The 144,179-nt window shown below is 37.1% G+C and overlaps 4 protein-coding genes across 5 annotated transcripts in view; 1 reads left to right on the top strand and 3 right to left on the bottom strand.

Moving 5' to 3' along the window:
* Nucleotides 1-77,216, top strand: part of LOC133090055 (seminal plasma acrosin inhibitor A1-like) — a 142,741-nt gene extending 65,525 nt beyond the window's left edge. Inside the window, exons 3-10 of one of the 2 annotated variants that reach the window (XM_061188313.1) lie at nt 61,819-61,917; nt 64,735-64,909; nt 72,503-72,754; nt 73,033-73,160; nt 73,576-73,647; nt 74,540-74,586; nt 75,915-76,030; nt 76,993-77,216. In XM_061188313.1, the coding sequence (XP_061044296.1) occupies nt 73,581-73,647; nt 74,540-74,586; nt 75,915-76,030; nt 76,993-77,038 (276 nt within the window). In that variant the 5' untranslated portion in view covers nt 61,819-61,917; nt 64,735-64,909; nt 72,503-72,754; nt 73,033-73,160; nt 73,576-73,580 and the 3' untranslated portion in view covers nt 77,039-77,216. Of the gene's footprint in view, nt 1-61,818; nt 61,918-64,734; nt 64,910-72,502; nt 72,755-73,032; nt 73,161-73,575; nt 73,648-74,539; nt 74,587-74,651; nt 74,786-75,914; nt 76,031-76,992 lie in introns of those variants that run through there. The other variant, XM_061188311.1, reaches the window with a different exon arrangement.
* Nucleotides 13,606-17,252, bottom strand: SPINK7 (serine peptidase inhibitor Kazal type 7). The gene is given in 5 exon segments (XM_061188310.1): nt 13,606-13,651; nt 15,069-15,117; nt 15,120-15,192; nt 15,984-16,009; nt 17,192-17,252. Coding segments are annotated over 5 exon segments (255 nt in total).
* On the bottom strand, nt 41,416-49,502 carry LOC133090052 (serine protease inhibitor Kazal-type 13-like). Its single transcript, XM_061188309.1, has 4 exons — nt 49,433-49,502; nt 47,300-47,337; nt 46,520-46,647; nt 41,416-41,464 (listed from the first exon to the last, which is right to left on the bottom strand). Exons 1-4 carry the CDS (start codon nt 49,500-49,502, stop codon nt 41,416-41,418), a joined length of 285 nt encoding a protein of 94 aa, XP_061044292.1.
* A 25,151-nt stretch (nt 77,217-102,367) lies between the features above and the next one.
* SPINK6 (serine peptidase inhibitor Kazal type 6) lies at nt 102,368-142,982 on the bottom strand. The gene is made up of 4 exons (XM_061188982.1): nt 142,787-142,982; nt 113,709-113,767; nt 104,292-104,407; nt 102,368-102,413 (listed from the first exon to the last, which is right to left on the bottom strand). Exons 1-4 carry the CDS (start codon nt 142,980-142,982, stop codon nt 102,368-102,370), a joined length of 417 nt encoding a protein of 138 aa, XP_061044965.1.
* Between the last annotated feature and the right edge of the window lie 1,197 nt (nt 142,983-144,179).

The following is a 144,179-nucleotide window of genomic DNA, read 5'->3' as shown; positions in this document are numbered from 1 at the left end:
TTTTGAGCATTTTTTCATGTGCTGTGTTGGCCATCTGTATGTCTTCTTTCAAGAAATGTCTATTTACGTCTTCTGCCTATTTTTTGATTGGCTTATTTGTTTTTTTGACATTGAGTTATATGAGCTGTTTGTATATTTTGGAACATTAATCCCTCATCGGTTGTGTTGTTTGCAAATGTTTTCCTCCATTCTGTAGGTTGTCCTTTCATTTTGTTGATGGTGTCCTTTGCTGTGCAAAAGCTTTTAAGTTTGATTAGGTACCATATGTTTATTTTTGCTTTTAATTCTTTTGCCTTGGGAAACTGATCTAAGAAAATATTGCTACAATTTATGTCAGAGAATGTTTTGCTTATGTTCTCTTCTAGGAGTTTTATGGTGTCATGTTTTACATTTAGGTCTTTAAACCATTTTGAGTTTATTTTTATGTGTGGTGTGAGGGAGTGTTCTAATTTCATTGCTTTACATGAGGCTGTCCAGCTTTGCCAACACCACTTGCTGAAGAGACTGTCTTTTCTCCATTGTATATTCTTGCTTTCTTTGTTGTAGATTAATTAACCATACGTGTGTGGATTTATTTCTGGACTCTCTGTTCTGTTGTCTGTTTTTGTGCCAATACCATGCTGTTTTGATTATTGTAGCTTTGTAGTATTGTCTGAAGTCTAGAAGGGTTATGCCTCCAGCTTTGTTCTTTTTCCTTAGGATTTCTTTAGCAATTCAGGGTCTTTCATGGTTCCATATAAATTTCAGGATTATGTGTTCTAGTTCTGTGAAAAATGTCATGGGTAATTCAATAGGAATCACATTAAATCTGTAGATTGCTTTGAGTAGCGTGGACATTTTAAAAATATTCTTCCAATTCAAGAACATGGGATACCTTTCCACTTCTTGAATCAACTTCAATTTCCTTTTTCAGTGTTTTATAGCTTTTAACATGTAAGTCTTTTACCTCCTTGGTTTAGTTTATTCCTAGGTGTTTTGTTTTTTTTTTTTTGGATGCAGTTTTAAACGGGATTTTTTTTTCTTTCTGATATTTTATTGTTAGGTAAAGAAATGCAACAGATTTATGTATATTAATCTTGTATCCTGCTACCTTGCTGAATTCATTTATTCTAATAGTTTTTGTGTGGAATCTTAAGGTTTCTCTATAGAGTATCATGTCATCTGGAAATAGTGACATTTTTACTTCTTCCTTTCCAATTTGAATTACCTCTAATTTCTTTCTTTTTTTTTTTTTTTGGTCTGATAGTTGTGGCTAGGACTACCAATACTGTGTTGAATAGAAGTGTTGAGAGGGGGCATCCTTGTCTTATTCCTGAATTTAGTAGCAGAAAGACTTTTAGCTTTTCACTGTTGAGTGTTATATGGACTGTGGGTTTGTGGTAAATGGCTTTTATTGTGTTGAGATATGGTCCCTCTAGACCCACTTTGGTGAGAGTTTTTATAATGAATGGATGTTGAATATTATCAAAGGTATTTTCTGCATCTATCAAGATGATCATATGGGGGGTTTTTTTGAATTTTATTTTATTTTATTTTTTTATACAGAAGGTTCTTATTAGTTATCCATTTTATACATATTGGTGTATATATGTCAATCCCAATCTCCCAATTCATCACCCCCCCACCACTTTCCCCCCTTTGCTGTGCAAAACCTTTTAAGTTTCATTAGGTCCCATTTGTTTATTTTTGTTTTTATTTCCATTACTCTAGGAGGTGGATCAAAAAAGATCTCGCTCTGATTTATGTCAAAGAGTGTTCTTCCTATGTTTTCCTCTAAGAGTTTTATAGTGTCCGGTCTTACAGTTAGGTCTCTAATCCATTTGGAGTTTATTTTTGTGTATGGTGTTAGGGAGTGTTCTAATTTCATTCTTTTACATGTAGCTGTCCAGTTCTCCCAGCACCACTTATTGAAGAGACTGTCTTTTCTCCATTGTATATCCTTGTCTCCTTTGTCATAGATTAGTTGACCATAGGTGCATTGGTTTATCTCTGGGCTTTCTATCCTGTTCCATTGATCTGTATTTCTATTTTTGTGCCAGTACCATATTGTCTTGATTACTGTAGCTTTGTAGTATACTCTGAAGTCCGGGAGCCTGATTCCTCCAGCTCTGTTTTTTTTCCCTCAAGACTGCTTTGGCTATTCGGGGTCTTTTATGTCTCCATACAAATTTTAAGATGATTTGTTCTAGTTCTGTAAAAAATGCCATTGGTAACTTGATAGGGATTGCATTGAATCTGTAGATTGCTTTGGGTAGTATAGTCATTTTCACAGTACTGATTCTTCCAATCCAAGAACATGGTATATCTCTCCATCTGTTGGTATCATCTTTAATTTCTTTCATCAGTGTCTTATAGTTTTCTGCATACAGGTCTTTTGTCTCCCTAGGTAGGTTTATTCCTAGGTATTTTATTCTTTTTGTTGCAGTGGTAAATGGGAGTGTTTCCTTAATTTCTCTTTCAGATTTTTCATCATTAGTGTATAGGAATGCAAGAGATTTCTGTGCATTAATTTTGTATCCTGCAACTTTACCAAATTCATTGATGAGCTCTAGTAGTTTTCTGGTGGCATCTTTAGGATTCTCTATGTATGGTGTCATGTCTTCTGTAAACAGTGACAGTTTTATTTCTTCTTTTCCAATTTGTATTCTTTTATTTCTTTTTCTTCTCTGATTGCCATGTCTAGGACTTCCAAAACTATGTTGAATAATAGTGGTGAGAGTGGACACCCTTGTCTTGTTCCTGATCTTAGAGGAAATGCTTTCAGTTTTTCACCATTGAGAATGATGTTTGCTGTGGGTTTGTCATATATGGCCTTTATTTTGTTGAGGTAGGTTCCCTCTCTGGCCACTTTCTGGAGAGTTTCTATCATAAATGGGTGTTGAATTTTGTCAGAAGCTTTTTCTGTATGTATTGAGATGATCATATGGTTTTTCTTCTTCAATTTGTTAATATGGTGTATCACATTGATTGATTTGTGTATATTGAAGAATCCTTGCATCCCGGGGATAAATCCCACTTGATCATGGTGTATGATCCTGTTAATGTGTTGTTGGATTCTGTTTGCTAGTATTTTGTTGAGGACTTTTGCATCTATATTCATGAGTGTTATTGGTCTGTAATTTTCTTTTTTTGTAGTATCTTTGTCTGGTTTTGGTATCAGGGTGATAGTGGCCTCATAGAATGAGTTTGGGAGTGTTCCTTCCTCTGCAATTTTTGGATGAGTTTGAGAAGGATGGGTGTTAGCTCTTCTCTAAATGTTTGATAGAATTCACCTGTGAACCAATCTGGTCCTGCACTTTTGTTTGTTGGAAGATTTTTAATTTCATTACTTGTGATTGGTCTGTTCATATTTTCTATTTCTTCCTGGTTTAGTCTTGGAAGGTTATACCGTTCTAAGAATTGGTCCATTTCTTCCAGGTTGTCCATTTTATTGGCATAGAGTTGCTTGTAGTAGTCTCTTAGGATGCTTTGTATTCCTGTGGTGTCTGTTGTAATTTCTCCTTTTTCATTTCTAATTTTAATGATTTGACTCCTCTTCCTCTTTTTCTTGATGAGTCTGGCTAATGGTTTATCAATTTTGTTTATCTTTTCAAAGAACCAGCTTTTAGTTTTACTGATCTTTGCTGTTGTTTTCTTTGTTTCTATTTCATTTATTTCTGCTCTGATATTATGATTTCTTTCCTTCTACCAACTTTGGGTTTCGTTTGTTCTTCTTTCTCTAGTTCTTTTAGGTGTAAAGGTAGATTGTTTTTTTGTGATGTTTGTTGCTTCTTGAGGTAGGATTGTATTGCTATAAACTTCCCTCTTAGAACTGCTTTTGCTGCCTCCCTTATGTTTTGGATCGTCATGTTTTCACTGTCATTTGTCTCTAGGTATTTTTTGATTTCCTCTTTGATTTTTTCAGTGATCTCTTGGTTATTTAGTAACGTATTGTTTAGCCTCCATGTGTTTGTGTTTTTTACATTTTATTTCCCTGTAATTGATTTCTGATCTCATAGCGTTGTGGTCAGAAAAGATGCTTGATATGATTTCAGTTTTCTTAAATTTACTGAGGCTTGATTTGTGACCCAAGATGTGATCAGTCCTGGAGAATGTTCTGTGCACACTTGAGAAGAAAGTGTAATCTGCTGTTTTTGGATGGAATGTCCTATAAATATCAGTTAAATCTGTCTGGTCTGTTGTGTCATTTAAAGCTTGTGTTTCCTTATTAATTTTCTGTTTGGATGATATGTCTATTGGTGTAAGTGAGGTGTTAAAGTCCCCCACTATTATTGTGTTACTGTCGATTTCCTCTTCTATAGCTGTTAGCAGTTGCCTTATGTATTGAGGTGCTCCTATGTTGGGTGCATATATATTTATAATTGTTATATCTTCTTCTTGGATTGATCCCTTGATCATTATGTAGTGTCCTTCCTTGTCTCTTGTAACATTCTTTATTTTAAAGTCTATTTTATCTGATATGAGTATTGCTACTGCAGCTTTCTTTTGATTTCCATTTGCATGGAATATCTTTTTACATCCCCTCACTTTCAATCTGTATGTGTCCCTAGGTCTGAAGTGGGGCTCTCATAGACAGCAAATATATGGGTCTTGTTTTTGTATCCATTCAGCAAACCTGTGTCTTTTGGTGGGAGCATTTAATCCATTTACATTTAAGGTAGTCACTGATATGTATGTTCCTATTACCATTTTCTTAATTGTTTTGGGTTTGTTTTTGTAGGTCCTTTTCTTGTGTTGCTCACTTAGAGAAGTTCCTTTAGCATTTGTTGTAGAGCTGGTTTGGTGGTGCTGAATTCTCTTAGCTTTTTCTTGTCTGTAAAGCTTTTGATTTCTCTGTCGAATATGGATGAGATTCTTGACGGGTAGAGTAATCTTGGTTGTAGGTTCTTCCCTTTCATCACTTTAAATATGTCATGCCACTCCCTTCTGGCTTGTAGAATTTCTGCTGAGAAATCAGCTGTTAACCTTATGGGAGTTCCCTTGTATGTTATTTGTCACTTTTCCCTTGCTGCTTTCAATAATTTTTCTTTGTCTTTAATTTTTGCCAATTTGATTACTGTGTGTCTCGGTGTGTTTCTCTTTGGGTTTATCCTGCCTTGGACTCTCTGCGCTTCCTGGACTTGGGTGGCTATTTCCTTTCCCATGTTAGGGAAGTTTTCGACTATAATGTCTTCAAATATTTTCTCGGGTCCTTTCTCTCTTCTCCTTCTGCGATCCCTATAATGTGAATGTTGTTGCGTTTAATGTTGTCCCAGAGGTCTCTTAGGCTTTCTTCATTTCTTTTCATTCTTTTTTCTTTATTCTCTTCTGCAGCAATGAATTCCACCACTCTGTCTTCCAGGTCATTTATCCGTTCTTCTGCCTCAGTTATTCTGCTACTGATGCCTTCTAGTGTATTTTTCATTTCAGTTATTGTATTGTTCATCTCTGTTTGTTCTTTAATTCTTCTAGGTCTTTGTTACACATTTCTTGCATCTTCTCGACCTTTGCCTCCATTCTTTTTCCGAGGTCCTGGATCATCTTCACTATCATTATTCTGAATTCTTTTTCTGGAAGGTTGCCTATCTCCACTTCATTTAGTTGTTTTTCTGGTGTTTTATCTTGTTCCTTCATCTGGCACGTAGCTCTCTGCCTTTTCATCTTGTCTATCTTTCTGTGAATGTGGTTTTAATTCCACAGGCTGCAGGATTGTAGTTCTTCTTGCTTCTGTTTTCTGCCCTCTCGATGATACGGTTTTTGTCTTTTCTTTTGTTAACATGGTGTATCACATAGATTGATTTGCATATGTTGAACCATCTTTGCGACCCAAGAATAAATCCAGCTTGGTCATGGTTTATGATCCTTTTTATGTATTGTTGGATTCAGTTGCTAATATTTTGCTGAGGATTTTTGCATCTATATTCGTCAAAGATGTTGGCCTGTAATTTTCTTTTTTTTGTAGTGTCTTTGTCTGGTTTTGGTACCAAGGTAATTTTGGCTTCATAGAATGAATTTGGATGTGTTTCCTCCTCTTCAGTCTTTTGGAAGAGTTTAAGAAGGATCGGTGTAAGTTCTTCTTTTTTTTAAAATTTATTTGTATTTAATTATTCTTGGCTGTGTTGGGTCTTCGTTGCCTTGCGCGGGCTTTCTCTAGTTGCGGCGAGCAGGGTCTACTCTTTGTTGCATTGCACGGGCTTCTCATTGTGGTGGCTTCTCTTGTTGCGGAACATGGGCTCTAGAGCGCGTGGGCTTCAGTAGATGTGGCACGTGGGCTCAGTAGTTGTGGTTCTTGGGCTCTAGAGTGCAGGCTCATTAGTTGTGGCGCTCGGGCTTAGTTGCTCCACGGCATGTGGGATCTTCTTGGACCAGGGCTTGAACCTGTGTCCCCTGCTTTGGCAGGCGGATTCTCAACCACTGTGCCACTGGGGAAGGCTGCAAGTTCCTCATTTTATGTTTGGTAGAATTCCCCAATAAAGCCATTCAGTCCTGGACTTTTGTTTGCAGGGAGTTTTGTTTTTTGTGTTGTTTTGTTTTGTTTTGTTTACAGATTCTATTTCACTTCTAGTGATTGGTCTGTTCAGATTATCTGTTTTTTCTTCTTGACTCAATTTTGGTAGGCTGTATGTTTGTAGAAAATTGTCTGTTTCTTCTGGGTTGTCCAATTTTTGGAATATAACTGTTCATAGTATTCTCTCATGACTTTTGTTGTAGTTCTGTGGTATCAGTTGTTATTTCCCCTCTTTCATTTTTTATTTTGTTTATTTGGGTCCCCTCTCTTTTTTTCTTGCTGAGCTTGGCTAGAGGTTTTTGTTTTGTTTATCCTCTCAAAAAAACCAGGTCTTGGTTTTATTGATCTTTTCAGTTTTTTAAAAATTTCTATTTCATTTATTTCCTCTCTAATCTGTATCGTTTCCTTCCTTCTGCTGACTTTGGGTTTTGTTTGTTCTTTTTCTAATTCTTTTAGGTGGTAGATTAGGTTGTGTGTTTGTGATAGTTCTTGTTTCTTGAGGAAGGCCTGTTATTGCTATGAACTCCCTCTTAGAACTGCTTTTGCTGCATCCCATAAGATTTTGTAAGGATGTGTTTTCATTGTTGTTTGTCTCAAGGTATTTTCTGATTTCCTCTTTGATTTCATCATTGACCCACTGTTTTTTTAGTAACATGTTGTTTAGTCTCTGTGTAATCGTTTTTGTTTTTTTTTTCTCATTTCTCTTTCTGTGGTTGATTTCTAGTTTCATACCATTGTGGTCAGAAAAGATGCTTGAAATGATTTATATCCTCTTGAATTTGTTGAGGCTTGTTTTGTGACCTAGCATGTGTTGTATCCTAGAGAATGTTCCATGTGCACTTGAAAAAAAATGTGCATTCTGGTTTTTCTTTTTTTTTTGGATGTAGTGTCCTGCAGATGCCAATTAAGTCCAACTGGTGTTATGTCATTTAGGATCTGTGTTGCCTTATTGATTTTCTATCTGTAAGACCTGTCAATTGATGTCAGTGGGGTGTTAAAGTCTCCTACTATTATTGTATTTCTGTCCATCTCTCCCTTTATGTCTTAGTTGTCTTATATATTTCGGTGCTCCTATATCGGGTGTGTATTTGTCAACAGATGTAATATTCTCTTCTGGTATTGATTCCTTTATCATTATATAATGTCCTTCTTTGTCTTTCTTTATGAACTTTCTTTTAAAGTCTATTTTGTCTGAGTATTGCTACCCCTGCTTTTTGTCATTCCCATTTGCATGAAATATCTTTTTTACATCCCCTCACTTTCAGTTTATATGTCTTTCACCCTAAAGTGAGTCTCTTGTATGAAGCGTATTGTAGTTCTTGGCTTATCTAATCTGTGACTCTATGTCTTTTGATCCAAGCATTTAGTCCTTTGACATTTAAAGTAATTATCGTTGAGTATGTGTTTATTGCCATTTTTACCTTGTTTTCCAGTCGATTTTGTAGTTCTTCTTTGTTCATGTCATCTTTTTGTTTTTCCTTTTGTGGTTTGATGGTTTTCTTTTGTATTTTGCTTAAGTTCCTTTCTTTTTACATTTTTGTTTGTTTTGTCAGTCTTTTTATGTTTTTGATTTGTGATTACCCTGGTTTTCAAGTATGTTAACCCATAACTCTATCAACTTGCTTTAGATTGATAGTCATATAGGTTGAAACACATTCTGAAAGGCCTACACTTTTTTCTTCCCTTCTTCACATTTTGTGATTTTGATGTCCTATTTTACATCTTTTTGCTGTTGATTATAGTTATAATTGCTTTTACAAAAATTTTTTTGATTGTTTCTTAGTCTGTGTACTGGTTTGTTTAAGTGATCTTCAATCCTTTTATATATTTGCCTTTCCTATTGTGTTTTTCCCTTTCCTATAGGTTTTTGCTTCTTTTCTATTTAGAGGAGACCTTAAATATTGCTATTAGGTTTAGTATTGTTGTATTCTTTTAGTTATTGCTTGTCTGAGAAATTCTTTGTCTCTCCTATTGTAAATGACAATTTTGCTGGGTAGAGTATCCTAGGTTGCAGGTTTTTCTCTTTCAGCACTTTGATATATCATGCCACTCCCTCTGGCCTACAAATTTTCTGCAAAGAAATCAGCTGATAACCTTATGGGGGTTTCCTTGTAACTTTCTGTTTTCCTTTTGCTGCCTTTAGAATAATCTCTTTAACTTTTTTTAAAATTTATTTATTATTTGTTTTTTCTTATTATTTATTTTTGGCTGTGTTGGGTTTTCGTTTCTGTGCGAGGGCTTTCTCTAGTTGCGGCAAGCGGGGGCCACTCTTCATCGCGGTGTGCAGGCCTCTCACTGTCGTGGCCTCTCTTGTTGCGGAGCCCAGGCTCCAGACGCACAGGCTCAGTAGTTGTGGCTCACGGGCCTAGTTGCTCCGCGTCATGTGGGATCTTCCCAGACCAGGGCTCGAACCCATGTCCCCTGCATTGGCAGGCAGATTCTCAACCACTGTGCCACCAGGGAAGCCCCAGCTTGGTTTTTATCTTGGCAATTGAGTTGTCTAATTTCGATTGGTTCCTCTTTATAGTTTTTAGTTCCTTGTTACACTGATCTGCATTTCTGTTGATAATCTTTCTTATTTCCTTTAGCATTTTTATTACCTCCTTTTTGAACTTGGGGTCTGGTAAACTTGAGAGGTCTGGTTCATTGTTTGTTCTTTCAGGGGATTTCTCTTGTTCTTTTAATTGGGAATAGTTCCTCTGCTTTTTCATGTTACTTAACTGTTTCCCATAAACTCATAGAGACAGAACAAGTTATCTACTGTGGCCTTGAAGGGGTGTTTTTATGTGGGAACATCCATGTGTAGACTGTGTAAGTCCAGTATTTTTGGTGCCAGGGCTGTTTTTGGTATGGATGCCAGCCACTTCTTTCCTCAGCATGTGCTGGCCATTATCCCCTTGATAAGGAGTGTGATGGTGTTGTGGTGACCAGAGCCTGCACTGGATGATGGGAGGGGCCTCCTCTTTGCTGCGTGGCTGTCACAGCCCTGTTGAGGGTGGGGTCTCCTCCCCAGATTTTAGAGTAGAAGCCCTGAGGGTTGGTTTCATTAAGGGTCCATTGCCTTTACATGTGTGCTGTGTCCCCAAGGAGGTAAGTGCTGAAGCAAATGAGGCCCATGTGGTCAAAGTGAACCTGTGGGCTGCATGTGCAGGTGTTTGTGGTTCTGCCCAGAGGCAGCCCAATTTTGCATCCCTTTCTCCATTGTTTTTGTCCCAGACCTAGTGCTAGGCTCTGCGAGCTGGGCTGTTGTGGCTCCAGGAATCGAAGTGATTTTGCTGCTGCCTGGGACCTGGTCTGCCTCTGTGGTAGGGCTCCCCCAGGATCTGTTCACCCTAGATCTGGCTCCAAGCTGTGGTGTTACGTGGGCAGAACCAGAGTGCTCCTGCCTTGAAAGGGACCTCTGGGTACTCCTTCCCAGGTGCTGGTCACTGGGATCCTGTGATGCCACCCACTACCTGGTGAGTGCACCAACAAAGTCCACAGCTGCTAGATACACCCCTGGACCCACCCCTGACGTGTGCATACATGATGTTGATTTGCCCCATCACTAATTATGCTAACTTTAATCACTCGAGTAAGTTAGTAGCTGCCAGGTTCTCCACTGTAAAGTTACTCTCTTTTCCTTTCAAAATTAATTAATACATTGTAATAATATTCCTTGAGATTATGTAAATATCATTTTTATTGCAATTTTACTCATGCTATTAAGTGAGGCCATGTTCAAATGGGGCAAACTGTATAAGTAAATGTGTATAATCTTATATGTTTAAACTACATATTCTCCTTTTCACTTTCTAGTATCAATTTCTAATGCACAGAAATGTTCCCGTTTCTCAAACCAAGGAAAAGTACCTGAGAATTTACTGGTCATGAGACTTTAACATGCCAAGCATATTGCAAAAAATGTGGTATATGTTTTTATGCCTTTGTAAATGTTGGAGAAGAAAGGACATACACATCATAATCATCCCTTTCATTTCTATCAGACTTTATAATTTACAAAGCATGTACACATGCATATCTCATCTGATTCTCACAATATACAAGTTAAACTAGGGATTATTATTCTCTTTATTTTATCAGTAAGGAAAAGGATATTGCACACACAGAGTGACCTACCCACAGCTACACACCTGGTAAATGTTCAGGTTGGGGTAAGCACACAGTCTTCTATTTAAAGGTTTGTTGTGTTCTCCTGAGTTGCTTGGTGGAGTCTTATAATGAAGACAATGATGATGAGGATGATAAAGACCTCAATGATGCAAATGTTGATGAGTACAGAGAAGCGAGTAAAACTAAATAAAATCATGTCTTCTCCAAGGCCTAAACATGGAAATGTAAAATTTTAAAAATAAATTTACTTCACATTTACATTTGTGATTAGATATCTGGCTTTCCAGATCCAGGCTTATAATCCAGAGCTCCAAGTATGTGGGCAAGACTGATCCCTTCCCCAAAGTTCCCAAAGCACACAGAGGTCCCAGGTCATTGGCTTGAGGAAGCCACAAGTGCATCGTGTCTTCACTGGTGTGGCAGAATGACTGTGGAAGGTGAGGAACCTATTTGCTTGTCCCACCTCTCAGGCAACTCTGTGAGATTGCTTATAGACACAGTGGGAAGTAAACAAGACTATTAGAAATAGACACTTCCTGTCAGCATTTTAGGCACAAACTGATAACCAGGAGACCCAAACTGAGAGAGACATACAGTAAGGCGGACTCAATTAGGTCTCAATAGAAGCAGCTTGTCACAGAGGCACAGAATTGGCTTGAAATCATTTAACTTTAAAGCAACTGGAGTCAAAGAAACAGTTCAGGTTGAAAAATGATTTTGTTATAAATGAAAATTCCTTAGCCATGTTTTATTTTTTCTGTTATCTTGTGTTTTAACTTTTTATTTTAATTCAACTTAAGCCTTTCAGTACTTGAGGAAACCAACAACAGGGACTTATTTGTACCAGTGTAAATAGTCAACAGTAAGATATTAAATGGAACAACCTACATATTTATAAACTGAAAATGAGTAACTCACTATTTTCTCATGCATAATGACTTTCAAATACAGTTCTTATGGCCAGATCACTGGGGCCACCAGCAATGATCTGGTCATCTATAAAGAGTCACGTGTGAACATACACCTAAGTACTTATTAACATGCAAAGTGAGATTATAGCTTCCAGTGACACAGTCACACACAAGCAGAGTATGGTATTCATATAAACAGGCATTTTGATTCAATCAATGAATAGAAATAAGACCCAGAGACAACAAAAACTTTGGCTGACAGTTTTAAAAGTTCAGGACTGACTTCAATTTTGGTTCTCAGATTTATTTATATGAAATGAATCGTATGCAGAATAATGTTAAAGATTTCTATTTCAACGTTTGAGTTAAAGGAGAGAATTAAGAGTTGGCTTTTGAGGAGAATGGTTAAGAATTACGCTATAGAAGTAGCTGTGAAAGGTAAAAATTGGGATTTAGATATAAGGTGAACGTTGTTTTTATTTATGTGAAATTAGAATTTATTTCTAAATGTTGAGATATAAGCTATAAATTAGGCCTCAAGCCTAGGTAAGGATTTGACTACGGAATAATATATGTGATAAAAGTTTTGGAGGTGGGTCCCAAGCTCTCTTCATTTTGAGACAAATGTCTAAAAATATAAATTTTCCCCAAGGGTGTATGTGGGCATATGTGCTCATCTGACCATCGCTGCAAAGGGATTTACAGTCAGACCTTGAGGTATGGATGTTGGAAGGCTTGAATAAATAAAAGATACTTATGGGGGCTAGAGAGAATGAGAAAAAGGTATTGAATTTAAGGAAAAGTTAGGAAAAGTTAAAAGAGCAATAAAAAATCACAGAGAAGGAATATATAGAAAGAGAAAAAAATAAGATAGAGAAAAGGAAAACTATTTGATAGGAAAAAGAGGAAATGAAAAGGAAGGAGAAAGGGTGGTCTTTTGTTTTTATTCACTACTCAGCATTCCTACTCAGCATATTCACTACTCAGCACTACTCAATATTTCTTCTCTTTTGTGCACTTAGATACTGGTTCTTCATGTCTATGACTGGATTGAGAAGGTGTGTCAGAAACATCAAAGGCTGAGAATTATTAGATTACTGAGCGCCTTATTGTGATTAACAGATTGGAGTCAAATATTGTGAGCTTAGTGTTAAGCATAGATTTGAGTTAAACACTGTGAACTGGCTAGGTTTATGGATAAATTATGCATTTAACATTAGGATTAGAGGGTTGGGAGTCTAAAATCATGGGTCAGTAGTTATTAACATGGAATAGCTGACTTTGGTGGCACAATTAGATTGATAATTAAAATAATAAAGGTGGTTCAGAGCTGTGTTAAATTTAGAGTAGCATTTACAAGTGTGCCCTACTCCCTGAGTAGAATCACACAGCATCCTTGTTAAAACAGACTGGTATGTCAAGTAAAGAAGACTCGACTAGGAATTAGAGTTTCATTAGAACAATTAGAAAATAAATTACCCAAATAGTGTCTCTATTGCAGATGAAAGTATTTTTGCCAATTTATTCTAAAAATATAGTTTTTAAACCTTAGGATTAAGTTAGATTGTTTAAGCTGTGTCAGAAAGTTCACTGGTTTATTTTGATAATTTTTGCTATAAAATTATTACTATAAAATGTATTTATGGAATAAATTTGTAGTTATGAAGGCATGTCATTCCTAAAAAAATGTATGACCATTGCTATTGGTGTTAGACATATTTTGCTCTTTATGTTCCATTTAAAATGGGTTTTTATCTTTTGATCTATTAAGGTTACTAGGTAGATGATAGTTCTACAAAATTTTTAATAAGCATAATTATTTTATTTGATACTTAGACCTCAACAATGAATTGTTAGAATTTCATTGTACTTTTTAGTTTATTTTGACATGTTTGTATTTGTCAGTCAGTGAGGTGGGAGTCTGAAGGAGAGCACAACTTTCTCCACCCAACAAAGATGACTCTGAATCTGTGTCTGCCCCCTCCCTACCAACCCCACCCCCTGGGAACCTGTGCCAACATGAGGGAAAAAGCCCAGGGATGATGAAGATGACAATGATGATATCCTTGCTCTGTATCCATGTCTATGGAGAAGTTAACATCTTCCTTCATGAAGAAACTGAACTTTTTCATTACTCTTCCTATGGGAACAACACAGTTAACAGAATTCATTAACACAAGAGGAAATTTTATACAATATTAGAGCTGAAAGGAACTATAGAGATTATAGGCAGAACCTCATCTTACAGATGAGGAAAATGAGTCCCTAAAAAGGAATGTCCTGGCCGCAGGCAGTTTCTGACAGAGGCAGAAGCAGAATGTCCCTAGACCAGTGACACTTCCATCCCACCTGCTGCCTCCACTTATCCCAGAGCCCAGACTGATCACCCAGTGTCTTAAAACAACAAAGAAGGAGGACTTCTGACAAGGGAAGCTGAGGTGGGCTGCCCCTCAGCCTTTTCTGGTCAGCAGGGCCTGTAATGAGGCTGGATCCTGCACTAGTGAGGAGAACTTCCACCACATGTCCCCTTCAGTGTCCTTGGACACAGGCTGGTTTCTAGGGTGAGGACCCAGTGTCTGTGCACATTAGAGAATCTTCCCTTTTGTGAAATAAAAGTTCCTGAGTAGGAATCAATATGTAGACATATCCTCCTGGGCTCAGGCCCTAACTCCGTATTTTAACTTGATAAGATAGTCAAAAAGATGAAAAACCACAGGATCTGAGATAAGTGGCCGAAACCCAGTGGTCTAAAAGAGAGTTAACAGTGAGCAAAGGGGACTTGGTGTTAAGATAGTAAATGCTGAGTTGCCTGTTTTGTACCAAAGAAGTGACATCTGCCTGATAGTTATTGCCTTCCAAAACCCTGTGCAGGCCAGACAAAATACTTAAAACATGTTCATGGGATTCTGGTCCAAGTACTGACAGCTTGTATTCCCCTATTTTGGATCAAAGAAAATATAATCTTTGTGGTATCCTTATCCTCCGTATCTCCCTAAGGCTGCAGATACTCAGAGCCACTAGGAAATTGAGGAGGGTAAAGACCCTCTGGCTACAGTTTATCTAAGAATCATCTGTTGGCTGTTAAATCTCTTAGAAGTCATGTAGGATAGTGGTTTTCAATTATTTTTTAGTGTGGGATTCAGAACCCTTTCTTCCAATAAGAAATTATTTGGAACTCTACTCCTTAAAATAGTCCAAAGCTGGTTGGGATTGGAGACCATGCCAAACGATCCCCTTAACCTCTTTGGTGACTCCTGACTTGCCTCTACAGAACCGCTGGGCTCTGGGGACAGCAGTTGGGAAGCTCATGGTCTTGTTAGACTCTCTCAATTGACAGACAGGAATTAGAGGTTCTGTCATGGAGGGACCAGTCCAAGCTGGCAGAGCAGGTGGCGCAACCCTAATCTGACTGTGAGGCAGCAAGTTTTCTCTCTCTCCCAGCTTCTCTGGGTGGGCAGAGTATAGCTTCTGGAGAGTTAAGCAGGCTTGTGGAAAGAGGAGAAGATTGCAGTGGAGGACGCTGCCCTAGGTGCTTTTTCTTCCCATGCAGTACTCACAAGCTCTCAATACACAAGTGGCATTCATTCCCATAGGTGATGTAGTCAGACCGCAAACAGGCAGGTATGTGATGGGGCAGGGGATGGCCACCACTGGGTGCTTCTCGTAAATGCTGCAGTCTACCTGCGACAGTCACAAGAGGCTGTCCTGCTTTTCTCCTGGTCCTCAAGCTGGGCTACCCTGGCCTCTGCTGGACAGGAAGCACAGTACCATCTTGGAAGTCCCAGCTCCAATATTCTGATGCTGCTGTGGCTGCTTCTATTGATAATAATATGACCACTCTGACAAATACTAGTACTACCAGCACCACTTCTATTATTTATATATATATATATATGTGTATGTGTGTGTGTGTGTGTGTGTGTGTATATATGTATGATATACATACATATGTGTATTTCTTTGCCAGGCATTAAACTTAAATCTTACATGAATTTTCTTTGTTTAATCTTCAGAACAACTGAATAGGGTAGGTTCTACTATTACTCCTATTTTACAGATGAGGGAAATTTGGGCTTAAAAAGAGAACTTGTCTAACATAAAAGCTGGTAAGTGGTAGGGCTGGGATTTGAATCCAGAGTCTGTGCAACTAACCAAGGTAAATGTCTCTTGCCTCTCACATGTTATCCCTTCCATGAAGACATCACCATCTTCTCCAGCTAGAAGTCCTCTCCTGCTCTTTTTTAATTCTGGAATATTTTCTTTAGGCTATGGTTATTTCTTCAGCTGCCTTCTGAAAAGCAAAGGCAATTTATCTGTGGCTGCTTTCCCTTTCACCCTCCCGCCAAGCATACTGAATTAATCTTACATATATATTTCATAAGTATTTGTTGGCTTAATAGAGTAAATAGGAAATTAAAGTAAAACTAAATAGGAAATTAAACTGAAATTAAAGTGTGGTTCAATATACTCACTGTTTTTAAAGGCAGACTGGCAGCTTCTGAAAGAGATATACAGTTGGAAATGTTAAAATTAAAGCAAAGTGGGCTTCCCTGGTGGCGCAGTGGTTAAGAATCTGCCTGCCAATGCAGGGGACACGGGTTCGAGCCCTGGTCTGGGAAGATCCCACATGCCGCGGAGCAACTAGGCCCGTGCACCACAACTACTGAGCCTGCGCGTCTGGAGCCTGTGCTCCGCAACAAGAGAGGCCGCGACAGTGAGAGGCCCGCACACCGCGATGAAGAGTGGCCCCCGCTTGCCACAACTAGAGAAAGCCCTCGCACAAAAAAACGAAGACCCAACACAGCCAAAAATAAATAAATATAAATTAATTAATAAAAATAAATAAATAAAATAAAAATAAAGCAAAGTTGTGATGTCTCATTAATTAACATAAAGTCTGTCGATTGAGACTCTGTAGTTCTCTGGTGATGAGTTTCAGCACCTACCCCGTCCTTTCACAAAATCCAGCTGTTTGCTGAGGAAGCCAAATGGCCAATAGGTTAGGTAAGCCTTGGTTCAAGTAAGAGAATCATCCGAAGTTCCTCCGTTTATTGACCATGGGATGTTGTCTGGAGTTCATCGTGTTTCTGATAATGTTTTAAATCAGATAGCAATAAAAATATTGCAGTCACCACTTCTAAGAGCCTGAAGCACCATATTTGATATTCTCCCCCTCCTAGTTTATATAAAGGAATGTAACGGAATAATCTCCAAGGCATCAGAATCTTATTTTATTTAAGTAATTTTTCACTGTTTAAAAGTTTAATTGTTGACTCCTGGGGTTTGGAGAATTGTGCTTTATTTCGATCCTCCTGTATTGATTTGGAGAGAGATCCAAGTTTCTCTGTGTCTTTGCACTGAGGAGTAGTATCTAATAGCACCAACAATTTCTAGTGTCCTAATAAAATGGGAGACTTACGAAAAAATAAGGTTTTTTTGGTTTTTTTGGTTCCATGAATGGAAATAGAAATCCTTAAAAGGAGTGCACTAGATCCAAATCCCTCAACTCCAGGTGGGACATAAGAGTCTCCTTTTCCAGGCCAGGGCTGTTTCTGTTACAAACCAGTATACTTTAAATCCACATGACCAGACATTTCTCTGAGATGTTCACATCCTATGAGGGGCTATTTCAGAGAACAAGCTTAATGGCTATACAGGGCACTATCTACCCTTAACTTACCTGAGCAGGTGCAGAGATGGGCCACTGTACAGAACAGAAGGAGATCCCCAATGATCTTCATGATGGAGATGGCTGTGATGCAGAGGCTGCTCAGGACCGTCACAACAACTGCATCAGCCATACCCTAGGAAAGGGGCATGTTTATAAGGCAATGCTTGGTTTCTCCACCTTTCCTGTGAGGTCATCCAGAGTCAGTGTTGGCTCTGAGAGGCTCTCAAAGCACAATGTCGCACCCTGGGTGGTGATACAGTCCTTGTCGCTCAATTGCTACTTCCTATCTGATCAACAAATTGATTATGCAAGGTGAGAAGTATTTTTCTGCCTGCTCTAGAGGTGGGGAATGTTGTTACTTAGAATTCTAAACCTCATATAGTAGAAGAGATTGAGTATAGGCCGCTTGGCCTAGTTACGAAATAAATGAAAATATCAAACTTTCTTTATTTCACCAAAATAGAGGATATTAAACTCAGATCAGGCAGATTACACTTAGGTTTATATTTTGGGTCCTGGGAAAATGTTGTTTTATTTTCGAGGCAATAAACCCATGAAGCAAGCTGGGATATAGTGGAAGGACTAGTGACCTTAGCACTTATGAGGCTTGGAGAAAGGCATTGACATTTTCTAGCTGTGTGATCTTGGGGAAGTCAGTTGTGCCATGAGCCCATATCAGTTAGGAAGAGCTGGTTATGTTGTGGTAACATGTAACCCCAAGACTTCTGTGACTTAAAACAGTACAAGTTTATTTTTACTCAAGCTATACATGTATGGTGGTCAGCTGATGGTGCTGTATGCCTTCAGTGGATTCCAAGTAGACAGGGTAGTCACCATTTGGAATATTGTTCATTGTCAAGGTGAAGTGAAGATGCATTCCTGAGGATTTCCATTTACAGCAATTGAATATTCCATCTCAGAAGTGGCACCAGTGTCACTCTCCTTCACTGTCATGTGGATGTGGCCTGGCCTAACCATAGAGGTTACTGGGTACAGTGTTACCTTGTCTCTTTTTTAAAAAAATTATTTATTTATTTTTGGCTGTGTTGGGTCTTCATTGCTGTGCACAGGCTTTCTCTAGTTGCATTGAGCAGGGGCTACTCTTCGTTGTGGTGCGCGGGCTTCTCATTGCGGTGGTTTCTCTTGTTGCAGAGCATGGGCTCTAGGCACGTGGGCTTCAGTAGTTGTGGCTCGCGGGCTCAGTAGTTGTGGCTCCCAGGCTCTAGAGCGCAGGCTCAGTAGTTGTGGTGCACGAGCTTAGTTGCTCCGCGGCATGTGGGATCTTCCCGGACCAGGGCTCGAACCTGTGTCCCCTGCGTTGGCAGGCAGATTCTTAACCACTGCACCACCAGTCTTGAAAACCGGAATGGGAAGAACTGGAAATACTTGGCAAACGACACAGAGACCACCCCAGAGCCTTAGTTTCATGCCATGTCAAGTGGGACCTATTGCTAGCCCCAATAAAGTTCACATAATTGGAGTCTTTTACATGAAAGTCTGTTTTAAAGTGTAGTGCATGTAATTGTTGCTGTGATTGTTATTGTTATTGACAGGCCGAGAGTCTCCGCTGTGGGTTGCTGACATTAGATTTTAAACTGTATTTTCCAAGCACAGTTGTCCAAATGTCTGTTATTTATCTTTTGATCTTGAGGACACATGTATGAAAACCTGGGGGAAGGCAGTAGACTCTGCTTCACCAGTGCTTTGCTTGGCAGGCTTATTGTAGTACATTCTGAAGCATAACACAGACAAAAGATAATAAATGACATTGCATGCCTCCCTAAAATTTAGACTCTTACGTCTGTTTGGGGCACAGTATAATCTCTTAGTTAAGAATATGTGCATTGGGACTTCCCTGATGGTTTAGGTGGTTTAGTCTTAGTGGTTAAGACTCCACACTCCCAATGTAGGGGGTATGGGTTCGATCCCCAGTCAGGGAACTAAGATCCCACACGCCACATGGTGCAGCCTGAAAAGAAAAAAATGTGCATTGAGTCCCATGGATCTTATTTGCAATCTTGTTTCTAATAAATGTTGGCTGTGTGACTTTGAGTGCATAGGTTAAGTTCTGGAGATTTTAGTTTCCTCATCTGTAACATAGAAATAATACCTCACAGAGTGGTTTTGAGTGTGAAATACAATTATATATATATATAATGTGTGTCTATAAATAGGTAAAATCTCTGGTGTGTGTGTGTGTTTGTATATCAGATGCCAAGATCATAATTAGAGCTTGATATAGGGTAATATGATATGGAATAGGCTCTTAATGATATGGAATGTGATATTCATGACAACTGATGGAGGGAGGAATTTTTATTATCCAATTTTATCAATGAGTAAGTCGAGGCTCAGAGGATTTAAGTAATCTTCCCAAGATCATGATACCAATTAATGTAGGAAACTATTAGGTTCAGTCATGGAAAAAAGGGGAAGTGAATGTTCTAATAAAGAGAGTTAATTATAAACTTTATTGTTTACTGTGAAAGTTTGAAGAGAATGAATACTGAGAAGAAGCCATTATATTTCAAGAAGAGGTGTTCTGTTGCAGTTTAAAATGCAATTTTAGCTAAAAGGATTGGGAATGGAATCAAAGGGTGATCAGGATGAAGTGGAAAGATAGGGTTATTTTTTTTTAGATGTTTGATAGTCAAAGGAGGAGAATGGAAAAAACAAAAGCTTCAGCAAGATCTAGGATGGACTGAGCATGTCTTAAAGACAAAGGGAAGAAGAAGAAATTTAAGGTAACATGATGGAGGGTGTCTAATTAGAGGAGTATAGAAAAGTAAGAAATAAGATTAAGAGCACAAGTGTAACACCATTCCCTGTGACATGGAAGACAGAGAAGAGCGGGTGAGTATAGAGAGATATTGTGAAAGGGAGAGAAAGAAAGGTGAAGGGGAACCCATTGTAAGCTTGGCTCTGACTGGTAAGTTCTGGGGTTGCCTTTTGCAGTGGAAGAATCAGGTTGGTCTGGAAGCTGGAGTAGAATGAAGAAGGCTTGGCACAGACCTGGATGGGAGCAAGTCAGATAGTCAACAAAGGATATAAAATTAGTGGCCACTAGACAAAATTAGTACTAGTTTTTAGCAGACCCAATCAATACCATGCTTAACATTCCTCCCAAAATATGTTATGACACTGAGTCACTGCGGTTTTTGCCCTGTTCCTTAGCTGAGGCAACAGGGACTTAGAGAAATGGCTAGTTTATGGTTAAAGTTAAGAGCCCATGCTTTTTACTCACTCTGGTGTATGGCCTTTAAATCGAAATCTAAGAGGTAGACCTGGAGACATATTGGAAATTGGAGTAATAGGAGTAAAACCAGCCACATCAGAGCAGTCAGGAAGGATAGCTGACGTTTTAAGAGCAAGCAGACAGGGCTGAGCACCAGGTCAGGGTGCATGGCTTTTTCATGTGTGAGAATCATCTGGAAAGAAGGAGGATCCCAGTGGGAGAGGGGATGATTGAGAATCAGGAGACAAGGCCTCATCCCCTGTCCTCCACCTTCATCTAAGGTGCAGTGCTGTGACAGTCCTTTTGCCACCTGGTGCTTTCTGCTTCCCCCACAGCTAGAGAGATTAACTAGACTGGTGCTTCAAGTTTTCAAGTTAAAAACCCCTCCTAGGAACCCTAATATGTACAAGTAATAAATAAGGCTGAGGATGGGGGCTGGCTGGGGAGAAGTTGGAACTCTACTACTTAATTCTGTTTTTCTCTCCTAATTTCTGTACCAGCTCACCCCCAACCCCAGGCTCCTTCCTTCTTGGCATCCAACACCTTCAAGGCCTTCTTGTGGCAATTTAGAATCAGTGACCTAGATTTGACTGAAGTAGCTCTAGCCTTTTGTCTGTCCTCTTCTCCCTTCCCTATGTGGCCCCTTCACGCTCCAGCTCCCTTTTTTTTTTTTTTTTCCCCACACTGCACTGCATGTGGGATCCTTGTTCCCCGACCAGGGATCGAACCCACGCCCCCTGTGTTGGAAGCGCAGAGTCCTAACCACTGGACCCCCAGGGCAGTCCACTCCAACTCTTTTTTCCCCTCCCCTCCCCTTCCTTCCCCTCTCCTCCCCCTCCCCTCCCCTCCCCTCCCCTCCCCTCCCCTCCCCCTGCACTCCCCTCCCTTCCCCTCCCCCTCCCCTGTGATCATGCCTCTGTACACTGAGTCACAGTGACCCAGAGATCTGAATATTTGCATTTTGATCTTGTGTCTGGCAGGACCTTGTTCCCTGCCTCTCATGGGAACAGGGAGTTAGCACATCTAGGGATCCTATGCTTTGGTTCTATTCAATTTTCTTTGAATCACTGAAGCTTAATAGTTTCAATCATGGGACAAGATGATGTGAATTAACAGTAAGGACTATTTCCTGTTGGTTCATGTTGCTTCTAGGTGACCTGACACTATCTGGATCTGGATTACATACACACACACCCACCTCCCAGCTCCTGTTAGTAAAATCCTGTCTACTGTGCTCAGTGCTGAAGGGAGCACCTGTAACCCTAGAGTTAGCCAACATTAGAGGATGTATTAGTCTGCAAGGGCTACCATAACAAAATACCAAAGACTGGGTGATTTAAACAACAGAATTTATTTTCTCACAGTTCTGGAGGCTAGAACTTCAAGATCAAGGAGCCAGCATGGCTGGTTTTTCCTGAGGCCTCTCTCTTTGGCTTGAAGACAGCCGCCTTTGCACTGTGTCCTCACAGGGCCTTTGCTCTGAGTGTATGAGCCCTGGTGACTCTTCCTCTTCTAATAAAGACATAAACCCTATTAGATTAGGGCCCCATCTTTATGACATCAGTCAACCTTAATTACTTCTTTGAAAGCACTTTTCCAAATACAGTTACATTAGGGGTTAGGACTTCATCACGTGGATTTTGGAAAGGACACAGATCAGTCCATAACATTCTTCCCTCTGCACTCCCACCCTCTACCAATTCATGTCCTTCTTCCATGCAGAGAACCATAGACCTTTGATCTTCAAGACACTGGTATCCCATGAAATGTTAACTAGTATTTCTTGAAAAAGGGACTCTCTGGTCAGTTAGACTTGGGAAACCCAAGACACTCTCTTTCTTTTTGGGAGATTCATAATGCACTTTATTTTATTAAAGGTTCTATTAAATTTTCTACAATACAGAAATTTTTTTTCACTTTAACTTAATTTTCACCAAACTTAATTTGCCACAGTTTACCAATTACATAACATCTAAAGAGATGTTGGTGTTTTTCTTGGACATTAACAAATAAGGAGTTACTCCAGTTTCCCATAAAGTCATGATGTTCAATATAAAGACTAGTTACCAAGGAAGATCATTGAATTTTTGGTCTGTTTGCACTGCTCAGAAGTTCTTTATCATATTGAACAGAACTGCATCTCTATCTGGTTTCCATATATTCTGGTTCTCTACAGTGGAGCCCAACAGAATGTGTCTGCTCTCTCCAAGTATGCAAAGGCAGCTCTAGAGTGCCTAGTCAAGGTCTTTTTTCTCCAGATGATATAGATCAGCTCCTTTAATATTTTTTTATAGTATATAATCCTGTATGTCCTCCCTACCCTGACATATCAATGCAAAATTACTTAATAATAGTACAACACAGGTAATAACCTCACCATTTCCCTTCTCTGTTCCAGGCAGTGTTATCCACACTGGAGATACAGAGATAAATAAGGCATGTGAGGACTTTACTTCTTGGACCTTACTTTCTTGTAGAGAAAATGATTTAAAAAATAATATGATTTTGGATTTTGACAAGCATTTAAAAGAAAATATAGCATGGTATTGGGATAGAGAATAACGTGGATGTGGGCGATAAATTAAATTGAGTAATCAGAAAAGTTTTCTCAGAGGAGATACTTGAACAGACACTTGAATGATGAGAAGGAGCCAGTCTAGGAGAGCCAAGGGATCAGACAGTGCAGAGAGAACAGCAGGTGTGATGGCCACAGGATCATCAGCCTACTGAGGGATTCAGTTTTCTCCAGTTCCAGGATCATATACAATGGCTGGTTTTTCCTTAAAACTTTCAACTCGTAAATCTGACAGACTGTATAGCCTGTGTCTTCTGTGATTCAGCTAAATGCTTTATACTGAACTCTATGTGAGATTGGATTGAGAAATTCTGTAATCTGTTTTTCTTTTTTAGATTGCCTTTTTTCCATCTTTCTCTCTTCTTATTTTCTGTGACAAGCTTTTCTTATGATTTTAATTGGAGTCTGGGTCTAGGAGTTTACAGTTGCAAATATTCATTTAGCGTCTATTTATTTAACTCCTGTGATATGTCTCACTTACTATATGACCTTGTTTAATTCACTTTCATCACAGCATTCATTACAGTCTGGCATTGCCTGTTCCTTTATTTGTATATTATTCATCTCTCACCACTAGAATGCACGTTCCACAAGAATAGGATCTTACCTGTCTTGTTTGCTTGCCTGTATCAGCCCCTAGCACAGTGTACTGCACAGAGTAGAAATTACTTACTAAATAATTACTCAATGAATGAATAGTCCTAAGATTCCACATTATTAGTCAAAAGGTAGAGTAACACAAAGTTTACCCAGCATTGGACAGAAATAGTCTTTTACATCAGTGAATTTAAAAATAAAGCCAGGAATTCCCTGGTGGTCCAGTGGTTAGGATTCCACACTCTCACTGCCAAGGTCCTGGGTTCAGTCCCTGCTTGGGGAACTAAGATCCCACAAGCTGTGTGGTACAGCCAAATAAATGAATGAATGAATGAATGAATGAATAAAAAATAAAGTCTACCTCACTGGAACTTAAAATAATTCATTCATTTAGATTGAATTTAACTTTAATAAGAAGAGAAAACTGTGAAACACTTAACACATTCTCCTTCACTTTTTTCCCAAATGACTCAGAATCATCTTTAAGTTGAAATCACTCTGTTGTCTGAGTGAGCTAGGGCTCCTTTCAGTGGACGAAGCCACAAGATAAATGTACCTATTACAGGTGAAAAAGAACCCCTGCCTACTTCTCCTTAGCTGCTACCACCACGCGTCCATGCAAGGAATCCATCAATCCTAGTAGTGGTCATACATAATCTATCAAAAGAATATTTGCCAGCTAACCTAAAGGCTTTATTAATTAAGGTTATACCTACAAAGAAGTAATGAAAACAGGATGTGAGAAATAATTGAAGTAACTAGAGCCCCCCCACCCGCTTTCTCCCAGAAAAAGAAAATTAAGTATGTAATGAGTAGAAGACAGAATATTCATCTTCTACTGTTAATTGGGAGAGAGAGTAAGCTCCTTCTGTTTTGTCATGAAAGGCTCTGATGGTTGAAAGCATCATGAATGTAAGTTTGGGTTCAAGATAAGCCATGCTTCCTAACAATCAAACGTGTACAACAGTGTTCCTGCTTCATCATGAAGTGAGTTTCCCATCAGCGGTAAATCCTGGTAGATGCTAGCTCATTAGGAATATTATAGAGGAGCTCAGAGATTGTTTCAGTGGTTTCTGAGTCCTCAATCCAACTCTGAAAGCCTATGACCGTACCCGAATTAAGCTCCCAGTCAGCCCATCTTGGGTTTAATTGACTTTACCCATGTTTGATACCGTGACAAAGACTCTCCTTGACCGTACTCTAGTCAGGCTCCTCTGAGCCCTCTTCTCAACTAGGCTTCAACTTTGACCTATAAAAACTGCAGATTCTCAACACAAATAATTTCACCCCCACCCCCAATACACACACACACACACACACACACACACACACACACACACACACACACACAAACACCCCCAAGGGACTTGAACATAGTTTCAAACAGCTCAAGGCCACATCCCTAGGATGACCCAGCCCCATTTAAAATGCCTACCTGAGAAAGCTCAATGCTGCTAGAATTTAGCATTTGATATAACCAAGACCTGGTGATAAGCAGACAGACCCCTAAACCCATCTTAGAGCACTTAGAGCACATGCTTTAGAAAGGATAGAATGATTAATGCAATTATAAATCTTTTCTCTGCCCTTTGAGTTATAAATCTACCACCCCAAACGGTTTCCTCTTGGACCTGAGAGCTGGCCCTTTGAAAGGCAAACATTCAGGGAGATAACTCTCCCTTTTACTCCCAGTTCCTTTGGGAGTATAAGTGCCTTAACTTTGGTGAGTATCTTGCTCTGTTATCACTGCCTCCTGTCACTGAGATACAAGGAATTTGTTTCTCCTCTAGAGAAGTGCCAATTAGCAAACCCAGATGGCCTGGTCACATTAACTAAGTCCCACTTCCTGCCTTTTTGTAAATTTCTACTTCCCTGGCTCTGCTCAACTTCCACCTTACCCACCACACCCTACTCCCTCATGGTTTTTTTAAAATGCCCAGTCATCTCTGCACAAATCACAGTTGAGTTCAGTTCACACTGGGCTATTTTCCCTATTGCAGTAGTATTACTGACCAAAATCTACCCTTACCTCTCTAGTGCCTGGCTTTGCTTATCCTGGACAATGGTTAATTAGTAACTTCTAAGTGGGAAAAACACAAAATACAATTTTGACACAGTCAGAAATGTTAGATGTGCTTATTTTCAAAGTTTAAACAACGGATCAAAATCAGGACTCAAAAGCTTGATGAAAAGCAGAATGTATTTAGACTTGTTAGAAAGACAATTAGGAGGTCCAATAGAAACTGCCCTGGATACAGTGATATACTCTGTGATGGTATATTCACTTTTCTGTCTTTACTCCTATGGCATTCTCCCTCACCTTCACAAAAAACTCCCATCATATCTGCCTCAAAATAGAGATATTTTCCTTTCAGTCTTTTCTTACAAGTGATATTGCCTTAGTAGCATACATCAATGGCAGTGAAATTTCTGGGTCAAAGAATATATATATATTTCCAGAAATTTTATATCCAGACTAAAATTTCTGAATTAGAATTGAGGGACAAGCATTAGAGGTTCTACAGACTCCCTGAAATTTTATACACCCTTTGGAATCTATTTGAGCACATATATAATTTTGTCTTTATGTTAGAATCTCAAAGGGGCTTCTCTTTAATCCTAGAATATGTCCTAGACTCTTAGATGCCAGAGAGTAGGGTTGTGTAAGTTCTCTTCAGCACAGGTCCCTGCACATAATAAGTGTTAGTAAATGGTAAGAAGAACAGCTTTGCAAAATGCAGTACTTTGGACTAATTTTTTCATCTAACATGACAATGAACCTGGAATCTTTTTATAAACTTATCTCCCTCTTGTAAGGTCTTATCATTTCTTATTTCTAAATTTCTAAATTTCTAAATTCATTTCTAAATTTCCTTGTCAGTTGTGAAGAGGTGTGCAAAATGTTTCAAGTTTTAAATGGAGAGAACATGGCATTTGTGGGGAAAGGGTAACAGTGGCTCTGGGATATAAAGGATAGAGCTGGAGGAATGGAAGAGGTTGTGTCACTACCAAGGGGTTTTATTTAACCCTGAAGTCCAGGAAAAGTGAACCCATCACTCAGGCAGTCGCATGTGTTTTCCTTCCAGGTGATGTGATTGCCAGTGAAGTTTGGCAAGAATGTGCCACCCCAAAATATGCCACTTTGGCATAAGCATTATTTTGAGCTAAAGGCACCTGTAAAACAGCAAGTGCAAGAAGGGTATTCTGAATGCCCTTTTCTTTCTGAAAGCAAGGGTTAACACTCCCATGTGAAAGATGTCCTCTCTATACGAGGAGGAAAGACGCACATCACAAGAAACGGGAGTCAATGCCGAGAGAATTCTGTAGAAACAGATCTCGTTAAAATAATTCTTACCTTCCTTAGCCTCCCATATATTTCAGTTACTTTTCTACAATTACCTCTCTTCGTTCAGCCGAGTATAAGAGCATTTAGGTCTTCTTTGGTTCTTCACTTCCTCCCATTTTATAAGTAACACTAAGTCCATTTGTATGCTTTTTTCTTGTTAATATGTGTTTTGTAACAGAATCCTAGTCAAGGTTTTCCTCCCCTGCACCATGTTGAATGACTGATGACATCAGAAGCTTCCATGCTCCTCTTTGTTAGATTCAGTCTCTGCAGGTGCCTGGCAGAGGATTTGGACAACAGCTTCTTAGAGTTCTTTCTCACACATTGCTTTCCCCAGATTTTGAATAGAGGTAATATGGGTGGGCACAGCTATCATCCAGAGTCATAGTTTGGACAGATCATGAGCAGAATTGTGAACAGGCATAGCAACACGGGAAGGGAGAAGCAGAAGGGGAGAAATCATGGCTAGTGCCTTCCATTTTCCCAGTCTGTGAATGAGAACCTCCAGCCTAGCTCCTAGGCTGTGCCCCCAAAATGATGGTAAAGGGAAAATCTCCAGGTCCTTAGGTGAGGAGATTGGAATGTGAAGACATTAGAGTGGGTTGACTAGTAGAGTGATGAAGGGACACAGAAGTTAGGAAGGAGTGCCTCAGTCAGGTGGGTGTGAGGAGGGGATGTAGGAACCAAGGCGTTGAGAAGAAAAAACTGGAGATAAGGAATCTTCATAGAAGGAGAGCCTGGGCAGCAAAGAAGGAGGGTTAGGAGTTGAAATCCAAGAAGAGGAGAAGAGAAGCAGGAAATCACACAGGAATTGTCTATGGTTTTTTTCCAATTGGGAAAATTAACTACAATGAGAAAGAGTTTTGGAGCCAGAAGAGTAGAATAATATCAAGTTTAATGGGGACAACAAAGGAAGAAGATGAAAAGAGAAGGGATTGTAGAGGGGCCCAATCTGGAAGGCCATTGGAGACAAGAGGAGGTTTATCAGGGGCTAGGAGTGAGTGATCAGTAGCCCAAATTTGAGAAGCTGTTGATTTAGAAGGAAAGAGCTGGAAGATAAAAATTAGAAAGTATCAAGTGATGAAGAGGGAAAGTAGAAGGGATACCACTTACTGTTTCTAAGTGGCAGTAACTTGAACAGAGTGAAAGAATTTAAAAGTTTTTTAATGTAACCCCTATCAAATTACCCATGGCATTTTTCACAGAACTAGAACGAATAATCCTAAAATTTATATGGAACCGTAAAAGACCCAGAATTGCCAATGCAATCCTGAGGATAAAGGACAAAGCTGGAGGTATAACCCTCCCAGGCTTCAGACAGCACTACAAAGCAACAGTAATCAAAACAGCATAGTATTGGCACAAAAACAGACATGTGGATCAACAGAACAGAATAGAGAGTCCAGAAGTAAACCCAAACACCTAGAGCCAATTAATCTTTGACAAAGGAGGCAAGAATATACAATGGAGAAAAGACAGTCTCTGGCAAGTGGTGTTGGGGAAGCTGGATAGCCACATGGAAATCAGTGAAGTTAGGACACTCCTTCACACCATACACAAAAATAAACTCAAAGTGGCTTAAAGACTTAAATATAAGACAGGACACCATAAAACTCCTAGAAGAGGACATAGGCAAAACATTCTCTGACATAAATTGTAGCAATATTTTCTTAGGCAGTCTCCCAAGGCAATAGAAATGAAAGCAAAAATAAACAAATGGGACCTAATCAAACTTAAAAGCTTTTGCACAGCAAAGGAAATCATCAAGAAAACAAAAAGATAACCTACATAATGGGAGAAAATATTTGCAAACAATGCGATTGACAAGGGATTAATATCCAAAATATACAAACAGCTCATACAACTCAGTATCCAAAAACAACAACAACAAACCAATCAAAAGATGGGCAGACCACCTAAGTAGACATTTCTCCAAAGAAAACATACAGATGGCCAATAGGCACATGAAAAGATGCTCAACATTGCTAATTATTAGAGAAATGCAAATCAAAACTACAATGAGGTATCACCTCATACCAGTCCGAATGGCCATCGTTAAAAGGTCTACAAATAACAAATGCTGGAGAGAGTATGGGGAAAAGGAAAGCCTCCTACACTTTTAGTGGGAATGTAAGTTGGTTCAGCCACTATGGAATACAGTATGGAGGTTCCTTAAAAAACTAAAAATAGAGACTTCCCTGGTGGCACAGTGGTTAAGAATCTGCCTGCCAGTGCAGGGGACATGGGTTTGATCCCTAGTCTGGGAAGTTCCCACATGCTGCAGAGCAACTAAGCCCGTGCGCCACAACTGCTGAGCCTGCGCTCTAGAGCCCACGAGCCACAACTACTGAGCACGTGTGCCACAACTACTGAAGCCCGTGCACCTATAGCCTGTGCTCCACAACAAAGAGAAGCCACTGCAACAAGAAGCCCAGGCACCGCAACGAAGAGTAGCCCCCGCTAGCCACAACTAGAGAAAGCCTGCGCGCAGCAACGAAGACCCAATGCAGCCAAAAATAGATTAAAATTTTTTTAAAAACTCTAAAAATAGAGTTACCATATGATCCAGCAATCCCACTCCTGGGCATATATCTGGAGAAAACCATAATTTGAAAAGATACATGCACACCGATGTTCACTGCCGCACTATTTACAATAGCGAAGACATGGAAGCAACCTAAATGTCCATTGACAGATGAATGGATAAAGAAGATAGATATAGATATATATAATGGAATATTACTCATAAAAAAGACTGAAATAATGCCATTTGCAGCAACATGGATGGACCTAGAGATTATCATACTATGTGAAGTCAGTCAGACAGAGAAAGACAAATATCATATGATATCACTTATATGTGGAATCTATGTTACAAATATACTTATTTACAAAACAGGAACAGACAGACATAGAAAACAGACTTGTGGTTACCAACGGGAAAATGGTTACGGGTAGGGATAAATTAGGAGCTTGGGATTAGCAGACACAAACTACTATATATAAAAAATAGATAAACAACAAGGTCCTACTGTGTAGCACAGGGAGCTATATTCAATATCTTATAATGACCTATAATGGAAAAGAATATGAAAAAGTAACATATATATAACTGAATCACTTTGCTATACACCAGAGACTGACGGAACATTGTAAGTCAAGTATACCTCAATTTTTTTAAAAGTTTTTAATTAGAATGAGATTATGTGATATTTTAAGATTAGTTTGTGGACTTAGAGTGGAGTACTGGAATCAGCTTTTACCAGCACTTGAGAGTTGGCTATTAAATATTCAGAGATTTTGCAAGCTGATTTTTAAAGGTAGCTTGGATTTGGCCACTTGAGAGTATTTACACCACAAAAATTGGCAAATGCTACAAATCATGACTCCCACCCTCCCTCCCCCCAGAGAACCAGTTGATCAGCATACCACTGCATATTCCCCAAGTATATAATGATCAAAGATAAGATAATTAAGCTTTTAAATTTTTGTGCTCATTAATTTTAAACAAGTCTTTTTAAAAATTTATAATTTAACATTATTATGTAAGTTAGAAAAGTCAAAATTGTATTTGCTTTAGCCATAATTTATATATGGCAAAGTAAGCCTTACTAGATTTTCTTTTTTTTAATTTGTTTGATTTGATAGAAGCTTTATTGACATATAATTCACAAACCATACAATTCATCCACTTAAAGTATATAATTCAGTGGGTTTTAGGATATTCATAGGGTTATGCAACCATCACCTCAATTTTAGAATATTTTCATCACCCTCCAAAAGAAACTACACATCAGTAGTCACTTGGGATTTCTCCCCAGCCCTAAGGAATCACTAATCTTTCTGTCTCTGTGGGGTTTGTCTGTTCTTGACATTTCATATAAATTAAATCATACATTATGTGATCTTTTGTGACTGGCTTCTGTCACTTAATATTATGTTTTCAAAGGTTATTCATATTGTAGCAAATATCAGCACTTTATTCCTTTTTATCACTCAGTAACACTCCCTTGTATGAAAATACCATATTTTGTTTATGGGCAATTGGGTTGTTCCATTTTTTGGCTATTATGAATAATGATGTTATCAACATTTATGTACAAGTTTTCAGTAGGGGCATAAGTTTTCAATTCTCTTGGTTTTATACCTAGCAGTAGAATTGCTGGACCATATGGTAACTCTATGTTTAAAGTTTTTTGTTTTTTTGTTTTTAAAAAACACCTTTATTGAGATATCTTTGACATATAAAATTGTATATATTTAAAATATAAAACTTTCTAACTTGCTGTATACACACATACACACACACATACATCATGATATCACTACAATCAAGCTAAATAACATATCACCTCTACATAGCTACCATTTTGTGTGTATGTTGAAAAGATTTAAGATCTAACCTCTTCAAAAATTTCAAGTGTATAATCATATATTGCTAACCATCCTCACCATGCTGTATGTTAGATATCTATAACTTATTAATTTTGCATAATGGTAACTTTGTAACCTTTGATCAACATCACCTCATTTCTCCCTCCTCTAATTCCTGGCAAACACCATTATACTCTCTGTTCTATGAGTTTGGCTATTTTAGTTTCCACATATAAGTGAGATCATGCAGTATTTCTCTTTCTGTTTCTTGATTATTTCATTTAGCATAAAGTCCTCCAGCCCCACCCATGTTGTTGCAAATGGCAGGATTTCTTTCTTTTTTTAAGGCTGAATAATATTCCAGTGTGCGTGTGTGCATGTGTGTGTATCACATTTTCTTTATCCATTCATTTGTCGTAACACATTTAGGCTTTTTCCCCATATCTTGGCTACTGTGAATAATGCTGCAAATGAACATGAGAGTGAAGATCTCATTGAGATAGTGATACCATTTCCTTTGGATATATACTCAGAAATGGGATTACTGGATCATATGGTAAATCTATTTTTAATTTTTTGAGGAAGTACCATATTGTTTTCCATAATGGCTGTACTAATTTTCATTCCTACCAACAATGTGCCAGAGTTCCCTTTCCTCAACATCCTCACCAACAATTGCTATATTTTGTCTTTGATAATAGCCATCCTGATAGGTGTGAGGTCATATCTCATTGTGGTTTTAATTTGCATTTCCCTGATTATTATGTTGAGCACCTTTTCATATACCTTTTAGTCATTTGAATTTCTTCCTTTGAAAAGTGTCTATTTAAGTCATTTGCATGTTTTTTAATCAGGTTATTTGCATTTTTGGTATTGAATTTATGAGTTCATCATATATTTTGGATTTAACCTCTTGTCAATATGTGGTTTTTGCAAATTTTTTTTTTTTTCCCTATTCGGTAGATTGCCTTTTCACTTTGTCGATTGTTTACTTTGCTGTGCAGAAGCTTTTTAGTTTGATATAATCCCACTGGTCTATTTTTGCTTTTGTTGCCTGTGCTTTTGGGGATACATTGAAAAATTTTTGCCAAGACCAACATCAAGAATGTTTTTCCCTACATTTGCTTATAGGGCTTTTATGATATCAGGTCTTACGTTTAAGTCTTTAATCCATTTTAATTTGATTTCTTTATGGTATGAGATAGGGACTCAATTTCATTCGTTTCATTTAGAGAAGACTCTTTTCCCCATTGTGTGTTCTTGGCATCCTTGTCAAAGATCAGTTGACCATAAATGCACAGGTTTATTTCTGGTTCTCTATTATGTTGCATCAGTCTGTATGTCTGTTTTTTTCCCAGCACCATACTGTTTTGATTACCATAACTTTGTAATATAGTTTGAAGTCAGGAAGTGTGATGCTTCCAGCTTTATTCTTCTTGCTCAAGATTGCTTTGGCTCTTCTTGCTTTATTACTGAATTATCTTCATGATTTCCTAAAATACCTGGCAAAGAACTCTGCAACTTTGTTTAGTGCCAGCGATTATGAAGTGGCTCCTCCTGAGTACCATTGGAAAGCTGTGTGAGGCACTTATACTCACTCATGTTTGGATCCCTGTAAACACATTTTGTTTCTTAGTCCTTCTCTTGTACAAATGATGTACTTTGGAAATGTTAGTGTATAACAGAAGTGATGTTTGTTTTCTGTTTGATTTTAAACAGAAAATAAAAGGGGTTACAGCTCGTTTTTTCTTTTTTTTTTCATTTCAAAGTTGCTACCAGTGTATTCAATGATGGACAACAGAGAGACATACTGTAGTGTTTTATTGCTTAGTTGACAAAGCTGCTTTTGAATGCTGGTGGTTCTATTCCTTTGACACTACGCACTTTTATAATATGTGTTAATGCTATATGACAAAATGCTCTGATTCCTAGTGCCAAAGGTTCAATTCAGTGTGTATAACTGAACACACTCATCCATTTGTGCTCCCCCATTTTTTTTTATGGTGCTTACACTAAAGAGCCCATCCTTTGCAAGTCATCCATGTTGTTCCTTAGGCATTTTATCTTTGCTCATATTGTCAAAGAATGGTGGCTTGTTTCATGGTTTTTGTATTCGTGTCTAATGCACGTTTTTAACATGATAGACGCAATGCATTGTGTAGCTAGTTTTCTGGAAAAGTCAACTTTTAGAAATTGTTTTTCAGATCTTCAATAAATTTTTTCTTTAAATTTCAGGAAAAAAAAGATTGCTTTGGCTCTTTAATGGTTCTATATGTCCACTTACATATAAAACATGAAGAGACAAGCTCAAACCAAAAGAATTTGTCAAAAGAACGAGTATGGAATTTGAAAGTCTGATGGAAACAGAGGTTTAAAGTTTGACATAAATATACTACTGGGCTCCTTATTAAATATTACTTAAGGCCACTAAGACCAAAATAAATATATACAATGCTGAGTCATCAGTGAAAGAATTTGTATCAAATATATGGACTTGAAAATATTAGGTGAATTTTCGGCAAAGATGGTTGCTCAGCTATTAATTTCCAGTAACACCATTGTATGCTAGTGGTGGTATGAAATATTAACTCATAGAACAAATAAAGCTAGTGTAGTATTTTCCACTATAACTTGACTTGTACTTGTGCAATTTACACATGATATAAATATGAAGGAAAGTGTTTGTTTCTTTGTTTTTGGTCTTCATTGGCAACAAATAAAACTAATTCTGACCTACACAAAATTCTGAAAGATTACATTGTCAATAGATATGGTCTTAAACTAAAGTTTTGCATAGTTGTATTTTCTGATACTGAACCTCTAATGACAAGAAAACGTGCTTAATGATTCTCTAGATTAAAGAGGTTGCACTAGAATATAAATCACTTCTTCCTTCATGGAGAAAGTATCACTATGAAAAATACTTTTAGTAGTTGAACTAAACACTGTTCTTAATGACATAGTAGAAATTGTGAATTATATATGTCTAATGCATTACCTCTTGGATATTATTGTCTTTTTTATGTGATAATATGGTTGTGGATCTTAACAATGGTTGTGCTCTATGGTTATCAGAAAGAAATGATCTGTTGAATATTTCAACTATAGAAAAAACTCACACTGTTTCTGCAAGATTTGAAACCAGTTTGATCTCAAATTTTAAAGATATGAATTAGCCAGACTTATTTGTCTGATATGTTCAGTATTTTTAATGATTTTAAGATATTCATTCAAAGAAGGAATGTAAGGTGTTTTTCATGAACAAAGGTCAAGAACAAAAGTTAGATGTTTGGGTGAACAGAGTATCTACAAACTGTTATGTCATATATGATTTAACAATTATCAATAGTTGGTGATAATTTTGATATTGAATATCTGTGAAAAGTTAGCACCAAAATCTTACATATTTGTATCTAATTTAAAATTTTTAATTAATTAATTAATTTGGTTGCGCCGGGTCCTAGTTGCAGCAGGTGGGCTCCTTAGTTGCAGCTCGCTGGCTTCTTACTTGCGGCACGTGGGCTCCTTAGTTGTGGCACATGGGCTTCTTAGTTGCGACATGCATGTGGGATCTAGTTCCCTGGTCAGGGATTGAACCCAGGCCCCCTGCATTGGGAGCGCAGAGTCTTAACCACTGCACCACCAGGGAAGTACCTCAATTTTATTTTCTGTCAAAAGAACATTCATGCATAGGAAATTTATGGATCCAGATCTATTTGTTTCATCAAATATAAGTTCAAGTTAACTGTAATTTTACACAACACATTTTGGAACTGGCTACTGATGAAAGGATTAAAAGTCAATTTTGAAAATACATCACTTTCTTCATTTCCTATAGAAGTTAAGACTGAATATCCTGAGCTGGCTGAAATGCTTTAAAATAGCTTCTAAAAAATTCATGTAAATATTGTCTGTGAGATTGGTTTTTATTTAAATAAAACAACAGAGAAAGAGTTTTAAACATACATTATCCTCTGAGGCAGCATTATCCTCTGGAGACAAGATTAGATGAGCTAACAAGCAAGGAGCATATTAAAACCTTTAATAACTACAAGAACACTCTTCTTTCAAAACAATCATATAGGTGTTTCTTACTGGGAATTGCTATTTTGCTCAATTGTACTGTAACTGCAAAAAACCATACATTGTGAGTAAAATAGCAATTAACTGTATTAATCACTTATATGCCCAATTTCAGTAAGTACAGTCCTCTAATTTTTTTTCTCTTTTTTATGTTGTATTTGTACTTACTGAATTTATTAAAATTAATTTTATATGTGAATTTAATAATGTTGGCTTTGTTGTTTTGAGGAATTTTTATCATTCTATTTTCTAGTAATGCATTTTGTATTTTGTAAAATTATTGGTCTTGGAAGGGTTGAACATTTAAAAAATTGGTCCTTAGACAAAAGTGGTTAAGGAATTTCACTAGAGGGTTTGGTGACTATGTGGCTATAGGTGGAGTCATTTGGGAGATAAAGGAAGAATAACATTTTTGAGCCTCATAACTGAGAAAATAAAGCTCCTTGGACTGAAACAGGGGCAGCTGGAAGAGGAGCTGACTTGTGGAGAGAGACACATGGTTGAATTTGGACCTTTAGATTGTAAGATGATGATAGAAAATTCAGATACAAGGGTCTAGCAGGAGATTGGAGAGATGAGACTGAAGCTCACATCATGGAAAAGATAAGCACAAGGAATCATTTGCACAGATGTTGTAGTTGAGTCATGGAAATGGCAAGACATTCAAAAGAATGAATGTCCTATGAGAACTGAACATGCAGATTTTATCACAACAGTGACTTTCTTTTTTTTTTTTCATGAGTTGTTTACCCTTTATTTTCTTCTAAGAGTTTCATAGTTTTTTTTTTAACAGCTTTATTGGAGTATAATTGCTTTACAGTGGTGTGTTAGTTTCTGCTTTATAACAAAGTGAATCAGTTACACATATACATATGTTCCCATATCTCTTCCCTCTTGCGTCTCCCTCCTTCCCACCCTCCCTATCCCACCCCTCTAGGTGGTCACAAAGCACCAAGCTGATCTCCCTGTGCTATGCGGTTGCTTCCCACTAGCTATCTATTTTACGTTTGGTAGTGTATATGTGTCCATGCCACTCTCTCACTTTGTCCCAGCTTACCCTTCCCCCTCCCCATATCCTCAAGTCCATTCTCTAGTAGGTCTGTGTCTTTATTCCCATCTTACCACTAGGTTCTTCATGACCTTTCTTTTTTTTTTTTTCCGTAGATTCCATATATATGTGTTAGCATACTGTATTTGTTTTTCTCTTTCTGACTTACTTCACTCTGTATGACAGACTCTAACTCCATCCACCTCACTACAAATAACTCAATTTCGTTTCTTTTTATGGCTGAGTAATATTCCATTGTATATATGTGCCACATCTTCTTTATCCATTCATCTGTCGATGGACACTTAGGTTGCTTCCATGTCCTGGCTATTGTAAATAGAGCTGCAATGAACATGTTGATACATGACTCTTTTTGAATTAAGGTTTTCTCAGGGTATATGCCCAGTAGTGGGATTGCTGGGTCATATGGTAGTTCTATTTTTAGTTTTTTAAGGAACCTCCATACTGTCTTCCATAGTGGCTGTATCAATTTACATTCCCACCAACAGTGCAAGAGTGTTCCCTTTTCTCCACACCCTCTCCAGCATTTATTGTTTGCAGATTTTCTGATGATGGCCATTCTGACTGGTGTGAGGTGATACCTCATTGTAGTTTTGATTTGCATTTCTCTAATGATTAGTGATGTTGAGCATTCTTTCATGTGTTTGTTGGCAAACTGTATATCTTCTTTGGAGAAATGTCTATTTAGGTCTTCTGCCCATTTTTGGATTGGGTTGTTTGTTTTTTTGTTATTGAGCTGCATGAGCTGCTTGTAAATTTTGGAGATTAATCCTTTGTCAGTTGCTTCATTTGCAAATATTTTCTCCCATTCTGAAGGTTGTCTTTTGGTCTTGTTTATGGTTTCCTTTGCTGTGCAAAAGCTTTTAAGTTTCATTAGGTCCCATTTGTTTATTTTTGTTTTTATTTCCATTTCTCTAGGAGGTGGGTCAAAAAGGATCTTGCTGTGATTTATGTCATAGAGTGTTCTGCCTATGTTTTCCTCTAAGAGTTTGATAGTGTCTGGCCTTACATTTAGGTCTTTAATCCATTTTGAGTTTATTTTTGTGTATGGTGTTAGGGAGTGTTCTAATTTCATACTTTTACATGTACCTGTCCAGTTTTCCCAGCACCACTTATTGAAGAGGCTGTCTCTTCTCCACTGTATATGCTTGCCTCCTTTATCAAAAGACCTGTATGCAGAAAATTATAAGACACTGATGAAGGAAATTAAAGATGATACAAATAGATGGAGAGATATACCATGTTCTTGGATTGGAAGAATCAACATTGTGAAAATGACTCTACTACCCAAAGCAATCTACAGATTCAATGCAATCCCTATCAAACTACCACTGGCATTTTTCACAGAACTAGAACAAAAAATTGCACAGTTTGTATGGAAACACAAAAGACCCCGAATAGCCAAAGCAATCTTGAGAATGAAAAATGGAGCTGGAGGAATCAGGCTCCCTGACTTCAGACTATACTACAAAGCTACAGTAATCAAGACAGTATGGTACTGGCACAAAAACAGAAATATAGATCAATGGAACAGGTTAGGAAGCCCAGAGATAAACCCACGCACATATGGACACAGTGACTTTCAATAAAATTGGTTTACACTTTCCACAAATATTATTATTCTCCCAACTGATTTAAAGTTTCCTAATGTTGTACAGGAGAAAAGAACCAAGTGTGGTGATGATGATGATTATAATAATAATGATAATAATATAATGATATAATTATAAAACAATGACGATAAATCCTTATGTTCCAAGCACAGTTTTTGTTTTGTTTTGCTTTTTAACATCTTTATTGGAGTATAACTGCTTTACAATGGTGTGTTAGTTTCTGCTTTATAACAAAGTAAATCAGCTATACATATATCCCCAAATCTCCTCCCTCTTGCATCTCCCTCCCACCCTCCCTATCCCACCCCTCTAGGTGGTCACAAAGCACCGAGCTGATCTCCCTGTCCAAGAACAGTTTTTATCACATAAGAAAGTTAAGGTACAGAGGAGAGAGGCTAACTAACTTGCTGAAGTTCACTTAAGTAACATGAGATCGAGTTGAGGTTTGAATTCAGGTAGTTTGGTTTCAGAGCTTGTATTCTTAGCCGTTTACCACTAACAACTAATGATGCTGAGGTGAGCCTTGTTCAGACTCATTAACACTTAGCCAGTCAATGTCTTGGGAGCATATGTGTCTCCCAGGATAAACACAAAACCATTGGAGAAAAAAAAAAAAAAAAAAACCACTTCTCTTTCCCATAGTCTCCTCTAAGGGGTATACATCAATGCCTCTCAATCTGAGATGCATTAAAATCCCACTGGGGATCTTGATAAATTGTAGAATTTGACCCAGCACGTCTGCAGTGAAATCTGCAATTCTGCATTTTTAACAAGCTCCCAGTGTTGTTCCTGACCATGCTCTGAGGAGAAAGGGTCTGGAAAGTCAGGAGGCAGATGAAGAAGTGAGAAATCCGCCATAGTGTTTACAGATAAATTATGTTCAGGAGTTGCGTCTAGAGGAGCAGGCTGTAGCTCAAAGTCTTCAAAGTATTAAAAGAATACCCTTTTAACGGCTTCTCATCTCATTTAGAATAGGACCTAGACTTCTATCTGTGGCTTTAAGGCCTACCTACATGACGTCGTTGTATCTCCCAGATCTCTCTGATCTCAACATCTGGTCTTGACTTCTCCTAGCCCCTCTAGCAATCTCTCTGCTTATAGCAGGCAGTATCCACTCCTGACCTTGCTATTCGTGTGTTTTGTTTATTCGTTATCATTTTTCCTCCAGCACTATGCTCTTACCAAGGTCATCTGAATGTGAACTCCTTGAGAATACAGGCCTTATCTGCCCAGTGCCTAGAACAGTGTCTGACACAGCATAGGCACCCAATAAATGTTCGTTAAACAAACCAATAGGTTTTATTTGCCTGTGCTCTATAAAAAATTTCTTACTGTTTTATAGAGAATAAATAGATCTGGAGATCAGAAAACAGAAATGGCAGATCAAACCTAAAAAGTTGATGCTAAGTGAGTATTAACTAATTTATTTTAAATATCTGAAAAGTAAGCAGGAAACTTGGCTCCCATTTGAGGAATGCTTTTATAATTTTGAAAACAAAAGTTTATTTTGATACATTATTTGTCCATTAATGCATCTAGGCTCCCTTTTTCTAGTCCCTTTTGGGTTTGTAGACAACATAAGGTTGTGGTTAGGAGCAGGATAATTGAGTTTAAATTTCAGTCCTTTATAAACTACAGGATTGCATAGTTTACCTTGTCTAAGTTTAGTTTCCTCATCTGTAAAATGAGGGTGACAGTGGTAGCAGGCTTATAAGACTGTGGAGAGGATTAATTGAGATAAAGCAAATAAAACACAGCACTTGGCATGGTGCATGTGCTCACTGAACATGGGCTAATTATTGTCAGAACTCTACCTCTGCTTGTAAGGCTGGGCCAAGATGTCAAACTGCCCCTCCCTTTACTGGAACGCCTGTGTTCTCATCTAAAACTTCAGATGGTTATTTCCATTCTCAGCTTGCACTTCATATGAGCTTAGTTACCGTGTGTGTGTTCCTATCTTTCTCCCAGTCAGCCCAGCATTTTCACACAACAGAGAAGATGCTTGTTAAGTCAGGGATTTCTAACTATGCCTGTTTATTTTCCTGCTAAAGTAGAATAATTATGGGCTCTCTTTTTTTTGAGGAGGGGAAAATAAAAGATAGAATTTTCCTGGTTCTCTCTTTTTTATTCTGTGGTAGGACAAGTTATACCTCCCACCCCCTTTTTGGGGAGAAGATTCTGCTTTTGTTATTTTTGGTGAGGCGGAGATGGAAAGGTGAAATAATGAAATAGTGTTCAACTATACAAGTTGATAATTAACAAGAGAAGGTCTGTATTTTAAGAGACTCTTTATTTTGAGGGACCTGAGAGACCTGAAACTTTATCACCCCAGCTCCAAAGAGAGCCACCCAGCTGGATCCTACTGGCCTGGGGTGCTGGGGACAGGAGGCAGGAAGACATAAGAGGACGAGGGTCTCCCCTGCTAGCAGAGGTGGACTGTGTATATACTGGAAAGGTGATAGAGAAAGTAGACTTGTGCACACCTTTCTGGACCTGTCTGGTTCAACTCGTCAGATTAAGTTAGAAGAATGAGGCTGGCATCTAGTGGCAACAACAGGTACTAGCACAGAACACACATGGCAAAGGAGAGAAGAGTTCTTTACTTTTCATTTCCCCAGCCTCAAGTAAAATAATGACTTCATCTCCCTGTATTAATCAAGATCTTTCAGCTACAAGTGACAGATTATAGACCAGATCAAGCAAAAAAAGAAAAGGGAATTTACTGAACGATGTAATGTGAACAATGGGATGGAGTGAGAATTAGGTATACTGCAATTGGGGGTCAGACGATGAGCACTCTCTCACAAACATGCTTGTTCCCCAAAGCTCTTGGCTCTTCTTCTCTCCTTCTGTTAGCATGTGGACCTTTTTCTCTTCTACTGAAGGTGGGCTTCATTTATGAATATGAGGTAGAAATTCTCAAACAACTGTGTGCATGTGTGGAGGGGATATTTTCTCTTTTGTTCATGTCTTTAAGTGAGATTAGTGGGGCAGGGTCTGACCTTGCAGATAAGCCTGCAATTTGGGATAAACTGAATTCAGGGGAGTGTTCATAAGCACGTTTGATAACAGACCTCAGCCCCAAGCAAACTGAAAGCTGACTTGAAACAATCAGTACCCAGAGATGAATATCTACCACCTTTTTAAGTATGGTGTTTATTTCTAATAAATGTGATACTCAGTTCTCCATTAGTCTTCTTTTGTTTCCAATTTTGTTCCAAATTTGGGTGCAGCATGGAGTTGTGTTATTTATTTATTGTACACCCTCAAATTCCAAAAGAAATGATTTTCAGAATTAAGTAGTGAAAAGAATAAGCAAGTATATAGTACTCTGTTACCCATTAATCACATTTTCCGTATTTATCAAATTTAATATGAGGACCGAATTCCCTAAAGAAAAGAGAAGAAAAAAGAGATTAGTATCATAAGGAAAGGGGGCCTTGCTTCACATCCTTTCTCTTCCAAATGAAGTCCTGAGAAAGGGAGCTGCTTCTACAATTCCCTTTACCTCCATCTCTTTTCATGGCCACCACAGTTGGCACATTCCCCCCCATGTCTTGATTATTCAAAAATTGCTCTGTGAAGTTTTTCAGTAGAGAGTCTTTCATTCCCCAACCCATTCCCATTTTAATACCTTTCCATTCAGTGTAGCAATGTCAAATTTTTCTACCAAGAAGTAAAAGATAACCATAGCAATAATGCTATGCATAATAATTCACATAATTCACACTCTTTACTCAAATTTTCACTAGGTTTACACTGCCCATAGACTACAGCCTATTCCCCTTACTTTAGGATTTATGTTTCCCAGAAGACTAGCCTCTGCGTAACTTTCCACCCTTATTTATTACTGTCCTTTAAATACCTGACATTCCTTTCAACACAATTTTTATCTTCCTTATTTCCCTAAAGACATTGCAGTTTCTCAGTTCCATGTGTTTTCCCAAGCGGTGAGCCCTGTGTAAATTGCCCATTCTATTTTCTTTTGCACTTTTTCTTTTTTTAAACCTCTCAACATCGTATTAGCTTTTTTTTTTTTTAATGTTATTTATTTATTTATCTGGTTGCTCCGGGTCTTCATTGCAGCAGGCAGGCTCCTTAATTGTAGCTCACCGTCTCCCTAGTTGCGGCTTGTGGGCTCCTTAGTTGTGGCACACGGGCTCCTTAGTTGTGGCATGCGAACTCTTATTAGTTGCAACATGCATGTAGGATCTAGTTCCTTGACCAGGGATCTAACCTGCGCCCCGTGCATTGGGAGCACAGATTCTTATCCACTGCGCCACCAGTCCCTGCACTTTTTCTTTAAGAATACTTTAACTGCCTCATGACAAAGGAGGCAAGAATATACAACAGCGAAAAGACATTCTCTTCAATAAGTGGTGCTGGGAAAACTGGACAGCTACATGTAAAGGAATGAAATTAGAACATTCTCTAACACCATATATAAAAATAAACTCAAAATGTACCAAAGACCTAATTATAAGGCCAGACACTATAAAACTCTTAGAGGAAAACATAGGCAGAACACTCTTTGACATAAATGGCACCAATATCTTTTTTGATCCACCTCCTAGAGTAATGAAAATATAAACCAAAATAAACAAATTGAACTTAAAAGCTTCTGCACAACAAAGGAAACCATAAACAAAACGAAAAGACAACCTAAGGACTGGGAGAAAATATTTGCAAATGATGAGGCCAACAAGGATTAATTTCCAGAATATGCAAACAGCTCATCAGCTTAGTATCAAAAAAAAGACTAACAACCCAATCAGGAAATGGGCAGAAGACCTAAATAGACATTTCTCCAAAGAAGACATACAGATGGCCAACAGGCACATGAAAAGATGTTCCACATCACTAATTATTAGAGAAATGTAAATCAGAACTACAATGAGGTTATACAATGAGGTATCACCTCACACCAGTCAGAATGGCCATCATTAAAAACTCTATAAATAATAAATGCTGGAGAGAGTGTGGAGAAAAGGGAACCCTTCTACACCATTGGTGGGAATGTAAATTGGTGCAGCCACAATGGAGAACAGTATGGAGGTTCCTTAAAAAACTAAAAACAGAGTTACCATGTGATCCTACAATCCCACTCCTGGGCATATATCTGGATAAAACTCTAATTTGAAAAGATACATGCACCCCAATGTTAATAGCAGTATTAGCCAAGACATGGAAGCAACCTAAATGTCCATCAACAGATGAATGGATAAAGAAGATATGGTGTGTGTGTGTGTGTGTGTGTGTGTGTGTGTGTGTGTGTGTGTGTAATGGAATATTACTCAGCCATAAAAAAGAATGAAATAATGCCATTTGCAGCAATATGGATGGACCTAGAGATTATCATATTAAGTGAGGTAAGTCAGAAAAAGAAAAAGACAAATGTCATATGATATCATGTATATGTGGAACCTTAAAAAAGGATACAAATGAACTTATTTACAAAACAGAAATAGACTCATAGACATAGAAAATAAACATAGGGTTATCAAAGGCGATAGCAGGTTGGGGGGATAAATTAGGAATTTGGGATTAACATATACATACTACTGTATATAAAATAGATAAACAACAAGGACCTACTGTATAGCACAGGGAACTATACTCAGTATCTTGTAATGACCTATAATAGAAAAGAATCTGGAAAAGAATATATATATTGCCTGCACTCCATTTGGATGGGGAACTGCTACTAGATAACTGTTGCTTATTTCTTGAATGTGAAATCCTAGCTTACTATTAATATAATGTTTGATTTTTTAAAAATAAATTGGAAATCTATATTTTTAGGTAAAATCTGATTTTTGAAATACTGTCAACCATAAAAACTTACTCAAATACTATTCTGGTTAAACAGAACCAATACTGTTTTCTATTATCATGAATTTTCTTATGTAATATATTCTTTTTGCCACATAAGACCACAAACTTATGAAGAGTCTGGGATCTGTTTCATACAACTCTATTTTCTTGGTAGTTATTATGAGGGCCCTACACTGAGTAGGCTTGGGGGATTCCTTTAAGGATAATGACTGATTTTTTTTCAATTCTGGGCAAGACACACCCTTGAGTTTTCTGTTTTTCAAGGGATTTACATTGTTCATAAATGGCGGATGTCTCTCAGGATTTTGAGTCCAGTTTCTCAGGATTTTTCTTCAAAACACTAGCTAAGAGCAGAGACAGAAGAATTACTCTTATGCCTCCATTACTCAAAAGAGCATAATGACTATTCTTGTTGCCCCGAGATCCAGAAATGGCATGAAGGCCACGTTTATACATACAAGTCACAGTGAGAATTAAAACAAATATACAGGCAACTGTACCATCCCTGCCATTGGCATCAGTGTTCTCTGTGTTCCAGAAATAGATATGTTTGATAAGAACTACGTTCATAATGGCTCCAATGAGAGAACCATTTTTTTCTTTTTTAATCAGCAGAGGCTCCTTATTTATACTTTGATTGAGAAAAAACAGCTAGTGTTCATAGTATATCTGGCAGACTTACAGGATAGAAAAGGAAAGGAAGAAAGAAAGAAAGGAGAGAAGGAGAGAGAATGAGAGTGAGAGGGTGAGAGAGTGCCAGAACAGATCAGAGTCATGCTCATAGAGTTTTTGAGACTTTCTCAAGTCTCCTAGATGAGGCTGAAAAAAAATCTCAGAACCATCTTTGAGAAGCCATTTGGTTGTAGCATAGTGGAAAATCAAGTCCCCAATGTAATTCTGCGTCAACCTATGCTGATTTTCAGAAGCCCAGGCCATTGTGGGTGGGTCCTTCTTAGGCTGCTTATTTTAATGGTGTGCGTCCAAATACCAGACAGTGTGAAGAAGGCTTATGTGGAAGAGCTAAGAAGACACTTCCCAATGTCTTTTGCCTAATTAGCCCTGCCTGAGAAAGTGACAACAACCACATTTGGAAGGAATGATTATGTAATTTAATCATTCTACGTAGTCTGCTAATATTCATGAATTCTCATTCATCTTTCTTTGAAGTCAGTGGGAGATACTTGGTTAATTCACATTTTTCAGTTCCCCTCCTTTTCCTTTAAAGTCATCCTCTGAGTCTAGTACTTGCTCTGAAGATGAGCAAGTATTACCTTTATTGGACTAGTTTCTACACCTCGTTTCCTTCAGTGCTCAGAAATAATTGTGGTGGCATGCTAATGTGATGCCAGAAGTCCATGAAGATTCTTCTCAAAGGAAGATATGCATTAAAGAGTTAGCTCAGCAGACTTGAGATGCTCAAATCAACTCATAGGAAGTAATCTCTACACCCTTGGGATATTCTGGCTGATAAGAGTAACTTTGTAACCTAGGGCCATAGGTCATGCCAGATAATTTACCCTGAGGTGAATGCCTGTTTCTGTTCACCTGTGGTGCTGAGCCACTCTGTATCAGTTTAACTCCTAGGGGGAGGGGGCTGGAGACTAAGTAGTTGTCAATCATGTAGGTGCTGCATGTCCCCAGTAAAAACCCTGGACACCAAAGCTTTGGTGGGCTTCCCAGGTTTTCAATACTTTATATAAGTTATGACACATCATAGCTGGGAGAATTTAAGCACTGCCTGTGTGACTCCCCTGGGAGAGGACAACTGGAAGCTCGTGCCTGATCTCCTAGACTCCACCCTATAAGTTTTCTGCCTTTGCTGATTTTATTCTGTATCCTTTCATTGTAATAAACTGTTAGCATGCATATAACAGCTTTTCTGAGTTCTATCAGTCCTACTAGGGAATCATCAAACCTGAGGGTACTCCTGGAGACTCCCAACAGAGAGGATCTCACATAGGTCATGGAAGAGTTACTGACAAGACACGACAAGGCTGATTTGTAAAAACAATTTCAAATAGAGCTAAAATATATCACAAGGAATATTATTAATTTTTTAATCTAAATTTCCCATTGAATTTATTTGAAAGGCAAAAAAATATTAAAAGTTGACAGTTTTTTTCCATGTAAGACCACATAATCACTTTGTTACTTATGTGTATATCTACACCTGTATTTATGTCTGTGTCTGTATGTCTGTATCAGTATCTATATTTACTTCTTCCAGGCAGCAATATGGGTGCTACTCATAGGGATGTCACTGTGACTTGTTAAAGAAAATTTAATTTTTTAAAAAATGGATTTCTATTTATTGCTTGAATATAATCTATAGACTATCTACTAATATGATCTCTGTACAGTTATGCCAAAATATCATGTAAGCTTTTCTTTCTTTTTTTTAAATGAGTCAACTTTGAATGTTAACTTTTTTAAAAAGACTTTTCTCTTTACTATGTATGTAGTCTGTCCCCAGTCTTTTGTGAACAATAGAGGCTATAAAAAAAAAAAAAAAATCCCATGCATCAGCAAATCCAGTTCCTTGCTAAAATTATTGGAAATTTCTGTGAAGAAATATAGAGAAAAAATAATGGTATTTTATTTTGAACTTACCACTGATCAACACAAAGGAAACACTCATTCTTGTAAGTGCGGCCATTTGTAGCACAAACATATGCTGTCACCTCAGGACAGTTTGCGTCATAAAGAGGATCCAGTGGGTAGTACATTTTACATGGGGGCTGCAAACATCATAAAATATCATATGAATAACAACTGATAGATTTTCCCTCATCTATTCCTGGCCTGTCACTTCTGCCCCACATAGAAATAATATCAAATGTTACTAGTCAATTGATCTTTTTGCAAGATTTCCTCTCCTCTGGGCTTTGGTCAGGCAAGTTTTTTTCTGACTACAATATCCTCACTCATTCATCATTTGCTAGTCATAAGCAGTATAATAACTCAGCTTAAATCCCAGATGCAAAGTTTTCACTTAAACTTGGAGTCCCAATGCCAGTAACTCATTATAAGAAGTTTGTGAGTAGAGATAGTTATGTCTCTGAACTCCTAGAAGATAAGGGCTTAAATGTAGTTTTTAAGAGTGAGGGTTCTCTATTGAGACTGGGATTAAATTCTGTATGTACCATTGTTAAACTCTGTGGCCTTGGACAGTTGACAGGTATTAATTCATTTAATGTTCAGAGATGCATCTTACTATTATAATGCTTGTGCTACATGGGAGTAAATCTAAGCCTGAAGAGGTTAAGATACACGCCCAAAGTCACATAGAAAACTTCCATTCTACTTAACCACTATGAAGTTTTAGGTCTCTCATGTCAAGAGAGTGATCAGATTAAAATCAGAATTCAGAACTTAGAAATTTAAATTTACCATAGGCCATTTAGAATAGTCATGTGGTTTGAAGATTTCTGCAGATAAAGTACAGACACAATAGGTTAAAAGAAACAGTTCTCCATGGAGTTTGATTTCACTCACTGAAGTTACTGACTGAACAAAGAAATGTAATGCAATTACTCATTTGCACAAAGTATACAAAATAATCTGTGACAACAAAATTTGTGGGTGGTATTCCTTTGTTAACTACTTCATCCATTTATTTATTCTCTCCTTCTTTTCACAGTCCTGACTTCATTTATAAATTTGCTGTGTCATTGAGGAAAGAGTAAAAACCATTTGGGGTCGTATGCTTAACTTGCAAACCGTGTTATTTTCATTAAGTTACTTGACTTTTGTTGGCTTTAGTTTCCTCGTCACGACAATTAGGATAAGTATATGCATTTTAAAGATTGTTGTAAAAATTAAAAGTAATATAGTAAATAAAGGATTAGGCCAATTCCTACCAAGATGCTGAACTAAAGAGGATACTAAGAATGATGACGAGAAAACTTAGGAGTTCCTTGGCTCTGGAGAGACTGAGGGATGTGGTGAACTGATTTGTGCGAGGGGTGCTGGTGTTGCTTAGGGATAGAGGATGACCAGCTGGCTATGGGAGAATAAAATAAGAAAAGACCTATTGAAGTTTTGCCCTATCTCTCACTGTTAGGTGATATTTAAAATATCCAAGAAAATTCTAGCTTTCCAAAAGTTAGAATTTACAAAGTTAGAAAAGTTATATGATTTTAAAATCTTCACATAAAGGAAACAACAAGCCTCGCAACTATGGAATAGACTATGCTGTTTACATATGCACTCTTTCAGAGAATAAAAAAGATGGAATGCTCCTCTCTCATTCTAAAAAGCCAGAATATTTTAATAACAAAAGCAGCTGGATATAGTTATGAGAAAAGAAAAATAAAAGCCTTCATCTAGTAAAAGTAAAGTAATACATATATACTGCATACCATATATAAGAACAAACTTCAAATGGATCTGGATCTGAACATAAAAAACAAAACCATACAAAGATCAAAATATAACACAACCGAGTTGCTCTTTAATCTTAATACACGAAAGACTTTCTGATAATGACTCGTTAATCTCTGTGCAGTAACAGAAAGGACTGATACATCTTATTATATCCAAATAAAAATAACTTTTTCATGACAAAATATAAACATAAACTAAAAAAGATACCTGAAAAACTGGAAAAAATATTTGCAACACATATCATAGGTAAAGGGCTAATATACCTGATATATAAAGAATACTTTAAAATTGAGGGGAAAAAAATCCCAATTGCTGAATGAGTTATATACATGGACCTACAATTCATACACACACACAAAACCCCAAAGATATGGAAATGACCCTTGAATTTGTGAAGGATATTCAAATGCAGTATGATAAGAAAAATGCTAATGAAAACTATATTGAAATACCATCTATTACTGGTGGGAATGCAAGTTGGCACAACTTTTATGAAGTGAAATTTGGCAACGTTGAACAAAACTACTTTGCATTCACATTCAATCACAATTCAAGGAATCTACCCTGAAGATAAACTTCCAACAATAGAAAAATACATATGCATAAGATTATTTTTTGCAGCATTGTTTTTAATTGCAAAATATTGGACACAAACTAATGCCCGTACACCTAAGACTGGTTGAATAAACTTTGGTACATCCATCCAAAAAAGTCTTATGCTGTCATATAAAAGAATGAGGAAATCCCTGTGAACTGATATGTACTGATTTTCAGGACATTCTTAAATTGGGAAAAGCAGGATGCAAATAGGTACCTAAAATAAGATTGGTTACATAAAAGATGAGGGTGGGACGGCAGTGGAAGGAAAAGGGTATGAAGGCAGTGACACATCTTTGAACCTAAACTTTTGTTCATTTTGGTTTATTTTGTTTCATTTGTCATGTTCAAAATAATTTTAAATTGCTATCCAATAGCAATCCCTTTCCAATAGTGATACCCAATTGATACCCAATTTGCATTATCAAGCCCAAAGGCCTATGTTTCAGCAAAACTTTACCCATCCAGTCACAAATGACTCTTTCTCTCTCCTGCAAGTAAAAGAAAAACAGATGTTTCTCTCCCAAGACATATGCTTACCTGAAAAAACAATCTGTGCCAAAGTGGAGGATACCAGGAAAAATATGGTCATGCAGGGAAAGGCAGCCATTTGATCTCATCTAACGTCCTGCTTTGGTGAGGCCTGTGAAAATGCTCAAGATAGTTTATTCGTAATCTCTTGCACAACTGGCTTTCCAAACGTGAGAGAACCCACTACTCTGAATTGGTGCCATTCCCATGAACTTGGCCATGGTGGTTCCAAACTGGCCTGGTCTCTAGGGATTCAGACCTAAGAAGGCTCTTCTGCTCTAAAGAGGGAAAGAAAACCATTAAAATAACTTTTTTTTTTTCCCTCTGCCAGCAGCCATTGTACAGTCACTGTTTCGGCTTGGAAGAGGAATTAGCCTCAGGGCTCTCACCAGGGCTGACCCCAGGCATGTTACGTATAAATAGGTTCACCCTACAATATATCATCTAAACTGAGACACTCATGTTAGTGAATATGGACACTTTAAGAATTCATAAGAATTCTGAGAATACACGTGTGAACTGAGGACTATGCTGCACAATCAGGGATGTGTCACTTTATAATACACATTGTTTGATTTCCTGGGATAGACCAGTTTCTCCCACATGGAAGTCCTCCATTTCCTAAGTAAGTTTCTTCTTCCAGGCCAGTTACATGTACTCAAATACAAAGAATAGATCGAAAATGGAATTGTTGGTCTGAGGTCATAAAAATTATGTATACCTTTCCTGATACACAAATCAGGATAATTGATTTTTATCATTTTTATGATTCATATATAGGTACACATGATTTTGATGACACTGGTAAGTTCAAATTCTAGCTTCAACATTTCTTAGAAGTATGAGCCTCAGAAAAAGCATGAACGTCACAGGATACTGGGAATATCAACTGATATTAATATAAGTAGAGTTTAACTATATTAAATTACCAATTTCTTTAGCCAAACTCTTCTTTTGTAAGAATGGAAATATTTGGCCCAGAGAGAAGATACTTTCCAAGTCATTTACTCAACTTCCCAAGTCATTTACTCAACTTCCCATGCCCTACTCTACTCATTCTGTCTCTTCTCCAAATTGCAGCTGGTGGGCACGTAGAGAAATGAGGGAGAACCATATTAGCTGTGCAGAGGAAACAAAAGGAGGGTGCTGGAGGAAAACAAACATACTGGGAAACCTAGTGACAGAGAAGAAAGCCAAAGAGATACCATCACTGACTTAAAATAAGGAGGTGAAGAGATGTTTACCTGAATGAGCTTGCTGCAAAATGTGAGCCCACTGTAGTCACCCTGAGATCACAGCTAGCCTTGAGCAAAGTTGCTGTTCCATGAGTCTGTGGCCCAGGGGCATGTTGAGCAGAGGAGGCAGGCTCCTTGCTCAGTTGAGTGGCTAGTTGATTGGCAAGATATTGCGCTAATGGCTGTTTCCTAGTTTGACCCCTCTCTTAAACCACCTCCTCTGATGTTTCATGCTCCAGCAGGCAGGGACAGACCTGGAGGTTCTGTACTTGTGGTTTCTGATTGTGGATCATGAGAACAAGATGACATTTGCAAAGCAGGTTAATTACCTACCTCATTCCAGGTAATCTGGTATACATTCACCAAATTCAAGGCTGATTGATTTTCCTGGTCTCTGCCTCCAGAGGTCATTTAGCCCATCCTGCTTCTCAGAAGGGTTGTCTGTTTGATCTTTGTAGGACATGATTTCTGACATCAGCCAGGGAAACTCCAGCACCACGACTAATAATCTTTGCAATACCTAAGTCTTCTGAAGTCTTCATGTGTTTCCCTCCACTCCACCTTAACGTAGGCAAGCCTGAAATTTTGCCATAATCTGGAAAATTTCTGTCTCACACACTTTAAACTCTCCTAGAGTAGTTAGTACTCCTTTTGCTGCTTGTCTTCCCTTCTCAGTCTGAGTCCCATAGACTGACATTTATATTTAGCCCCTTGACATGACCATACTCTCTTGACATCCAGTTCTTGATTCTTCCCTCTTTCTTCCAAGCCGGGATAAATTCAGCATGCTGTTTTCCTGCTCCAGACCTTGGCTGTGGAGCAAGGATGGAACAACTTCCATACAATGGAGTCTACAATCCTATCATCACTACTGACCTAGGCCCTCTAGACTCCTAAGGAGGTCTCTTATTATTTAATGTCAGGTTGCTACCTATGCCACCCATCTCCATATAATTTCCTTTTTTAATCCAATTTTTTCAACTGTCTGACCACACCTCTGCTACATTACTTTGAGTAGTAAACTTCACCTCTTCTTTACTGCGTAGGGAAACCTCAGGATGAACTAGCTCCACTTTTTTCCCCTTTGCCTTGTAATTCTGGAAATTTTATCATCTATCTTTCTACTTTTATCCTTCTCTCCATATCAACTTACCTAGGGATTTACACATTCATCCATTCCTTTCTTTTTGCCAGTACCTGGCTATGTGGTTTACATTTCTCATCATATTTATTCCTCACAATAATCCCATGAGGTTTATATCACTCTGAAACTTGTGTAAGGGAAAAAGAAAATGAGGCTGAGGGGAGTAAAGTCATTTGCTGAAGCTAACTAGCTACTAACAAAGCTACGAATGGACAGAGATGGGATTCAAACACAGGTACCTTTAACTCCAAAGCCCACGTTCCATTACTTTCTCTAAGTTTTCTTTCATCTTAGAGAATGAATGTTCCCTTTAATTTACTATCCATGGTCTTCTTAGACCAGTCTTGTGTGATACCCTATGCCTTTCTTGGCAGCGTTTCTGATTTTGCCCTCTATCTCCTTCTCTCCACAGTCAGTACTTCTAATCTCTCCACAATACTACCCCCTAGATAATTAGATTGCATGCTCTATGAAGGAGAAGACCCTATCTTTACCCAGTTTTGACCTTGTAACTGCAGTGCATTGCAGGGTTTTGTTTTTGTTTTTCTTAAATCACTGGATTAGTATTCAGTAATATGTACAGAAGGAAGGAACAAAGAAATCCATCCATTTTTTTAAACTGTGTTCTTGGATATTCTTGAGAGTGTGTCATCATGGATATATTTTAGACACACTGTGTCTAGTCCACTAAGACATAATTCTACTGGAATTTTTATTGGAGTCACATAAATTTGGTAAAAGTAACATCTTTATAATATAGTCTCATTTTACATTAGTACTTTTATTACAAAAGGTTCAAACATACACAAAAATATAGAAAATAACATAATGAACTCATATATACCTATCATATAGATTCAGTAATTATCAAGATTGGCACATTTGCTTTACCTATTCAATTTTTTAGAAAAATCCTCAAGCATTATAAAGTGTTTCAGGCATAATCATTTCATTCCTACAACTTCAGCCAGCATCTCTTATACACAGGAACATTTTCTTCAATAATCTTACTGAGATTCACACACTTAAGGTTAACAATAATTCTTTTGTATCATCTAAAATGATAAATGTTTATAATCAAATTGCCCTATTGTCTCAAACATGCTGTTTTTTTAGAGTTTGAGTAAGAATCCAAAGAAGGTCCACTCTTGACATTGGTGGTTATGTCTCTTAACTCTTAATTTGGAGCAGCCTACTTGTCTTCCTTTTCTTTCTCTGTGTCCTTGACTTGTTTAAATTGGGTCAGTTTTTTCATAGAACATACCACGTTCTGCATTTGCCTGTTAGCTTCCTTGTGGTATTATTTAACTCTTCCTCTGTATCAAAATACATTTTGGAATTGTCAGTTTTCTATTTATAAATGCCTTCCTTGGACATAGATGAAGAAGTTAGGGGAATTTATTGGGATGAAGATAAGCTTTATTTTTCTCAGAAAGGCAGAACTGAATATTTTTAAATTTTATTTGATTATAGTTGATTTACAATTTTGTGTTAGTTTCAGGTGTACGTAAAGTCAGTTATACATATACATATATTCATTCTTTTTCAGATTCTTTTCTCACATAGGTTGTCACAGAATATTGAGTAGAGTTCACCGTGTTATATAGTAGGTGCCTGTTGGGTATCCATCTTATATATAGTAGTGTGTATATGTTAATCCCAAGATCCTGATTTATCCCTCCCCCCACATTTCCCCTTTGGTAATGATGTTTGTTTTGAAGTCTGTGAGTCTGTTTTGTAAAGAAGTTCATTTGTATCTTTTTTTAAAATTAGATTCCACTTATGAGTGATAGCATATGATATTTGTCTTCGTCTCACTTACTTCACTTAGTATGATAATCTTTAGGTCCATCCCTGTTGCTGCAAATGGCATTATTTCGTTCTGTTTTATGGCTGAGTAATATTCCATTGTATATATGTACCACATCTTCTTTATCCATTCCTCCGTCAATGGACATTTAGGTTGCTTCCATGTCTTGGCTATTGTAAATTGTGCTGCAATGAACATTGGGGTGCATGTATCTTTTCGAATAATGGTTTTCGCTAGATATGTGCCCAGGAGTGGGATTGCTGGATCATTTGGTAGTTCTAGTTTTAGTTTTTTAAGGAACCTCTATTTGTTCTCCATAGTGGTTGTACCAGTTTACATTCCCACCAACAGTTAGGAGGGTTCCCTCTTCTTCACACCCTCTCCAGCATTTATTTTTTGTAGACCTTTTCTTGATGGACATTCTGAATGGTGTGAGGCGATACCTCATTGTAGATTTGATTTGCATTTCTGTGACAATTAGTGATGTTGAGCATCTTTTCATGTGCTTTTTGGCCATTTGTATGTTTTCCTTGGAGAAATGTCTGTTTAGATCTGCCCATTTTTTTGTTTCTTTGTGGGGGTATTGAGCTGCTTCATTTGCAAATATTTTCTCCCATTCGGTGGGTTGTCTTTTCATTTTATTTATGGTTTCCTTTGCTGTGCAGAAGCTTTTTAGTTTAGGTTGCCTTTGTTTATTTCTGTTTTTATTTGCATTACTCGAGGAGGTGGATCAAAAAATATATTGCTGAGATTTATGTCAAAGAGTGTTCTGCCTATGTTTTCCTTTAAGAGTTTTATAGTGTCTGGCCTTTATAATTAGGTCTTTAATCCATTTTGAGTTTATTTTTGTGTATGGTGTTAGAGAATGTTCTAATTTCATTCTTTTACATGTAGCTGCCAGCTTTCCCAGAACCACTTATTAAAGAGACTGTCTTTTCTCCATTGTATATTCTTGCCTCCTTTGTAGTAGATTAATTGACTGTAGGTGTGTGGGTTTATTTCTGGGCTTTCTATTCTGTTGCATTGATCTATATTTCTGTTTTTGTGCCAGTACCGTACTGTTTTGATTACTGTAGCTTAATAGTATAGTCTGAAGTCAGGGAGTCTGATTCCTCCAGTTCCGTTTTTCTTTCTCAGGATTGCTTTGGCTATTCAGGGTCTTTTGTGTCTCCATACAAATTTTGCAATTTTTTGTTCTAGTTCTGTGAAAAATGCCATTGGTAATTTGAGAGGGATTGCACTGAATCTGTAGATTGCCTTGGGTAGTACAGTCATTTTGACAATATTGATTCTTACAATCCAAGAACATGGTATATCTTTCTATCTGTTTGTGTCATCTTTGATTTCTTTCATCAGCATCTTATAGTTTTCAGAATACAGGTCTTTTGTCTCCTTAGGTAGGTTTATTCCTAGGTATTTTATTCTTTTTGATGAGATGGTAAAGGGGACTGCTTCCTAAATTTCTCTTTCTAATCTTTTCGTTGTTAGTGTATAGGAATGTAAGAGATTTCTGTGTATTAATTTTGTATCCCGCAACATGACCAGATTTACTGATGAGCTCTAGTAGTTTTCTGGTAGCATCTTTAGGATTTTCTAGGTATAGTATCATGTCATCTGCAAACAGTGACAGCTTTACTTCTTCTTTTCCAATTTGGATTCCTTTTATTTCTTTTTCTTCTCTGATTGCCATGGCTAGGACTTCCAAAACTGTGTTGAATAAAAGCGGCAACAATGGACATCCTTGCCTTTTTCCTGATATTAGGCAGAATGCTTTCAGCTTTTCACCATTGAGAATGATGTTAGCTGTCAGTTTGTCATATATGGCCTTTATTATGTTGAGGTAAGTTCCCTATATTCCCACTTTCTGGAGAGTTTTTATCATAAGTGGATGTTGAATTTTATCAAAAGCGTTTTCTGTATCTACTGAGACGATCATATTGTCTTTATTCTTCAATTTGTTAATGTGGTGTATCACACTGGTTGATTTTCAGATATAGAAAAATTCTTTCATCCCTGGGATAAATTCTACTTGATCATGGTGTATGATCCTTTTAATGTGTTGTTGGATTCAGTTTGCTAAATTTGGTTGAGGGTTTTTGTGTCTATGTTCATCAGTGATATTGGCCTGTAATTTTCTTTTTTTGTGGTATCTTTGTCTGGTTTTGTTATCAGGGTGATGGTGACCTCATAGAATGAGCTTGGGAGTGTGCCTTCCTCTCCAATTTTTTGGAAGAGTTTCAGAAGGGTAGGGGTTAACTCTTCTCTAAATGTTTGATAGAATTCACCTGTGAAGCCATCTGGTCCTGGACTTTTGTTTGTTGGAAGTTTTAAAATCACTGTTTAAATTTCATTACTTGTGATTGGTCTGTTCATATTTTCTGTTTCTTACTGGTGCAATCTTGGAAGGTTGTATCTTTCTAAGAATTTGTCCATTTCTTCTAGGTTGTCCATGTTATTGGCATATAGTTGTTTGTAGTAGTCTCCTATGATCCTTTGTATATCTGTGGTGTCAGTTGTAACTTCTCCTTTGTCATTTCTAATTTTATTGATTTGAGTCCTCTCCCTTTTTTTCTTGATGAGTCTGGCTAAGGGTTTATCAATTTTGTTTATCTTCTCAAAGAACCAGCTTTTAGTTTCATTTATCTTTTCTGTTGTTTTCCTCTGTTTTGTTTTTTTTTAATTTCTGCTCTGATCTGTATGATTTCTTTCCTTCTACTTAACTTTGGGATTTGTTTGTTCTTCTTTCTCTAGTTGCTTAGGTATAAGGTTAGGTTGTTTATTTGAGATTTTGCTTGTTTCCTGAGGTAAGCTTGTATCACTATAAACTTCTCTCTTAGAACTGTTTTTGCTGCATCCCACAGGTTTTGGACTGTCGTGTTTTTGTTGCCATTTATCTCTAGATATTTTTTGATTTCCTCTTTGATTTCTTCCATGATCCATTGGTTGTTTAGTAGCATATTGTTTAGCCTCTATGTGTTTGTGTTTTTTACAGTTTCTTTTTTCCTGTAATTTATTTCTAATTTCATAGCATTGTGGTTGGAAAAGATGCTTCATATGATTTCAATTTCTTGAATTTACCAAGGCTTGATATGTGGCCCAAGATGTGATCTATCCTGGAGAATGTTCCATGTGCACTTCAGAAGAAAGTGTATTCTCCTGCTTTCAGATGGAATGCTCTATAAATATCATTAAGTCCATCTGATCTAATGTGTCATTTAAGACCTGTTTTGCCTTATTGATCTTCTGTCTGGATGATCTGTCCACTGATGAAAGTGGGGTGTTAAAGTCCCCCACTATTATTGTGCTACTGTCAATTTTTCCTTTTATGGCTGTTAGCATTTGCCTTATATATTGAGGTGCTCCTATGTTGGGTTCATATATATTTACAATTGTTATATCTTCTTTTTGGATTGATCCCTTGATCATTATGTAGTGTCCTTCTTTGTCTCTTGTAACATTCTTTATTTTAAAGTCTATTTTCTCTTATATGAGTATTGCTACTCCAGCTTTCTTTTGATTTCCATTTCCATGGAATGCCTTTTTCCATCCCCTCCCTTTCAGTCTGTATGTGTCCCTAGATCTGAGGTGGGTCTCTTGTAGTCAGCCTATATAAGAGTCTTGTTTTTGTATCCATTCAGCCAGTCTATATATTTTGGTTGGAGCATTTAATCCATTTACATTTAAGGTAATTATCGATATGTATGTTCTTTGCTGTTTTGTTGATTGTTTTGGATTTTTTTAAAGATTTATTTATTTATTTAGTCTGTGCCAGGTCTTAGTTGTGGCACACGGGATCTTTGTTGCTGCATGTGGGATCTTGTATTTAGTTGCAGCATGCGGCCTTCTTAGTTGCGACATCCAGACTCTTAAATCGCGGCATGCAGACTCTTGGTTGTGGCATGCGTGCTTCTTAGTTGTGGCATGCGTGCTTCTTTTTTTTTTTTTTTTAAAGGGAACGCTATTTATTTATTTTTGGCTGTGTTGGGTCTTCGTTTCTGTGCGAGGGCTTTCTCTAGTTGCGGCGAGTGGGGGCCACTCTTCATTGCGGTGCACGGGCCTCTCACTGTCGCAGCCTCTCTTGTTGCGGAGCACAAGCTCCAGATGCGCAGGCTCAGTAGTTGTAGCTCACAGGCCTAGTTGCTCCGTGGCATGTGGGATCTTCCCAGACCAGGGCTCGAACCCGTGTCCCCTGCATTGGCAGGCAGATTCTCAACCACTGCACCACCAGGGAAGCCCTGCCATGCGTGCTTCTTAGTTGCGGCATGCAGTCTTCTTATTTGCGGCATGCAGACTCTTAGTTGCAGCAATGTGAACTCTTAGTTGCGGCATGCATGAGGGATCTAGTTCCCTGACCAGGGATCAAACCCAGGTGCCCTGCACTGGGAGCGCAGAGTCTTACCCACTGCACCACCAGGGAAGTCCCTGGATTTGTTTTTGAAGGTCTTTTATCTTCCCTTCCTCTTTTGTTCTCTTCTCTTGTGATTTGATGTCTATCTTTAGTGTTGTGTTTGGATTGCTTTTTTAAATATATATTTAGTTAGTTATTTTTAATACTTTTTGGGTGCATCAGATCTTAGTTGCAGCACGTGGAATCTTCGTTGAGGCATGCGGGATCTTTCCTTGTGGCGTGTGGACTTCTGTCTACTTGTGGCGTGTGGGTTTTTTCTCTTCTCTAGTTGTGGTGCGCAGGCTGCAGAGCACATGGGCTCTGTATTTGCGGCACATGGGCTCCAGAGCACGTGAGCTCTGTAGTTTGCTACCCACGGGCTCTCTAGTTGAGGCGTCTGGGCTCAGCTGCCCCGTGGCATGTTGGAACCTAGTTCCCTGACCAGGAATCAAACTCACATCCCGTGCATTGGAAGACAGATTCTTTACCACTGGACCACCAGGGAAGTCCCCTGGATTGCTTTCTCTTTTTTGTTTCTGCTGCAAATTTTGGTTTGTGGTTCTCATGAAGTTTTGATACAGCAGTCTATATATGTACAAGATTGTTTTAAGTTGCTGGTCTCTTAATTTCCAATGCATTTCCTATATCATGCATTAGTACTCTTTTTTCATGATTGCTGGTTTTGATATCATATTTGTGTGTGGATGATTTCCTACCTTTACTTTATGTTTGCCTTTACTGGTGAGCTTTCCCATTCATAATTTTCTTGATTCTAGTTGTGGCTTTTTCTTTTCTGCTTAGAGAAGTTCCTTTGAGATTTCTTGTAAAGCTGGTGTGGTGGTGCTGAATTTTCTTAGCTTTTGCTTGTCTGTTATACTTTTGATTTCTCTGTTGAATCTGAATGAGAGCCTTGCTGAGTAGAGTACTCTTGGTTGTAGGTTTTTCCCTTTCATCACTTTAAATATATCATGCTACACCCTTCTGGCCTGCAGAGTTTCTGCTAAAAAAATCAGCTGATAACCTTATGAGGATTCCCTTGTATGTTATTTGTTGCTTTTCCCTTGTTGCTTTTAATATTTTTTCTTTGTCTTTGATTTTTGTCAGTTTGATTAATGTGTGTCTCAGTGTGTTCCTCCTTGGGTTTATCATGTGTGGGACTCTCTGTGCTTCCTGGACTTGAATGAGTGTTTCCCTTCTCATGTTAGAGAAATTTTCAGCCTTAATGTCTTATAATATTTTCTCAGGCCCTATCTCTCTCTCTCCTCCTTCTGGGACCCCTATGATGTGAATGTTGGTGCTTTTAATGTTGCCCCAGAGGGTCTCTGAGACTGTCCTCATTTCTTTTCATTCTTTTTTCTTTATTCTGTTCTGTGGCAGCGATTTCAGCCATTGTCTTCCAGCTCACTTATTTGTTCTTCTGCCTCAGCTATTCTGCTATTGATTCCTTCTAGTGTATTTTTCAATCCAGTTATTGTTCATCTCTGTTTATTCATTCTTTAAATCTTCTAGCTCTTTGTTATACATATCTTACAACTTCTCAGTCTATGCTTCCATTCTTTTTCCGAGATCTTGGATCATCTTTACTATCATTACTCTAAAGTCTTTTTCAGGTCGGTTGCCTATCTCCACTTCATTTAGTTGTTCTTGTGGGTTTTTACTTGTTCCTTCTTCTGGAACATATTTCTCTGCCCTCTCATTTTGTCTACCTTTCTGTGTTTGTGCTCTACTTTCTGTTGGCTGTAGGCTCATAGCTCCTCTTGCTTCTAGTCTGTGCCCTCTGGTGGGTGAGGTTGGTCCTGAGGCTTGTGCAGGCTTCCTGGTGAGAGAGACTGGTACCTGCCCATTGGTGGGTAGAGCTCGGTCTTGTTCCTCTGGTGGGCAGGGCCATGGCAAGGGGTGTGTTTAGAGGTGGCTGTGAGCTCAGTAAACAGACGTAAAAGACTATAGCACCCTTATTTACGATTTTATTTGTTTCCATGTAATGGTTCCAAGGTAGATGGATAGATCTGGGCTGCCATCCACAACTTAAGTCTTCCATTTTGGGGTAGATGACAGATGGTGGTCCATTCCTCTCCACCTCTAAGCCAGTGAGAATTATGCTTAACTGGAAAGCCAAATGCTCATTTAAATTTTTTTTTCTAATGAAATGTACAATTAATATTTGAAAACAACAGTATACCATAATTACCATGTCAGGTTCATGGTAATGACTCTGTAAATATTTTGGGGAATGGAAGGGTGATAAATATAACATCCTTTATAATTTATAAATAAATTATAATTTAACATCTCAGGTGTCTATTCTTTATTTTATGTATTCATTAGAATGAAAATTTATTGAATAACATTAACTTGGCCTCTAATAGATTTGCTTTTGAAGGGAAGGAAAATTTGCCACCCCTAAATGGATCTCTTTGGCATGAGGATTATTTTGGGTTGACTGTTTTTAAGAAAGAAAGGACTAAGGAAGGACCTTTGACCTAACTGCCTAAAGAATGTAGATAGAGGACCTGTTCCAGGAAGGAGCTATCACCAGAGATACCTAGAATATAATATAAACTGGGTGTGGTAGACAGGGAGGACCTAGAATATAATATAAACTGGGTGTGGTAGACAGGGAGGAACCTAGCAAATCCCTGCATCTCATTGTGTGTGTGTGTGTGTGTGTGTGTGTGTGTGTGTGTGTGTGTGTGTGTGTATCATTTTGTCTGTCTTTGGGATTTCTCATGTTTGGATTCGCCATATTTAAATAATTAAATTTGATTTTCTCCTGTGAATGTCTCTTATGTCAATTTAATTCTTAGACCAACCAGAAGAACTTAGAAGGGTAGAGAAAAAAAAAATTTTTTTTCTCCCCAGTACTTTCATCAAGTATTCTTTCTTTAATAGGTAGTTTGTATAAGAGATACTTTAGCAAATGGTGATTTTTTTAAAAAGTTCTAAGAGTTTAGACCCCAGTTGAATTGACATTTCCAAATCTTTCTTCTTTTTTCCAGCTTGATTCTCTTGTTCCTTTCCAACTCACATGCTTGGAAAGTTTTCACATTTCTTCTTTTTTTCCCACATATCTTCTTACTGTAAAATCTATAACTGCAGGTATTTCCTTCTTTCCTCCTCATACTTCTGGGTTCATCAGATCAAACTGTCCCAAGCCCCCTGCTGAGGGACCATGTATTGCAAGGTATCTGTGAGGCATCTCTCCTGACCTACTGAATACCCCCCAGGCAGGACACGGAATATCTTTGCCTCTTATCTGCCCTGAGTGCTCTGTATTACCCCACCAATCTCCTCACTCACAAGTCAGTAAGAGTGGAGATGGATGGTCAGGAAGGAAAGGTGAATTAGATAGCAACTGTTGCTTCACTCTTGATCTCTCCGTCAGGCAGGTCAAGTGGGGAACCTAGGGAAGTAGCCCTGGAACACTGCTGTGAGTATTGCTCCAGATTTATTATTCCAGAAATACCTATTCCCATTTGTCAGAAGAACACACGGAGATTCAAATGTGCATGTTTACTCGAAGTGTAGCCAGGCTCCTTGTGGGTTGACTCAAAGATTTGGGAGAATAATCAGCTTCTTCTCACTTATTCACAGAGCACTTTTCATGGGTTTTCTCTCACACTTTAGGGCAGTTTTCTGATGACATGATATTTCTTGCTGAATTGTAGGATTAGGGGAGCAACAGATGGGACAGTCCACCTTAACTTGGGATCTAGGGGGTTGGAGTAGTTCCTCTACAAGTAAGACACTTTCTAAGATTGTCTAGATTTCATTTGCCTGTCTGTTGGAAATGAGCCATGTATTTCTGTGCCATTGTTACAGACATCCTGAGGTGTTTCTCTGACAGATTCGATAAAATGCCTCTCACCTCTTCATGGATCAAAGTGATTTTCATCATCTTGGCTGTTACTCTTTATTCTGGTGAGTAAATTTTTCAGTCTTGGGGAAAACACTTCATATATCCTAGAAATGCAGGAAGCATTTTGCTGTGACGTAGGAAGGTAGTGGTGGTTTCATTGATTCGTAATTCTTAAATTGGTAAAGTGACACAGGGTTTACTATAAATTCCTTTTAAATATTTCATCATTGAATTGCTTCTTCTCATTTCCCATATTAGAGAAGTTAAAACAGAGTGGTGCATTAGAATGGGCAGTAGACCTTACCTCTTTGTTTAACTAAATTATTTTTCCTTTTGGGGCCCAGATTCTATGGTTGTAATTACAAAGTGTGGGGAAAGAATGAGCTCTTCTAGATCTGGTATTCCTTGAAAATCTAATGTTTTAGTTATCAGCTCTGAGTCCCCTAAATTAAGGCCTTGTGTTAAGAAAGAACTCATTCATACCTCAGTTGACCAGTTAGCTTCCTTAAAGCTCAAGGTGGCCCATAAAATTTGGGGAAAAAAGGGAGCTGTTATATAGGTATGGAATAATACCCTGATATTGAGCAGAATTTCTTCACATTTAAGTGACTTCACCCAGGGCATTGTCTTTCATCACAATGAAATGTCTCTTTTACAGAGCTTTAAAAAATTGGTATCTTCAAGCAGGATATTAGGAGTTACTAAAAAAAATAATACATAATACCATTTTTCACAAAGCTAGATTAATTGGGGAATTATTTTTTCTAAGATTTGTATATATTTGAGAATTTATATTTTTGTTACTACCACAAAATTCTTACCTCATTAGTTGTAGTTCCTTAAATAGGCCACTTACATAGATTTCTACTGCCAATGGGTGTGTGGGCTTCTTATTTTTTTAAACTGTTCTTTGGTTGCAGAAACTGCTCTTACAAAAACATCAAGTTACCAGCATTGGGTAAGTTACTGCTGGTTCATTTGGAAGTTGAAATGTAAATTTTTAACCATTTTCAATTTTTAAAATCACAGCAAAATTGATCAAACAGAATGTAAAAAACACTCATTCTTCAAAAAGTAAAAATGTGTATGTATTATTACACCAAGGTTAAGAAATAGAATCTAGCAAGTAATACAAACCCATTTAGCAGTGTCTATACAAGGTGATAGCGTATTTATCCTATTACCTTAAATTTCCTATCATGGGTAGTTACTTGCTCCACACAAAACTGAGAGCTATAGAAGTTATGTTTAGAGTAGAATTATTCATCCTAACAAAATGAAAGGGAAAAAAGCACCATCCCAATTACCAGTGTGTAGGAGAATAAACAGTGATGATTTCTATATGACCAAATATTGGAATATTACTTAAGGGTGAAAATAAATTACAGCTCTAAACATCAGTATGGGGGTATAAAAAGAAAGGCATATAAGAATACATACTGTATCATTTATTTGTGAAAATTACCAAGATACCCAAAACTATGAAATATATAAATATAGTGAACATATATATGTATTGATATGTAGTGAAATTCTAGAGGGAGGTAGAAACTCAGTTTGGTGACTTACTTGGGTTTGTGTGTGTGTGTGTGTGTGTGTGTGTGTGTGTGAGTGAGTGAGTGATAAGAAAAATATCACCTAGGAGGGGAAGATCATGGGTAGGGGTGGGAAATTGGTTACATTATAAAAATACATTCAGCCAGTTGCATGGCCTTTTTGTTAATACACTATTTCTATAAAAATACTGATAATAGTTTCTTGTTTACTGGATGTGACTCCATAAAGTTTTCTCTTTAAACCTAAACATATATTGTATTTATCCTTTTCTGGATGTATGGCATTTCATGTTAAGATTTAAGAAGACTGTATTCAAATATTCATTGACTAAAAAATGTATATTATCTCTCTATATTTGACAGATAGAATGTGGTCCATACAGTGATGTGGAAACATGCACGAAAGAATATCATCCATTCTGTGCAACCAATGGCCACACTTATTGCAATAAATGTTTTTTTTGTGGTGCACTCAAGTAAGAACACAATAGTGAATATTTACTCTTCCAAAGTAATAAAAAAATCATGAAATGATAAGAAAATTCATTTGCTGATAATGTAGGCACAACATACACAGAAAATAACTGTAATATTTCTCTAAAAGCCAAGGAGACACACTTCTACCATGTCTTAAAATTCTTACTTCTGAAAGTAGTATTAAACTATCACTATAACCATGCTGGATGTTTTGCAAATGAACGAACTAGTTAACTTAGCTTAATTTAATTGATTATGAATTACTAATGGCTGACTAGTGGCCAAGATGATGTTATTCCAAAGCTCTGATGCTCAACAGCAGATCTCACTGAAGTCATGAGAATCAGCCTTGCAGACCTCCAGCCACAGGGGGCATAATTGAGCAAAGAACAGACTCATGATTACACACTGAAATCATGTGATTGTCAACTTTGTCTCCTGGAATCATGATGGCCTTTGAAACCTTCCTGAGAGTGCAGAGCAGTCTAGGACACCTCCACCCAAGCTCACATCCCCCTCTCCTCCACTTGGAAGGAGTTTGTGGTCTAAAGCTTTGCCAGCCTTTTCTGCAACACTCCCCCATTTTGTTACACATGTGTTCCTCATAAAATCTTTGCCCATTTACTCCCAAAATTATGTCTGCCTCTTGGAAAATCTGGATTAACACAATGCCTAATGCCTTCCTTTCTTAGGTCCAGCTCCTTCTGGAAGTAGAGCACAGCCTTTCTGTAATATCCCATAGTTCAGATCTCCTCATTTAGAAACATTTTGTGTACTGCCACAGCGTTTAATTTTATGTGTTCTTTTAATAATTTTTTTTCACTTTCTCTCTGATTCTTTCTACAGAAAAAGTGGTGGCAAATTTACTATTGCTCATTATGGTGAATGCTGACTTTTTCCTGGAGCAACACATTCCTACAACTTCTACTGTGATCCCATTTTGCAGTGGGTTCTACAATTAGAGTTGCAGAGTCAGGGTCTTCCATTCTTAGAGGACCAGGTGAACCCTGCAGAATACAAGGTGGAATGTAGTATATTCCAAGTTCTTTCTAACTTTAAGATCCTTTCGTTTCAGCATTTTTACTCTCTATGTTCAGTTCTTCAATGACAGTTTGAAAAATTAGTATCTTAGTTATATGTTTGATAATGTAAAACCTAATGCAATTTAAAACCCTAAATATTTTGCTCCATGAACTGTTAAATGGTGTTACATTTTTTTTTAATATGCCCCTTGTTTATTTTGTTGGGTAATGGGTTAAGACATAAACATATTTTTGATACCTATAGCCAAAAAGATATTTTCCAAATATGACCAAATATTAGATTACTTGGGTATTTATAAAAAGTACAGATAACTGGATTCTGTGTGTTCTAAAGATTCAGAACTTCTAGGAGAGGTTTATGGGAAATTGAAATCTAACAAGTACCCCAGGTAATATTATGATCATGGATCTTAGGTAATACTGACTCTAAGACCTTGGATATGTCTATAATCGAATGAATTTCAGAACATATAGAAAGATAATATAAGATTTATGAGGCTTGGGAAAAATTTATCATATGTTTTTTCATTCTTGATCACAAGTCAGTTGAGAGGTAAGTGGGTGCTCCTGGGATGGGAGGCAACACGGCCTGTATTAACTTAGGACTTGCTTTATTAGGGCCAAGTCAGATGTCTCTCCATTAGCCTCAGTTTTCCAGCCACAAGAAGCAGGCTTTAGTTGTATGCCCAAAGGATCATTCAGACCTTGAATGTAATGGCAGAAATGTAGGTTGACTGTTGAATGACAACTAGAAATCTATGACATATGCTATGCTAGGCATGCTGTTCTTATCAATAGATACTTTTACATCTAAAGAGTAATCAGTGTGAGAGCTATTAAATCATTTAAAATCTCTAATATCCCTCTTAAGGAAAGTATCCATTAGAATGTTAATTTGTAGAGCAACATTATAAAAATGCTTTCGGCCAATTGCACCACTTTTTCTTTGCAGAGGACTTTGTGAAAAAGTTCTTCAGTGAACATGTGTATTCATTTATGTATTCTTTTTTTTTTTAATTCCACATAAATAAAGGTCTACTATGCATCAAGCCCTATTTAGATGCGAGAAATAAGATAACAATGATCAGCTCTGCTTTTACTTATCATCTAGGAATTTAAATGTTATCGATTAAAGTTATTATCCACTAATGAATGGAAATCCTCCTTTTTGCATGACTGGTCTCCTCAAAAGCTCTGTGAAACAGTTTTCTACATGTTACCTAACTCAGTTCTTCGAAGAATCACATTAGGTAGACATCAGCTCTATATTTTACATGTAATGAAAATGAGACACAGGAAATCTTACAGTATTTTAAACCTGACATTTTGGTAAAGAGAGTTTGAATACAAAACTTGAAATTTTATTCTTTTTAAAAACCAGCTTATTGTTGTAATTACATACCCAAAATTAATCAGTTTTAGACATGATGTAATAATTGAAATATATATATATAGAGAGAGAGAGAGAGGGAGAGAGGTAAGCAACCATCACCACAATTAAAAGTTTAGAGTGTTTACATCACCCCCAAATATATCCCTCTCATCCTCTGGAGGTCATGCCCTCTTCCTACCCCCAACCCAAGGCAACTACTCATCTACATTGTATTCCTCTTGTTTTACCTTTTCTAGACATTTTCTGTAAAGACAATGAAACAATATGTTGTTTTTATATCTGCTTCTTTCACTTTACAGATTTTTGTGGTTCATTCACACTGTAGCATATACATCAGTAGTTCATACTTTTTAATGTTTAATAGTATTCCATTTTGTATTGATATACCATGTTTTGTTTTATTTTTTCACTAGGTTATGAACACTGTAATTGTTGCCACTTTTTGATTATTAAGAAAAATGGTGCTATGAACATTACTATACAAGTCTTTTTTTCTTTTCATTTTTTCTTGGTTAAACACCCAAGAGTAGAATGGATGCTTTGTATGGTAGGTTTATCTTGCGCTCTTCAAGAACCTATCAGTGTATTTTTCAAAGTGGCTGTACCTTCTTAACCATTCCCACCAGTAATGTATGAGAATTCCGTTTCCTCCACATCCTCACCAACAACTATTACTGCATACCTCTTTTTTCTCTTCCAGTTTTATTGAGATATAATCGACATACAGCACTGTATAAGTTTAAGATGTACAGCGTAGTGATTTGACTTACATATATCATGAAATAATTATAGTAAGTTTAACGAACATCCGTCATCCCATACAGATACAAAATTAGAGAAATAGAAAAAAAATTTTTTCCTTGTGATGAGAACTCTTAGGATTTACTCTCTTAACTTTCATATATAATACGCAGCAGTGTTAATTATATTTAACATGTTGTTCATTGCAAGCCTGATACTTATTTATCTTATAACTGGAAGTTTTTACCTTTCAACTACTTTCATACAATTCCATCTCTCCTCACCCCCATCTTTGGTAACCACAAATCTGATCTCTTTTTCCATGAGTTTGTTTTTGAAGTATAATTGACCTACAACACTGTGTTGGTTCCTGGTACACACATAGTGATTCTATATTTCTGTACATTTCAAAATGATCACCATGATAAATCTAATTGTCTTCTGTCAACACACAAAGATATTACATAATTATTGACTGTATTCCCCACACTGTACATTTCATAGCTGTGATTGATTTATTTTGTAACTGAAAGTTTGTACCTCTTAATCTCTCTCCCCTATTTCTCTTCAGCCCCCAACCCCCTCCCCTCTGACATCTGACAACTACTGGTTTGTTCTCTGTATCTGTGACTCTGTTTCTGTTTAGTTGTGTTTGTTTTCATTTGTTTTTGTTTTTTAGATTCTACATGTAAGTGAAATCATATAGTATTTGTCTTTCTCTGTCTGAATTATTTCAATTAGCATAATACCCTCTAGGTTCATCCATGTTGCTGCAAATGGCAAGATTTCGTTCTTTGTTATAGCTAAATAATACTCTGGTGTGTGTGTGTGTGTGTATGTGTATCACTATCACATCTTCTTTATCCATTCATCTATTGATTGGGCACTTAAGTTGCTTTTGTACGTTGGTTACTGTAAATAATGTTGGAATGAATATAGGGGTGAATCTATATTTTCAACTTAGTGTTTTTGGGTTTTTTTTTTCTTTTTTTTTTTTTTTTTTTTGCATAAATACCCAGGAGTAGAATTGCTGGATCATATGGTAGTTCTATTTTTAAATTTTTGAGGAATCTCCATACGGTTTTCCATTGAGGCTTCACCAATTTACATTCTCACCAACAGTGCATGAGGGTCCCCCTTTGTCCACATCCTTGCCAACATTTGTTATTTGTTGTCTTTCTGATAGTAGCCATTCTGACAGATATGAGGTGATATATCATTGTGGTTTTGATTTGCATTTCCCTGATGATTGAGTGTCTTTTCATGTGCCTGTTGGCCATCTGTATGTCTTCTTTGGAAACATGTCTATTCAGGTCCTGTGCCCAATTTTTAATCGGGTTGTTTGTTTTTCTCATACTGAGTTATATGAGTTTTTTGTATATTTTGGATATTAATCCCTTGTGAGAAATAAGTTCACACATATCTTCCCACATTCAATAGGCAGCCTTTTAGATTTGTTGATAGTTTCCTTCACTGTGCAAAAGCTTTTTAGTTTGATGTAGTCCCATTTGGGTTTTTTTGCTTTTGTCTTCCTTGCCTGAGGAGACATATCCAAAAACAAAATTGCTAAGACTGATGTCAAAGAGTGTACTGCTTATGTTTTCTTCAAAAAGTTTTATGGTTTTAGGTCTTACATTTAAATCTTTAATCCATTTTGAATTTATTTTTGTGCCTGGTGTGAGAGAGGAGTCCAGTTTGATCCTTATGTGTGTAGTTGTCCTATTTTCCTAACATCATTTATGGAAGAGGCTGTCTTTTCTGCATTGTATATTCTTGCCTCCTTTGTTGTAGATAAATTGCCCATATAAGTATGGGTTCATTTTTGGGGTCTTATTGTGCTCCACTGATCTATGTGTCAGTTTTCATGCCAGTACCATTACTGTTTTGATCAAGGTGCTTTGTAGTATGGTTTGAAATCAGGGCGTGTGATACCTCCAGCTTTGTTCTTCTTTCTCAAGATTGTTTTAGCTATTCGGGGTCTTTTGTGTTTCCATACAAATTCTAGGATTATTTGTTCTAGTTCTGTGAAAAATGCCATTGGTGTTTTGGCTCTGAATCTGTAGATTGTCTTGGGTACTATGATCATTTTAATGACATTAATTCTTCAAATCCATGAGCATGGTAAATCTTTCCATCACGGCAAATCTTTCCGTTTGTGTCATTGTCAACTTCTTTCATCCAGTGTCTTATATTTTCTGGGTGCAGGTCTTTTTATTCCTAGGTATTTTATTTTTTTGATGCAATTGTTTTCTTAGTTTCTTAATGGTGTTCATTTCTTAATTTTCCTTTCTAATAGTTCATTGTTAGTATATAGAAATGCAATAGATTTCTGTATATTAATTTTGTATCTTCCAACTTTGCTGAATTCATTGCTGAGCTTTAGTAGTTTATTTGGTGGCATCTTTAAGATTTTCTATGTATAGTATCATGTCATCTACAGTCAGTGACAGTTTTACTTCTTCCTTTCCAATTTTGATTCCTTTTATTTCTTTTTCTTTTCTGATGGCTGAGGCTAGACTTCCAATACTATGTTGAATAAAAGTGGCAAGAGTGGGCATCTTTGTCTTTTTCCTGATCTTGTAGGAAATGCTTTCTACTTTTCACCATTGAGTATAATGTTAGCTGTGGGCTTGTCATAGATAGTATTTACTATGTTGAGGTGTGTTCTGTCTATACTCACTTTTTTATCACAAATGGATGTTGAATTTTGTCAAAAGCTTTTTCTGCATCTATTGAGATAATCATTATGATGTTTATTCTTCAGTTTGTTAGTGTGGTGTATCATATTGTTTGATTTGTGGAAATTGAACCATCCTTGTATTCCCTGGGATGAATCTCACTGGATCATGTTGTATGATCCTTTTAACATACTGTTGAATTAGGTTTGCTAGTATTTTGTTGGGGACTGTTTCATCTATGTTCATTAGTCTTTTGGCATGCTTTCCTTTATTGTACTTTGCAGATACTGTGTTTTTTGAAAATTGAAGGTTTGTGGCAACCCTGTGTTGTCAGATAATGGTTAGCATATTTTAGCAATAAAGTATTTTTAGATTAAGGCATGTAATGTACATTGTTTCTAAGGCACAGTGCTATGGCACACTTAATAGGCTACATATGTATAGTGTAAACATAATTTTTATTTGCATTGGGAAACCAAAAAATTTGTGTTACTTATTTCATTGCAATATTCACTTTATTTCAGCAGTCTGGAACCAAACCCTTCCATATCTCCAAGGTATGCTTGTTATGTCATACTCAATAAAGCTGGAATATATATTTGGGGCGGGGGAACCTTGTGACAGTGTAAAACAGACTGCATTATCTTGTACTCAGGGATCATCTAACAGGATCTCCTAAGCACCATTAACTTTGGAATATTAGAGAGGAAACATAAACATGTAGTTCAGCATTCTCCAGCTAGAGTTAACTGTAAATAGACAAAAGAGGCTGGGTAGCCAAAGTTCACCCATCACCACTTCAAATAAGCTGTTCCATTTGTATACGTATATATAACAGGAAGTTTCACCAAAGATTTCCAAATTTCTTATTTATAGAACATAACTATGAATTGTGTTAATTAGGAATAATTTCTTCACATATTCAGGACTTAAATAATTTGGAAGTTAAACCATGTTTGTAGATAAAAATTCTTAAAAGTAAAAAAATAGAAATTATGACTTCATTGACTTATTTAATAAACAATTTCAGTTTATTCCCAGATGGAGAAATTTTGTCACTGAACAAAATCATCCAAATATATACATTTTATATTTCTGTATATGTTTAACTGTGTGTGTGAAAACATGAATATTTCAGGTGACACTCATTTGGTGAGATACAGAGAACCAACCATACTTGTAATCTGTCTTTTTCATAGTAAGATGATAATAAGGCTTTTGGAAAGTAAACTGGTCTTATCTTTAAAATTTAAACTGCACATATTATGTGACTCAAAAATGCAACTACTAAAAATATGGAACTAATTGAATGAGCATGTAGTGACCTGCACAACCATGTTCATTACAACACTGGTAGCAAGAATAACTTAAAAGGAATTGTGTATTTGTATATGCTTATATGAAGATATACCATTGATTGTTAAATGAAAAAATGAGTTACAGAGAAATGTCTTGATTTTATTCTTCTGTCTCTATTTTTATCTATCTATTTATCATCAATCATCTTTAGGGCCAGCATCTTCAAATCTCTCTTAGCTCCATCTTCATTTGGCCTTCTTTGTGTGTCTGCATCAAATCTTCTTCAGTCTCCCTTTTATAAGGATACTTGTGATGACATTTAGGGCTCACTTAGATAACTTACATATATAGATATCTATCTATATGCTCTGTGTGTGTATATATATATATGTATCTATAATGTTAATGTTATATATGTGTTATTACATGTAAATGTTAGTATATTTGTGAATATATATATAGAAATATATACATACATATATAGACATATATATATACATGCATATATCTGCATATATATACATATGCATATATTTATATGTGATTTTAGTATAGTTGTATATTAAATATCTGTAACTTTACAATATAAATGTATTTATACACATAAAACATTTTCAGAAAAAATATGCATCAAATAACCCACACATCTAACATTCCCTTTCGTGGTTAATTTAGAAACCTCATGGCCTGTTATATCTCATAGGCAGTGTCTCCTGCTCTTAATCTCTGCTAATGAATGCACATAAGAGAAAAAATCCAGTGTTGTGGGATTTAAGGACTGTACAATCACTTCAACTCTAAACTTGAGTTTAATTTTACCCTCTAAGGTCATGTGCCAGAAGGATTATCTGCACAGATGTCTCTGATGGTATCTATGTAAATCAAAATCTAGCAAAAGCATGATAATAACTTCCTATAATAAAGGAAAAATTTTAGCACTTACCAGATTTGGTATCCTCCCATTAAATTGGCATGGAACAGTGCTAGACTCAAAGGTTCTTTTCTCAATCTTGGCTTTCTTCACTGAAAAAAAAAGGCAGGTTCGGTTAGGGTGACAAATGTAATCTAGCACAACTTTAAGTGCATCCTGTTTTAATATTTTATCCCTAATATTTATGGCAAATCGTTGAGACAAATTATTATTCCCACATTTAAAATTAGGAAATAGTGGATTAGAAAGTCTGAATATTGTCTCAGGGTTACTCAGTGGTAGATGGCATTTGAACTCAGGACTTTCATTTGCCAAAGTTCTTTCCACAGAGTCAGACTGTGAAGCAGATTAATTAAATAGCTCATATTATATACCTCTTCCTACTACTTCCAACCCTGCACAGTTTCCCACTTTAAGGTAAAGATCAAATTATTCATCATATAGTTCAGGGCATTGTCCCCTGTGGTCTCAATTTCATTCCCAAGCCTTCTTTCTCTTCTTAATATTTACATTCTGTCCTCTACCTCAGGTTTCCATAGCTGGTTGCCCTGACAGTTATCTGGGAGCTTTTTGAACATTCTTGGTTGTGAATTTGTACCATAATTTTACAAGATGTTCTCATTGGGGGAAATTGATTAAAAGGAACACAAGAACTCTCCGCATTAGTGCTTACGGCTTGATGAGAATCTCCATTCAACTCAAGATAAAAAGTTTAATAAAAATCAAATCTCCAGTTGAGTCTAATGGGCTTCTACTGTCCTTCAAAATACTAAGGGTGTAGGTATGTATCTAATTATAGTTCCCCAAACTCGTTCTTTTCTTTCTTGTTTTGATTATCCTTTCTTTTCAACTCGGGAACTCGGAAAGCTTCCCCATCTCTTCTATACCTTAGAGTTTCAAAGAATTGTTGTCACCTTCTCCCTTCCTCATACGTGTGTTCATCAGATAAAATTGTCCCAAACCCCTGCTGAGAGATGATCTGTGTGAGATCTTTGTGAGGAAGAACACAGAAAACCTCAGGGTCTTATCTGCTGGGGGCCATCTGTTTTACCCCACCAGGCTCGTCACCAACAGTCCAATAAAGGAGACTCTTCAGCTGGGGGAAGTGGTTGAGAAGGAAAGGGAATCAAAATAGGCACAGTCCCTGGAGCTGCAGACCTCACTCTCCACTGCCTTCTCTGTTTCAGGTAGGTCAGGTGGGGCTGCTGTGGAGGTAGCCCTGGTGTGTCGCATTGCTGTGAGGACTGCTCCAGGTCAGTCCTTCCTGAAATAACTGTTTCTGTTTTCTGAGGAAAAACTGAAATTCCAAAGTGCATATTTCTTTAAATGCAACCAGGCTCCTTGTGGGCTGAGCCAAGGGTTGGGAGAGTAAACCGCTCCTCCTTAAATGGGCAAAGAGGACTTGTCCTAGTGTTTCTCTCAAGTCTTCTACGTGGCTTTCTGTTCACATGTATGTCCTGTGGGTTGGGGGAAGATTCCCACCATAATTACAAACCTAGGAGAGGGGGGCAGTTCCTTTAGCTGTAAGAAACTTTCATTTGGAAATGGGCAATTTGTCCCTGTGCCATGTGTTATAAGCATTCCTATGCATTTCTTCTACAGACTTGATGTCTCTCTTCTCATCATGGATCAAAGTTATTTTCATTATTGGCTTGGCATTTCCTCTTTATTTTGGTGAGTAAAATTTTCAGTCCTGGATGAAGCAACTAACATATTTTAGGAAATGTAGGAAGCAACTGCTATTATCTAGGAATGAAGGAGATTGCTGTTGGGTATGTAGTACTTAAACTGGCAAAATGAAATGGGACATGTTACAAATACCTATTTAAAAATTGCATCAGTAGATTGCTTTTTCTCATTTCCCACCTTAGAAAGGTGGAGACAGGGAGGGGGGTTAGAATGAGCAGTAAAATTTAGTTGTTTGTTTATTTATGATTAAAGATATTTACCTGATTTTTTCCCCCTTTTTGGAGGTCAGATTTCATGGTTGCTAAATGCAGAGTGTGGGCAGTAAAAATGTCCTCTTGATCTGGTATCCTTGACAATCCTATTTGTTGTTTGCCAGCTCTGAGTCCACTAAAGTCAAGGCTTTGTGTAAGGAGAGAACTAATTGATCCCTCTGCTGAAAACTTATCTTTCTTAAAGCACAAGATGGCCCATAAATTTCAGAGTAAAGTAGCTGTGAGGTATTAAAGAGATCCATGATACTCGAGTTGAATACTAAGTAGTAATTAACTTCTTCATATTAAGTGGCCTTAAGCAAGGCATTGTCTTCTCTGACTAGGATGTCTCTATTTATAAAAATGAAAAAAAGTGGTATCTCCACAGCAGGGTTTGGTGATTATTAAACCATACTTAAAGTTATTTTTCATAGTGAGACGAATTTAGAATTCTGTTTCCAGATTTGAAATTATTTTGTGAGATTATTATTTTGTTACTACCACAAAAGCCTCACCTCATTACTTGCTGTGTTTGAGTAGGTGATTTGCATAGATGTGGGTACTTCCCACCAGAGACATTGTTTTCCCCCGTTCATCTTCTTCTTTTCAATTTACCTTATGTGTAGTGGTTGCAGAAACTGCTTTTGTACCTTTAAGAGAGACGCGTGAAACTGTAAGTTCATACTGATTAATGTGGGAATTGAAAAGGTAAACTTTTAATTTTTTTTATATTTTAAGTTTTAACAGCAAATTTTATCAAAAATATCTATAACAGAATAGTCCTTCAAAAAGTAAGAAAGTGTCATTATTACACTAAGTTCAAGAAAAAGAATCTTGCCAGCCATATAAAACCATCCGTCATTTCAGACAAGGTAAAAATATCCCATTATCCACAATTTTATTATTGAGCATAAACCTTGTTATATACAGGCATCTAAAAATAGTGTTTAAAATGGAATTGTTCACCCTAGAAAAAGAAGAGGATTAAAAAATCTAATTTGGGGCTTCCCTGGTGGCGCAGTGGTTAAGAATCCACCTGTCAATGCAGGGAACACTGGTTCAAGCCCTGGTCCGGGAAGATCCCACATGCCGCGGAGCAGCTAAGCCCATGTGCCACAACTACTGAGCCTGTACTCTAGAGCCCACGAGCCACAACTACTGAAGCCTGTGCACTTAGAGCTCGTGCTCCGCAACAAGAGAAGCCAATGCATTGAGTAGCCCCCGCTCGCCTCAACTAGAGAAAGCCTGCACACAGCAACAAAGACCCAATGCAGCCAAAAATAAATAAAATTTTAAAAAATAAATAAAATAAAATTGAAAGCAGGGACTCAAACAGATATTTATTTAAAAAACCCTAATTTTCCACTTACAGGAATATAAAATAATAATTTTCATAAAATCACAGATCGGAATATTACATAGAGGTGAAGAAAATCAATTGTATTTCTAAACATCTAAACAAACATATTTAAAGATGCTTAAAAAGCAGGTCATGTAAGAATACACACTATTGTTTATTTATGTAAATTACCAACACTGCCATCACTACACAAATTACATATATATGTATATGGTTAACTACACATATACAAACATATATATGAACACATACATATACGGTGATAATCTGAAACTATCAGATTATTTATTAGTGAAACTATTGAGAAAAACAGGAGAATTATAACAAATTCACTTTTATAATTTTTTGTGCTATGAGATAATGGTGAAAATCTGATCCACGTATGAGGAGAAATAGGGGCAGAGTAGCTAAATTATTAAAATGCATTTAGCCATTTGTATGTTTTTAAAAAATACAAAAAATAATATTGGGGTTGCAAAAATATATCAATATATTTTTGTCTCTGTACGTGACTTATGTCTATTTTTAAACCTCAATATAGACTATAGAATATGTTCCATTTTGATGCATACCATTTTGTATTAGGAATAAAAAATATTCAAAAAGTTTATCTGAAAAATTTTATGTTGTCTGTTTAACAGCCAGAATGTAACGTGTATGTGGATCAGTTACATTTTTGCACCAGAGAAATGGACCCAATCTGTGCAACCAATGGCCGAACGTACTCCAATAAATGTGTTTTCTGCAGTGAAAAGCTGTAAGAACACAAAACTAAATATTGGCTCATCCAAAATAATGAAGAAACTATCAAAATTATAGGAACCTCCATTTTTCTGATAGGCAAGTCACAGTATAGATGGAAAATAACTGTACTTTCTCTGTTAAAGCCAAAGAAACACACTGGTACCTTTCCCTTAAGTCTCATTCCTAAAAGTAGTTTTCATTTGACCTCGAAGTATATCCATCCCTGTTGGATGTTACCCAACTGTATAAATCAATTACTTTAACTTGCTTTAATTGCTGTGACTTACTAATGGAAGTCTGGTGACCGATATAATGTAATTCTTAACTTCAGAGGCTGAATGAGAACCTCTATGATGTAGCTCCAAGCTACAGGGAGCAAGAAAACTGAGCAAGAAAAACTACTGACTTCAGAAATTTAAATCCATCACAATGGGCAATTTATGCTAGAAAGGAACTCCTCTAATGGTCCATTTTGTCCCCTGATCTCCTTGACAAGACTCCAAACATTCCTTAGAGAGCAGGGCATGCTAGGACACTTCCACCTAACCTCCCTTGCTGCCTCGTTCCCCCGAGGGAGTTCCCAGTCTAAAGGTTCAGCCAGCCTTCCTACTTCCCACCTCATTTTCTCTCACTGGTGTTTCCTCTCATTTAATCCCCAAATGGGCTTCTACTTCTAGAGAACCACGAAACCAATCTCTAATCCTCCTCTCTGAGGTCTCTCCTCAGTGGGTTCCAAGGCTGAGTCAGGACTGAGCATGTAGGAAGAGTCAAGTAGCCCCAGGTGGTTGGGAGGACCTGTGTAGGGTAGGGGGGTAAGGAGGGGCCCAGCTAGCTGTTTGAGGAAGGGGAGCACAGCCCTCCTAGCTCTCTCATATTCAGATTCTCCTCATGGAGAAGCACTTAGTGCAGTGCTCAGGCAATTTTAAATACGTTTTTAAGCATAATTTTTCTTTCTTGCTTTTTCTTTCTTTCCAGAGAAAATAGTGGAAAATTTGATTTTAGTCATTGGGGTTGTTGCTGACTCTGCCTCAGCCACACATTCCTTTGGCTTTTATAGCAATTCTATTGTGAAATGGATTCTACAACCAATTAGTCTTCTTCATCAGGGCTTTAAATTCCTAGATGATCAGACAAAGCCTTCAATACTACAGAAGATGGAATATAGATCATTGAAGAATTTTTCCAACTCTGAGAACCTGCCAATGAAAGATTTCTATTTTGTCTTCAGTTATTCAGTGACAGTTGAAAACCCATCTTAATTGTGTGTTCGATAATACAAAACCTAATGCAATTTGTAATCATGAATATTTCAATCAATAAAATGTTAAATAATATTATCTTTATTAAAATACTCTTTCTTTGGTTGGTTGGTTAGTGGATTAAAAGACATGAATACTTCTGGTAACTGTAAATAAAGAAATAGTTTCAAAGGTGAACAAATAATCCATTACTTGGGTGTTTATTAAAAGTACAGAGAGTTGGGCTTCTCTTTATCCTAAAGAATCCAAAACTCTAGAAGAGGAATCTGGGAACTTGAATTCTAACAAGTACTCCAGGTCGATCTTCTGATCACCAGTGTTAGCCAGGACAGCTAAAACATAGGACATATCTATAACTGAATGAATTGCAGAGACTATTCAAAGATATTGTGTGATTTCTGAAGCTTGGGAGAAAAATATATTATTCTCTCTGTCTCTCACAAATAAGTCAAGACATAGTTTGGTGATCCTGGCAGGCCAGGCAACTCTGCCTTTACAGATCTAGGATATTCATTTGTGCTCCAAGTCTGATGCTTTTTTATTTCTCTTCACCACTCAACCAGCAAGAAACAGGCTTCATTTGAGTGGCCAAATGTTCATTTAAAGCTTAGTTTTAATGGCAGAAATGTAGACCAACTACAAGAAAGCAAGTTTCAAGCTGCTACATCTGTGATATCAGACCTGCTCTGCTTTTCAGTAAACATTTTCACCTCTAAAAGAGTGACCCACATGGGGGTTACTTACTCATTTGCATTCTTTAGTACTAATTTTTAATGAAAGTATCCATTAAAGTGTACAGATTTAGAGCCACATTGTAAAAATGCATTCAACCACCTTCATATCCTTTTTCCTTACAAAAGACATGTATAAAAAACGTTCAGTGGGAGGACCTTCAAGATGGCAGAGGAGTAAGACATGGTGGTCACCTTCCTCCCCACAAGTACATCAAAAATACATGTACATGTGGAACAACTCCAACAGAACATCTACTGAACACTGGCAGAAGACATCACACTTCTCAAAAAGCAAGAAACTCCCCACGTACCTGGGTAGGGAAAAAGAAAAAACAGAGACAAAAGAATAGGGATGGGACCTGCACCTCTGGCAAGGAGCTGTGAAGAAGGAAAAGTTTCCACACATTAGGAAGCCCATTCACTGGCAGGGGTGGGGTGGGAAGCTCTGGAGCCACAGAGGAGAGTGCAGCAACAGGGTGCAGAGGGCAAAGTGGAGAGATTCCCATACAGACGATCGGTGCCGACCAGCACTCACCAGCCTGAGAGGCTTCTATGCTCACCCGCCAAGGCGGGTGGGGGCTGGGAGCTGAGGCTTGGGCTTTGGAGGTCAGATCCCAGGGAGAGGACTGGGGTTGGCTGCATGAACACAGCCTGAAGGGGGCTAGTGTGCCACAGCTAGCCGGGAGGGAGTCCAGGAAAAAGTCTGGACCTGCCTAAGAGGCAAGAGACCATTGTTTCGGGGGGCGTGAGGAGAGGAGATTCAGAGGTCGGCCTAAACAAGCTCCAGAGGTGGGCGCGAGCCATGGCTATCAGCGCAGACACCAGAGATAGGCATGAAATGCTAATGCTGCTGCAGCCACCAAGAATCCTGTGTGCAGACACAGGTCACTATCCACACCTCCCCTCCCAGGAGCCTCTGCAGCCGGCCACTGCCAGGGTCCTGTGATCCAGGGACAACTTCCCCGGGAGGACACATGGTGCGCCTCAAACTGTTGCAATGTCGTACTGGCCTCTGCCGCCGCAGGCTCGCCCCGCATTCCGTACCCCTCCCTCCCCCCGGCCTGAGTGAGCCAGAGCCCCCTAATCAGCTGCTTCTTTAACCACCTCCTGTCTGGGCAAAGAACAGATGCCAGAGGGCGACCTACACGCAGAGGCAGGGCCAAATCCAAAGGTGAACCCCAGGAGCTGTGCGAACAAAGAAGAGGAAGGGAAATTTCTCCCAGCAGCCTCAGGAGCAGCGGATTAAATCTCCACAATCAACTTGATGTACCCTGCATCTGTGGAATACCTGAATAGACAATGAATAGCCCCAAAATTGAGGTGGTGGACTCTGGGAGCAACTGTAGACTTGGGGTTTGCTGTATGCAACTAACCAGTTTCTGATTTTTACGTTTATTTAGTTTAGTTTTTAGTGCTTGTTATCACCGGCGGACTTGTTTATTGGTTTGGTTGCTCTCTTTTTTTTCTTTTTTTTAACGTTATTTTAATAATATTTTTTTACTTTTTTATTTTAATAACTTTATTTTTTTTTCTTTCTTCTTTTTTTTTCTCCCTTTTCTTCTGAGCTGTGTGGCTTACAGGGTCTTGATGCTCCAGCCGGCTGTCAGGCCTGAGCCTCTGAGGTGGGAGAGCTGAGTTCAGGACATCAGACCACCAGAGACCTCCCAGCCCACGTAATATCAATCGGCAAGAGCTCTCCCAGAGATCTCCGTCTCAATGCTGAGACCCAGCTCCACTCAACAACCAGCAAGCTCCAGTGTTGGACACCCCATGCCAAACAACTAGCAAGACAGGAACACAACCCCACCCATTAGCAGAGAGGCTGCCTAAAATAATGTTTGCAGACACGCCAAAACACACCACCAGACACAGTCCTGCCCACCAGAAAGACAAGATCCAGCCTCATCCACCACAACACAGGTACCAATCCCCTCCACCAGAAAGCCTACACTACCCACTGAACCAACCTTACCCACTGGGGGCAGACACCAAAAACAACAGGAACTACAAACCTGCAGCCTGCAAAAAGGAGACCCCAAACACAGTAAGTTAAGCAAAATGAGAAGACAGAGAAATACGCAGCAGATGAAGGAACAAGGTAAAAACCCACCAGACCAAATAAATGAAGAGGAAATAGGCAGTCTACCTGAAAAAAATTCAGAGTAATGGTAGTAAAGATGATCCAAAATCTTGGAAATAGAATGGGGAAAATATAAGAAACATTTAATAAGGACCTAGAAGAACTAAAACAGCAAACAAACAATGATGAACAACACAATAAATGAAACTAAAAATTCTCTGGAAGGAATCAATAGAAGAATAACTGAGGCAGAAGAACGAGTAAGTGACCTCGAAGATAAACTAGTGGAAATAACTACTGCAGAGCAGAATAAAGAAAAAAGAATGAAAAGAATTGACAGTCTAAGAGACTTCTGGGACAACATTAAACACACCAACATTCAAATTATAGGGGTCCCAGAAGAAGAGAAAAAGAAAGGGACTGAGAAAACATTCAAAGAGATTATAATTGAAAACTTCCCTAATAGGGGAAAGGAAATAGTCAATCAAGTCCAGGAAACACAGAGAGTCCCATACAGGATAAATCCAAGGAGAAAGACACCAAGCCACATATTAATCAAACTATCAAAAATTAAACACAAAGAAAAAATATTGAAAGCAGCAAGGGAAAAGCAAAAAATAACATACAGGGGAATCCCCATAAGGTTAACAGCTGATTTTTCAGCAGACACACTGCAAGCCAGAAGAAAGTGGCAGGACATATTTAAAGTGATGAAAGAGAAAAACCTACAACCCAGATTACTCTACCCAGCAAGGATCTCATTCAGATTTGACAGAGAAATTAAAACCTTCACAGACAAGGAAAAGCTAAGAGAATTCAGCACCACCAGACCAGCTTTACAACAAACGCTAAAAGAACTTCTCTAGGCAAGAAACACAAGAAAGGGAAAGACCTACAATAACAAACCCAAAACAATTAAGAAAATGGTAATAGGAACACACATCGATAATTATCTTAAATGTAAATGGATTAAATGCTACAACCAAAAGACATAGACTGGCTGAATGGATACAAAAACAAGACCCGTACATATGCTGTCTACAAGAGACCCACTTCAGACTTAGGAAAACATACAGACTGAAAGTGAGAGGATGGAAAAAGATATTCCATGCATATGGATATCAAAAGAAAGCTGGAGTAGCAATTCTCATGTCAGACAAAATAGGCTTTAAAATAAAGACTGTAAAAAAAAAAAAAAGACTGTTACAAGAAACAAAGAAGGACACTACATAATGATTGAAGGATCAATCAAAGAAGAAGACATAACAATTGTAAATATTTATGCACCCAACATAGGAGCACCTCAATACATAAGGCAAATGCTAACAGCCATAAAAGGGGTAATCGACAGTAACACAATCATAGTAGGGGACTTCACACTCCACTTTCACCAATGGACAGATCATCCAAAATGAAAATAAACAAGGAAACACAAGCTTTAAATGATACATTAAAGAAGATGGATTTAATTGATATTTATAGGACATTCCATCCAAAAACAACACAATACACATCTTTCTCAAGTGCTCATGGAACATTCTCCAGGATAGATCATATCTTGGGTCACAAATCAAGCCTTGGTAAATTTAAGAATATTCAAATCGTATCAAGTATCTTTTGTGACCACAACACTATGAGACAAGATATCAATTACAGGAAAAAATCTGTAAAAAATACAAGCACATGGAGGCTAAACAATACACTACTTAATAACCAAGAGATCACTGAAGATATCAAAGAGGAAATCAAAAAATACCTAGAGACAAATGACAATGAAAACACGACAATCCAAAACCTATGGGATGCAGCAAAAGCAGTTCTAAGAGGGAAGTTTATAGCTATACAAGCCTACCTCAAAAACAAGAAAAATCTCAAATAAACAATCTAACCTTACACCTAAAGGAGCTAGAGAAAGAAGAACAAACAAAAGCCAAAGTTAGCAGAAGGAAAGAAATCATAAATATCAGAGCAGAAATAAATAGAAACAATAAAACAACAGCAAAGATCAATAAAACTAAAAGCTGGTTCTTTGAGGAGATAAAAAAATTGATAAACCATTAGCCAGACTCATCAAGAAAAAGAGGGAGAGGACTCAAATCAATAAAATTAGAAATGAAAAAGGAGAAGTTACAGTGGACACCACAGAAATACAAAGCATCATAAGGGACTACTACAAGCAACTATATGCCAATAAAATGGACAACCTGGAAGAAATGGAAAAATTCTTAGAAAAGCACAGCCTTCTGAGACTGAACCAGGGAGAAATAGAAAATATAAACAGACCAATCACAAGCACTGAAATTGAAACTGTGATTAAAAATCTTCCAACAAACAAAAGCTCAGGACCAGAGCTTCCCTGGTGGCACAGTGGTTAAGAATCTGCCTGTCAATGCAGGGGACACGGGTTCGAGCCCTGGTCCAGGAAGACCCCACAGGCTGTGTGCCACAACTACTGAGCCTGCGCTCTAGAGCCCACGAGCCACAACTGCTGAGCCCACGTGCCACAACTAGTGAAGCCCACGTGCCTAGAGCCTGTGCTCTGCAATAAGAGGAGCCACTGCAATGCAAAGCCCGCACACCACAGCGAAGAGGAGCCCCTGCTCGCCGCAACTAGAGAAAGCCCACAAACAGCAACAAATACCCAATGCAGCCAAAAATTAATAATGATAAATAAAATAAATATTTTAAAAATCTTTAAAAAAAAAATAAAAGCTTAGGACCAGATGGCTTCACTGGTGAATTCTATCAAACATTTAGAGAAGAGCTAACACCCATCCTTCGCAAACTCTTCCAAAATATAGCATAGGGAGGAACACTCCCAAACTCATTCTACAAGGCCACCATCACCCTGATACCAAAACCAAAGATGTCACAAAAAAAGAAAACTACAGGCCAATATCACTGATGAACATAAATGCAAAAATCCTCAGCAAAATAGTAGCAAACAGAATCCAACAGCACATTAAAAGGATCATACACCATGATCAAGTGGGATTTATCCCAGGGATGCCAGGATTCTTCAATATACACAAATCAATCAATTTGATACACCATATTAACAAATTGAAGAAGAAAAACCATATGATAATCCCAACAGATGCAGAAAAAGCTTTTGACAAATTCAACACCCATTTATGATAAAAACTCTCCAGAAAGTAGGCATAGAGGGAACTTACCTCAACATAATAAAGGCCATATATGACAAACCCACAGCCAACATCATTCTCAATGGTGAAAAACTGAAACCATTTCCACTAAGATCAGGAACAAGACAAGGTTGCCCACTCTCACCACTATTATTCAACATAGTTTTGGAAATTTTAGCCATGGCAATCAGAGACAAAAATTAAAAAGAATTGAAATAGGAAAAGAAGAAGTAAAACCATCACTGTTTGCAGATGACATGATACTGTACATAGAAAATCCTAAAGACGTTACCAGAAAACTACTAGAGCTAATCAATGAATCTGGTAAAGTAGCAGGATAGAAAATTAATACACAGGAATCTCTTGCAATCCTCCACTAATGATGAAAAATCTGAAAGAGAAATTAAGGAACCACTCCCATTTACCATTGCAACAAAAAGAATAAAATACCTAAGAATAAACCTACCTAAGGAGACGAAAGAGCTCTATGCAGAAAACTATAAGACCCTGATGAAAGAAATTAAAGATGATACACACAGATGGAGAGATACACCATGTTCTTGGATTGGAAGAATCAACATTGTGAAAAGGACTATACTACCCAGAGCAATCTACAGATTCAATGCAATCCCTATGAAACTACCAATGGCACTTTTCACAGAACTAGAACAAAAAATTCCACAATTTGTATGGAAACACAAAAGACCCAAATAGCCAAAGCAATCTTGAGAAAGAAGAACGGAGCTGGAGGACTCAGGCTCCCTGACTTCAGACTATACTACAAAGCTACAGTAATGAGACAATCTTCTTGGATTGATCCCTTGATCATTATGTAGTGTCCTTCTTTGTCTCTTGTAATAGTCTTTATTTTAAAGTCTATTTTGTCTGATATGAGAATTGCTACTCTAGGTTTCTTTTGATTACCATTTGCATGGAATATCTTTTTCTATCCCCTAACTTTCAGTCTGTATGTGTCCCTAGGTCTGAAGTGGGTCTCTTGTAGACAACATATATACAGGTCTTGTTTTTGTATCCATTCAGCCAGTCTTTGTCTTTTGGTTGGAGCATTTCATCCATTTACATTTAAGGTAGTTATTGATATGTATGTTCCTATTACCATTTTCTTAATTGTTTTGGGTTTGTTATTGTAGGTCTTTTCCTTCTCTTGTGTTTCCTGCCTAGAGAAGTTCCTTTAGCATTTGTTGTAAAGCTGGTTTGGTGGTGCTGAATTTTTGCTTGTCTGTGAAGGTTTTAATTTCTCTGTCAAATCTGAATGAGATCCTTGCTGGGTAGAGTAATCTTGGTTGTAGGTTTTTCCGTTTCATCACTTTAAATATGTCCTGCCACTCCCTTCTGGCTTGCAGAGTTTCTGCTGAAAGATCAGCTGTTAACCTTATGGGGATTCCCTTGTATGTGATTTGTTGCTTTTCCCTTGCTGCTTTTAATATTTTTTCTTTGTATTTATTTTTTGATAGTTTGCTTAATATGTTTCTTGGTGTGTTTCTCCTTGGATTTATCCTCTTTGGGACTCTCTATGCTTCCTGGATTGATTGATTATTTCCTTTCCCATGTTAGGGAAGTTTTCAAGTATAATCTCTTCAAATATTTTCTCAGACCCTTTCTTTTTCTCTTCTTCCTCTGGGACCCCTCTAATTCGAATGTTGGTGCATTTAATGTTGTCCCAGAGGTTTCTGCGACTGTCCTCAATTCTTTTCATTCTTTTTTCTTTATTCTGCTGTGTGGTAGTCATTTCCACTATTTTATCTTCCAGCTCACTTATCTGTTCTTCTGCGTCAGTTATTCTGTTATTGATTTCTTCTAGAGTATGTTTAATTTCAGTAATTGTGTTGTTCATCATTGTTTGTTTTCTCTTTACTTCTTCTAGATCTTTGTTAAATGTTTCTTGTATTTTCTCCATTCTGTTTCTGAGATTTTGGATCATCTTTACTTTCATTACTCTGAAATCTTTTTCAGGTAGACTGCCTATTTCATCTTCATTTATTTGGTTTTGTAAACTTTTACCTTGCTCCTTTGTCTGTAACATATTTTTTTGTCATTTCATTTTTTTTTTTAATGGGTGGTGCTGTATTCCTGTCTTACTTCTTGTTTGGCCTGAGATGTCCAGTACTGGAGTTTGCAGGCAGTTGGATAGAGCTAGGTCTTGGTGCTGAGATGAGGATCTCTGGGGGGCCTCACTCTGATTGATATTCCCTGGGGTCTGAGATTCTCTGTTAGTCCAGGGGTTTGGACTTGGAGCTCCCACCACAAGAGCTTGGGCCCAACCTCTGGCCTGGGAACCAACATCCCACAAGCTGTGTGGCAAGGTAAAAAAAAAAAAGGAAGAAAGAAAGGAAAAAAGAGCAGTATAATATCAAAGAGTAAAAAACAGAATTAGAAAGATAAAAATTATATTAGGAAAAATAGAATTATACTTGAAACAACTGCCACAAGGTAAAATGAAACCACAACAGAAAACAAACAAACAAAAAAAAACGGTGTGGGGGAACAAGCCAAAAGAGAGAACAAAACAAAGTATAAAGAATAAAACAAAATTAGAAAAATAAAAGATTTAATTAGGAAAAATAAAAATATAAAAGAATCAGCAACAATGAATCAACAAGGTAAACCAGAAGCCCTCTGTAAAAGAGGAAAAAAGAAAAAATAAAAAGCCTTGGCTATGGGGGTGGAGTTTAAGCGGGGGTGGTACTTAGGCAGAGGTGGGGTTCAGGGTGGGGCGGGACCTGGGGCGGTGATGATGTTTGAGCATGGGGCGGGGCTGGGGCGGGGCCAGGGCAGGGCCGGGGCAGGGCCATGTTCAAGGGCGGGATGGGGCCTCTGCTTAGGACCTGTGCGGAACGGGAGAGGCAGTACGTGGAAACGAGAGCCTCTGGAGTGTGGGTTTCCAGAGTTTGGAGGTAGGACCTTGAGTGAGGCTGTGTGGGTGCAGTTTAGACCCAGCGCATTGGAGGGTGTCTCCGAGTGTAGAGGTGGGGTGCTGGGTGGGGGTTAGGGGCGGGGTTTGGGTTCTGTGTGGCAGGAGGGAGGCTCCGAGGGCAGAGGATTAGGACCAGGAATGCAACAGGCTCCCTGGTGCCTAAGTGGAGAGGGAAAGCACTGGCCCCATTCCCTTCTGTTCCTTTGCACCCCTCCCCCACCGTTTCCCCTAGGATCTCCCCCATCGCTGCTGGACCCCTAACCGTAGGTGGGTCTCTCTGGGTGTAGGAACTCCTCCCCTCCCCCAGCCACCCCTCTGGGGTACTGGTCCTGGAGGTCCGGCCTTTACTTTTGCTCCCCCTTCCCTCCCTCCCACTCCCTCAGGATCCACCCAGCTGGAGGGGACCTAGGTGGGCAGAGGATCAGGCCTGAGATCTCAGCAGGTTCCAGGGGCCCAAGTGGGCAGGGGAAAACTGGCCATGCTCCCTTTTGTTCCTCTGCCCTCCTAATGGTTCCCCAATTTACCCCTTTGGGCGTGGGATCCCTTCCCCTCCCCCAGCCGCCCCTCGGGAGCGCCAGTCCCATCCTGCCTCCACTTCTCCTCCCCCTTCACTCCCCCCACACCCCACGTCTTACCCAGTCACTGGGGGTTCCTCCCATCCCCTTAGGTGTCCGTGGTCCCCCACCGGTGCCTGGTAGGTGCCCTAGTTGTGAGGAGACGTGAATTCCGCACCCTCCTAGTATGCCATCTTGACTTCGCCCCCCAGAAGTTAATTTCTAAAGACAATACATTCTCTTTTATGTTCTCTCTTATTTAGCATGATTTGATTTTCAAAGTTTTATTTTGTCCCTTTCTGTTGCTTAGTTTCCTTTTTAATTCCCTTTTGTATGGTTCCATAAAGAAATCAATTTTATTTCTTTACTTTTTATTTGACAAACATTGAATACCTATGTGGTGCCAGTAACTTGAAATTCCAATGTAGTCTTGTCAAATTTCTAATTAAAATCTTACAAGTGAATTTTGCCTCAAGAAAGCAACTGTTGCTTAGAAAGAGTTAGAGACTGAACAGACAAAACAACTACATGTAATCTCAGATTAAATCCTACACCAAGAGAATATTTTTGGGACAGCTGGTGAAATTTGAACAAGATGATAAATTAGTTAACAGTTATGTATCAATGTTAATTTCCTGATTTTGATTATTGTACCAAAGTTATATAAAATATTAACACTTGGGGGAGCTGCATGAAAGACATATAGTATTTCTTTGGACTATTTTTACTACCTATATAAAGTTAAATTATTTCAAAATGAAAAGATTTTTTAAAAACTTAAAAAAATACAAAAAGTCAGTTTAGACCTTTCCATCTTAAACTAAATTTTTTGGTAAGATGTATGGATTAAAAAAATTTATCTCAAAATTCTTGTAGGTGGCTAGTTTTCAGAAAATAGAAATACTGTATTTCACATCTGATAGTTATCTTGTATATTCTCTAACATTTGCTGAATCTTTCACTCATTCATAAATTCATCTGTCCATCTACCAGTCCATTCATTTATGCGTTCATCCACCTATCATTCATTAAGTGAGGTATTTTTTGAATTTGTTCCATGTTTAAAGACCTAGGATCCACACAAGGGAGAAAACACTTTCTCTGACCTTATGGAGCTCACATTCTAAGAGAGAAGACTATCCGTGAAGGGTAGCATAATATAAATGTTGAATTAAGTATATTAATAAAATCCAATAGAAATGCAGATGAGAAAGTAATAAATCATTCATAGGGATGATAGAGTAGAAGTGATTTTGCTCTTAGGCGATTTCCATAGATGTAGGGTACATGAGGGTAGATTTAAGGGTCCTTCTAAATGAGAAAATGAGCACACTTTTAACAATGGTGTGACTGGTAATTGTCTTTCAGAATGAAAGAGCAGCCTTAGCCAAGGCATATGAGAGGTCCTGGTATGCTAGAAACAGTAGGGCCGTTTAGTGTGGTCAAAGCATTGGATCATAGGTGGATAGAGAATGAATGAGGCTGAACAAGGAGATTGTCAACAGATTGATAAGGGACTTGAAAGCCAGCTAAAGAATTTGGATATTATCTTCTTGGCAGATGAAAATTATCTATGACTTTGAAGTAAGAGAGTCATATGAATAAAGTAAAAATGTTAGAGCATTCTTTGGTATTAGTGTGGAGGATGTTTGTTGAATGAATTAACTTTAACTTTTTTAAAGTACTAGAGTTGTTTCTCTTTATATCTCTTTATAAATATTTTGTTTAAAATATTTAATCTTCAATTAGAAAAGTGAAATGATAAATGTAACAGTTATTAAGATTAAATCATTAAAATAAAGATTTAATAATAGTTCATTTTTATTTAGCATTTACTATGCACTGAACACTCTTATGGGCTGTACATAAATTAACTCATGTAATATTGAATTAAGTACTATTATTAGCTGAATTTTATTGATAAAGAAACTGAGGCACAGAAAGATGAAGTTACCAAAAATCAAACATTTACTGAGTAACAAGGCTGGAATGTAAACCTGAATATTCTCTTTCTCAAAACCCGTATTTCAAAAAGGAAACTATACTGACTGACTACATTTTTAAAAATTTTAAGGTATACAACTATTTTTTATGATTATAGACCCTGTTATTACAAATTACTCTCTCAAGAATGTAGATTCTGTGATTACTAATTGCCAAACAAGCTACCAAAGATTCAATGTCTGTGAGTCTGGCAAGTACTCTCTCTGTATACCCAAGTGTGTTTAGTAAAATTTAGAGCTGTGATTCTCCAAGTTTAATGTCAGGGGGCTTCTTAAAATGTAGATCTTAGGCCTCAACATCCCTAGACATTCTGGTTCAATCAATAGGTCTAATATGTATGTGTAGGGAAGAGGAATGCATTTTATGAAGCATTCGTAAAGACTTTTATGAACAAGGCACTCAGATCTAGAGTAACCGTATGCTCTGAGTTGCCTGGATAGTCTCAGTTGATGACAGTCTTCTTGAAAATACTATGTAAAAACTACTTTCACTCTCAAAATTATCCTTATTTAGAAAATAAAAGATATTCATCCCATATTTTTATAAGCAATGTACTGTCTTAGAGGCTTTAACTGTATATATACTCTTTCTATGGAAATGTGACATCTGGCTAATTTAAAGAAAATGGGAGGTAATTTTCAAGTCCTTTTCTACTGTTAAGGAAAAGGCATCTGCACTAATAATGACATTTTGTCTAAATAAGCATGTTATGCTATCATTCCACCTTCTCACCAGACCAACCAAATGAACTCAGAAGACCTTGATAAAATAGTCACAGTACTTCCCAACTCAAGATCACCTTTGTTGTAAGACAACCTCTTGTTGTGATAGAAAAGGGCCCACAAGAGTGAGAAACACATACCCGAGAGCCTTCTTGGCTCACAGCCTCTGCAAGGAGAGAACAAACAATGATAAATCACCACAGCTCAGGAAGATTCAAGAATCAGAATCTTAGAGTTAAAATTATCCTCAGAGATCATCTATCACAACTGTCTTGTTTTATGGATGAAGAACTGAGGCCCAGAGAAGGGAAGAAAACTGCTCCAGGACACACAGCTTGTTAACTACACAGCTGAGCTAGAGGCCAGGTTAAAAATGACCAGTACAAAGCTCTTTTCACTATATTTGCTATTTATGATTTATGTGGCTTGTATATAATCATGTTCACTTTAATGTTTACCTTAAAACTAGGCTATACCTTAAGAAAGGAAGGCAAAAATATATGCCAAAGAGGCATATATTTAACCAGAAAGAAGTTGAAAATTCCAAAATCTAGAAGCCATTTGATTAAAGGACAATCAAGACAATTGGGCAACAAAGTGCTTATATAATAAAAAAATACAAAATAATTTGGAGAGCACTGAAAAAAAATATAATTTACCACCATTCTCACTAACAGTATCTACCATATACTGAGGGATTTCTATATTGCAGGCACTGAATTAAATCTTACATACATTAAGTCATACTAATAATTCTATTTTAAAGATAAGGAAACTGAAATCTGGGGCACATAACTTGTCTAAGAACATGCACCTTGTAAATGACAGAACCAGGAATCAAACCCAGGTCTTAGATTCTAAAGCCAATGTACTTAACCATAAACTTTTATTGAAAGAAGTCTCAGAGCAAATGAGGTTCACACTCTATTTTAATATGATGAAGAGTAGCCAGAGAAAGGGAGTAAGTTGTTCAATATTAAAGAAAGAGATAGTAGCACGATGACGATTAGAGGTCAGATATTAGGATCCTAGTGCTGGGCTTTTTCACTCGCGTGCTCTCTCTCTTTCTCTCTCTCTGTCTCTGTATCTCTCCTTCTCTCTCTCTGTCTCTCTCTAATTATCTTTTTACTTTGCTTACCTAGAGGGTAATTAAGAATGCCTCAACTTTCAGTAAAATGGAAGCATCTCAGGAACATTCTGGTAGTTGAAGCTCTTTAGATAAGAATTTCTTGAAGGTGACTTTATATGAGAATTCCTAATTTCAATATAAGTTGTTTCCTTGAAAAATGAAGCTTATTTGTAACCTTATGCTCTTAATTGTGGTTTGCTGAGGGCAACACAATTGTCCTGGAACTTCTAGATTAGACATTTGGGGCCCATTTGGCCTAGGACAGACCATCTCATCCTATGAGTTATAACATTGTTTTTGCAATTAGGTGACACTATCTCTTGCCTAGTATTATAGTGGTAATTAAAGCTGCTAATTCTGTAAGTAAAAGTTTCCTCTAAATTAATAGTGTGATGGGCAGTCACCATCATTAACCATCCTTATCATCATCATCATCATAAACAATAACATCACATCATGACTGCTGACAATGACCAGTCTGGTCCAGAATTCCATTTTGTATATATATAGTACTCACCAGCAAAGATGAACAAATAGGTCACACTGACCAAAAGCAGAAGGGTGACTGATGACTTCATGGTCAATGAGATCTGCCAGGTCTTCAGGGAATGTGTCAATAGAGTTCACCACTGTGGATGTTCTACAGGCTGTATTTATAAGTAGATCCATATGCATGCTTCTAAGTACCTATACATTTGGCAGCCAGCTGGATTCTCCACCCTGATTGTGTAATCTATTTCCCCAGCTATTAGAGACACCAGAAACCAAAGAAGCTTATTTCATGCCATTTTCAAATAGTCAGGAACAATCGTCCGAAATGTTGTTTAGGCAGAATGAAATGAATTATATGTAATACACTCAGAACTTGCTCTCATCAGCATTCGGCAATAATTGTGATCAAGTAATTTTCTAACAATTTGCATATTTGAATCTGCCCCCATCAGAGCCTTGGGACCAGTCTGTACAATTTGTGCACAATATTAATAAAGTTTGTTGTCACAACTACTAGAAAAATAAAAATGCTAATGTGAGGGATTTCAAAGTCAAGGAATTTATTAGAATGACTGAGAGAGCATACTCCAAATGGTCATTAAATTAAAAACCCTTGATATTCCCCATGAATGTGAATTAAGGGGCTATTTTCTTCAACCCCTTGCTTTTAGGCAACACATGCATGATGGTTCCTATTTGGCATTTTTATTTTAACAAGTATTTCACAGATGGATTTTAGTCATTGGGCATAAATTCCATCCACGCTTCTCTTCTTTCTCTCTCTCAAATACACCAGATACTTTTCACCTTATGGCTCTTGCTCTTATTATTTCCTCTGCCTGGAAAACTCCTGGCCAAGAAACTTGAATAGCTAGTTTCTGTTTTTTTAGAAAAATCAATTCAAGTACTACCTGCTCAGTGAAGATTTCCCTGTCAATTCAAAATACCTCCACCCCACCTCAGATCAATGTGCTTTTTTGCTTCCATAATGCTTTTCAACATCAAAAATTGTCTTTCTTACTTAATTATTTACTTGTATATTTTCCCACTACCAAATAAATACACACAATCATATAGACAAATGTAGGCACATACACACTAGGATATAAACTCATGGATCTTTTTCCACTCCTGTGTCTCCATGCACTGTGTCTTGCACATAGAAGAGTGTAGACATCCTTCTGATTTTACAAATGCTAATAAAAATTCCTCCCTTCACTCTAAAATAATAATTGAACACCAATTATTCCAAGTATTACTAAATGCTGAAAATGAAATACAAAGACAGATTCATACAGCTTACATTCTTTATTCTTTTCTCAAATACTTGCTGGGTGGAACCTATGATTCCAGGTACTTTATTTGATTCTGGAAAGTTAAAGATGAGTAAGAGAAGCTCACAGGCTAAAGGAGAAGAAAACAATCTGATTAAAGTTACACACAAATGAGTAGGGGTGCACGGAAGAGAGCACATTCATTTGAGTAGGATGAAGGCATGGCAGAGAGGAAGTGGTCACAGCCAGACTTCACAGAGGATTTGGCCCTCAGAGTTATTAGAAAGTCGGAGACACATAGAGTGATAACCAGTATTTCAAGAATAAGGAATAATATGGAAAAAAGAAAACAAATAAGAGCTAAGGTATATGTTTAGAAGTGAAAGTAATGGTTAGACTCAAATGCAGGCCTTAAGATAATAGATTTCACAGGCTATGCTAAGGATTGTCATATTTCTTGTACTTGGGGTCCATTAAGATGCCTGGATCTATGGGTTTCTTGTGTTCATCAAATTTAGAAATTGTGTAACTATTATTTCTTCAAATACATATTTTTATTCCCTCATCACCCTTCTCCCAAGCTGCATGAAGTTGTCCCACAACTTACTAATGCTCTCTTCAATACATTTTTTCTGTTTTTTTCCCTCTGTATTTTATTTTTGTTCATTCCAATGCTGTATCAAGTTTACTAATCTTTTCTTCTGCAATAGCTAACCTACTGTTAATATCACATGGTGTATTTTCCTTCTCAAACATTTTGCTTTTCTCAAGACACTCTGGTTCTTTATATCTATATATCTATATATCCATATATATCTTCCATCTATTTACTTAACATGCTCTATCTTTACCTTCTAGAACATAAGGGATAACTAATTTAATAATCTCATCTACCAATTACATCATTTATGTCATTGCTGGATCTCTTTATATGATTGATATTTTTCCAGAAAATAGACTGACAAACTACTTATAGAACAGATGTACCAAGAGCACAGACAGAGTGATTGCTAATACAGATAAGGTTGATAGTGAGGACTAAGGTGGTCAAGGCCCCCAGTGAAGAGATAACCTTTGAGCTAGAGGAGCAAAGATGGAAATTCATGAAAAAGAATGATTATTCCCTTTTGTCATCTTTTTGTTTTACTTTGTCTACTGGCCTACGCATTTCTATCAAACAGGGCTTCCCTTGTAGTGTGTTTCTGCAGTATTGCACTTCTCACCTAGGCAGCATGGTTCAACAGTTTCCTTCAAACCAGGCATGTAAAGAACTTATTAACAGGTAGATGCAAGTTTCTTCCCAGATTCTAGGATCTAGGGAACAAAAAGCTTGGGTTCCTGAGAACGTTAGAAATGAAATGGTACCCAGTGATATGTTTATGAGAGTCTGCCGGTTTCACTTACATAAAAGAGTATGAAGGTTTTCAGTAAGTCCCAGAAATTAACCTATAGTTATGACATCTGTAGGAGGGACTCAGTGCCTCTTTAAAGACTCAGAAGAAAGTATTTAATGACGTCTGCTTAAACTGTGTATAAAACAGTTTCCAAAGCATTGCACATCTAACAAGATTATTACCACAAAATGAGTGAGATTTTATTGGATGAGCAAATAGTTTTCTGTGTAATGGCAACTTGAGGATGGTATTTATTAAGTCAAATTATTCCTATGAAAAATAAAATAATTCAGGTAACTGCCATGGTTGCTCTGACCTGACAATTGCGTGGTTCCCTTCTCCCACTACCACTTCCCTTTCTCAGGAGATGATCTTACATACTTTTTCAATACTGGATTATTAACTTTAGTCACCATACTGTACAATAGAGCTCCACCACTGATTCACCTTATAATTGAAAGTTTGTACCCTTTCTCCACCCACCCAACCCTAGGCAACAACAATTCTTCTCTCTAGTTCTGTTAATTTGACCTTTTTAGATTCCACATGTGTAAATGAGATCATGCAATATTTATCTTTCTGTGTCTGGCTACTACAGTTAGCATAATGTTCTATAGGTTCATTCTTCTTGTCACAAATGGCAGGATTTTCTTCTTTATTTTTTTGGTTGAATAATATTCAATTGTATATATTGTTAATTAAACAAGGAGACCATTAGACTGAGGAGGCTCTAATGACTTAGTAGCTATGTAGTAAGCAAACCCAAACTAAGCTAGAGTCAGTGCACTCGAATCCAAGAAAACAAAACTTAAGAACGACTAATTACTAGCCACCAACTAGGCTTTCCCAAATAAGACAACCACTTAAGCTACTGCTAATCAAATAATTCTTTGCTTTACTTCCACATCTTCTCTTTAAAGCCTTTCCCCTAGCTTGTCAGCAGAGCACTCCTAACCACTTTCAGTTTGGCACTGGCTGATTTGAACGGATGTTTGCCCAAATAAACTCTTGTAAATTTTAATGTGCCTCAGTTTATCTTTTAACAATATATACCAAAATTTCTTTATCTATTTATCTGTCGATGGCCACTTAAGTTGTTTCCATATCTTGGCTATTCTGAATAATACTGCAATGAACATGGGAGCACAGATATCTCTTGAGATCCAAATTCATTTCCTTAAGATATATACGCAGTAGTGGGGTGGCTGAACCACACAGTAGTTCTATTTTTAATTTTTTGAGGAATTTCCTTGCTGTTTACCATAATGACTGTACCAATTTATAATCTCACCAACGGTGTACAAGTTTCCCTTTTTGCCAACACTTGTTCCCTTTTTTTAAGAGAACTTTTAATTTTATATTGGACTATAGTTGCCTTACAACGTTATGCTAGTTTCAGATGTACAGCAAAGTGATTCAGTTATACATATACATGTATCTATTCTTTTTCAGATTCTTTTCCCATTTAGGTTATTACAGAATATTGAGCAGAGTTCCCTGTGCTGTACAGTAGGTCCTTGTTGGTTATCTATTTTAAATATAGTAGTATGCATATGTCAATCCCAAACTCTCAATTTATCCCTCCCCCTCACCTTTCCCCTTTGGTAACCTTAAGTTTGTTTTTTAAGGCTGTGAGTCTCTTTCCATTTTGTAAATAAGTTCATCTGTATCATTTTTGTTTTTAGATACTGCATATAAGTGATATCATATGATATTTGTCTTTCTCTGTCTGATTTACTTCACTTAGTATGATAATCTCCAGGTCCATCCATGTTGCTGCAAATGGCATTATTTCATTCTTTTTAATGGCTGGGTAGTACTCCATTGTATATATGTACCACATCTTTATCCATTCATCTGTCAATGAACATTTAGGTTGTTTCCATGTTTTGGTTATTGTGATTTGCATTTCTCTAATAATTAGCAATATTGAGCATGTTTTCTTGTGCCTCTTGGCTATCTGTATGTCTTCTTTGAAGAAATGTCTATTTAGGTCTTCTGCCCATTTTTTGATTGGCTTGTTTGTTTGTTTTTTATATTGAGCTACATGAGCTGTTTCTAAATTTTGGAGATTAATCCTTGTTGGTCGCATCATTTGCAAATATTTTCTCCCATTCTGTGGGTTGTCTTTTTGTTTTGTTTATGGTTTCCTTTGCTGTGCAAAAGATTTTGAGCTTAGTTAGGTCCCCTTTGTTTATTTTTTTTATTTCCATTACTGTAGGAGATGGATCAAAAAAGATATTGCTGTGATTTATGTCAGAGTGTTGTTCCCTTTTGAATTTTTCATAACGGCCATCCTAACTGTGTGAGGTGATAGCTCACTGTGGTTTTGATTTGCATTTTTTAAGATGGTTAGTGATGTTGAGCACTCTTCATGTACCTGCTGGCCATTTGTATGTCTTCTTTGGAGAAATGTCTGTTCAGTTCCTCTACCCATTATTTAATCAGATTTTTTTTTTTAGTTATATGAGTTCCTTATATATTTTATTTTATTATTTTTTAATTTTTAAAAATAAATTTATTTATTTATTTTTGGCTGCATTGGATCTTCGTTGCTGTGCGTGGGCTTTCTCTAGTTGCGGCGAGCGGGGGCTACTCTTCGTTGCGGTGCACAAGCTTCTCATTGCGGTGGCTTCTCTTGTTGCAGAGCAAGGGCTCTAGGCGCGCAGGCCTCAGTAGTTGTGGCACGCGGGCTTCATTAGTTGTGGCTCGTGGGCTCTAGAGCGCAGGCTCAGTAGTTGTGGCTCATGGGCTTAGTTGCTCCGTGGCATGTGGGATCTTCCTGGACCAGGGCTCGAATCTGTGTCCCCTGCATTGGCAGGTGGATTCTTAACCACTGTGCTACCATGGAAGCCCTCCTTATATATTTTAGATATTAACCTCTTATCAGATATACGGTTTACAAATATTTTCTACCATTCTATAGATTACCTTTTCACTTCTGTTAACTTTTTTTTTTTACTGTGATGTAGTCCTACTTGTTTAGTTTTGCTTTTGTTGCCTGTGCTTTTGGTGTCATATCCAAAATATCATTTTCAAGGCCAACGTCAAGGAGATTTTTCCCTATTTTTCTTTTAGGAGTTTTAAAACTTTGGGTACTGTTTTTAAGTCTTTAATCCATGTCAACTTGATTTTTGTATATGGTATTAGATGAGTGTCCAATTTCATTCTTTTGCATGTGGATATCCAGTTTTCCCAATACAATTTATTGAAGAGACTATCCTTTACCATTGTGTATTCTTGGTGCCTTTGTTGAAGATTAGTTGATCATATACATGTGAGTTTATTTCTGGGTTCTCTATTCTGTTTCACTGGTCTATATGTGTCCATTTTTATGCCAGTACCATACCACTTTGATTACTATAGCTTTATAATAAAATTTGAAATCTGGTAGTGTGGTGTCTATAGCTTTGTTCTTTCTCAAGATTGCTCTAACCCTTCAGGGTCTTTTGTGGTTCCATATGAATTTTAGGATTAATTTTTCTATTTCTGTAAAAAATGCCATTGGAATTTTTATAGAGAGTGCATTGAATCTGTAGAATAGTTTGGGTAGTATGGACATTTTAACAATATTAATTCTTCCAGTCCATGAACACAGGATATCTTTCCACTTATTTGTGTCTTCTTCAATATCTTTCATTAAGGTTTTAACAAGAGATAAAGAAGGTCATTATTTAATGATAAAGGGGTCAATTCATCAAGAGGATGTAACAATTGTAAATATATATGCACCCAACATTGGAGCATCTAAATATATAAAGCAAATTTTAGCAGAACTGTAAGGAGAAATAGAGAGGAGTATAATAGTAGTAGAGGACTTCAGTATCCTACTTTCAACAAATTATCATCCAGACAGAAAATCAATAAGAAACATTTGATTTGAACTACAGTGTACACCAGATGGACCTACGAGATGGACCAGATGAAACAGAACATTCCATCCAACAACAGCAGAATACACATTCTTCTCAAGTGCACCAAGAACATTCTCCAGCATAGATCATATGTTAGGCCACACAAAAAGTCTTAACAAACTTAAAAAATTGAAATCATATCAAATATCTTTTCCAATCACAATAGTACTGAAGTGGAAATCAATAGGAGGAAAACTGGAAAACTCACAAATATGTGGAAATTAAACAACACATTCCCCAAAAACCAATGGGTCAAAGGAGAAATCAAAAGGGGGGAAAACTTGAGACAAATGAAATTGGGAACACAATATACCAAAACTTATGGAATTGTGCTTTCTTATGTTCGTTCCTTTAGTATACACATCTTATCAAATCTAAAGGGTAGCTGTAGTGAGGTAAACTTGGCCTACAAGGACACATTTTTTTGTTAGTTTAGGTCTAAATCTTTTCAAACTAAAGAAGGAAAAATCTGTTCAGCTTATTTTCCCTTAAGTCAAACTGCAGAACTGAAATGAACCAAAATTCTATAAAGTCACAAATACCAGCACTGGGAAAGAAGAAAGGAAAGTTTGAGAGAGACAGGGAACATTTCACTAAATGCCTATTTAAGGGTTAGTAGCCCTTCTGAGCCAGGCCTTCTCAGGCTAGAGCTGTAGGCCCATCACAAAATTAACATAATTGTTCACATATTAGGAATTCTGGAAGATGTATGCCACACTCTTTACATATTTGCTTAAGCCTTTGTTGAATTACGACTACTTCCATTTCTGATGTCTCCAAGTATATATGATATAATCCCTCTAATTTAACACTTATATCCAAGTCACTCAAATTACTATGATTATGTGAAAGGTAGTTTAGGAACATGGGGTTGGCGTAACCATGTTGAGTAAATCCAGATTCTGAAACACACTGACTATAGGATCATGGCCAAATCATTTATATCTCTCTACCTCAGGCTTCTCTTTTATAAAATGGGACTATAACTTCACAACTATTGCTAAATTTTAATGTGATAATGTTTGTGGGCTTATCTCAGTGACCATGGGAAATAGTATATAGTTGGTTAACCTTATCAGTGGTGAATTATTTCAGTCTTTATCTTAGTTACTATTTTCTCTAGCCTTTTTTTCCCCTCTTGTTCCCCTTTTCATTTTAGAGTGTGTGTGTGTGAGTTTGTGTGTGTCCACTTCAAGTAACTTTACATTGGCACAGAAAAACCCCCAGACAAGCTCCCTTCACTTAAGCCTAATCACTGACACACCATGTCATATTTGCAAGGAATTTCACTCCAAAAAACCAGTAAATGGAGAAGAGCTGAGAAGGACGTGACTTGGCAACAGTTGGTGTGGAAAAAAAAAAACAAAACATGCCTGAGGACAGTTAGTGGTTATAAGTTTATTATAACCCAGTTTTGACAATGTTCCCATTGTCATCTGAAGGTATAATGATAGATATGGGTGTTCAGATCAAATAAATTGGTTTTTTTATGCTTTGAAGAGTACAAACTATACTTGAAACATTGTGTTCCTTCCTGGATATCACAACAATGAGGAACATAAACAGAATTATCAGTATCTGCTCCTGTTGGCAGAGTTTGTGTGTTTTAAAAAATCATTAAAAAAACACTTTTAAGGAAAAGTTTTAAACATACAACAATGTTAAAATAATTTTACAGCGAACCCCTATAAACCCACCTTCTAGATTGAACCATTAGTATTTTACTATACTTGTTTCATCCCATATTGATCCATTTAACTATTCATTAATCCATCTTTGATGCAATTCAAAGTAAATTGCAGATATCAGTACCCTTCCCTCTGAGGACTTCACTATGCATGTTATAGCTAAGACTACACTACATGTTTACACCCTTTTCTTTTGATGTAAAATTCGCAAACTATGATATGCATAAATCTTTAGTGTACATTCACTGAGGTTTGACAAATGTATAAATCCTTGAACCCAAACTCCTGTATTTTGAGTGTTGATTTTTATATATGACTTGCTTCTTCTTTCTAAGAAGCATATGATTGCTGGTCTTCTGTGGTTTGCTTTTTATATGCTTCCCTTTCATACCCAAAGACTAGCTCAGAACTAGACAAGAGATAGTATTTTGCTCACTTACTCAATTATGGCACTGGAAATAAGCCTGCAAATAAATAGTAGTCTTAAGATGTAGATACGAGATTTGTATGAGGGAGAAAGGCAGGCAGAGTGACAGAAGGTGGCACAAGAGGCATTTCAGGCAGGAGAAGGCGAAGTGGTAGAAATGTAATTTTTGTGTGGACAGCTGACAGGAATCTGGCCTGGCTGGAGGTGAAAGTTCCAATAGGAGAAAGGAGGAGTGAGCCACGTAGAGAGGTAGTACTTCCAAAAATGTGAAGTGAGTCAGTTATCAAAATACACACAGCACTCTACATGTTGATGTTCGAGTAGCTAACTAACTTCAGGGAGTAGAAACTAAAGAGGAGAAAAGGGCTTAATTTCTCTAATGAGCAGGGAATTTAGTACACAGATAAAATTGACAGAAAAAAAACACCTCGTGAATATTCAAAAATGTTAAATGAACAGAAGATAGACATTTTTAAAACTATGTAAATACTGAGAAAAAGAGCAAAGATGTCCTGACCAGTGCTTTATAAAGACAATACAATGCTGAAATTGAGGACAGAATATAATAATAAAAGTTACTGATGTTTGAGCTCTTGTTACATATCAGAGACTAAGTGCTTACATGCATCATTTTCTTAATTTTCACAGTACATTTAGGAGGTAAAGACTAGTATCCCCATTTTACAGATGAGTAAATCACAATACAAAGAAGTCAGATGACGTGTTCAAAAACACATACCTTATGTCAGAGTCATGACTCACATTCTGGTCAGTACAATTCAAAGATCCACCCTCTTAGAATCACCTTATCCTAATTATGTATTATGTGGTTATTTTTCTTCAGCTAGGGGAATAACCTTTAAGCATGGAAGAGTACAAATGCCACACTTGACAGAGGAGAAGATATTTATTTTCCCTAGCACAACCTAATCCACTCCCAGGCTCTTTACCTAAATATCAAATGCATCCCCCAGTTTGGTTAGGCCCTCTTCAATTATATACATAAAGGGTAACATCTATGTGCATAAAATATAATTGAGATTTTACAAACAGAAACATGATCTTAATATCTGTAGTTAACACACTTTTATACATAAGAATAAAAGAAAAAATCTTAACAATGACTACAAAATCTTTCATGATTTGGGCTCATGCCTCTCTGACCTTATCACCTGTAATTTGCCCACACACTCACTCCTCTTCAATCACCATGGCTTCCTTGCTAAACCTTGAACAAATCAGGTGTGCTTCAGCCTTAAGGACTGTGTTCTAGCTTCTTCATTTGCTGTTCTACAAGAAGTTTTTTGGCTAACTCCCTCATCTCCATGTCTTCCTAGTTAGGACTCTTCTAACCATCTGACTTAGAATTACAATTGGCCTTAAGTATTACTATGTTATTATTATGGGGTTTTTTTGGTCTATTTCCCCTTCCTGGAATGTAAACTTCATTAAGATAGGGATTTTATTTTCCTTTCTCACCCCTGTCCATCACTATATTCTAAGCACGGAGAACAGAGCCTGCTTCAGAGTAGGCACCCAGTAAATGTTTGCTGGCAGAAGGATGATCACCTAGAAAATGCATCTAGAGAGGTCTTCTGTGTGAGTTCGCCCAGGAAGATGTTATTTGTAAATACATGCTTTACTGAATTAGAGTACTCAAAGGGAGATTTTTCAATACTTCCAACTGGATGGCTAAGAATGAGATATTTGTATATTCAACTTGTTTACCTAGGATTGAGCCAGCTACGTGGAGACTGAGCTAATTATCAAAAGAGCTATGTTTTAACCTTGACTTTTCTACTAACTGGAGCTTTTTTCTTTGGCAGTATAAGTAAGCTTTCTCTGGGCCTTAAGATTTCTCACATTTCATCCAGTTCTCTCATTCCATGATTAAGATCAATTAACTACATTCTTTAATGTGCACACTTTTAGAAACTTTGCATCTATTCATTATTCATAGAATATATATTCCCTTCTTTCTAACTATTAGACCCTTCGATGTTGCTGGGAAACCAAATAAAGCGTGTCTTTATGTAATGTCTATTACGTAGTAATGTAATCCATCATTCCATAGAGATAAGAAAACTATGGTCCAGAGAGGATAAATGTTTTATTTTTATATAAAATACTCTTCCTGAAATTGGGAAGAAACTATAATTCATGATCTAAGACTTAAATGGTAGATATTGTAAAATAATTATAAACATATGGTCATTTTGTTAAAAATCCTTCATTATTCACATTGAAATTCCAAGAATAAGAGAGGGAGAAGGGATTTTCCTAAGATCCCACAGTGACTGCATGGTTGATTTTGATCAGAAAAACAGGTCTTTTTATCCAGGTTTACGCCAGGTCAATATTCCATATTGTATCTGTATGTTTTCTTGATCACAAAGTAAAAACACAAACAGTACTTCTACAGAATTTACTTTATTGACAAGCAAATCAAGCAAAATATATATTGAACTCCCCAAGCTCAAGGTAGAGTAGAAAGCGTGTCTTTATAAATTGAAGGGATTCACTAGAGAAAAGTAAGAGCAGAGGCAAGAAAAGAAGGATGAGGGAGCTGGCAAGTCAGCAGAAAACGCTGGTTCTGATTCAGCATTTTCCATGGTGCTTTAGGTTGAGCTTCCCACCACTTTTCCTACAAAAAAGAAAGACAAATGTATGCTCAGTGCAATATCATTAGTATCCCTCACAGAGGTTGGAAAAAGGTTTAACTCTGCCATAGTCCATGTAATCATTTGCTTTACAGGTATCCATGTCTATGATTAGGCAGGGGTTATTTAAATGCACTCAGAGGTAACATCTGCCTAATTGCAGAAAGCCTGAATCTTAACAAACTTCAGCGTTTTACTAGGGTTTAGAGTTTTTGGTTTTAACTGTTCATTATCTGAGAATAAATATGTATACAACTAGAAAAGGTAAAAGTGACAGGAGATATAATGGCAAGGAGACTATACTGTCATAGTTCTAACCTGATAGAAGATGTAAGAAGTTGAACCAAATATTCAGACATTTGGCATTTTATAGCAGACATATATTCAGGCCTTCTCAGCAATATGGGACCATTAAATCAAATCTCACCTTACCCTACTGCACTTTTCCTGGGAAGATTTTGGTATTGATTTTTCAGATATATTATATAGAAACATAGGCACACATGTACTATGCATTGATTCAATATTTATTTATATCATTCTATGTGCTTAGCCCTGTTATTATTGATAGGGATTTATATAATCCCTGTGTTTAGGAATTTTATGGCTAAATTGAGGGAAATTAAGGCATTCATAGAAGAAACTCTAATACAAGAAAATGATGACAGTGATAGAGGAAGTGAGGTAACTTTTATCTGGGTTAAACCCCCTTGCTTTTAGAGCAATCAGACCAAAAGATTGATTGACTGATTGAATAAATTTTTATTAATTATAAATTATATTTAATCAGGAATCTCACAGTCAATTGGCTAAAATCTACAGCACCTGTTCTTTCTTATAAACATGGAAATTCAGTAAATATTGGCCCTTGATAGGATCTTTCTAGTATACTATCTGTAAAGTTTGAATGTCTGGATAATAAGGGATAATCCTCTCCTCTATTCTTTATTAAAAGGCTCTTTTCATCCGACTAAAAGAGAAGAATGAATGGGACTTGGTGCCTTAGCAACATATAATTTGTGATAAAATAAAATGTCTGAAAGTAATTTGGATAAAGTAATATTTTTTTGATAAATTTTCTCACAAGTTTTTCATGTTTTTGATTTTGATGAATTTTCAAACTTGACTGCACTTTTAAAAATTTCTTTCATCTTTTCCAAAATTATTAATAATAACAACAAACATAACTGAATGAAAATTATTGAAATTTTAATTAGAAATAAAGGAAAAAATAAGAAACTGTGTCAAAATTCATAAAGATGTATAAATTTTAAAAATAATTTTCCTGAGTCAAATTTAATAATAACAAAGTAAACTATTTATGTTTTCAAATAATTTAGATAATTTTTTTGGTTTGTTTTTGACCCATATGTTTTCTTTTTTTTTTAATTTTTAAATTGAAGTATAGTTGATTTACAGTGTTGTGTTAATTACTGCTGTACAGCAAAGTGACTCAGTTATACATATACATACATTCTTTTTCATATTCTTTCTCATTATAGTTTATCATAGGATATTGACTAGAGTTCCCTGTGCTATACAGTAGGACCTTGTTGTTTATCCATTCTATATATACTAGTTTGCATGTGCTAATCCCAAACTCCCAATCCAAACCTCTCCCACCCCCTCCCCCTTGGCAACCACCAGTCTATTCTCTATGTCTGTGATTCTATTTCTGTTTCATAGATAGGTTCATTTGTGTCACAGACCCATATGTTTTCAACCTATTTGTGTGAAGCTTATTTCTTCAGTTTCTATGGGTGGATATGAGTAGAACTTTCTAGAATATCTCAAGGAAAGTGTCATAGTCTTATTCTGGAAGTTTGTGTTTCCAAGGAAGTTTTGGTGAGTATGATACTTACACCACTGCCTTACAGAAGGTACATTTATTGCCATATGTCCGGCCATCAGAACCACAGTGGGGATTAGATTCTCGAGTGCAGTGGACCTTGGGGTCCTGGAACTCACCACAGTCAATCTAGCAAAGTAAACACACTGACATTGATATTAGTGCATTCTATCTAAGGGACTGTCCCTCAGAACAGAAGCTTTGGACAGCAAACTTAGAATTATCTGTAGTATTGTATGTAGTTGTGATGTAAAGTTTCCTGAAATAGAAAATCACTTTCCTTTTCTAACTAGAGTATATTAAACATAATTAAGACTTTTTAAGAAATAGGAAATACATGGCTATAATTATTGTATTCAGGAGTAAGATAATGATGTAAGGCAGATGTTTACTTTTTACAGAAGAAGTAAGGCAAATGCTATAGGTATGACTTTTTGCTCCAACACTAAATTGTTCCAACTGAGAGTAGATTTTGGTCTTTAAATGGCATTTTATTTTTTAAACTGTATTAATGTAACTCCAGTAGCACTCCTTCTGCATTGCTTTAAAGATCACTGCTAGGAGCTCCCAGATGTTATCTGTTAGCTTGTTAGTTTTCCCTGTGGCTGCTACATCCATTTATTAACTCTTGAAAACAAAATTCCAATGTCATTATGTTAATTTACTCTGTCCCAGAGTCTGTTTGTAGAATTTGAACTTTTGTGCCTACTACAATAACTGAGTAATGGCTGCCCTAAACTGCTCTGTTTTGAAAGATTCTGAGGTTGCATCAAGCCTTGGTGAGAACACACACTATGACTGATTAATACCATCAAGGGCTCTATAGAAGGAATGATAGAGCTTATGCTACTAATATATCCCCTCGGTTCTAGTGGTCTCTCAGAAGTAGTCTGAAGTTTTAAGATTCTTTTCAATTCAGTGTCAATTGAGTCAATATCTGGCGTGCAAATAATATTTGAGCCATTTTATTCCAGGGTACAGGCAATATGTAGTAGGTAGAACTGAACTCCTTCAGATGGCAGCTATGTTGAATGAAGTGACATTTAAACATGAATAGAGGGACCATACTTTACCCCATCACAGTTCCATTAAAATAATACTGTCTTATGTTTATTAATTGCTTCATAATCTCCAAACTATTCTCATATGGATCAACTCAGTGGTCTCACAATAACCCTGAGATGCACACTGAACAATATTATACATATTAGCTAATTTGTATAATTGTTTTAAAAAATTATTTATTTATTATTTATTTTTGTCTGCATTGGGTCTTTGTTGTTGCACACGGCCTTTCTCTAGTTGCAGCGAGTGGGGGCTACTCTTCGTTGCGGTGCACGGGCTTCTCACTGCGGTGGCTTCTCTTGTTGCAGAGCAAGGGCTCTAGGCGCACAGCCCTCAGTAGTTGTGGCACGTGGGCTCAGCAGTTGTGGCTTGTGGGCTCTAGAGCACAGGCTCAGTACTTGTGACGCACAGGCTCAGTACTTGTGACGCACAGGCCCAGTTGCTCCACGGCAATGTGGGGTCTTCCCGGACCAGGGCTCGAACCCATGTCCCCTGCATTGGCAGGCGGATTCCTAACCACTGTGCCACCAGGGAAGCCCTAGCCAATAAGTATAATTGATCCTCAGGAAATTAAGTGGCTTACCAGGGCCACACAACCAGAAGCATTGAGACCAGTGCTTGCACATACTCCTTAGAGCTGACCCAGAATTTCCAGCAGTATACTATGGTTGATTTCCAACACATCCTCATAAAGAGAAATAAAGACCAACTGTCATGGTATACCCTTGACCATGCTTATAGTCAGGCCACGTAGGCTTTATTAAAATACCTTATTAGGGGACTGTATGGGCATAGGTAAGAGGAACCATTTGTTTAAAGTATTAGCAAACCATTATATACTGATAAAGCCCTCTGAAGGTTTGCATGAGAAAATGCCCAGCAAAAGAGCTATACAACTGAGTTTAAAAATATTATCACATATGTCAGATTTAAGGTACCTGATACTCTTAAATATACACTTTTTGTTGAAATTTGGCATCTTGTACTATTAAGATTGGGTAGTATGGTGCTAACCAGAGATTTTCTTAGCGCACGGTCAGATAGGAGACACCTAGGCTTCTTACAGTCCTACCTACAAGCCCACTTTCTCCTCTGCTCTTACAGATAACTCCATCCTCTCATACCACTTCCAGGAGAGTAATCTTTTCTTTAGGTCTCCAAATAGAAAATAAAAGCTGGAAAATCTTTAGGATATTATAAACCATAGAATGTATTTCTTTCAAAAGCAAACGCATTTTGTATTTGTCATTAATTACACATTTGCAATTGTGTGCTTGAGTCAAGAAAATTCTTTAAACCACAGAACCATCATAGATATTTTCCTTTATTTCACAAAGAGCTAATGGGTAATTATTGATAGTATTTTGAAAACACAGTTCTGGGTGCTAGTGATACAAAGAGGAAGCGGTTATAAATATCTCAATAAGCTCACCATCTTATCTGCATTAGGGAAACAGAGGGACAGATAATTTCAGCACAACGTGTCGTAAATGCCGTAGTGGGACAAATACAGGCAATGTGGAAGCTGAGAAAAGGGTATCTCAGTCAGAGATATGTGTGTCTCTACAGGTTCTAGGTAAATATTTTCACGATAAACTTCTTTTCTGTAAGCATCTTTGCCACAAGCATTTTTGCCACAAACACTTTCACTGATAGCTAGTTGACAGTAAGGCAATTTTGCTGTAAAAGATAAAATTACTAAAAATAAAAGAGGGACATTAATGAGGATATAATGAAATTTATTTTTCATAGCAAAATTAAAAAGACTTTACTGCAAAATACAGCACGTTTGAATTCATTTAAAATGTGTGCAAATTCAGGGCCATATTGCACAAATACCTAATTTAATTTTGTGGGTTGTACCTAAGCATTTGCCATCAACGTCTTTAGTTCATAGTATTATATCTTTTTTTTTTCATAGTATTATATCTTTTTTTGCTTGATTCGTCTCCTCGTTTGGCATCGCACTGTTTCTTGTTTGCTAAAATTTCTGCCTTCATTAACAGAGGTATTGTTTTCCAAATACTAGGATGCACATTTGCAACTAAGCTTTGAATTGCCTTGTAAAAGCTTCTACACTGTTGTTTGTTCCTGGTATATTGTCAAGTAAGTATTATCACCATGTTTTCTATCAAGCCCATATGTGTAGTTTTTATCATCCACTATTTTAAGACTGCCAGTGTGCTCCTCACTGTCTAGACTATTATGAGGGCTCAGATTTATGTAATATAAAAATTGGAGTACTGAATCAATGGATAAATGAAACCAAACTGTCTACCAGTGGAAACCGAATCATCAACCCGAACGATCAACCTGTTTATCTTTTACGGCAAAATTGCCTTACGGCTAATTAGTTACCCATGGCTAAAACACCCGGGGCAAAGATGTTTACGGCAAAGACGCTTATGGGGAAGATACCGGAGGTGGCCTCTCAGGGCAGGTAAGGAAAAGAAAAAAAGAAAGTCTCTTACATGAAAGAGACGCTTCCTTAAGCCACCTTTCCCTGGCAGCCGGCCCTCTCATCTTATGACGCAACGCCTTTTGTCCTTTAGAAAGCAGATATGGAAGTGGCACTTGGGGAGGGTCTTCTCTTTGAGAATTTCTAGAACGCAGCGGCCTCCCCAAACCCAATTGCCCCTTCCACTGCCCTGTGGGAATGAGACTAGGAAAAGCAAAGGATTTCGGCGAATAAAACCTAATCAACCAAACGGTATATGAACAAACCTCCTTAACATAGATACAAACCTACATACCTGTAAATTGCAGTGGCCTTTCATGATCCCTGAAGTAAGCTCAGGAATCATATTATAGAACTTGTTCTGCCATTTGCCATTGGCCAGTTGTGTTATCTTGGACAAAGTCCTCAATATCTGTGCCTCAATTTTCTTAACCAAAAAATTAAAACCCCAGAACCAGAAAACACAGCTGCCATGTCTCACTCCCAGGGTTTTTATAAGGATCAAATGGGGTCACCTGAGAGTTGTAGAAAGTCAGTGTGGAATATTTGAAATAGTCCTGGAGGAGGAGTGTAGAAAATAAGCTGCTCATTGTAGGCCTTCCCTGGCTGTATCTCTCATCACATTCTGAAACGCTCTGTAACTCGTAGCACATGCTAAGTACCATCAGACTAGATAAACTCTAATGATGCTCCAGCTTTGATAACCCAAGATTTAGCTGTGACTTCTTCCGGTGGAGTAGCTTAAATAAAGCTAGGTCCTTAGTTCTGCAGTTGGGTGGGAGAACAAGAACTATTGCCCAAATGCTTCCTCCTTTATGTCTAAAGGATCCACTTCACTCACTGTGTGAAAATTTTTAGCTTGGTAACTGGGGGCAGAAAAGGACCACTCTCTGAGAGCCCCAGAGGTTGGGGGAGGTTAAGAATGCCTTTGTAGAGCCAGCCAGAAATCCCTTTTGTGAGGCAAAGAGTGAGGCAGAGGAATATCAGAGTTGAGACTAGAAAGAGCCCACATCTCTCAGAACCAAAAAGAAGTAGGCTGATTTTGGAGTGTCGTGTCATTCCTCTGCTTAAATTTTCTCTCCTCTTTTGTATTTTTATTTTAGACTCCTTTAAATGGAATCCAAGCAATTGGCTTCTCAGTCCAAGTTGAAGCAGGTCTAGACAAAGGGTGACAATAGGGTTATCTTTTCTCCTTTAAAGTGTCCTCCATGAGGCATTTGGGAGACCTAGGAGAGCTGAAAGACAACCCCTACCCGCCCTACTTAAAATGCCCTAATACTCTGTAATTCTAGGGGATTATCCTGAAGATGGGATTAGACTAACCTAAGTCTGAATTCTGTTTCTCCCACTTACTAGCTGCATTATTTTGTTCACTCAGTGTTCTGAGTTTAAATTTCTTCATCTTTAACAAGGGGCCGGTAATGCCTGTTTTCTAGGGTTGTTGTAATGATAAATCCTATGAAAACACTTTGTAAAGTGTCAAGTGGCATGTGTAAGATTACTATTATAAGCACTAATAATGTAAATTGTATCACGTTCTAGAATTTTTGAGCCCATTATTTCTTACCCTACTTTACTTAGCTTAAAACAGTTTTTAAAAAATTTTAGATTGGTGTTGAATTTAACAAGTGCCTCCATTTATTTCCTTAGATAGTCCAGCTTTCAGAGACTACTTCCAGGCATTGGGTGCCAGAGTTTAGTATCAGCCTGAACTCTTATGGTTCTTCAAAGAACTGTGCCTTCTAAAATATTTTGGAATGCAGTGACATTTTTGTTACCCAAATTAGTGATCTTTGCTAACAGTGAAGGATGTAGGACTTCATTTCTTCTTCCCTTTACTACTTATGTGGTTAAATCAGCCCCTTCCTTTATTGTACCAGTTTTCCTAACCCCTCCCTGACTTGGCTTCTACTTTCCCGGTTTTCACGCTCCTTCCACACTACCAAAACTGGTCTAAAAAAATGACATCTCTCAGGGTACATCCATTGGCTATTTATAAAATGTTCATGATTTCTTTATATGTGCTATTCTTGACCACTCCCATCGTTTCAAAACTCTTTCCTGATTTCTGTATATGTCAGTACTCCAGTTCTCCAGCTATTTCTTCTCTATCCTTTTTATTGTCTTTTCTAGTTTCATCCTGAGTATTCATGTTCATTTTCAAGAGAATTTTATACACCTGATTTTCTCTGAGAACATATGTTTTCCCAGATGATGCTAATGAATCCTAGACTTTTTTTCTTGAGTCTTCATCAAAATCTCAAACTCCAATTTCTGTTTGTCAGAAATGTACAGAACACCTTTAGTCAACAATCTGATTCATACTTAATATTCATTTATGACCAAAACATAACTCTTTATTTTTCCCTCCAAACTAGTTTTACATTCTAATTTTTCCATTTTTCATAACAGCACCATTCTTCAGATTCCTCAGCCTACCCTCAGATTAAAACATCACCATTTCTATCCCCTTGCAAGTGTTTCATGTATTTCTTTATCTTAAGCATCTTCACTAATTCCAAATTTACTACCTGTACCCACCCTCAACATTTCTGACCTGAGCCAATGCATTCAATTCTGCTCTCTTTTCCTCCATTTCCTTCAAGTTTCAGAATTCCTTCAACATGTGGAGACAGGTTATCTTACTTGAAACTATTGTTTTAATTACTTCTTTGTTTAAGACATGAGGCTAGTGAACACTGTTGTGTATTTGTTAGACAATTATACTGCTCAAAGCACTTTCCCATGAACTGCACAATGGCTTCCTGTTGGTGGTTATAGGTAGCATGGAGCTGTGGAAGCTCACTCAGTATGGCGTCAGGGGTCCTGAGTTGTTGACTGCATAGCTTTACTGCTGTTGGTAAACTTGACTCAGCAAGGTCCTCTTTCTGGAGGACCTTGTTTTCCTCTGTAGTTAAGTTGTAGAGGCTGGTTAACATCTCCAAATTGTATTTAGGTATTCTGTCAGTATATTAATTATAAGTGAATTCAAGCTAATTAGGAAAAATGAACAGCCCCAAACATATTCTAGTCATGGAGCATTGTTTTACTATTAAAATTTACCATATATTTATCTTAAAATACAAATAAAACTGAACTTAGATATCCCCAAAATTATTATAAAAGAAAATGGTTGTCAATTATTGTTTTTGAGAGGTTTGTTAATTCCAATCAGAAATATTCATTTAAACATCTCTTTAAGTATATGGTTCCCAAATACACAGCCTGATAGGGGAAATAAGAAAAAGAAACATAGTGTAGTAAGTGATTCTAAAAGCAAAATTTATGCAGGTTAAAGGACTATCCTTTTTCTGAGATTATGACTTTCAAGCGTTTGTTATTATACTACAATTTCTGTAATGAAGGGTGGTGATGGTAAATTGTAGTTTTTAAGTTATTTTTATTTTATTATTATTTTATGTTATTTAATGTTCTTACTTGGAGTTGGTAGCATATTAGTCATTTACATTTACAGGGAAATGACCATGAATTTGTAGGACCATGAATTCCAAAAGTCTCAGAACATGCTTTTTGTTTAGCTCAAATAATATTTTTGAAAGAATGAGAAACTTTTACAAATCTCTTATTTAGACTGCTAGCTGTAATCTCCCATCAGATGCTTCGTAATGAAGAGACTTATTGGCATGAAAAGATTGACTTGAGTGTTGGAAAAAATCATTCTTCCTTTTGTCTTGGCTGGATCAAACTTGGGCAGGCATGCTTCTAAGGTTAGTTTCAACTTTTTCTGCCTGGCTTTGGGACTGTCACCCTCGTTCCAGGCATGCAGAAGAGAAGGGGTAGCCTTGATGTCATCCTAAAGGTGGTACCCTCTTTGCCCTTTATATTTGTGTATTTATTTATTTATTTTTGGCTGCGTTGGGTCTTCGTTGCTGCGCGCGGGCTTTCTCTAGTTGCGGCGAGCTGGGGCTACTCTTTGTTGCGGTACGTGGGCTTATTATTGTGGTGGCTTCTCTTGTTGCAGAGCACGGGCTCTAGGCATGTGGGCTTCAGTAGTTGTGGCTCGTGGGCTATAGAGCACAGGCTCAGTAGTTGTGGCGCACGGGCTTAGTTGCTCCGCGGCATGTGGGATCTTCCCGGACCAGGGCTCGAACCCATGTCCCCTGCATTGGCAAGTGGATTCTTAACCACTGCGCCACCAGGGAAGCCCCTGCCCTTTATATTTGAATGGAAAAGAGACAGCAGTCTTCGCAAGGCATGCTTGGTTCAGACTGATTCAGATACCTAAGCCAGAAGGGGCTTTAAAGGTAATTAAATCCAACTTTTCATTTTAGAGATGTGGAAACAAAGGCAATGAGAAGGGAAAGAGACATCCTTCAAATTACACAGGCAGGAAGTTTTCAAATTGGAGCTCATCTGTATAGTCTCCAACATACTTGAGCACTCCAAAGTCAGTGCATCCCAGCACTAGATTCTTAGAATGCAGATTCAAAACCTCCCACCTGGGATTATTATTCAGTAAGCCTGGCATGGTCCCTGAGGATCTACATATTAATATTTAGTAAGCATCCCCAGAGATCCTAAAGCAAGCAGATAGATTATTTTAAATGAACTTTAGGAACCACTAAAAATCTGGGAAACATTAACAATCTGGGAAATGAGAGCCCAAAGAAGGGAAGTGACTTTTGTGTTAATGAGAAAATTAAGATTAAATTCCATATTTTAAAAACCTATGTGTAATGGTCTTAATCATATTTCACTACCTAATGGGATATAAAATGTATTGGCTGGATCTCATGTCCTTTTCATGTTTCTTTGTTTGGATATTTAGCATAGGCTGTGCTACCATATGTATTTAAACATAAGAAATCAATTTTAAAATGTACAATTATGTATACCAGTACAAACACACGTGTGCATGCATTAGACACACACAGGTGCATGCACACACACACTCACAGAGGCAATTAATTGTAAGGTGTCTTTGATTGTAAGATACATTCCAATTTCTGAGATGCTAAAATATGAAAAAAAAAGTCTTATGCAATGTAGTAGGTATATTAGGGTTGGAAAATATTTTTCAATTTCTTTGCCAACTCCAATTAGTTGGCAGTAGTGTCTGGAAACTTTTGATGCCAAGGTTTCTTGGGCACAGCAAGGCAAACAACAACCAGTGCCAAGTCAAGTATTAATGTTCAGTATGGACACGGGATGTGATTGGCAGAACAAATACCTCGTTTCTGTTGCCTTTTTGATAGAACAAGAAAACTGGAAAAATGTTGCTGGATTAATTTGGAAAAAATCAGCCAAACAATAAAGATAATTTGTGCCCATTCCAATTTTTAACCCAAGTTGTATTTAAGTTTGATTGATCAGTTTGTGTATACTCAGTACAAAGCACTAAAGAAGTTTTCTGTCAACTCTTGGTTGCCTTACTTCTAAAAAGAATATAATAACCTCTGTCCTAACTCTTTCAGAAGCTGTTAATTATTGATCAATAACTAATCCTTTCATAGTTTTTGTAACTATGCATAGTTTACCAAATGCTCCCACATAGTTTATGTAATTTAAGTCCAGTTCTATGAGGTAAATAATAACATCCCTTTTCTATAGCTGTGGAAATTGTAGCTCAGAAAAGCTGAGTAACTTGTCTAAGATCACACAGTGAAATCAGTGAAAGAGCATGAATGTTACCACAAGTTCATTCTATTTTTATTTATATTCATTTTACTTTAACAAAATCTGGGAGTGGGTGTTTAGGTTCTTTTAAACTGAAAACAGTATTCTCATAAAGATATTGTAGTTAGAAAACTAAGTACTTCTGCTGTTTTCTTCATCTGGCCTGCTTGTCCATTTCTTTGCTCTTTTACCCATAGACAACCTCTTTGGTCAGGGAGTACCAGCCAAGAACCACTCAGGTCTGAAGGATAAATAAAATTATGTACTGACCTGAACTCCTTGACTGAAGACACCTGAAAAAAAAGCATAAAATCCAAACACTGTAATTTCTGAATACGCAAAAAGTGGGATTTGCAAAATTAGGAAATCCCCAAGCCTAGGATGATACTTGTTCTTGGTTCTTGGCCATCTCAACAAGTCATGGCTCGGTTATTTTCTTTTATACGTGCTCTCCTCTTAGGGAACAGTAGAAACTTGGAAAGTGATATGTGGATATGGACTGAGATGAAGTAGTATTTCTTGGAGGTTGGGGTGGGGTGAGAGAAATAGTCTAAGGATCTGGAGATCCATGTTACTGTCTTGGCCCAGTCACTAATTTACTGTGGGAATGATTTTATCACTTCTGGCATCACTTTGGAGAAGTTGGGTTGGAAAGTTTCCTCTTACTCTGCCATTCCAAATTTCAGTGCTTTTGGTCCCTCCCCAAAGACTTTGTCACAGGCAATTGAGGGAAAGGATTGGGTTTGTTGTTTGTTCTTTGAGCCCTAAATTGTTCTTCTGCTTTCTATACTCAGCTTTAAAGACTTGGCCCAAATTTAGACTGGCAAGGACAAACTCATTTTCTTTGCTGTGACTCATTTTTCCTGCTACATCTCTCTAAGTTCCCGAAAGAAAGTCCATAAATACAGTCTTGCATCTTTAAAATTGTATGTGTGATTTTAGGTTGTGGCTAATTAGCATGGTAGTTTAAAATCCTGAAATAATAAAAGTCTTAGCTTCAATCCTGGTACGAGCTGCTGAATTTTGATAAGGATAAGGAGAGAACAAAGCTTTTAAATTTGAAAAAAAGTTAATGATCGTCTACTGTAGTGATTACCAACCTTATTGCAATGGTGTGACTGATTATTAAAAATACAGATTCCCAGGACAACCACTTGAAAAATTCCATTATATAAGACCAAATACGGTCTGGAAGTCTGTAGTTCTGTAACGACTCCAAGTGATTTTTATAACCAGGGAAGACTCATTGTTACAATATTCAGTCATTTCTCAGCTGTACAGATCTTTGATCAGAAGAGGAGAGATTTTGCCCAACGTCTTATATGTATGAAATGTCAAAGTGGAAGCAAGCTTAAATAACAATGCCTGAGTCCAACTAGTACTCTTGTTATTAGAACTTAGTAATAGTAATATCAATAGACATTTTTTGAACACTTAATGTGTTCCATCCACTATGTTAAGCACTTGACATGCATTTTCTCATTTACTTCCCTATTTAGGGCTAGTCCTTTTATATTCCCATTTTACATATGAGGAAAATGAGACTCAGAAAGGTCACACAGCTATAAAATGGAAATGCCAGGACTGAAATTCATTGCTTTTGGTCTCAACATTAAGGCTCTTGGGCACTATGCATTCCCAAATGCCAACATGTCTATCAAGGACCCTGTTTTGGTATTATTGATAGTATTTGTTTGTATTAGTCAACCAGGCCCAATTAAATAGATCAATTAGCCTTTCTAAAGAGAAGCAATAAGAGGATTATCAGTTGATTTCTGAGTCAGTCTTTGAAAGTAGATTTTAATATAGTCAAATCTATTTTTATGTCATCTCAGCAGTTGACTGAGCCACTAACTCGAGTTACTTGGCTTTAGTAGTCAAACTTACTACATAATATCACAGAAATCGTTTATCCATTTTTTTCATATTTCTGAATGGATTTGTATATGAAAATATGACCAGTTTCCCGTGAACAACGACTTCTTCATCTGCTCAATCTCATTGAAAAATTGTTGTTTTTACATGTTTGGGCATTTAAATTTCTGATAGCAGCAAAATTCAACTACCTTTGTCACAGAAAATGATACACCAGACCTGGAAGGTCCCAGGACTCAGTCTCATGTCTAGGATTCTAAAAATGAGAGAATCTCTCAGAGAGTTGAGCTGTTTCTCTAGTTGACACAGGACATTGGTAGATGAGATGCGCCTAGGTTTTGGGTCCAGAGACTCTAGTGTGTATTTTGCCCACTACAATAGCATAAAGTAGAATAATAAAGAAGGAAAGAAATAGATGCAATGGCCCTGTTCATTCACACAGATGATAATGTGATGAAAAACATCAAACTGAAGTACAATTGTCCTTTGAACAATCTGAATTCATAGAATATATGACTATTGCTCATTTAGGTGGCCAAAGATACTCCCCTACTTGAAGAATTGTTTAGTTCACCAATAGCATATATGTTTCTGAATTCTAAGGTTCAGTAACTTTTTTCTGAAGGATTCTCCAATTGAGTTTCCTGTTTTCTGCTTGTTTCAATTTCAGTTGAGTCCTAATTAGAAGAATAATGAGGACTGGAAAGCTTTCCCTTGTCTTGGAAAGCCAAGCTAATATTTAAAATAAGTATCCATTCTCCATACTATTTCTGTGGAACAGACATCATCTGTGATGTCTAAAGACCCGGATTCAAATTCCGAATTCGGCTTACTAGTTACAAGTCCTTGCAATTTTCTTAACTGTTTGTGCCACAATTTTCTTATATATGGAATTTGGATATGAATACCTTGCTATGTGTATTGGAGATAATGCATAAAAGCCCTGAGTACATGCCTAGAATATAGAATATGCTCAACAAATGAAAGTTATTTCTGTAATTATTACCATCACCATTTTCATCATCACAGTCATTATGATGATCTCTGAGAACTGGTCTTTTATATAAAAATTGTTAGGATTTTGAAATATGGTGGACAAATTCATTTGTCATTTCCAGTTTAGTATAAGTATTGGATTTTAATTTTAAGGAAAAAAAAAAACCACAACTCACCTGAATAAAAGCAGAAAAGAGCCAGAGAGAGGAGCAGAAGGGCACCTGATATTTTCATGGTGCCAGTTAGCTCACTCAGATTAAGGCTGCTTTGTCCAGCTCAGGTTCTCTGTCAAGACACTCCCCAGAGCTCTAAAACACACACTCAGACGTATATATAGACATGATGGAGGGAGCTGGGATCTCCACCTTCTTTATAAACTCACATTCTAAAACCATATGCAGTACTATATAGGCATTTATTGGAACCTGTCACCAACTTAAAGAAAAGCTTTATGCTTCCCATCAATTTTAAAAATTAGGACAATTATATGAGTCGTACCTTAGATCTTATTATTAGAGGATGTCATTTTCTACCAGTAATCTGCACTTTCCTAATAGCCAATACAGCCTCCTTGCTCTTCCCTCTAAGGTTTTGCTGCATGAAAGGGATGACTGACTCATTGGTGGAGTCCCACTTGGTGCTATGTCTCTTTCATACAGGTCCTACATGTCTGTGATCCAGATGAGTAACCACAGGGGCATGGAATCTTGGGTGTAACTTGGATTTTCAGAGTCCACATCATCCAAGGTGTACCTGAAAGAGGTAGGTAGTCTACACTGTCACCAGAACTGTATCAGCAAAATCATTTTCTGGGCAGAAATCTGATTGTTATTTTTTAAAATATTGTTGTCAAATGCCGGTGATTTTCAATTTTGAGTCAAAATGAACAAGGGAGTCAATGTATCTTTTTTTAATTTGTAAAAAATATTTTTAACAGTTACTGAACTGAGGAATATTTGAAATGTGGAATATTTAATATTTCCCCTTTTTCTGAAAAGTAAAAAAAAGTAGTCATAATAAAGCTCTTTATGTTTTGACTCCTTGAAAATATACTTTTCATACAAAGTTAGATGAATCCTACTGTCATGGCCAATTTAATTGCTAGACAGGTCAAAGAGTGGGATGCCAAACCTTTCTTTAAGGGAACAACAACAAAAAACCCCACAATGGTTATAGTGATAAACTATGAGAAAGTCTGTCTCAAATCATAAACTGCTACTAAAAATATCATGAAGAAAAATATAACAATTTAGAGTATGGGAAGACTATGAAAAATGTGCCCAATTTAAACAGAAGTGGTTAATGCAATGTATAAATAACTAACTTAGAAATTATATATCTAAATAATTGGTTTCCTTTTAAAACAGTCACTTTAAGAAAATATATAGAAAGTTCGGCTATTATTCCCTTTATTTCAGGATATTTGTTTTCTATTTGGAAGTTACATATTTTTAGGAATTTTACTTTGATTCATCTCAATATTTAGGATGAATTTTCTGTCTTTGAAAATGGTGACTATATTTCACTGAATTTGATAATCAAATAAGATATTACTGTTTATTCAGAACTGAAGCATGACTGTGATAAAAATGAGAACTATTTCCTTTTCATTGCTTCCCTGACAATTTTTAAAGACTTGAACTTAAATGAGAGAGGAGAGAGGCGTATAGATAGGATTGGGAAGGGAAAGTATGTGCCTGGCAAGTGTTAACCAAACCAGGTTTGGTTCACCCAATGCACAGCAAGCCAAATGCTGAGATGCTGAGGTTTGCAGCAGAGAAGGGGTTTATTCATGAGGCAGCCAAGCAAGAAGGTGGGAGAACAGGTCTCAGATCCACCTCCCTGAAGGCAGTGCTTGGAACCTTTGAAACATTGCAAAGGCTTGGTTTTAGGTATGGTGCTCCCTTCCTCTTCCCCATTCCACTCCCAATGCTTGCACTTTTGCCTTCTCCGTGTCTTTCTTCTTCTCTGTGATCAGAATATTTAGGGCCAGTCTAAGCATAACCTTGTGTTTCAAAATGAAAACAGTTCAAAAGAGTTAACAAAGAGTGAAAAACAGTGGTAGTCAGTGATATTCCATCATAAAAATCCATGGTGTCCTTCCTAAGATATCTGCTTAAACTTCTCTCCCCCAAATTTCATTTATGGTAGTTGCTTCTGTACCTTGCTCTAAACTCTCAGAATCTCTGTTTACCTAAATGTTACTGTCTCTTCACCTTCCACTCTGTCCTTCCCTACCTCCCCCATCCTTCAAGAGCTTTCCTTCAGTAGGTGCTTTGGTAGAATGATTCTTAGGAAGAATGAATCTACCCTCTTTTTCTGAATGTTTTCAGTTCTGTTTCTTCATCATTTACCCTGTTCACCACAACAAAGCTTGGGAGCATGAAAGCACAAATTAAATTTTGACTCTGGGCAGGTGTTGGGGAGGGAATATTGTATCAGTGGTATATATAAATATTTTAAGATATGTCCAGTATCTTGAACAATAATTTTTGTTAGGTTTTTGAGCCCATGTGAAAGGTTTATTTTCTTTTCATACAACTTAAAGGGAAAGGTAAGAAACATACTATGGGAATCACTAAATTAGCTCCTTTACTAAGAAGCTGAGATAATAGTTTACAGAGAAACTAAAGACGCTAAATGCTAAAGAAGCTTTGTATTTCTAGTCTTTTGGCTACAAGTAAATAGATGGGAGAAGTCTGAATTTTGTTTTCTGTAATACTCTGAAAGGAATATAGGAAATAATTTAAGGGTAAGTTTCAATGAGTTGAATCATGTACACACACACAAAATAAATAAAAGGAGGTATGGGAGAAGGCAGTAAAAGTCATGGCTTTTATATAGACGTAGTAGGATGCAGTCCCAACATACATTCAGTTGACTTCCAAAAATTAGCTATGCACATTTTCTTTTATGTAATTAAAAGCAAAAACACTGTAAAATTACATTTTCTATTATATAAGATGATACATTTACCCACAGGTATTACCATTCAGAGTAATATACACAAAATCATCTGTACACATTTAAAGAATTTTAAGGGTGATTTTGATTCTATAACTGCTGCTGCTTATTCTATAATATCACTTCATCTATTGAGGTGCAGCTTCATTGTTTTGAAAACGCTTAGGTCTGTGTCCAGGGACATACACATATCTGTGTTTGTATTTTTTGACATTTTATTTGTTAATATAAATTTTTCTTTCCCCAAGAGTCCTTAATATCAGATAGATAAAAAAGGAGTTGGAGGGGGTAGAGAAACAAGCAGGGAACACAGGGACCATGGGAGCCATGTGACATTTTGCAGCAATTCATGGGGGGATTGAAGTCAATATCCAGGAACCAACTGGTAAGAAACACCTCACCAGAGGCCAGTGCAGATGAGACACTGTTCTGCAAGTGTCATTAAGCTTTTTTCTGGGTTTAGATGCTATCTTTGGGGAAAAGAAGAAGTGAGGAGAGCCAATGAGAAAGGGAACCAGAGACATGCCCATTTGGTAAAATGTGGGTCCTTAATGGGAGAAATTTTGTGGTATCCACAGGACTTTTAAGTGTTCTTAGCAATTAATAGGCACTCAGAAAATATTTGTTAAATGACTGAGATTGAAATATCTTTGTTGAGACAAGTATTTTCTGCTGCTACTATGAAATGAAGAAAAGAACAATTAAAATAAGTTATAAACATTAGCTTATATAAAAATTGACCTACTCTACTCAGCGTATTAGGTCCAAACTTCATTAATACTTTATCAGAAAATAATAAAACATAGACTTTTTAATTTATTGTGACCTTAAAGAACATTTACTTCAATCTTCCACTCAATACAAAATACAATCTAAAGTTCTAAGAAATAGACATAGTACTTTTATATAGTTGGTGGTTCTGTGATGACTAAGAAAGACCATAGCCTTTGATTCTAGATAGACCTGGAATGTGCATTCCACTTCTGCCACAAATTCTGTGATTTAAGGGATGTTAATTAAACCTTCTGAGTCTTACCATTCTTAATAATAAAGATGGCTTTCTGGGTTATTTTCATGCATCTTATTTCTTTGACTTTCTTGGCTCAAAAACACCTTGACTGTTTTGTTGGAATTTTGCATTTAGTCTCTCAAAATTGTTCAGACTTGAGTATGTCATCACATTAGTGATCGCTCCCAACTTTGTATCAGCTATAAATCTAGTAAACGTCTTCTTGATCATCATCAATATCATTGAAAAATGTTGAACAAAAAAGGCTGGAAGATGTTATACCAACTTATCTCCAAGGTTACTCTACTGAAATCAATGTTCATATTTTTTCTGGCATGCTACCAAGCTCTCACCCTTATGAAATACAGTAAAGTATATTTGGCATGACTGCTTTTAAGAATCTCTGTAGAATGCTGATCATCCTCACCTTTTCCCCTAAATGCTCATATTATCATATTTCCTGTTCCACATCATCATCGACTACACCTCTTCCAAAATAAGTTCTCCATAGTTTCTCATTTACTTCCATCACATTCCTGTTTCCTGGCCTTAACTCGTGGTGTTGTCTTTGCTTGGGATCTTCTTTTTTTTAATCACTACACATCTAAATTCTATATATCATACAATGGGAAGTCTAAATTACTGAATTCTTCACAGAACATTTCTTAATCCTCTAAGGAATTTATCCTAAACTAGTACCATGAAGATCAGTTCTGGCTTGTTGATATATTTTATTTGACCCACGCAATGTTTTTTAATTTTTAAAAAATAGTCCACGACTTTTACAGTTTGAATATTTAACAGGAAAATAAAACACAAGTTTTTTTTTTTTTTTTTTAATATTTGGGCCCTTCATTTCTGTGGCAAAAGTCAGCTAAAGTTTAGTGGTAACGGCCACATTCAAATGTATTCTTTACTTGCTAACCCTAGAAGGCATTTGAGTTTGAGAATCTTGCCGTTTGACACTAATAATACTTATTTTTCATAGTTCTCATGACGTGTATCTTTGTTTTTCTTGTGAAACTGTTCTACTTTGTAAAATTATGCCCATCAGACATATCCTCTATTTGTCTAGATGTTCCTTGTGAACAGAATCTATATCTTATTAATCTTTTATCTAAATTTTTGTCTTGTATTTAGCAATTCCACATTTATTCAAAAAAACAAATATAATTTTAAAAAAATAACTTGCACTATGTGTTCACCACAGGTCATTAGTTATTATTCTAGCTAACATTTCCAAAATCTGTCTTCTTCCTTGTTTTAAATATGTAGATATTTGCTTATGTCTAGTTTTCTACCATTCCTTTAATTTCTTTGATTTCCTGTAGCCACATTTCAACAGGACTGTAATCTCACTTCTAAACCCCTCTATCCTTCCCTGCTTCCTAATGAGATAGAAGGAATAGGTTCTAATACTCACTGACTCTCATTCGGGAGCACATAGTTAATCACATCATTGGGAGTCAGATTTTGCAATTTGCACGTTGTTGAGTGGCAGCTCTCTCTCCCTCTCTTTTAATTCATGTAACCTGCACCATTGATCACCTCTGCCCCATCATCCACACTCCCTTCGTATCCTATTTCACTATGATCAAAGCTATCTACACTTATTTATATTACTTTAGCCACAGTGGAAATTAATCTAAGTCATAAAGTATAGTTTTCTATATAAAACTTTTGGAAGTTAACTGATGTTATAACTCTTTTTTTTTGAATTTTATTTTATTTTATTTTTAATACAGCAGGTTCTTATTAGTTATCTATTTTATACATATTAGTGTATATATGTCAGTCCCAATCTCCCAATTCATCCCACCACCGCACCCACCCACCCCCCCTGCCGCTTTCCCCCCTTGATGTCCATACGTTTGTTCTCTACATCTGTGCCTCTATTTCTGCCTTGCAAACCAGTTCATCTGTACCATTTTTCTAGATTCCACATATATGTGTTAATATACAGTATATGTTTTTCTCTTTCTGACTTCACTCTGTATGACAGTCTGTAGGTCCATCCACGTCTCTACAAATGACCCAATTTCATTCCTTTTTATGGCTGAGTAATATTCCATTGTATATATGTACCACATCTTTATCCATTCATCTGTTGAAGGGCATTTAGGTTGCTTCCATGACCTGGCTATTGTAAATAGTGCTGCATTGAACACTGGGGTGCCTGTGTCTTTTTGAATTATGGTTTTCTCTGGGTAGATGCCCAGTAGTGGGATTGCTGGGTCATATGGTAATTCTATATTTAGTTTTTTAAGGAACCCCCATACTGTTCTCCATAGTGGCTGTATCAATTTATGGTGTTATAACTCTTAATATTGTCTTAAGAAAATTCATTCAGAGATTTCTCTCTTCTTGATTTTCTTTCTTTATTGTTTTTGTATACTTCTACTTGAATTCATTTTTAAGGTTGCATTTTGTATATGTGTTTTTATATTAAGCCTCCTCAAATCTCTTATTTTTAAATTTAAGTGTTACAGCTTGGCATTAATTTGGGTAAGAGCGAAAAAGAGATTATTATAGTATAGGTTTAGGGACATTATGGAAGGATGCCATTATCCTTAGGTGTCAAGAAAAATAGGTCAGAGTAAATTTTGTTGTCTTCTTTGACATGGTAACTAGACTGGTATATCTAAGGTATATAGTAGACACAGTCAACTGAACATCAGCAAGACTTTAGATAATGTCTCTTGTGCTGTAATTGTGAAAGGATAAAGATATATGAGTAGACTACTGTAACTAGTTGCACAACTGAACCAAAAGGTGATGATGGATAAATTAAAATAACCAGGAGGACATGGAAGCAACCTAAGTGTCCATCGACAGATGAATGGATAAAGAAGATGTGGCACATATATACAATGGAATATTATTCAGGCATAAAAGGAAATGAAATTAAGTTATTTGTAGTGAGGTGGATGGACCTAGAGCCTGTCATACAGAGTGAAGTAAGTCAGAAAGAGAAAAACAAATACTGTATGCTAACACATATGTATGGAATCTAAAAAAAAAAAAAAATGGTTTTGAAGAATCTAGGGGCAGGACAGGAAAAATGACACCGATGTAGAGAATGGACTTGAGGACACGGGGAGGGGGAAGGGTAAGCTGGGACATAGTGAGAGAGTGGCATGGACTAATACATACTACCAAATGTAAAATAGATAGCTACTGGGAAGCAGCCGCATAGCACAGGGAGATCAGCTCCGTGCTTTGTGACCACCTAGAGGGGTGGGATAGGGAGGGTGGGAGGGAGACGCAAGAGGGAGGAGATATGGGGATATATGTATATGTATAGCTGATTCACTTTGTTACAAAGCATAAACTAACACACCATTGTAAAGCAATTATACTCCAATAAAGGTGTATTGAAAAATAAATAAATAAGATAAAATAACCAGGAGGGGTAGAATACTGTCCCAGTTGTTAATTTTATAACTGACTTAAAGGAAAATACAGAAAGCATGCTTTAAATATGTAGACACATCTCTACCATCCTCTCCTTTTGGGGTTCATTTTCTTGACTTAACATAGAGAGCGTCTGTCTTGTTCATTTTGGCCAGTCATCACTCCCAATATGTAGAGATCTTGACTCCTGACATGAAATCCCACCTTCAATGGTTTCATCAAATTTATCAATAAAAGAATTCAATGTAATAGGGCTGAAGTCTACTCCTGGAGTCATTTTTCGTTCTTTTCCTAGAACTTTTAGAAATTTGTTCCAAAGAGGTTGGTACTGAATTGCTATGTTACATTATTTACTGATTAATTCTTGTTTGGTAGCTTTATCTACAATGTGATATTATGAGATTATAATGATCCTGAGGGCAAGACAGGGGTTTATCTTACTTTTCTTCTAAATTTTCCTACTGATATTTTTGAATGAAAAAATGCAAACTGTTTTCATATTTATTTACATTTTTTTACTCACTAATCTTTTGGTTACCTTAGCTTAACTGCCTCCTAATTTTCTATACCATTCTTTGAGTGTTGAGGCTTTTGAATGGTTTCTATAGGTTTATTTGGCTTTACTTCTTCTAGCTTCTCAGCAATTTGCACGTCTTGAATTTAGCACTTATAACATTGTGTTATTCTTGTACTCAAGGAGCTCACAATTTAGCAAGTCAGATATAGACAATACAATTCAAATATAATGTAATAACATTCTAGAAAATATATTTTTCAAGGTGCTGTGAGTGCATAAAGATCCAATTAATTTTTCTAAGATAGTATCATCTTATACATCTTTTCTAATGATAGTATCATCATAGAAGTTCTCATTAAAAAAATATACTTGCACAACTGTGAATCTTGAAGGAAAATAAGAGTTCTGTAGCAAAATAAGACTGGATGATGAAGTAGAGGAGGAGGGCACACAGGTATAGATAAAATCGAGCTGAAATCTATGAGAATAGACATGAATGTGTGAAGACTACTGACTATATGAATACCAAATAGTTCAGTAGGCTGAAGCATAGGATGCCTGGTAAGGATAGTTGAAAAGGAGATTGAAAATAGGCCAGCACCCAAAAGTTCAGAGTGTCGTGCTGTTTACAGAGTGTACAGTGGCTCAAGGTGATTCAGCTAGCTCTGAATCATATAGCATTAAAAATTCTTGCTGGCATACTGATTTTCTCTACCACCAAAATCGGAACCTTTATTCACCCTCTGGAAAATGTGATGGAAAGCAAGCTAGGGTAGATTGCATATTGGTAACAAAAGGAAAACGGAAATAGTTTCAGCCCAACTCAATGTCTGACTTTGCCTGTTCCCTTTGAAGCTTAATTATAACCATCAGAGGAAGCCTCTTAAATGTTTGCTAATACATTCTACAATATGGGGGGAAAGTTTGCCAACGTCTTTTAAAATCACAAGGAAGGAGTATTTCACAGGTCAAGTGATTTAGTTCGAACAAGGCATTATTAGGTTTGCCCTAAACTAGAGAAAAGCTTCTGCAAGAATTTTTATTTCTAAGTTCAACAATACCATTATTTCTGCTACACAGATTCTCTCCCATGTCTATCAGCTCTGGTCCAGACAAGTTACCCCAGGTAAACAGTAACTGGGAGTGCCTCCCCGTTGCTTACAAAGCTTAGCCAATAAAGTTAAAGAGCTTTAGCTTGGGATTCAAGGTTCTTCTGTGATCTGGCCTACCTTCTGTCTCAATTTCATCTCCTGGTTTCCTTTCCAAGCATCAGAGGCTCGTACCACTAGACTCCTGAGTAATCTGTATTTTCTCTTCCTGCACTTCTGTTCATTAATATTTTCTCTAAAACAATTGTTGCTACCCCTGCCTATCAGAATCTGATTCAACTTGCTTGAACAAGCTAAAATAAAGACGGTTCGGAAATGTTTTCCACAGTTGCCCAAGAAGGAATCAATCTCTCTCTTCTGACTTATAATAAAACATAACATTTTACCTTTCATGGCATATAGCATGTGTTATATTATGAGTATATACCTAACTTATAGATGTTACTCGTTATTACTCTGTAGCCTTTGAGGGTAAAGATTTATTTGTCATATGCCAGTATCCTTCCTAAACACTAGAAAAAATAGTAGAAGCTAACTATGTTGGGTGGGAGGATCAATGCTTATATGATTCAATTTACAAAAGCTAGATTTTATTCAGTTATGTTACATATAGAAGTCAATATGTGTGACTTGGTCTTGTTGCCTGAGTATATGAAAAACTGAATCCATCCTGTATCTGTCAGATAGTATAACCCAATAACTCCCTTATCTCCATACTCTTGATGCAGGTAAATTTCACATCATACCTTTTATTACAAATTGTGGCCGTGCTTTGCGGCATGTGGGATCTTAGTTCCCTGACCAGGGATCAAACCCATACCCCCTGCGGTAGAAGCTCGGAGTCCTAACCACTGGACAGCCAGGGAATTCCCTACAAATTGTTTTATGTAGGATAATCTCAGTTAATATAACAAATCACCCCAATGCATAATAAGGAGGAGGTCTGTTTTTTCCATTGTATCAAGTCCAGATGGCTATCCCTGATTTACAGGCAGCTTTTCTCCAAGCTGTGATGAAGAGACCTAGTACTCTTTCATTTCTGACTTCAACACATGGCTCGAATTTGCCATGCTCATTTGCATCAAGGTGATGGGAAGAAGAATAGTATTGCAAAGGAGTCACGCATGATTTTTTACCAACTTGGCTTAAAAGTAAAGCACAACACACTCATCGCTGCTGAGAACTAGTCACAGGATCACAGTTATATACAATTTGGGGTAGAAAAATCAATTCCCTTGTTGGGCTTCCACTTCCCAGCAATGATTGTATATTCTAACAGTGGAGTATGAATTTTGTAGACAATTATCCCCTGTGACTACTAGATAACTTTGCACACCCTTTTCCCCACAGTTACGACATACTCCACTCCACTCCTCAAAGGAGACAGTATAAAGTGTTACCCAGTCACTGCAACCAGCAAAAAGTTTAGGATTACTGAAAGTAGCTCTTTATGGAGACCTATACATTATAAGGCATGTTGTCAGCCCCCATCACCTCCTCATACTCAGTATGTAATGGGGGGGCTTGAACGGGATCACCTTGGTGTGTACCTTTTTAGAATGCAGCCATCATGCTGTAAGAAGCCCAAGTTACATGAGAGTGTCCCACATAAATGTTCCCGTCAAGAGTCCCAGCTGAACTCAGCCTGGCCAGATGTCAGAACCTCCAGATGATTTTACTTCCCAGTCATTCAAGTCATCTCAACCATTTGAATCTTCTGGAACTGAAGTTCCATGTCATGGGCCAGAGAGAAATTATGTTGCCTGTTGTCTGTTCCCTGCCCTGATAGAATCCATGAATACTATAAATTGGTTGTTACTTTATACCACTGATTTAAAGTTGGTTTATAATGTAGCACTGATAAGTATAACCAAATTTTGGTACCTGGAAGTTGTGTGTGGAAATAACAAATATATATAACAAACATCTAAACATATGGCACTGGCTTTGGGACTGGGTGGTAGACAGAAGCTAGAAGGGCCCAGAAGAAACTATTAGCAGAGGGCTGATGAGCCTCAAGGAGGCCATTGGAGAGGGCTCAAATAAAAATGACAAAAATGTTCCAAGAAGCTGGAGGAAAGGAGGCTTTTTTAAAAATTTAGTGATGAAAAGTTTAGCAAACACGGAAAATAGAAAAATGTCATCTAATAAGCTGATAAATCTTGCTAAGGAGATTTCTAGGTTAAATGTTGAAAATATCAACTGGTTTCATCATGAGGCACAGAAAAAAGAGAGCTGAGCTAAAGAAGGAATTGTTCAGGTTTCAAGCAGAATCTAGAGGGCATATAAAAACCTAGGGCTTTCTGGATTTTAAACAGTAATTGTCTCTCATCCCTAGTCTCTCTCAGAAAGAGACTCGGGACAAACATAAAAGCCTGGTTGCTTCCAGTAAAACATCTCAAGGTGTATACAAGTATGAAACTATCAAACCCTCTTAAACCTCAGATAGTTTTCAGATGATCCTTCATAAGCCCCTTGTACTAGTTAGTCAGTAGACCTTCTAAGGACCTTAAGGGTATATCTCATCAACTCTCTGTGAAACAATAGAGCACCTACGTGGCATTGTCTGACAGTAACCATACAGGGACCAAAGGTTGAGAAGGACTTCTCTCGAATAGATTTGAAATGTGCCTTTTGTCCAGTAAAGTGTAATGCAAAATGGTACCTGCAGAACCCAGAACATTTTTGAAGAAACTAAGCAAGCCTAGGCTGAAAGGGACAGACAGTAAAAAATGAAGAAGCCATGTTTTGTGAAATGTGATACAAAATATTTATGGGCAGAAAGGTTAAGAAAATTACTTAGCTGTAAACATAAGCCATTTTTTTATGGGGGGGGGTTCTCCAGGGGAGGGGAGGTGATTCAGAGGGAATAACCAAGGGACCGGGGGACAAAATAAAAAACAACAGAGAATTGCTCCCAGGTAGGAGTATGGGGCCTTCATCAAATAACTAACCTGGTTATTAGATATTTATGATGAAAGAAGTGGCATGATAAAAATTCTATTTAGACAGAATTATTCTGGCTGAATGTGTTGTGTTGATGTATAATGTTGAATGCATACTGAAAGAGAGGAAGCAAGGATGGTAATTAGAAGATTATTGTAATAGTTCAAGTGAAACAAGGCAGTGGCTGCACTGAGGATTAGCAATGGAGGTGATGAAGAGTGGTTAGCTTTAGGGCATATTTTGAAGATAGAGCCAAAAGAATTTGCTGATGGGTCACATGTTGGGTGTGAGAAAAAGAGTATAGTCAAAGATTTGGCTTAGCAACTGGAAAAACTGGAGTTGCCGTTTTATGAGTTGGGGAGCAGTAAGAAAGAAACAATTGTAGGGGGAAAAATGTTAGGAGCTCAGTTTGGGACAGAATAAGTTAGAGATTCTCATTAGACATTCAAATAAAAATGAGGGTTGGGCTGTTGTGCACAAGAATCTAGATTTTGGAAAAGAAGTATAGATTGGAGAAAGAAATCTAGATAGAGACTAGAGATCACTAAGAGAATAACTGTAAGTAAAATCCAGAATCAGTCCAAAGGCTGAAACACTGCAGCATTCTGGTGTTTTGTGATCAGCTGATGAATAGGAACTTGCAGAGACTGAGATGGAGTGTCCAAGAGGAAGTTGTCTTGGAAGCCTAATAGGGGAGAAAACATGTTTTATAGAGAAAGAAGTATTTTCTTGTGTGAAATGCTGTTGGTATGTAAAATGAAATGAGGATTAAGACCATTGGCTTTTGCAACATGGATGCATCTGTTGTCTTGATGATAACAGTTTTGCTGTCGTCATGGATAGAACTTGATTAGAGTAGACTTTAGGGAAAATAGAAGGGAATAAACTGGAGTCAGTGTATGTAGCCTGCCTGTTAGAGGTATTTTGGTCTAATAGGAAGAAGTTAATAAAGAAAAATCAAAGAAGATGTGGAATCCGGAATTATTTATTTTCTTTTATACATGGGCTATATATATATATATATAAAATTTTTTTTAATGGGAGAAATAGCAGGAAGTATATAAGCTACTGGAAAAAGTCCAGAAGAAAGAGTACATTGAAAATTCAGCACATTGATATAACTGCTGAAACAACATCTTTGAGAAAACAACAGTAGAGGAGATAGTGTGCATAGATGAAGGGGTTGGTCTTTTACTTTTTAACAAAAATTTCATTTAATGTGTACAACATTATGATTTGATATACATATAGATAGAGCAAAATGAATTACTATAGTCAAGCTAATTAACACAATTAATTAGCACATAGTTAACATTTTTAAAAAATGAGAACACCTGAAATCTATTCTCTTAGCAAATTTCGTATTCAGTATGGTATTATTAACTATAGACATCATGCTCTACTTAGATCTCTAGACTTACTCATCCTATATAATTGCAATGTTGTACACTTTGACCAGCATCTTTCCATTTTTTTCACCTCCCTACCCCTGGTAAGTACCTTTTTACTCTCTGCTTCTTTGTATTTGACTTCTTTAGATTTCATATGTAAGTGGGATCATACAGTATCTGTCTTTCTGTGTCGGGTTATTTCGCTTAGCATAATGTCCTCCAGGTTCATTCATGTGGTTGCAAATGACAGGATTTTCTTCTTTTTTTTTAAGGCTGAATGATATTCCATTGTATATATATATTCCACAATTTCTTTATCCACTCATCTGTCAGTGGACACTTAGATGGTTTCCGTATCTTGACCACTCTGAATAATGCTGCAATGAATATGGTAGGTGCAGATATCTCTTTGAGGTACTGATTTCATTTCCTTTGGGTATACATTCAGAAGAGGGACTGATGGGTCATATGGTAGTTCTATTTTTGGTTTTTTGAGGAACTTCAGTACATTTTTCAATAATGGCTGTACCAATTTACATTCCCACCAACAGTGTACAAGGGTTCCCATTTCTCCATATCTTCACCAACACTTGTTATCATTATTTTTTATAATAGCCATCATAACATGATGAATAGGTGTAAGTTTATATCTCATTGTGTTTTTGATCTGCATGATGAGAAGGGGTGGTCTTTTAATTATTTTCTTAAATGTTTTATTGAGGTAAAATTGACCTGTAATAAACCACACACATTTAAAGTGTGCAATTTGATATTTTGACATTTGTATACACTCATAAAATCAAGCATCAAGATAATAAACATAGGGGCTTCCCTGGTGGTGCAGTGGTTAAGAATCTGCCTGCCAATGCAGGGGACACGGGTTCAAGCCCTGGTCCAGGAAGATCCCACATGCCGCAGAGCAACTAAACCTGTGTGCCACAACTACTGAGCCTGTGCTCTAGAGCTCGTGAACCACAACTACTGAGCCCACGTGCCACAACTACTGAAGCCCGCAGGCCACAACTGCTGAAGCCCATGCGCCTAGAGCCTGTGCTCCACAACAAGTCCCCGCAATGAGAAGCCCGCACACCACAATGAAGAGTAGCCCCCGCTTGCCACAACTAGAGAAAGCCTGCACACAGCAATGAAGACCCAATGCGACCAAAAAAAAAAGATAATAAACATATTCAACATCATCCCAAAAGTTTCTTCATGTCTCCAGATAACCATTGATATGCTTTCTGTGGCTATAGATCAGTTTGCAATTTAAAAATTTATTTTATTTATTTTTTAAGATTTTTTTTGATGTGGACCATTTTAAAAGTCTTTATTGAATTTGTTACAATATTGCTTCTGTTTTATGTTTTGGTTTTTTGGCCACGAGGCATGTGGGATCTTACCTCCCTGACCAGGGGTCGAACCTGCACCCCCTGCGTTGGAAAGTGAAGTCTTAACCACTGGACCACCAGGGAATTCCCCTGCAATTTTTTAAAAGAATTGACATAAATGGAATCATACGGGATGTACTCTTTTTGTCTGGCTTCTTTCACATTATCATAATGTTTTAGATCCATCCCTTTGATTTCCAAATATACATTTTTGGTTGGCTTATTTGCCATCCGTATATATGCTTTGACATGTCCATTCAGATCTTCTGCACATTTATATTTGGTTGTTAGTTTTCTTTTTATTAAGTTTTGATAGTTTTATATGAGCTAAATTCCATTCTTTCATCAGATATGTGCTTTGTAAAGATTGATACTTTCTCTAGTTTGTCTCATCTTTCTTCCTTAAGTGTTTTTAAAAAGAAGATTTTAATTTTGATGAAGTCTGTGTTACAAATAGTTATTTTATAGATAATGCTTTTGGTGTCATATCTTAGACTTTTGGCTAACCTAAGGTCACAAAATATTTTCTTCTAAACTTTTTATAGTTTTATATTTTACTTCTAGGATCCATTTTGAATTAGCGTTTGTATGTGATGTAAGCTGTGGATTGAAGTTCATTGTTTTTGCTTAAATACATCCAATCATTCTAGCGCCATTGTTGAAGATTATCATTCTCCACTGAATTGTCTTTGCATCTTTGTAAAAATTAGTTATCTATAAGTGTATGGCTCTATTTCTGGATTCTCTATTCTTTTCCTTTTATCTATTTGTCTATTCTGACTCTAATACCACACTGTCTTGATTACTGTAACTTTATAATAATTCTTAAAACCAGTTAGCTTTCAAACTTTGCTCTTTTCAATGTTGTTTTGACTTTTCTGGGACTTTTATATTTATCTCAGCAAATTATTTTTTCAATGTACAGGACATGCACAGCTTTCATCACATATTTCCTAATAGTTCATATTTTTGATGCTGTTAGAAATGGTATTATTTTTCATTTAAATTGCTGATTATTTCCTCTTAGTATATAGGAATAGAATTTATTTTGTATTTTGTTCTTACACCCTCCACCCTTGCTAAACTTACTAGTTCTAATAGGTTGCTTTGTAGATTCCATCATACTTCCTATATAGATGATCAAGTAGTCTGCAAATAAAGACAATTTTATTAATTACTTTCCTATCTGGATGCTTTTTCTTTTCTTTCCCTTTTTTTGGCTGTTTCTTGCCTTATTGTACTGACTAGAACCTCCAATACAATATTGAGTAGAAGTGTTGAGAGCCGAAACCCTTGTTTTCTTTCTGTTTTTAGGGGGAAAACATTAGGTTTCTCATAATTAAGTATAATGGTGGATCCAGATTTTTCACAGATGCCCTTTATCTGGTTAAGGAAATTCCATTCCATATCTACTTGGCAGAGAGTTTTTGTTTTGATTTTGTTTTATCCAGAAATACATATTGCTAAATTTGATTTGCTAATATTTTATGGAAATTTTCTATATATTGATTTTTTTCTTATCTTTGACTTTGATGTCTGGGTAATGCTGGCCTCATAAAATGAGTTAGAAAGTGGTCCGTCCTCTTCTGTTTTGTGGAAGAGAGTGTGTAGATTTGGATTAAATCTTCATTAAATGTTTAGTAGAATTAATCTTTGATCCATCTGGCCCTGGAAGTGTCTTTATTGAAAAAATTTTTAACTAGATAGAACTGTTCACATTATTTGTTTCTTCTTGAGTGAGTTTAATAATTTGTGACTTTCAATACATTGTCTATTTCATCTAAGCACTTCAATTCATGTACATGGAGTGCATTCATCATATTTTCTTATTATCCAACTAGTATCAGTGAGTTTCCTCCACTGTTTCTGATACTGGTTATTTTTACTCCCTTCCTGCCCCAACCCCCCTTTTTGGCAACCATTTTAAAATAAATGGCTTTTTGTTTCACTGATTTTTATCTGCGGTTTTCCTTCTTTCAATTTCACTGATTTCTGCCCTTATCTTTGTTATTTCCTTCCTTCTACTTGCTTTAGATTGTATTTACTTTTCTGTTTCCTGTTTCTTTAAATGGAAAACTTAGATTACCGATTAATACGTTTCTTTACTTACACCATTAAATGCTATGCATTTCCCTCTAAGAACTACTTTAGACGCAACCCACAAATTTTGATAGATTGTGTTCATATTTCATTCTGTTAAAAACTGCTTGAATCTTTATAACTCATGGGTTATTTAGAAACCATGTGTTAACTTTAAAATAATTGGGGATTTTTGAGATATTTTTCAGTTGTAGAATTCTAATTTAATTTCTTCTAGAGAACATACATTGTGTGATTTCTATTCTGTGAAGTTTTTAAGATTAGTTTTATATCTCATGATATGGTCTATCTTGGTGAATGTTTATGTGCAATTGAAAAAAATTATGTAATCTGCTGTTGTTTGGTGAAGTGCTCTATGCATATCAATTACAACAATTTGTCTGGTTGTGTTGTTCAGGTCTTCTATACTCTTAATGATTTTCCATCCACTTGTTCTATCAATGACAGAGAAGTGTTGACATCTCCAATTATATTTGTTAATTTTTAAAATTCTTTCGTAGAGTCCTATTGATTTTTGCTTAATATATTTTGATAATCTGATTTTAGATGAACACACATCTAGGATTGTTATTAGGTGAACACACATCTATAATTGCCTCCTTTATCATTATGTAATGTGCCTGTTTATCCCTGGTAATATTTCTTATTCTGAAGTCTGCTTTGTCTGCCATGTGGTTCTTCTAGCTGTCACTAAGATTAAGGAAGGGAGAAGTTAACTAAAAGAATTGCCCATTTTTCAAGAAGAGTGTAGATGAAAAGCTCAGGGTTCAGGAAAGTCTCTCCAGCCAGAAAAAAATATGTTAAAATTGAATTAATATTATTTATGGCAGAGAAGCTGAATAGAACAGATGCTCCCAGGTGATGGTTATGGCTGAGCTCCATGTTATCAGGCGGTACCAACTGCAGCTTTGTGAATGAGGTTATTTTGAAGCTTCCAGCCACACCAGTACTCCAGCTGACCCCACGTGAAGCAGAATTAATTGGTCAATCCCCCAAATTGTGAAAATAACAAATTATTGTTATTGTTTTAAGTCACTCAGTTTTGGAGTATTTGCTATCCAGCAATTGATAACCAAAGCACAGTGGCAGAGTGAAATCAGGTCATAGAATTGACTTCTTCTAAATTTAAACAAATGAACCACAAAAATGAAAAGTGTGTCAAAATTTTCCATCAGCATCCAAAAAAAATACATGGGGACCAGGTTGTAAAGTACATTGCAAAATTTGAAAATAAGGAAAGAAAAAGATGTCTGGTATGTCAAAGCTTAACTCCTAACCTGAAATTTAACCTCAGATGCAGAAATAATGAGATTACAAAATTCTGCAAATTTTTCACAGATAAGACTGATTGAAGATTTGGAAGAGGGCAGTTTTATTGTTTTCCTCTTCTGATAGGTTGGATAGGTGAGGGAAAGAATGAAGAGAGACACCATGAAATAAAGGTTGAAAGAAATGAATTTAAAAATTAGATTTAGTCATCTCTGATGGGAAGTTAAACTCCAAAGTTCCACACCAAAATGGGGGAATAAATGAATCACTAAGCTATTCTTTCTGTGTGCTTAAGATATATTACTGCTCATGTCAATTTAAAAAAAGGAGAGAAAGCAGAGGGAGCCTAATTCTTCCAGCAGTGAGTATATTCTTTCTAGCTGACCTCTCTATTTAATCTTAAAACTTAGACACCACATAGTTCTAATATGAGCCACTTGTTGGATATATGTATTGGAAACATTTTCTCCTGGTTGGTGGTTTACCTTTTACTCTACTAATGGTGTATTTTGATGAATTGACATTCTTAATTTTAATATTGCATGGTTCACCGTATTTTTATTTAGACTTAGTGCTTTTTTTTTGCCAGTTTAAATAATATTTGCCTACACTAAGTTCATGAAGACATATTTCCCTTCAAAAGATTTTTAGAATTGGTTTTTTAAGTATCAATTCAAATTAAGATGAGTCAGTATTCATTTTCTCCAACGTGTATATCCCATGGGTATATGAAAGGATGTTCTCTTGCATAATTTTGCAGTGTCTTTTGTCGTTAATCAAATGATCATATATGTATGGGTCTGTTTCTGGACTCTAAATTCCATCCCAATGGTCTCTTTGTCTATCTTTGCACCAATATATTTTCTTTATTATTATTGCTTGAGGATAAGTCTTGTTGTCTGGTAGTGTAAGTCCTTCATCTTTGTTTTTCTTCAAGATTATATTGTCTGCTCTTTATTCCTATTACATTTTCATATAAATTTGAAAATCAAATTGTTATTCTCAAAAAAAACCCCTGCTACCTATTTGAGTAAGATTATATTGAATCTACAAAACAATTTAGAGTGAATGTACCTGTTTATAATATTGAATTGTTTAATTGATGAATGGGTATATACTTCCATTTATTTAGAGTTTAAAACAAAATATTTCATGAAAGTTTTATAATATTCAGAGTAGATATGATACACGCTTTTTATTAGAGTTTTTCCTTATACATTTGTTATTTTTGATTTTCTGGGAAATATCTTTTAAATGTTTCATCTTCTATTTATTACACACATTTAAATTATAATTTCTTCTTTATTTATAAATTTATTTATTTATTTATTTTTGGCTGCATTGGGTCTTCGTTGCTGCACACAGGCTTTCTCTAGTTGTGGCGAGCGGGGGCTACTCTTCGTTGCGGTGTGTGGGCTTCTCGTTGAGGTGGCTTCTCTTGTTGCGGAGCACGGGCTCTAGGTGTACGGGCTTCAGTAGTTGTGGCTCACGGGCTCAGTAGTTGTGGCTCGTGGGCTCTAGAGCGCAGGCTCAGTAGTTGTGGCACACGGGCTTAGTTGCTCCATGGCATGTGGGATCTTCCCGGATCAGGGATCGAACCATGTTCCCTGCGTTGGCAGGCATATTCTTAACCACTGCGCCACCAGGGAAGTCCCTGATTTCTTCTTCTTTTTGCATATGGACGTTGTATTCAGCAAATTCTCATTTCAAAAGTAGCATGTTCCTGTTTTTATGATATCATTTCCATTGCACTAAATCTATATACTTAGTCATTAAGAGAGAGAGGGGAACAGGAAGAGTTCAGGAAAGATTTTCATCTAATATTAATGACAGTGTGTCTTAGTTTTAATGTTTTGCTTAGTTTTATTTTATTTATTTTTTTCATGTTATAAGCCTTTTCATTATGCCAAATTACAAATGTTAGAGCTTGGTTAATTTTATTATTTAATTAAAATTTACTTTTCTGTATTTTAAAATTCTTCTTGAAGAGTATATATTATTATTTCAAAGCAAAATTACATTAAAATACAGATTTAAAATTTAAATTGAAGAAAACTAACTGCAATGTAGGTTGTCTTATTTTTTGCATGCTGTCTCAAATAACAATGAACCTCTTTGGCTGCCTACACAGACCCACACTCCAACTAACTCCTAATTTTTGTTTGGAAAATATATGGTTAACAGTTTTCTCAATTCTGACTCTTTGAATTGATTTCCTTCAGGTAAAAAGGATCTAATCAGTAGGGAAAAAAATAAGCCCATAGAATTGTAAGAGTAATGTTTCGTTCATTAGTTAGAAATATTTCTCAACTCTCATCTAATGTGAAACCCGAATAAGAGCTCAGCATGGACTATTTTAGGAGCTCTCACCTTCCTGGGAAGAAGAAAAAAAGAAAAGTAACATCAGAAATTGCTGACATCTCTCTCCATCTCAAGCTTTCTCCCTTAACTGGGTTCAGAAATGGGCATTAATAAGTAGGCAATGAAAGAGGACCCTCTTGTTTCTACCTAAGATTTTGCCCCCATTTGTTACTTGCCTGGACATCCCTATTTAAACTTTTTGGACCTTCATTTCTCCTCAAAATCCAGTATATGCTATTATTATCACCATTTTATTTTATTTTTAATTTTATTGAAGTATAGTTGATATACAATGTTGTGTTAATTTCTGCTGTACAGCAAAATGATTCAGTTATACATATATATATATTTTTCATATTCTTTACCATTATGGATTATCCCAAGATACTGAATATAGTTCCCTGTGCAGTACAGTAGGGCCTTGTTGTTTATCCATCCTATAGATAGTAATTTGCATCTGCTAATCCCCAAATCCCAATCCATCCTCCTACCATCGCCCCCCTTCCTCCTTGGCAACCACAGGTCTGTTCTCTGTGTCTGTGGGTCTGTTTTTGTATCGTAGGTATGTTCATTTGTATTGTATTTTAGATTCCACATATAAGTGATATCATATGGTACTTGTTTTTCTCTTTCTGACTTCTCTTAGTATGATAATGTCTAGGTCCATCCATGTTGCTGCAAATGGCCTTATTTCATTCTTTTTTTATGGCTAATATTCCAGTGTGTGTGTGTGTGTGTATGTGTGTGTGTGTGCACACACATACACACACACATATATATACACCACATCTTCTTTATCCATTCATCTGTTGATAGACATTTAGGTTGTTTGCATGTCTTGGCTATTGTAAACAGTGCTGCTGTGAACATAGGGGTTCATGTATCTTTTTGAATTATAGTTTTGTCTGGGTATATGCCCAGGAGTGGGATTGCTGGATCATATGATAACTCTAGTTTATTGAGGAACCTCCATACTGTTTTCCATAGTGGCTGCACCAGTGTACATTCCCACCAACAGGTAGGAGGGTGCCCTTTTCTCCATACCTTCTCCAACATTTATTATTTGTAGACTTTTTAATGATGGCCATTCTGACCTATGTGAGGTAGTACCTTATTGTAGTTTTGATTTGCATTTCTGTAATAATTAGCGATGTTGAGCATCTTTTCATGCGCCTATTGCCATCTGTGTGTCTTCTTTGGAGAAATGTCTATTTAGGTCTTCTGCCCATTTTTTGACTGGGTTGTTTGTTTTTTGTTATTGAGTTGTATGAGCTGTTTGTATATTTTGGAAATTAATCCCTTGTCAGTTGCATCATTTGCAAATATTTTCTCCCTATCCATAGGTTGTCTTTTCGTTTTGTTTATGATTTCCTTTGCTGTGCAAATCTTATAAGTTTGATTATGTCCCATTTGTTTATTTTTGTTTTCACTTCTATTGCCTTGGGAGACTGGCCTAAGAACAGATTGCTACGATTTATGTCAGAGAATGTTTTGCTTATGTTCTCTTCCAGGAGTTTTATGGTGTCATGTCTTACATTTAGGTCTTTAAACTACTTTGAGGTTATTTTTGTGTGTGGTGTGAGGGAGTGTTCTAATTTCATTGATTTACATGTGGCTGTCCAACTTTCCTAACACCACTTGCTGAAGAGACTGTCTTTTTCCCATTGTATATTCTTGCTTCCTTTGTTGAAGATTGTTCATAGGTGTGTGGGTTTATTTCTGGGCTTTCTATTCTGTTCCATTGATCCATATGTCTGTTTTTCTGCCATTACCATGCTGTTTTGATTACTGGAGCTTTGTAATATTGTCTGAAGTCTGGGAGGGTTATGCCTCCTACTTTGTTTTTTTTCCTAAAGATTGCTTTGGAAATTCTGGGTCTTTTATGGTTCTGTATAAACTTTAGGATTATTTGTTCTAGTTCTGTGAAAAATGTCATGGATAATTTGATAGGGATCACATTAAATCTGTTGATTGTTTTGGGTAGCATGGGCATTTTATAATATTAATTCTTTCAATCCAAGAGCATGGCATATCTTTCCATTTCTTTGAGTCATCGTCAGTGTACTTTATTAATGTTTTGTAGTTCTCAGCATATAAATCTTTTACCTCCTTGGTGAAGTTTATTCCTAAATATTTTATTTTTTTGGATGCGATTTTAAAAGGGATTGTTTGTTTACATTTATTTTCTGATATTTCACTGTTAGTGTAAAGAAATGCAACCAATTTCTGTATATTAATCTTGTATCCTGCTTCTTTGCTGAATTTGTTTATCAGTTCTAATAGTTTTTGTGTAGAGTATTTAGGGTTTTCTATATATAGTATCATGTCATCTGCATATAGTGACAGTTTTACCTCTTCCCTACCAATTTGAATACCTTTTATTTCTTTTTCTTGTCTGGTTGCTGTGGCTAGGATTTCCAGTACAATGCTGAAGAGAAGTGGCGAGAGTGGGCATTCTTGTCTTTTTTCAGAGTTTAGCAGGAAGGCTTTCAGCTTTTCACTGTTGAGTATTATATTGGCTGTGGGTTTATCATAATTAGCTTTTATTATGTTGAGATATGTTCCCTCGGTACCCACTTTGGTAAGAGTTTTTATCATGAATGGATGTTGAATTTTATCAAATGCTTTTTCTGCATCTATTGAGATGAGCATGTGATTTTTGTCTTTTCTTTTGTTGATGTGGTTTATCACATTGATTGATTTGCATATGTTGAACCATCTTTATGACCCTGGGATGAATCCAACTTGGTTGTGGTGTATGATCTTTTTAATTTGTTGTTGGATTCAATCTGCTAATATTTTGTTGAGAACTTTTGCATCTATATTCATCAAAGATATTGGCCTATAATTTTCTTTTTTGGTAGTGTCTTTGTCTGGTTTTAGTATCAGGGTGATGGTGGCTTCATAGAATGTCTTTGGCAGTGTTCCTTCCTCTTCAGTCTTTTGGAAGAGTTTAAGAAGGATTGGTATAAGTTATTCTTTATATGTTTGGTAGAACTTGCCTGTGAAGCCATCTGGCCCTGAACTTTTGTTTGTAGGGATTCTTGTTTTTGTTTTTTATTACAGATTCTTTTTTGCTTCTAGTGATTGGTCTGTTCTAGTTATCTGTTTCTTCTTGATTCAGTTTGGTGGACTGTGTGTTTCTAGAAAGTTGTCCATTTCTTCCAGGTTGTTGAATTCGTTGGCACATAATTGTTCATAGTATTATGTTTTTTTTGATATTTCTGCAGTATTGGTTGTGATTTCTCTTCTTTCATTTCTTATTTTGTTTATTTGGGTCTTCTGTTTTCTTCCTGGTGAGCCTGGCTAGAGGTTTGTCAATTTTGTTTGCCCTTTAAAAGAAGCAGCTATTGGTTTTATTGATTTTTTTCTATTTTTTTAAATCTTTATTATCTCCTTCCTTTTGCTGACTTTAGATTTTGTTTGTTGTTCTTTTCCTAATTCTTTTAGGTGGTAGGTTAGGTTGTTTATTTGAGATTTTTCTTGTTTCTTAAAGAAGACCTGTATCGCTGTGAACTTCCCTCTAAGAACTGCTTTTTGCTGCATCCTGTATGGCTTGTGGGATCTTAGTTCCCTGACCAGGGATTGAACCTGGGCCGTGGCAGTGAAAGTGCTGAGTCCTAACCACTAGACCACTGGGGAATTCCCCATAGATTTTGTGTGGCTGTGTTTTCATTGTCATTTGCCTCAAGGTATTTTTTAATTTCTTCTTTGATTTCCTCATTGACCCATTGGTTTTTTCAGAAGCGTATCATTCATTCTCCATGTAATTGTTTATCATTTCTTTTTCTGTGGCTGATTTCTAGTTTCATGCCATTCTGGTTGGAAAAGATGCTGAAATAATTTCTATACTCTTAAATTTGTTGAGGTTTGTTTTGTGCCCTAGTATGTGGTCAGTCCTAGAGAATGTTCCATGTGCACTTGAAAAGAATGTGTAGTCTTCTTTTTTGGGGTATAATGTCCTGAAAATATCAATTAAGTCTGACTCTTCTATTGTATCATTTAGAATCTCTGTTGCCTTATTGATTTTCTGTCTCCAAGATCTGTCCATTGATGTGAGTGGGGGGGTTAAGTCTCCTACTATTATTGTATTCCCATCAGTTTCTCCCTTTATGTCTGTTAGTATTTGTTTTATGTATTTGGGTGCATAAGTGGTGATGAGTGTTATATCCTCTCCTTGTATTGATCCTTTTATCATTATATAGTGTCCTTCTTTATCTTTATAGCCTTTGTTTTAAAGTCTATTTTTTCTGGTATGAGTATTGTGACCCTGCTTTCCTCTCATTTCAGTTTGTATGAAATATCTTTTTCCATGCCCTTACTTTCAATCTATGTGTTTCCTTTGCCCTAAAGTGAGTCTCTTGTAGGCAGCGTATTGTAAGATCTTGGTTTTGTTTTGTTTTTTAATCCAGTATGCTACTCTGTGTCTTTTGATTGGAGCATTTAATCCATTGACATTTAAGGTCATTATTAATAGACATGTATTTATTGCCATTTTAAACCTCATTTTCCCATTGATTTTATATTTTTTTCTTTGTCCCTTTCTATTTCTTTCTGTTTTTTCTTTTGTGGTTTGATGATTTTCTTTTGTATTATGCTTGTGTTTTCTTTTCGGTTTTTGTGACTCTACTGTATGTTTTTGATCTGTGGTTACCCTGTTTTTCGAATATATTAATCTCTTCCTATGTCTGCTTGCTTTAGACTGGTAGTTATATAGCCTCAAACACATTCTGGGGAAAAAAATCTACATTTTCTTACTCTCTTCCCCACATTTTATGATTTTGATGTCCTCTTTTATATCTTGATGTTCATCCTTTTGCTGTTCATTGTGGTTATCATTGCTTTCATAGAAATTTTTTGATTTTTTAAAAAAATCTGTGTACTGGCTTAGTTGAGTGATATACCTTCCAATTATGATTTTGTCTGTCCTATAGATTCTTCTTTTCTATTTTGAGAAGACCTTTCAATATTTCCTTTAGGATAGGTTTAGTATTGTTGTATTCTTTTAGGTTTTGCTTGTTTGGGAAATTCTTTATCTCTCTTTCTATTCTAAATAATAACTATTATTTAGTTCTATTCTAACTTCCTGGGTAGAGTATCCTAGGTTGTGGATTTTTCCCTTTCAGGACCTTGAATATTTCTTGCCACTCCCTTCTGGCCTGCAACATTTCTGTAGAGAAATCAGCTGATAGTCCTCTGGGGGTTTCCTTTAATTAGCTCTTTGTTTTTCTCTTGTTGCCTTCAGAATCCTCTCTTTGTTAGCTTTTGCCATTGTTATTATAGTATGTCTTGGTGTAGTGCTGTTTGGGTTTATCTTGTTTGAGACCCTCTGTGCTTCCTGTACCTGGATATCTGTTTCCTCCTTTAGGTTTGGGAAGTTTTCAGCCATAATTTCCTCAAATACATTTTCAATCCCCTTTTCTCTTTCTTCTCCTTCTGGGATCCCTAGTCTGTGTAGATTGGCATGCTTTATATTATCCCATAGGTCTCTTCTATTGCTTTCATTTTTTTTCATTTGGCTTTCTGTCTCCTATTCTGATTGGGTGATTTCTCCATTGTTCTATCTTGCAGGTCATTTATTTGTTCTTCTGCATTATTCAGTCTGGTATTCATTGCCTTTAGCTCAGCTTTCATCTCTGCAAATGAGTTCTCTAATTTTTCTTGGTTCCTTTTTATAGTTTCTAGTTTCTTTTTATAGTAATCTGCATTTCTATCAACAGTCCTTCTTAATTCCTTCAGTATTTTCATTATCTCCTGTTTGACTTCAGTGTCTGTTAGACTAAAGTGGTCTGTTTCATTGATTGTTCTTTCAGGGGAATTCTCTTGATCTTTTAATTGGGAGTGGTTTCTCTGCTTCTTCATTTTACTTATATTTCTCTGGCTGTATGAGCTTGGGAGAAACCATTATCTAGTATGGTCTTGGAGGGCTATTTTTATGTGGGCGCGTTCCTGTTTAGCCTGTGTGGATTTAATATATTTTGTTGCTAGGGCTGTTTTTAGTGTGGATACCTGTTGCCTCTTTCCTCAGTATATGCTGGATGTTATTTCCCTTGATAGGAGGTGTGACTGGTGTTGTGACCAGAGCCTGCACTGGATATTGAGCAGGACCTCCTCTTTGCGCTGTGGTTGTCACTGCCCTGTCAGGGGCTGGGTCTGTTCCCTCGTTGTTGTAGTAGAGGGCCCCAGATCCATTTCTGAGCTGCATTTTTGAGCTGTGTTGGGAGGTAGGTGGGATTGGGGTGCTCCCACTGGGAAAGGAGCTACTGAGTATTCCTCTGCCAGAGCTGTTCACCAGGGAGTGCGTTCTGTTTTTTCACCTGTCACCCATTGTGCAAGCTCACAAAATACACTGTTGTTGGCACTGCCCTTGGCCCTACCTCAACCGTGGGAATGTCAACATTCAGCCCCGGTGTCCCTCAGGCATTGTTTTCACAAGGCCACCAGCACAGATCCATTGAAGTCAGGTCCCAAGACTGCTGTAGTCATGCACCTGGGCCCACTGTGGCCTACAGCTGCTAAGGCCAGGTCCATCTTGGCCACAGGAGCACCCATTGTCCACTCGGATGTCTTGCAGGTGCTGAATTTAGAAAGCCAGTGGTGGAGGTGTAACTCTGAGGCTTGCGCAGCAGCAGGGAGACATTTTAGCCTTGCTTCCTAAGTTGTGCAGCCCCTGGGGCTTAGTTCTGGTTTCAGCCCTGCCTCTGCATGTGGGCAACCCATTGGCAATTGTTCCTGGAGCCCGCCAAGGTGGCAGTTGGGGTGCAAGAGCCCGCCGAGGTAGCAGCTGGGGAGCGGAGTCTGCTGAGGGGTGAACCCCTAAGACAGTGGCTGGGGCATGCTCTCCTGGAGCCTTTGGAGGTGGGGGCTGGCGTGTGGATAAAGAGGCTGCTAAGGTGGCCCCACCCCCTCCTTTTGCATGCCACTTTGCAATGGCACTTTGCTTCTATGGCAGGCCTGGGCTTCTTCCACGAAGACTCCCAGATGAGACCATATCACACTCCAGCCCCTTCAGGCTGTCTCTGTGCAGCCAACCGCAGTCCTCTCACTGGGTCTGTCCTCTAAACCCCAAGTTTCAGCACCCAGTCCCAACCCATACCAGCAAACGCATGTCTCAGGCTGGGGCACACAGGGTGGTGGCATGACCGTCTGTATAGGTCTCTCTCTGTTCTGCCTGCCACAAACTGTTTATTATGCTCTTCTCTGAGCCTCTGAAGCTCTCTTTCTGTCCCAGCTGATCTCCCCACAGGTGAGGGAGTTTCCCAGGGTGCGGGGACCTTTCCTCTTTTTCAGCTCCCTCCCAGGGGTGCAGGTCTTGTCCTGCTTCCTCTTTTTTTTCCCCATTCATCCTACTTGGTTACATGGAGATCTTTCTTGTCCTTTCAGGTGTTTGAGGTCTTCTGCT

Source organism: Eubalaena glacialis, chromosome 4, assembly GCF_028564815.1.
Source record: "Eubalaena glacialis isolate mEubGla1 chromosome 4, mEubGla1.1.hap2.+ XY, whole genome shotgun sequence".
Classification (NCBI taxonomy): domain Eukaryota; kingdom Metazoa; phylum Chordata; class Mammalia; order Artiodactyla; family Balaenidae; genus Eubalaena; species Eubalaena glacialis.
Note: the sequence above shows the minus strand (reverse complement) of the source record. Positions and strands in the feature narration are given on the sequence as shown.

What these genes read in the sequence shown, in the direction of transcription:
- SPINK6 (XM_061188982.1), bottom strand. Translation starts at nt 142,982, where the DNA reads ATGCAGCTCAGAAATGGATCTGGGGCCCTCTACTACAACAACGAGGGA. An exon ending in ACTGAGGAAAGAGGCAACAG is followed by an intron (nt 113,768 to 142,786) that starts GTATCCACACTA and finishes TTGCGTATTCAG; the next exon opens with AAATTACAGTGTTTGGATTT. An exon ending in TCTTCAGTCAAGGAGTTCAG is followed by an intron (nt 104,408 to 113,708) that starts GTCAGTACATAA and finishes TTACTTTGCTAG; the next exon opens with ATTGACTGTGGTGAGTTCCA.
- LOC133090052 (XM_061188309.1), bottom strand. Translation starts at nt 49,502, where the DNA reads ATGGCTGCCTTTCCCTGCATGACCATATTTTTCCTGGTATCCTCCACT. An exon ending in GGCACAGATTGTTTTTTCAG is followed by an intron (nt 47,338 to 49,432) that starts GTAAGCATATGT and finishes CTTTATCTGCAG; the next exon opens with AAATCTTCAAACCACATGAC. An exon ending in ACTATTCTAAATGGCCTATG is followed by an intron (nt 46,648 to 47,299) that starts GTAAATTTAAAT and finishes TGATGTTTGCAG; the next exon opens with CCCCCATGTAAAATGTACTA.